This window comes from Salvelinus namaycush, chromosome 21 (assembly GCF_016432855.1).
Source record: "Salvelinus namaycush isolate Seneca chromosome 21, SaNama_1.0, whole genome shotgun sequence".
NCBI classification, from domain to species: Eukaryota; Metazoa; Chordata; class Actinopteri; order Salmoniformes; family Salmonidae; genus Salvelinus; species Salvelinus namaycush.
The window spans coordinates 52,928,673-53,033,672 of record NC_052327.1 but is presented as its reverse complement, the minus strand read 5'-3'; the positions used below and the strand labels follow the sequence as shown (position 1 = coordinate 53,033,672).

General features: G+C 43.9%; 2 protein-coding genes across 2 annotated transcripts in view; both read right to left on the bottom strand.

Annotated features, from left to right (window-relative positions):
* Positions 1–30,242: 30,242 nt before the first annotated feature.
* On the bottom strand, positions 30,243–71,037 carry LOC120066495 (filamin-C-like). Its single transcript, XM_039017908.1, has 43 exons — positions 70,652–71,037; positions 65,685–65,933; positions 61,876–61,973; positions 59,992–60,148; positions 59,493–59,689; positions 59,099–59,261; positions 58,493–58,693; positions 57,024–57,161; positions 56,365–56,491; positions 56,034–56,170; positions 55,637–55,830; positions 54,716–54,973; positions 54,353–54,476; positions 53,897–54,057; positions 53,331–53,712; positions 52,753–53,015; positions 52,235–52,513; positions 51,652–51,970; positions 47,912–48,085; positions 46,637–46,799; positions 45,942–46,102; positions 45,544–45,711; positions 45,228–45,351; positions 44,633–44,789; positions 43,980–44,169; positions 43,623–43,891; positions 42,652–42,748; positions 42,332–42,472; positions 41,964–42,092; positions 41,628–41,801; positions 41,004–41,165; positions 40,593–40,796; positions 40,025–40,177; positions 39,245–39,367; positions 38,103–38,366; positions 37,549–37,821; positions 37,094–37,231; positions 35,126–35,241; positions 33,627–33,759; positions 33,211–33,387; positions 32,728–32,946; positions 31,077–31,292; positions 30,243–30,974 (listed from the first exon to the last, which is right to left on the bottom strand). Exons 1-43 carry the CDS (start codon positions 71,034–71,036, stop codon positions 30,787–30,789), a joined length of 8,145 nt encoding a protein of 2,714 aa, XP_038873836.1. The 5' UTR covers position 71,037; the 3' UTR covers positions 30,243–30,786.
* A 16,586-nt stretch (positions 71,038–87,623) lies between these two features.
* The window catches only part of LOC120066494, a 25,403-nt gene continuing 8,026 nt past the window's right edge, over positions 87,624–105,000 (bottom strand). Inside the window, exons 3-9 of the mRNA XM_039017907.1 lie at positions 104,010–104,110; positions 102,872–103,073; positions 95,420–95,528; positions 94,399–94,681; positions 92,386–92,517; positions 91,066–91,178; positions 87,624–89,409 (exon numbers count right to left, since the gene is read on the bottom strand). Coding sequence (XP_038873835.1) covers positions 89,397–89,409; positions 91,066–91,178; positions 92,386–92,517; positions 94,399–94,681; positions 95,420–95,528; positions 102,872–102,908 — 687 coding nt within the window. The 5' untranslated portion in view covers positions 102,909–103,073; positions 104,010–104,110 and the 3' untranslated portion in view covers positions 87,624–89,396. The remainder of the gene's footprint in view (positions 89,410–91,065; positions 91,179–92,385; positions 92,518–94,398; positions 94,682–95,419; positions 95,529–102,871; positions 103,074–104,009; positions 104,111–105,000) is intronic.

Genomic DNA, 105,000 nt, shown 5'->3' with positions numbered 1-105,000 from the left:
TGAGGTGTGGAGTGAAGAGGACTTACCAGCTGTCAGTGTGGAGAGAGAGAGAAAAAGAAAGAGCGAGAACGAGAGAGAGAGAGAGGGAGGGAGAGAGAGGGGGAGAGGGGGGAGAAGGAGAGAGAGAGAGAGAGAGAGAGAGAGAGAGAGAAAGGGAGGAGGAGACAGAGAGGGAGATGAGAGAGAGAGGGAGAGGGAGGGAGAGAGAGACATATTAGAGACACATATTTCCCTCAGATTACACAGACCCAAAAAGATTGCGCAAACAAATCCAATTTTGTTAAACTCATATCTATTTGGTGAAATACCACAGTGTGCAATCACAGCAGTAAGATGTGTGACCAGTTGCCACAAGAAAAGGGCAACCAGTGAAGAACAAACACCATTGTAAATACAACCCATATTTGTGTTTATTTATTTTCTCTTTTGTACTTTACCTATGTGCACGTTGTTATAACACTGTAGGTAGACATAGTATAACATTAGAAATGTCTCTATTCCTTTGGAGAGAGACAGAGAGAGAGAGAGCTAGAGAGAGAGACAGAGAGAGAGAGAGAGAGACACGGAGAGAGACAGAGAGAGAGAGCTAGAGAGAGAGACAGAGAGAGAGAGAGACAGAGAGAGACAGAGAGAGAGAGAGACACGGAGAGAAACAGAGAGAGAGACACAGAGAGAGAGACAGAGAGAGAGAGCTAGAGAGAGAGAGAGACACAGAGAGAGACACGGAGAGAGACAGAGAGAGAGAGACAGAAGAGGGAGACTGGGTAGCTTTCACCGGAGAGGGAGGAGAGGCTAGGACCTCACACACACATAGATTCAATAGCGAGCACACACACACCGACACACACTTAGGGCCTGAGAGTGGCACCAGAGAGACAGGACGTGGTCACACATACACACATGTATATATCTGAGCTTCAGGATGAGGGATTCTAAGGTCAAACCGTAGTCATGTGCTGTAGAATATCTTCAGACAGACACAGAGACAGTGCAGAGATGGGCTACTGACACTAAATTCTGTCTTTAAAAACAAAAATTTATGAAGTTCTGTCCTTGAGCTGTTCGTGTCTATTAATGTTCTGTACTGTCATGTTTTGTGTGGACCCCAGGAAGAGTAGCTGCTGCTTTCGTAACAGATCATTGGGATCCTAATAAAATACCAACAAAAAAAGAGCACAGTTTGGTCCAACAGCCCAATTCAGATTAAAGACAATATTTATACAGAGAGATCAGGAACCAGGAAGTCAATAAAAGACACAAAAAAAGGTTGACTCCCTCCCAATTCTTCTGCATGATTCAAAACATCACTACTAGTCTTACAAGCACATTCTGTCCAATCTCCATTTAGAATAGGCTGGATTGTGGATTGGGATTGTGGATTGGGATTGTGGATTGGGATTGGGATTGTGGATTGGGATTGTGGATTGGGATTGGGATTGTGGATTGGGGTTGTGGATTGTCTGGTAAACATTTGCCCTCTTGCTCTTGTTTTTGTTGATGAAGAAAATGATGGGATTTGACTAAGAGGATTATGATGACAGCCTGATGAGACACAGCTGGGGCAGACAAAACAACTATCGTCCTCCTCCTGTCACACAGACAGGCACGCAGACGGTCAGGAAAGCAGGCACGTATACACGTGCACACTCACACACGTAGCCGGCATGCACGCATGCATGTCATAGGCAGGCAGACACACACACGGTCACACACACTAACTGTAATATTAGAACCAGAGACAAACTGCATCACGCAGCGCTTCCCCAAATAATGCATATTACTTCAGGTTCATCATCCTACTCAAACGAACCATAAGTTATAATTCATGTTTGTTTTTGTGGGTTGTGGCTATTTAACATGGCACAACGGTAATATAGTATAATTATTTACCCAGTGAGCCTCCCTCTTCCTTTCCCTTCCTTCTGCTTCCTCCCCCTTCCTTCCCCTTCTTCCCCCTTCTTCCCCCTTCCTTCCGCTTCCTTCCCCTTCCCCCCCTTCCTTCTGCTTCCTCCCCCTTCCTCCCCCTCCCTTCCCCCATGTCAAGTATAAACTGTATTCACGTCTCATACAGTAAGTTGGTTCATGTAATATGCACCATATTCACACTAAACTACATGTAACATGTGATGTGGTAAATGGAATGAAATACCCCGGTAATACTACAGAGAAAATCGACTAATTCAGAGCCACATAGCCGTGTCATTACAGAAGAGCATCATAGCATTGTGTGGCCAAGTGGGACCACGACATCTTTATTATAATATTGTAGCGACCTTATCACAACAACAAACGACCTCGTCAAGAGGTTCAGACCTCTTGGTGTAACGCTTAAGGTGTTAGCTTGACAGTCGCTAGACACGGGTTTGAGTGCCGGTGTGACAGAAAAATTGCAAGATTATGTCATGATACTGTTGTTGCATCAAATGGTTGTTTTATGCAACAGAATAGGGGGGTTCTTAGAACACTGTCATCTGTGTACTGAGAATACTGAGAATACTGAATACTGAGAATGGGCCTCTGGGGGCTTAATGCTGACACAAGATTTACCATGTCTTTGGGTGATAAACCTAACAAGAGCGCATTCCACAGCATGAGTTGGTGTTTCTGTACTGAGGAACCAGGGTGGAGATGGATCCAGTATCGATTTTTGGGGGGCCAGACCCAGGGGCCTCATTTATAAAACGGACTTACGATCAATTTTGTTCTTAAGTATGACATACGCAGAAAACCACGTCTAAGTAGTTATTTCTAAAACCTTACTTTGACTTGGATATGATCTTATCTCTACGCAAAGTCTAGACTTGACGTAAGTGATTTTCCTGCTGGTGGTGTAAGGGTATTGCAGTTTGGGACGCATATGCATCCAAGCCCGTGGTGAACTTTGCATTAAACTTTATGAACAATATGTTAGGAATGATCAATTAAAGGTGTGAGGAATTAATTTCCAGATGCAAGGTGTTTTGAATTGTAAACAGGATGCGATGTTCTATAAATAGTGTGTCAAAAAAAACGTAACCATGGCTGTTCTTCTGTTATTGGAAGACATTGAAAAGAGTTTTCCGGAATTACTTTTTTTGCTGATGATGATCCATGGCTTATAAGTCGCTATCGTCTCTCGAGAAATGTTCTGTTAGATTTCTACGTGGATTTAGCCCCTAATCTGGAAAGGAAGACACGCTGTAATCATGTCATACCCGTATCTGTCCAAGTACTGTCCACTCTGGGATTCCTCGCTACTGGGACATTCCAGAGGGAAATGAGTGACAGGTCGGTTATATCACAGTCATCATTCAGCCGCATCCTGCCACAAATGATCGAGGCGATTCTACACGTATTGTCCACGAGATACACGGAAGTTGGGGTGGCAGGTAGCCTAGTGGTTAGAGAGTTGGGCCAGTAACCGAAAGGTTGATAGATCAAATTCCCGAGCTGACAAGGTAAAAATCTGTCCTTCTGCCCCTGAACAAGGCAGTTAACCCACTGTTCCTAGGCTGTCATTGTAAATAATAATTTGTTCTTAACTGACTTGCCTAGTTAAATAAAGGTTAAAAAATATATATATATATTTTAAAATCTGCCCAACCAATGTGTTCAACACGTTCTGGGTTTGCAGGACTGAAGCAGTCAACACGTGAACTGTAGACGTGGATGGACCCTTGACACTTGTGTCCAAACCTTCCCCCTCAGTCCTGGCACCTGCTGATTTGGGAGCCTCACGCACTTCATCCCTGGTTGGAGGGCGCACAGGCTGCAACGCAGCTTCCCTTGGTGGAGGGGGAAACCTCACCCGGCGCCCGGTCTGCAACGCAGTTTCCCTTGGTGGAGGGGGAAACCTCACCCGGCGCACGGGCTGCAATGCAGCTTCCCTTGGTGGAGGGGGAACCCTCACCCGGCGCACGGGCTGCAATGCAGCTTCCCTTGGTGGAGGGGGCACCCTCAACCATCTCAACCAGCTTCATGAGATAGTCACCTGGAATGCATTTCAATTAACAGGTGTGCCTTGTTAAAAGTACAGTTCATGTGTTTGAGTCAATCAGTTGTGTTGTGACAAGGTAGAGGTGGTATACAGAATATAGCCCTATTTGGTAAAAGACCAAGTTGATATTATGGCAAGAACAGCTCAAATAAGCAAAGAGAAATGACAGTCATTACTTTAAGACATAAAGGTCAGTCAATTCTGAAAAATGTCAAGAACTTTCAAAGTTTCTTCAAGTGCAGTCGCAAAAACCATCAAGCGCTAAGATGAAACTGGCTCTCATGAGGACCACCATAGGAAAGGAAGACCAAGAGTTATCTCTGCTGCAGAGGATAAGTTCATTAGAGTTACCAGCCTCAGAGTTCGGCCCAAATAAATGCTTCACAGAGTTCAAGTAACAGACACATCTCAACATCAACTGATCAGAGGAGACTGCGTGAATCAGGCCTTCATGGTCGAATTGCTGCAAAGAAACCTCTACTAAAGGACACCAATAAGAAGAAGAGACTTGATTGGACCAAGAAACACTTGCAATGGACATTAGACCGGTGGAAAACTGTCCTTGTGTCTTTGTGAGACACAGAGTAGGTGAACAGATGATCTCTGCATGTGTGGTTCCCACCATGAAGCATGGAGGAGGAGCTGTGATGGTGTGGGGGTGCTTTGCTGGTAACAATGTCTGTGATTTATTTAGAATTCAAGGCACGGCCTCCTGGGTGGTGCAGTGGTCTAAGGCACTGCATCTCAGTGTGCCACTAGAGATTCTGGGTTTGAGTCCAGGCTCAGTCGCAGCCGGCCGTGACCGGGCGGCGCACAATTGGCCCAGCGTCGTCCGGGTTTGGCCTTGTCTCATTGCGCACTAGCGACTCCTGTGGCGGGCAGTGCACGCTGACATGGTATACGGTGTTTCCTCCGACACATTGGTGCGGCTGGCTTCTGGGTTGGATGGGCATTGTGTCAAGAAGCAGTGCGGTTTGGTTTGGTTGGGTTGTGTTTTAGAGAACGCATGGCTCTCGACCTTCGCCTCTCCCGAGTCCGTACGGGAGTTGCAGCGATGAGACAAGACTGTAACTACTACCAATTGGATAACACGAAATTGGGGAGAAAAAAGGGGTGAAAAAATAAATAAAATAATTCAAGGCACACTTAGCCAGCATTCAGCAGCGATACGCCATCCCATCTGGTTTGCGCTTAGTGGGACTATCATTTGTTTTTCAACAGGATAATGACTCAAAACACACCTCCAGGCTGTGTAAAGGCTATTTTACCAAGGAGAGTGAAGGAGTGCTGCATCAGATGACCTGCCCTCCACAATCACTTGACCTCAACCCAATTATGATCGTTTGGGATGAGTTGGACCGCAGACTGAAGGAAAAGCAGCCAACAAGTGCTCAGCATATGTGGGAACTCCTTCAAGACTGTTGGAAAAGCATTCCTCATGAAGTTGGTTGAGAGAATGCCAAGAGCGTGCAAAGCTGTCATCAAGGCAAAGGGTGGTAACTTTTAAGAATCTAAAATATAGTTTGATTTGTTTAACACTTTTTTGGTTACTACATGATTCCATATGTGTTGTTTCATAGTTTTGATGTCTTCACTATTATTCTACAACGTAGAAAAAAGTTAAAATAAAGAAAAACCCTTGAATGAGTAGGTGTATCCAAACTATTGACTGGCCCTGTGCATTGCTACCATCTCTGTGTGTATTACTAACCTATGCTTTACTTTGGAGTTGATTATCAGGTGGATGGAAATTGTTATTGTGTAGGTCTAGGTGATTGGTGCTTCTTGATTGTTGTTCCTCTCATCTCTGGTCCCAAGAGTTCTACATCTCTCCCACCTCATTTCTCTCTCCCTCCATCTCCTCTTCTATCTCTCCCTGATGGTGATGATGTCCACTATGGGAGGGTTATGATGATGATGTGATGTCTGCTGTGGAGGGTTATGATGATGATGTGATGTCCACTATGGGAGGGTTATGATGATGATGTGATGTCTGCTGTGGAGGGTTATGATGATGATGTGATGTCCACTATGGGAGGGTTATGATGATGATGTGATGTCTGCTGTGGAGGGTTATGATGATGATGTGATGTCCACTATGGGAGGGTTATGATGATGATGTGATGTCTGCTGTGGAGGGTTATGATGATGATGTGATGTCTGCTGTGGAGGGTTATGATGATGATGTGATGTCTGCTGTGGAGGGCTATGATGATGATGTGATGTCCACTATGGGAGGGTTATGATGATGATGTGATGTCTGCTGTGGAGGGTTATGATGATGATGATGATGTCCACTATGGGAGGGTTATGATGATGATGTGATGTCTGCTGTGGAGGGTTATGATGATGATGTGATGTCTGCTGTGGAGGGTTATGATGATGATGTGATGTCCACTATGGGAGGGTTATGATGATGATGATGATGTCCACTATGGGAGGGTTATGATGATGATGTGATGTCTGCTGTGGAGGGTTATGATGATGATGTGATGTCTGCTGTGGAGGGCTATGATGATGATGTGATGTCCACTATGGGAGGGTTATGATGATGATGTGATGTCCACTATGGGAGGGTTATGATGATGATGTGATGTCCACTATGGGAGGGTTATGATGATGATGTGATGTCCACTATGGGAGGGTTATGATGATGATGTGATGTCCACTATGGGAGGGTTATGATGATGATGTGATGTCTGCTGTGGAGGGTTATGATGATGATGTGATGTCTGCTGTGGAGGGTTATGATGATGATGTGATGTCCACTATGGGAGGGTTATGATGATGATGTGATGTCTGCTGTGGAGGGTTATGATGATGATGTGATGTCCACTATGGGAGGGTTATGATGATGATGTGATGTCTGCTGTGGAGGGTTATGATGATGATGTGATGTCTGCTGTGGAGGGTTATGATGATGATGTGATGTCTGCTGTGGAGGGTTATGATGATGATGTGATGTCTGCTGTGGAGGGTTATGATGATGATGTGATGTCTGCTGTGGAGGGTTATGATGATGATGTGATGTCTGCTGTGGAGGGTTATGATGATGATGTGATGTCTGCTGTGGAGGGTTATGATGATGATGTGATGTCCACTATGGGAGGGTTATGATGATGATGTGATGTCCACTATGGGAGGGTTATGATGATGATGTGATGTCCACTATGGGAGGGTTATGATGATGATGTGATGTCTGCTGTGGAGGGTTATGATGATGATGTGATGTCCACTATGGGAGGGTTATGATGATGATGTGATGTCCACTATGGGAGGGTTATGATGATGATGTGATGTCTGCTGTGGAGGGTTATGATGATGATGTGATGTCCACTATGGGAGGGTTATGATGATGATGTGATGTCTGCTGTGGAGGGTTATGATGATGATGTGATGTCCACTATGGGAGGGTTATGATGATGATGTGATGTCTGCTGTGGAGGGTTATGATGATGATGATGATGTCCACTATGGGAGGGTTATGATGATGATGTGATGTCTGCTGTGGAGGGTTATGATGATGATGTGATGTCTGCTGTGGAGGGCTATGATGTTGATGATGATGATGATGATGATGTGATGTTTGCTGTGTCCACTATGCATGAAATGGTAATGACATCTCTGGACTTAATTTGCACAAAGGACCTCGTGAGCACATAGCGTAACAGAGTGAAGTCAGACCAGACAACATAACATGGTTCTGTAACCTTAAATCTGCATGAAGATGTAATATCCACTAATGAAACTGAAATGTTCTACATAATAGGCAACTACATTATTAAGAATTCATCAGAACACGTTTTGGAGTGTACATGTTTATGTTATATATTCAGAAATCTCTTGTAAGGAGTGTGTATGTGTGTGTGTGTTTGTTTGTGTGTCTATGAGGACCAGGGGTTTGAGGATGTTAGAGATGATTGAAATTCACCACAAATGTACAAACTACTGAGTTGCCAAAACATGTTGTGATTCTTTCTTATCTCCCTCCATCTCTCTTCTGTGAAGACAGCTCGGTGTTCAATCGGCAGACTCAAAGGATCGTTCTGCAATCAAGCCATATCATCAGCGGCCAATGAAAGACACACACGATTGTGAAGCCCCTTAGCCCACAGCCACCTATTTGATCCAAAAACACAATACAAAAGAGATCATTCTAATGACAGATCACACCCAAACCACCACCATAGAATAAAGCTTCTAGTAGGTGCTGGTTTTAGGCTAGATTCTGGGATCAGGATCAGAGTGAGAGCACCACTCTGAAGCTTCTCTCAACCAGGACTGCATGATGGCAAGACAGACAGACTGGGCACCTAGCCCTGTGATAGTCTGGCCAAGTTTTTTGATATTCATAGACAAAGTCAAGCTGTTGCTACACTCTTAGAAAAAAAAGGTGATATCTAGAGCCTAAAAGGGTTATTTGGCTGTCCCCATAGAATAACCCTTTGAAGAACCTTTTTTTGGTTCCAGGTAGAACCTTTTTCGGTTCTAGGTAGAAGCCTTTTGGTCCCAGATACAACATGTTTGGGTTCCATGTAGAACCCTTTTCACAAATGGTTCTCGATGTAACCCAAAAGGGTTCTACCTGGACAGCCAAAGAACCCTTTAGGAAGCCTTTTTTTCTCACAAGTGTATGGTTGTAAACAGTGGACTTGTCCCCTTTTCACACTACTGAGCTGAACTAAACCGAGCTGAGGCAAACCAAGCCAGGCTGTACTGTGCTTGCTTGGTTAAGCATCCACCATAGCTACTGGAACCGTGCTGAAGAGAACTATGTGAATGGAGAATCAGGACAAGTACAGTACGGTTCAGCCAGGTACGATAGTGTGAAAAGGGTATTGGTCTCAAATGATCACCCCAAGGACCACTGTATTATTTAGATAGGCCCAGTGCTGTAATGAATTTGTGAATATCTGGGAGTATCTGTGCAATTAATTCAATGATGGTACTGGCAGTATCTCAGACGAGTATCAGACCAGACATACAGTAGAAAAGACTTGGGTTCAAATAGTATGTGAACTCTTTCAAATACTATTAGCGTTTGCTTTAACTAGCCTACTTAGAGTGCCAGATGGGTGGTGCTTGTAGTTTTGGGACTATTATTTTAGTCCGTTATGCCAGGAAAGCTTAATTAACCACAGATAAAGTATTTGAAATTATATCAAATAGTATTTGAACCCAAGAACTGCACTACGGTAGAGCAATTTTCATTTAATTAGAGGCAAAACTGACCAGATGTCACGTTTCTGACCTTATTTTCCTTTGTTTAGTCTTTATTTAGTTGGTCAGGACGTGAGTTGGGTGGGTATAGTCTATGTTGTCTGTTTCTATGTGGGGTTTCTTGTTTGGTCTGATATGGTTTTCAATCAGAGGCAGGTGTTAGTCATTGTCTCTGATTGGGAACCATATTTAGGTAGCCTGTTTTGTAGTGTGTTTTGTGGGTGATTGTTCCTGTTCGTGTGTTCATCTGTTCTGTGTTCACTAGTTCGGGACTGTAGCGTCTTCGGTTCTTTCTGTCAATTTGTTGTTTTTTGTTCGTTGTTTAAGTAGCCTATTAAAATATGGATTATCATCACGCTGCATTTTGGTCCTCCTCTCTTTCACCCGAAGACAGCCGTTACACCAGAGGACAAAGATGCTCCTGATTTCCAACAGGAAGAAGCTGTTTTAATAAGAATGGAGCATCCTGCGTAGCATATCGAACAAGCTTCCATTTTGTCCAATGATCCACAGTCTCCAATCACCTCTGAGCTGGCTGCTGATTGAGAAACCCTGCCTTTGACTGCGTCCCAAATAGCACCCTATTCCCTATATAGTGTACCAGAGTCCTGGTGAAAAGTATTGTACTAAATAAGGAACAGGGTGCCATTTGAAATGCAACACTTTACTTTAAATGGTAATCACGAGGTGATCTAGAAGCTTTTATTTAAAATTGTCCTCCGTTTCAGCCGCCGAGCGGTCGGACTAACAGTCAAGACACGTTCCAGTGACCAAGGAAATTACTGCCTACAGCTTCTTCCAATTTGGCTGGGTGAAACCGTGTATGTTTCCCCATCACTGGTTAAGCTGTTCTCTTTAAAAACAATTAGCCAAGGGGACTGCTGTAACCTTGTCTACAGGCAGTTGAATGACGCTAAATGCTAAACTACCTCAGGTAATTGATTATTGTGCCAGCCCTAATTACTATGTCGTCAGGAATCTTGTCCTGCATCCTGGCAACAATAATTAGGCTTACTATCTTTGGAAACAGAGACTAATTATGATTCTTGGTCACACAGCGTCAGAGAATCTGTGGAGAAAAGACCCCTTAACTGCAGGCTGGGATAATAACCAAAAATGCTCAACCTGTATGATGCCGGCTTGGTTACACAGCCAAGCCAAAATAATCAGATGTTACTATGTTCAGTATGTTTGCTGGCTTGGTTACACAGCCAAGCCAAAATAATCAGATGTTACGATGTTCAGTAAGTTTGTATTTGACGGATCATTCAGTCCACCTTTTGTGTCATCATTGGATCATTGGTCAGGTCACACACAACACAGGGAAAAGACACACAATGAATCAGTATTCTGACATGTTTCTTGGCAGAGGTCCTGTCTATTCTACAGGTAGTGGTGACCTGGTACAGTCTGTTCCCAGAACATAGCCCTCACACTAATTCACATCTGTCGCCAAGGTCCAACCATCTCCATTATGGCACAGCGCTGGCCCTCTCTCCCTCTCCTTGAACATCCTGACAGTCACCACACACACTGTGACCTGAGAGGAGAGGACGAACAACTTTGTGTAATTTGCCTCTAATCTGTAGTCGGTCTGCCTCAACACAACAGTTAGTGGCAGCCCCACCTGTTACTGCAAATCAAGGACAAACGCTCCACGGGAACCATCCATTAACGGGATGAGATTCTATAGTGCTGTGTTAATTCATGGTCGACCACAGCAACCACAGCCCATCCATGGTGAGATGGGAACAGGAGAGCCCATCCATGGTGAGATGGGAACAGGAGAGCCCATCCATGGTGAGATTCGGAACAGGGTAGCCCATCCATGGTGAGATGGGAACAGGAGAGCCCATCCATGGTGAGATTCGGAACAGGGTAGCCCATCCATGGTGAGATGGGAACAGGAGAGCCCATCCATGGTGAGATGGGAACAGGAGAGCCCATCCATGGTGAGATGGGAACAGGAGAGCCCATCCATGGTGAGATGGGAACAGGAGAGCCCATCCATGGTGAGATGGGAACAGGAGTGCCCATCCATGGTGAGATGGGAACAGGAGAGCCCATCCATGGTGAGATGGGAACAGGAGAGCCCATCCATGGTGAGATGGGAACAGGAGAGCCCATCCATGGTGAGATGGGAACAGGAGAGTCCATCCATGGTGAGATGGGAACAGGGTAGCCCATCCATGGTGAGATGGGAACAGGAGAGCCCATCCATGGTGAGATGGGAACAGGAGAGCCCATCCATGGTGAGATGGGAACAGGAGAGCCCATCCATGGTGAGATGGGAACAGGAGAGCCCATCCATGGTGAGATGGGAACAGGGCAGAAGGAACAGCGCAATTAGGGGCACAGATATTGGGCCAATATCAGTGACGACGTGCCCCTGCTGCTGCAGCTAACGGACTGTAAAGGGCTGTAATTCAAGCAGGGGTCTGCACAGGAGCGACACACAGCCCATTCACAAGGATTCAGAACCAGGGAACAGAAAACACATTCCAGGTAGAGACAGACACCAATGTTTCCTACTGTAATTTTCCAGAGTACAGTAAGATGCGTTAAAGAAGCTTTAGGAAACATGCAAACACAGAAAACAAATCTCCATCCACAAAGATCCTATAATTCACCATCTATAGAGATCCTATAATTCACCATCCATAGAGATCCTATAATTCACCATCCATAGAGATCCTATAATTCACCATCCATAAAGATCCTATAATTCACCATCTATAGAGATCCTATAATTCACCATCCATAGAGATCCTATAATTCACCATCCATAGAGATCCTATAATTCACCATCCATAGAGATCCTATAATTCACCATCCATAGAGATCCTATAATTCACCATCCATAGAGATCCTATAATTCACCATCCATAGAGATCCTATAATTCACCATCCATAGAGATCCTATAATTCACCATCCATAGAGATCCTATAATTCACCATCTATAGAGATCCTATAATTCACCATCTATAGAGATCCTATAATTCACCATCCATAGAGATCCTATAATTCACCATCCATAGAGATTCTATAATTCACCATCCATAGAGATCCTATAATTCACCATCTATAGAGATCCTATAATTCACCATCCATAGAGATCCTATAATTCACCATCCATAGAGATCCTATAATTCACCATCCATAGAGATCCTATAATTCACCATCCATAGAGATCCTATAATTCACCATCCATAGAGATCCTATAATTCACCATCCATAGAGATCCTATAATTCACCATCCATAGAGATCCTATAATTCACCATCTATAGAGATCCTATAATTCACCATCTATAGAGATCCTATAATTCACCATCCATAGAGATCCTATAATTCACCATCCATAGAGATTCTATAATTCACCATCCATAGAGATCCTATAATTCACCATCTATAGAGATCCTATAATTCACCATCCATAGAGATCCTATAATTCACCATCCATAGAGATCCTATAATTCACCATCCATAGAGATCCTATAATTCACCATCCATAGAGATCCTATAATTCACCATCCATAGAGATCCTATAATTCACCATCCATAGAGATCCTATAATTCACCATCCATAGAGATTCTATAATTCACCATCTATAGAGATCCTATAATTCACCATCCATAGAGATCCTATAATTCACCATCTATAGAGATCCTATAATTCACCATCCATAGAGATCCTATAATTCACCATCCATAGAGATCCTATAATTCACCATCTATAGAGATCCTATAATTCACCATCCATAGAGATCCTATAATTCACCATCCATAGAGATCCTATAATTCACCATCCATAGAGATCCTATAATTCACCATCCATAGAGATTATATAATTCACCATCTATAGAGATCCTATAATTCACCATCCATAGAGATCCTATAATTCACCATCTATAGAGATTCTATAATTCACCATCCATAGAGATCCTATAATTCTCAATCTAGAGATCATATAATTCACCATCTATAGAAATCCTATAATTCACCATCCATAGAGATCCTATAATTCACCATCTATAGAGACCCTATAATTCACCATCTATAGAGATCCTATAATTCACCATCTATAGAGATCCTATAATTCACCATCCATAGAGATCCTATAATTCACCATCCAAAGAGATCCTATAATTCACCATCTATAGAGATCCTATAATTCACCATCTATAGAGATCCTATAATTCACCATCTATAGAGATCCTATAATTCACCATCTATAGAGGTCCTATAATTCACCATCTAGAGATCCTATAATTCACCATACGGTTGTACATGTGATTCTATACGTCCCTCCATGTCTGGTCCCCTCTCTTCCTTTCTTCTCTTCTCAGAATGGATAGTCACATGGGACCACTGAACTGCTGTTTACAGTCAGGAACCCGTTTTGTTTTATTCATACAGAAGACAGATTACATCTTCATGTCTGTAAGTGTATATGTGTGCTCTGTAACCCTCCATGTCTGTCTCATACCGCCTCTGTAACACTCCACGTCCGTCTCATACCGCCTCTGTAACCCTCCATGTCCGTCTCATACCGCCTCTGTAACCCTCCATGTCCGTCTCATACCGCCTCTGTAACCCTCCATGTCCGTCTCATACCGCCTCTGTAACCCTCCATGTCCGTCTCATGCCACCTCTGTAACCCTCCGTGTGGGTCTCATACCTTCTCTGTAACCCTCCATGTCCGTCTCATGCCGCCTCTGTAACCCTCCGTGTGGGTCTCATACCACCTCTGTAACCCTCCGTGTGGGTCTCATACCACCTCTGTAACCCTCCATGTTGGTCTCATACCTCCTCTGTAACCCTCCATGTTCGTCTCATACTTCCTCTGTAACCCTCCGTGTGGGTCTCATACCACCTCTGTAACCCTCCGTGTGGGTCTCATACCACCTCTGTAACCCTCCATGTTGGTCTCATACCACCTCTGTAACCCTCCGTGTGGGTCTCATACCACCTCTGTAACCCTCCATGTTGGTCTCATACCTCCTCTGTAACCCTCCATGTGGGTCTTATACCACCTCTGTAACCCTCGATGTGGGTCTCATACCACCTCTGTAACCCTCTGTGTGGGTCTCATACCACCTCTGTAACCCTCCGTGTGGGTCTCATACCACCTCTGTAACCCTCCATGTTGGTCTCATACTTCTTCTGTAACCCTCCATGTGGGTCTTATACCACCTCTGTAACCCTCCATGTGGGTCTTATACCACCTCTGTAACCCTCCATGTTGGTCTCATACCTCCTCTGTAACCCTCCATGTTGGTCTCATACTTCTTCTGTAACCCTCCATGTGGGTCTTATACCACCTCTGTAACCCTCCATGTGGGTCTTATACCACCTCTGTAACCCTCAATGTGGGTCTCATACCACCTCTGTAACCCTCTGTGTGGGTCTCATACCACCTCTGTAACCCTCCGTGTGGGTCTCATACCACCTCTGTAACCCTCCATGTGGGTCTTATACCACCTCTATAACCCTTCATGTGGGTCTTACACCACCTCTGTAACCCTCCGTGTGGGTCTCATACCACCTCTGTAACCCTCCGTGTGGGTCTCATACCACCTCTGTAACCCTCCATGTTGGTCTCATACTTCTTCTGTAACCCTCCATGTGGGTCTTATACCACCTCTGTAACCCTCCATGTGGGTCTTATACCACCTCTGTAACCCTCCATGTTGGTCTCATACCTCCTCTGTAACCCTCCATGTTGGTCTCATACCACCTCTGTAACCCTCCGTGTGGGTCTCATACCTCCTCTGTAACCCTCCATGTCTGTCTCATACCTCCTCTGTAACCCTCCATGTTGGTCTCATGCTGCATCTGTAACCCTCCGTGTGGGTCTCATACCTCCTCTGTAACCCTCCGTGTGGGTCACATACCTCCTCTGTAACCCTCCATGTTTGTCTCATACCTCCTCTGTAACCCTCCATGTGGGTCTCATTCTGCCTCTGTAACCCTCCATGTTGGTCTCATGCTGCATCTGTAACCCTCCGTGTGGGTCTCATACCACCTCTGTAACCCTCCGTGTGGGTCTCATACCTCCTCTGTAACCCTCCATGTTGGTCTCATACCTCCTCTGTAACCCTCCATGTGGGTCTCATTCTGCCTCTGTAACCCTCCATGTTGGTCTCATGCTGCATCTGTAACCCTCCGTGTGGGTCTCATACCACCTCTGTAACCCTCCATGTGGGTCTCATTCTGCCTCTGTAACCCTCCATGTTGGTCTCATGCTGCATCTGTAACCCTCCGTGTGGGTCTCATACCACCTCTGTAACCCTCCGTGTGGGTCTCATACCTCCTATGTAACCCTCCATGTTGGTCTCATGCTGCATCTGTAACCCTCCGTGTGGGTCTCATACCACCTCTGTAACCCTCCGTGTGGGTCTCATACCTCCTCTGTAACCCTCCATGTTTGTCTCATACCTCCTCTGTAACCCTCCATGTGGGTCTCATTCTGCCTCTGTAACCCTCCATGTTGGTCTCATGCTGCATCTGTAACCCTCCGTGTGGGTCTCATACCACCTCTGCAACCCTCCGTGTGGGTCTCATACCTCCTATGTAACCCTCCATGTTGGTCTCATACCTCCTCTGTAACCCTCCATGTGGGTCTCATTCTGCCTCTGTAACCCTCCATGTTGGTCTCATGCTGCATCTGTAACCCTCCGTGTGGGTCTCATACCTCCTCTGTAACCCTCCATGTGGGTCTCATACCTCCTCTGTAACCCTCCATGTGGGTCTCATTCTGCCTCTGTAACCCTCCATGTGGGTCTCATTCTGCCTCTGTAACCCTCCATGTTGGTCTCATGCTGCATCTGTAACCCTCCGTGTGGGCCTCATACCTCCTCTGTAACCCTCCATGTGGGTCTCATTCTGCCTCTGTAACCCTCCATGTGGGTCTCATTCTGCCTCTGTAACCCTCCATGTTGGTCTCATGCTGCATCTGTAACCCTCCGTGTGGGTCTCATATCACCTCTGTAACCCTCCGTGTGGGTCTCATACCTCCTCTGTAACCCTCCATGTGGGTCTCATTCTGCCTCTGTAACCCTCCATGTTGGTCTCATGCTGCATCTGTAACCCTCCGTGTGGGTCTCATACCACCTCTGTAACCCTCCATGTGGGTCTCATTCTGCCTCTGTAACCCTCCATGTTGGTCTCATGCTGCATCTGTAACCCTCCGTGTGGGTCTCATACCACCTCTGTAACCCTCCGTGTGGGTCTCATACCACCTCTGTAACCCTCCATGTTGGTCTCATGCTGCATCTGTAACCCTCCGTGTGGGTCTCATACCTCCTCTGTAACCCTCCATGTTGGTCTCATACCTCCTCTGTAACCCTCCATGTTGGTCTCATACCTCCTCTGTAACCCTCCATGTGGGTCTCATTCTGCCTCTGTAACCCTCCGTGTGGGTCTCATACCACCTCTGTAACCCTCCTGATTGACAATCAGTTGGACTTTCAGCCACACATTGGCTTCCTTTCAGGAGAAGCGTTAAATCAATGCAAATTGACTGAGGGAGGGAGGCTCAGAGCCCAGTGGGTCTCGACCAGATTGTGCACAAATACACACACACACACACACACATACATACTCACACACATACACACACACTCACAAATTGGGTTCATGCAGCATACCAATGTGTGGAGCATTAAGTCAGTGTTGTAACTTGTCCTCCACCACTACACCAGGATAGACAAGCAGGCTGAACATACAGTTATAGAGAGGGAGAAGGATGGAAGGTCCGATGCTGGATGCATGCCAAACAAGTAGATGAGACTGTGTGTGTGTGTGGTCGTGCATGCTAGTTGCTCAGCACACAAACCGTTGACAGTTAGCAGTCCAGCCCAGCAGCAGACAAGAGAACAGCATGATAAGAAATGTTTTTTTCTACTTCAGGTGAATGAAGCTAATAACAGCAGTCTTGGAGAACAACAATATGCATCCTACATGGCACCCTATTCCCTATTATAGTGCACTACTTTAGACCAGGGCTCTGGTCCCTATTCCCTATATAGTGCACTACTTTAGACCAGGGCTCTGGTCCCTATTCCCTATATAGTGCACTACATTAGACCAGGGCTCTGGTCCCTATTCCCTATATAGTGCACTACTTTAGACCAGGGCTCTGGTCCCTATTCCCTATATAGTGCACTACTTTAGACCAGGGCTCTGGTCCCTATTCCCTATATAGTGCACTACTTTGATCTGGTCAAAATATGTGCACTATTTTTTATTTATTTAACCTTTATTTTAACTAGGCAAGTCAATTAAGAACAGATTCTTATTTTACAGCAATATGTTTGGAACATCAAATTGCAATAAAATCGCAGTATCGAACCGCAATATGTATAGAATCGTCAGAATCGCAATACATATCATATCACCATCTAAGTATTGGTGTGGCAGGTAGCCTAGTGGTTAAAGGTTGGTGGATCGAATCCCCAATCTGACAAGGTAAAAATATGTCGTTCTGCCCCCTGAACGAGGCAGTTAACCCACTTTTCCCTAGTAGGCCGTCATTGTAAATAATAATTTGTTCTTAACTGACTTGCCTAGTTAAATAAAGGTTACTTTTTAAAAAATTATGATAATATCATATTGTGGGGTCCTCATCCATCCATCCCTTCATTCATGTTTGTTTTATTTATTTGTTTTTATCCATCCATAACATGGTTTCCTCTGAGCTTTCCCTCCATCCCTCATCCTCCAGGTCTGTCTGGGGATCACAACGGTCAGAGGAGATGAGAGGGGAGAAGAGGAGAGGAGGAAAGGAGAGGGGTAGGGGAGGCGATGAGAGGAAAGGAGAAGAGAGGAGAGGGGAAAGCAGAAGAGAGGAGAGAAAAGGAGAGGGTACAGAGAAGAGTGGATGAGAGGAGAGGATTTGCACATCAGAACAACACGGTATATAGCCATAACATTTGAAATGTCTCTATTCCTTTGGAACTTTTGTTAGTGTTATGTTTACTGTTCATTTAATATTATATATTATCTATTTCACTTGCTTTGGCAATGTAAACATATGTTTTCCATGTCAATAAAGCCATTTGGAGCGAGCGAGAGAGAGAGATGAATGAGATTTGCACTAAAACGAGGACGTCAGAGGGTTGGGGGGCATGTCATTATTACACAATTATAACACAATTCCACAGAGCACATAATCCAGATTTTGTGTGTGTGTTCTGAAGTGTGTCTGTCTTTCATAGGGCTATGGCTGTGAGTGAAGTGTGTCTGTCTTTCATAGGGCTATGGCTGTGAGTGAAGTGTGTCTCTCTTTCATAGGGCTATGGCTGTGAGTGAAGTGTGTCTCTCTTTCATAGGGCTATGGCTGTGAGTGAAGTGTGTCTCTCTTTCATAGGGCTATGGCTGTGAGTGAAGTGTGTCTGTCTTTCATAGGGCTATGGCTGTGAGTGAAGTGTGTCTCTCTTTCATAGGGCTATGGCTGTGAGTGAAGTGTGTCTCTCTTTCATAGGGCTATGGCTGTGAGTGAAGTGTGTCTCTCTTTCATAGGGCTATGGCTGTGAGTGAAGTGTGTCTCTCTTTCATAGGGCTATGGCTGTGAGTGAAGTGTGTCTGTCTTTCATAGGGCTATGGCTGTGAGTGAAGTGTGTCTGTCTTTCATAGGGCTATGGCTGTGAGTGAAGTGTGTCTGACTTTCATAGGGCTATGGCTGTGAGTGAAGTGTGCCTCTCTTTCATAGGGCTATGGCTGTGAGTGATTCTCTTGGCAGGAGTGGTGAATCAACATCCTGTGGTGGACAGACGCCCCAGTCCTCGTTCCTGGGCTTCACCTCAATTCAAATTCCCACAATTCCTTGAATGCTCTTTTCTTTCTCTTTTCTTCTTTAGGACCTTCTTCTCCAATAGCTTTTGTGAAGGAGGTAAGCAGAGAGGATGCAAGGACTGAGGATGCAAGGAGTGAGGATGCAAGGAATCAAGGAAAGATTCATTGAGAAAGAGCCCTGGTTCAATTGAAATGGACAGGCTGACGTGGGTGGGCCCGGTCTGGTTAACGCCAGCCAGATGGTCTGAAGGTGTAAATCACTACCGTTCATCATCACGCCAACCAGCAGTCACACAAACACACACACACACACACACACTCCGCCTCCTCGCGCCCAACCAACCAGCCAACCAGCAGTCACACAAACACACAAACACACAAACACACACTCACTCCGCCTCCTCGCGCCCAACCAACCAGCCAACCAGGCTGTCACAGAGAACCAGAGAAAATGATCCCCTAATTATAGGCTCCTCTCTGTGAAGAATGGGAGAGGAGAAAGGAGGCTGGCTGAGTCACAGTGGGAATCTGGAACTGTTATCACTGATCAGTGGGCACAGGGTGAGGGCACACACACACACACACACACACACAAAGCACAGCATCATGTTAAAGCTTAATTGCATCCTGTCTGTATGGTTGAATTGTGCCTTTGCTCAAAAACAAATAGGACCTGAAACAACACCCACTCTGAGAGACATATCATCCTCCACCACACATTCAGCAGGATTAATTATAGATACAAAGGAAATGGATCTGTATGGTTGGACAGTTTTCTACCTCCTGTGCTTTATAGACTAGTTAACTGCGATTAAAAGAAGTTAGGTTATGTCCTGTTATTCAGGCCCATTGGGCAGCTGGAGGAGGCAGAGGTACGTTACTGCCACCCTGTGGTTAGACGAGCATGGGAAATGTGTGTTTGCGCAACCGAATTGATTCAAGAGTGGGCCTATTTGTTTCATTTAGCTAATCTCTCTGTCTTGATACATTTAACAAAGTACAACGAGTTATTATTAAAACATTATGAATATATGAAACAAGTGTTTGTATATTGTTGAATATTTTGATTGATTACATGTAAATAAAACGTAGACTATGAGAGTTGTGGTCGCTCTATGCCAACTGGCCAGCAGATGGCGTTATTATTCCTTTTACGTGGTTCGTCATTGTGTCCTACTGGCGTCTATGCAGCCGGCTATACATTCGTGTCCCCCGGCGACCGACTTGTAGGCATACATAAAACATCCTAAATTCAGGCTGCAATGGCGTCGATTTCCTCCTTAAATAGCTTTAATGGCGAGCCGGTGGAGTAAAAAATGAAAAATATACCTACTGTCTTAATAAAACTAACATTTCCACCACCATGCTAGAATGGCTAATGTTACTTCCTGATGTTCAGCCAATCAGGTTGCAGCAGTCTGTTGTTTACCCCTACTTGAAAAATAAGTGACCCTCCCCTATACCCAGATTTAAATATTTATCAACTGGGTCAGTTTCGTTTCAAACAAGACACACTGAAATGGCATTGGAGAAATATGATAAAATTAACACAAAGGCCTATCTATCTTTCCATTCTTAGACTATCATTTCGGTAATTTAGTGTGGTATTAAAAAAATATGATGCTAATATGTAACATTCTCGTACCTGCAAATACGATGATAGATTCATTCAATGCTTTTACTACGAAGGACATCTTTCTACATCTATTCTTGTCCACGGTGGTCTACGAACCCACAACCTTCTGGCCCGCAGCCCTGCACAGTCAATATTCCTGCAGTGCCATGTATTTTATTTATTTAACCTTTATTTAACTAGGAAAGTCAGTTAAGAACAAATTCTTATTTACAATGACGGCCTACCCCAACCAAACCCGGAAGACGCTGGGCCAACTGTGCGCCTCCCTATAGGACTCCCAATCACGGCCGGATGTGATACCGCCTGGCTGCCAATGGGACGAAGAGCAGTTTCTAAAACTGCATATCTAAAGCAAGGCCTACCTTTCCACCCCAGACAAAGTAGACCTACCGACGCAACAAAAAAATGTTAGCTTTAACTGCTGGCTACTCTTCTTTCGTGGCCCAACGAGAAAAGATCACATGTGTTTACCTAAAAGCTGTCTGGGTTTAATCATCTTCTATTTTACAGAAAGTGAATAGCTTAATAAATGTATAGTGTCATAATTAGATTAGGCTACTTCCCAAGCAAAGTCTATTTTTGGTCTCCTCGGTTTCAGAAAGTTGTAGCTCAGCCTCAATGTCAAAGAAACGAAACAATGATATTCCCATAATGCATCGAAATCATGTCTTTCCCGGTTATTTTACAGCTTGTTTCTAGCATAAAGCATCGAGGAACAAATCGCTGTTATAGATCACTTTATGTAATCGGATCCTTTTTTTATTTTCTTTAAAATCTTAAGCTTTTTGCCATTTTCTTTAATAAAAGGTAAGACTATGGCATACCCTCTCATCCCACCTCAAGTCTTGGTTTTAACCTAACCACCCTTCACTGAAACAGAGGTAGACTATTTAAAAGTGGATGGAGGATTTGACCGGCAAACATATGGATATAGCAGCCTATAGCCTAATTTCGTCTGTCAAACAGGTAGGCCTACCTCTTATTTCTTAAATAGGAAGAAATAAACACAAAGCCCTCTGGTTGTTAGTCTAATTAAAATGTAGACGGTTTAAATGAATTTGCCCACTATCCGATTGACTTTCCGATTGATTGTCCTGCTGCCTCTGCTTCAAGTTTCAGCGCCACAATGTAAATTACTCGATGCTGGCTTATTGTGATGTCAATAACTCTGATAAATACATCACGGCAAGAAACATATTGTTTTTAATAAAAATCTATTATAATAGTAGTTATCTATCAAAGTTGACATCCGGTCCTCCTCGTCGTCATGCTCTCCTTCTCAAACTGAACAGAACAATCTTTTTTTTTTTATCGGAAGAAGCCTTTGACTCTCCTCCTGAACTGCCACTGTAAGCCTACACAGCACAGCCATTGATTAGGCAGCACACAAAACAGTGTTTGATCAGCAAGAGCAGAGCAGGCCGGGGCTCAGGGTTGGAATATCCATTGCAGTATGTAAATGCAGCCCAGTTTAATTTACACCATCCCAGCAGCTATTTTAGAAATCTAACTTTATTCTGTGTTTCTCCGAGCCTGCACTTCGTTTGATTGAAACCACACTAAATAGCCTACAGGCACAATAGCCTATATTGCGCCAAGCATATAATCAGAGGTGAGGGGCAGCAGGGCCAGTCCTTGCAATTTTGCCGCCCTATGCGAGACCAAAAACGGCCGAATTATGTGAGGTTTTATGTGTTGTAGTTGGAGGTTCATCTTGGTCAGTTTAGCTCAGAAAATGCCACCCTGGTCTAAATGCCGCCCTGGTCTAAATGCCACCCTGGTCTAAATGCCGCCCTCACCTAAATGCCACCCTGGTCTAAATACCGCCCTCGCCTAAATGCAACCCTAGTCTAAATGCCGCCCTGGTCTAAATGCCACCCTGGTCTAAATGCCGCCCTGGTCTAAATGCCGCCCTTGTCTAAATGCCACCCTGGTCTAAATGCCGCCCTTGCCTAAATCCTGCCTAATGAGCAGGCCTGGCTGTGAGGAGCAGCATCGGGCACACAATAATTTATAGCCTAAAAGCAACAGCAACAAACATTACCTAATAAGCAAATAATTCCAAAACAGTAAGAAATATAGAAACTTCATCAATTACAAATTACATCACCCTCCCCTGGACTAGATACAATATACTAAACCCTCCCCTAGACTAGATACAATATACTAAACCCTCCCCTAGACTAGATGCAATATACTAAACCCTCCCCCTGGACTAGATACAATATACTAAACCCTCCCCTGGACTAGATACAATATACTAAACCCTCCCCCTGGACTAGATACAATATACTAAACCCTCCCCTGGACTACATACAATATACTAAACCCTCCCCTGGACTAGATACAATATACTAAACCCTCCCCTGGACTACATACAATATACTAAACCCTCCCCCTGGACTAGATACAATATACTAAACCCTCCCCTGGACTACATACAATATACTAAACCCTCCCCCTGGACTAGATACAATATACTAAACCCTCCCCTGGACTACATACAATATACTAAACCCTCCCTAGACTACATACAATATACTAAACCCTCCCCTGGACTAGATACAATATACTAAACCCTCCCCTAGACTAGATACAATATACTAAACCCTCCCCTGGACTAGATACAATATACTAAACCCTCCCCTAGACTAGATACAATATACTAAACCCTCCCCTGGACTAGATACAATATACTAAACCCTCCCCTAGACTAGATACAATATACTAAACCCTCCCCTGGACTAGATACAATATACTAAACCCTCCCTAGACTAGATACAATATACTAAACCCTCCCCTGGACTAGATACAATATACTAAACCCTCCCTAGACTAGATACAATATACTAAACCCTCCCCTGGACTAGATACAATATACTAAACCTTCCCCCTGGACTAGATACAATATACTAAACCCTCCCCTGGACTAGATACAATATACTAAACCCTCCCCTGGACTAGATACAATATACTAAACCCTCCCCCTGGACTAGATACAATATACTAAACCCTCCCCTGGACTAAATACAATATACTAAACCCTCCCCCTGGACTAGATACAATATACTAAACCCTCCCCTGGACTAGATACAATATACTAAACCCTCCCCTGGACTAGATACAATATACTAAACCCTCCCCCTGGACTAGATACAATATACTAAACCCTCCCCCTGGACTAGATACAATATACTAAACCCTCCCCTGGACTAGATACAATATACTAAACCCTCCCCTGGACTAGATACAATATACTAAACCCTCCCCTGGACTAGATACAATATACTAACCCCTCCCTAGACTAGATACAATATACTAAACCTTCCCCCTGGACTATATACAATATACTAAACCCTCCCTAGACTAGATACAATATACTAAACCCTCCCTAGACTAGATACAATATACTAACCCCCCCCCCCCTAGACTAGATACAATATACTAAACCTTCCCCTGGACTGAAATTGAAAAAGGATGACCCTCCTCCATGTATCTCAAGGTAACCATTCCGAACATTTGGATCCATTCCTAAGAAAATATGCATATTATTCCATGGTTCTTTTCCTATGGCTCGCCATTAAACCTAGTTGAAGGGGAGGATCTCGATGGCCTTTCATGCCTGAATGGAGGATGTTTTAATGTATGAGTCGGTCGCCGGGGACAGGAGCGTATAGCCGGCTGCATATATGCCAGTTGGATGCAGATAATAGACGACGCAAAATGAATAATAATAGTGCCATCTGCCGGCCGGTTGGGCTTGGTCGCACACGATAAGTTAAGCAAGCTATTCTGTTTTTCATTCATGCATTTGATGATTGAAAGTATAGCTACAAATATAACATGTTTAAGAATTCAAGCAAAATTTAAGCTGAAGACTATGATCAGCTTAGGTCTACTGTGTTTGTCCTCCTAATTCAGTGCTGCCAACTTTTGAGGAAAGTTGAGTGAGATGTTTCCCAGATGGGGGTCCCAGGAAAATTGTACTGTTTTAAAGCTAATTTGCTGGCCTATGACCAGGGTGGTAAAAACACACAGTTCAGGTTTATTCAGAATGCTTTGAAAAATAAATGAACACTCAAAATTCAACGACATTGTTCATTTGAGATTTATTTGGGGATTACATTTTAAGTATGCTGATATTTTTTAAACATTTATTAGGTGGTTTGACACTTTTTTCAGATAGTAATGAAATTAGATGTGGAGACAGGCTGATGGGAGAAACAGTGGGAAGGTCAGTGTGAATGCACTGCACAGGAAATACTAATATGAATGGTTGATGGCAGTGGGTAACCAAACCATAGATTGCAGTCTCCTTGTCCATAGACTGCTTTCAAGGTAAGGACACAAACATTTTGTATTTTGGTAATAAGGCTGAAATAAAATCCTTCTTGCTCTCCAGGTGTCACGCGGAGTGGAACAGGTGAACCCCAGAGCAGACTCAGACGAGGAGACTGGGATGAGGTAACCAAGGTATTTATTGAAACACGAGGGGAAGATTGAGTGCAGGCCAGGGGAAACTCAGGCGGGTTGTCGGAAACCAAGTGCAGAGGCTGAGGCTGGAGCGAGAGGTGTTGGGACAGGGTAAGTGGGTCCGGAGGGTAATCCAAGCGAGTGTAGAGTGGGGAATCCAGGACAGAGTAGCAGGACAGATGAGAAGTCGGACTGGAGACAGGGACCAGAGTCAGAGAGGGCAGAACTGTAGCCGAGAGGAAAACAGCGTCAGGCAAGGGAAACCAGGCACAATAGAAACAAACGTCTAGAAACATGGACTGACTGGGCAGAGATTACGATCTGGCAGTGTGGAAGTGGCAGGACTGAGTATTTGTAGAGGTCTTGATTATGGAACAGGTTGCAGCTGGTGGGGGATATTCTCTGACTCCAGCACACCTGTCTCCACCCACACAATCACACACACACAGAGAGGGAGAGAGCACTGGGGGAGTGGCGGCAGGTCAAGGAGAAACCGGATGAGCACTAGAGGGCGTGGCAGGAGCAGATGTGACACCAGGAAGGTTGGCCACCCATGATCTATGTTTCCCACCCATGATCTATGTTTCCCACCCATGATCTATGTTTCCCACCCATGATCTATGTTTCCCAAGTTCTGGGTGTTTGAAAATGTTCTTGTTATAACAATTAATTTCTCAAAATCACCCAACCTTTATGAAGAATATGGATATTTATTAGATTTATTTGGTTTATGCCTACTAGTTGAAGATCCTTGACATCATCTTACTCCACATAGAGAAAATATTATGCATTTATAAGTTTATGAGTCCCCCTACCATCTCTGCCTAGTAAGTTTATGAGTCCCCCTACCATCTCTGCCTAGTAAGTTTATGAGTCCCCCTACCATCTCTGCCTAGTAAGTTTATGAGTCCCCCTACCATCTCTGCCTAGTAAGTTTATGAGTCCCCCTACCATCTCTGCCTAGTAAGTTTATGAGTCCCCCTACCATCTTTGCCTAGTAAGTTTATGAGTCCCCCTACCATCTCTGCCTAGTAAGTTTATGAGTCCCCCTACCATCTCTGCCTAGCAAGTTTATGAGTCCCCCTACCATCTCTGCCTAGCAAGTTTATGAGTCCCCCTACCATCTCTGCCTAGCAAGTTTATGAGTCCCCCTACCATCTCTGCCTAGTAAGTTTATGAGTCCCCCTACCATCTCTGCCTAGCATGTGCACAGTGCTAATATGTCAACAATTATATTCTAGACCTGGAGCATTTCATATCCAATGCTTATTTGTAGGACATATTCAAAACTGTCCATGAATGACTGCAAAAATACATAGCCTCTTAGAACTCATTTTCAAAGACACCAGTAAGCATATCTGTCACGACTTCCTCTGAAGTCGGTCCCTCTCCTTGTTAGGGCGACGTTCGGCGGTCGACGTCACCGGTCTTCTAGCCATCGCCGATCCACCTTTCATTTTCCATTTGTTTTGTCTTGTCTTCCCACACACCTGGTTCCAATTCCATTCATTACATGTTGTGTATTTAACTCTCTGTCCCCCCCATGTCCTTGTCCGGAATTGGTCATTGTAGGTGTTTGTGCACATTATGTCTGGCGTGCGAAGGGTTTTTGTCTCATTTGTATATATATATATTGTTTTGTTCACGGTGATTTTTATTATTAAACTGCGCCGTTGTACGCAGTCTTTGCTCTCCTGCGCCTGACTTCTCTGCCGCCAGTACGCACTCCTTACAATATCAGACTGTGATTAAACTAGCAACACTGGGAAAAAGTGGAATAATAAAACACTGTACGTGTGGGGAATAACAGTAGGGTTCTAGCTGACAAGGACATGAATTACCCTTTACTTTAGCTCCTTGTTAAGAATGACAATTGATCAGACTAAATAAAGTCAATTGCTAATAAAATCTCCCGAAGACAAGATGACATAAATCTTCCACCTACATCTAACCAAATAATTTTTATATTCATTGTCACCTCTCTACTCTAGAATCAAACTTGCACTTTTGAGTTCATAATCTGTTTGACAAAATCATTTCCATAGTTACAAATAACCCTGATAAAACATACTGTCATACTGTCTGCTGCCTTTTTGTTGTCACAGCCTAAATTCCGATCACCAAATGAAGGAAATAATGCAAGTGTATATTAAATCCACTCTAGTACATGCTGTCAAAAGGCTGTATTCTGCAATCAGGACTGGAGTAACAGCCACCTAATTCTGTTGACAACATTGTACATAAAATACACCTACCACGCTGCTCTGTTTACAGTTTTATAAACTCAGCGGAGAACGTTCTCTCTCTCCATTCAAACCAAATCAAGCTTTATTTATACAGCACATTTCAGACATGGAATGTAACGCAATGTGCTTTACAGGAAAAAAACAAATAAAAAAACAATGAAAATAAAAGCTAAAATATTTACTACACAACAAACATAAGATAAAAACAAAGGAATGACACAAACTGAACGACTGACAAGTACCCTAAGGAAAAGCAAAGCTAAAAATATGTTTTTAGATCTCTTTTAAATATGTCCACAGTTTCGGCCCTCCTCAAGTTCTCTGGCGGCTATTCCAGAGGCTGGGGGCATAGTAACTAAAGGTTGCCTCTCCATGCCTCTTGGTCCTAGGCTTTGGGATAGTTAAAAGGCCAGTGCCAGAGGACCTGAGGGACCTACTGGGTACATAACTTAAAAGCATGTCAGACATGTATTGGGGTGCACAATCATGGATTGATTTAAAAACCAATAGAAGAATCTTAAAATTAATTCTAAAACTTTCTCCACTTCCGCTCTGCCTTTCTGCAATTTCTCTTTAATTGATTAGTTTCCTCACTCATCCAAGGGGCTCTCTGTTTGGATGTGGACTTTTCAACTTTACTGGAGCTATGGCATCAATGGTTGCCCTTAATTTGCTGTTAAAGTTATCAACTAAATCATCACAAGAGGACGGCAGAATAGGTAGTGGAGTATTGTTCATGCACTCAATAAAATCTGTAGCAATTTCAAAGGTAAGATAGTGTTTCTCAATAATGTATTCATTATTACCGTGTGCTATGGGCAACAAGGTAGTATAAATCCACAGTGGTGATCAGATAAAGCAACATTAACAATAGAGGATATGCCAGTAGAAAGCCCCTTGGTAATAACCAGGTCCAGAGTATGGCTGTGGTTATGGGTGGGCCCAGTAGAAAGCCCCTTGGTAATAACCAGGTCCAGAGTATGGCCGTGGTTATGGGTGGGCCCAGTAGAAAGCCCCTTGGTAATAACCAGGTCCAGAGTATGGCCGTGGTTATGGGTGGGCCCAGTAGAAAGCCCCTTGGTAATAACCAGGTCCAGAGTATGGCCGTGGTTATGGTGGGCCCAGTAGAAAGCCCCTTGGTAATAACCAGGTCCAGAGTATGGCCGTGGTTATGGGTGGGCCCAGTAGAAAGCCTCTCGGTAATAACCAGGCCCAGAGTATGGCCGTGGTTATGGGTGGGCCCAGTAAAAAGCCCCTTGGTAATAACCAGGTCCAGAGTATGGCTGTGGTTATGGGTGGGCCCAGTAGAAAGCCCCTTGGTAATAACCAGGTCCAGAGTATGGCCGTGGTTATGGGTGGGCCCAGTAGAAAGCCCCTTGGTAAAAACCAGGTCCAGAGTATGGCCGCGGTTATGGGTGGACCCAGTAGAAAGCCCCTTGGTAATAACCAGGTCCAGAGTATGGCTGTGGTTATGGGTGGGCCTAGTAGAAAGCCCCTTGGTAATAAAGAGGCCCAGAGTATGGCCGCGGTTATGGGTGGGCCCAGTAGAAAGCCCCTTGGTAATAACCAGGCCCAGAGTATGGCCGCGGTTATGGGTGGGCCCAGTAGAAAGCCCCTTGGTAATAACCAGGCACAGAGTATGGCCGCGGTTATGGGTGGGCACAGTAACATGTTGGATAAAATCCCTAGAGCTCAAAAGATTCATAAATTCAATGGTCTTGGAGTCAGTCTCTTTGTCAGCATGAATATTAAAATCGCCCAACACAATGATTTTATCATAGTTCTCAAGGACAATAGACAATAGTTCAGAGAAATCAGTAAAGAAAGTGGGGCAGTGCTTTGGTGGCCTATACAGGGTTATAGCCAGTACTGGTGGCTGACATTTAAACAGTATAGCATGATGCTTAAAAGACCTAAAGTCACCAAACGAAATGTCCTTACAGCTGAGAGCATGAGTAGAAATGTAGGCTGTCCACCCACTCTTTTTCGCGTTTCTGATAGAGTATGAAAAGCTGTAGTTCGGGGAGGGGGCGCTTCACTAAGAGCAGCACTACAGTCTGATGACAGCCATGTTTCAGTGAGAAACATCCAATCAAATGTGCGCTCTGTAATGAGGTCATTCACGAGAAAGGTTTTACTTGTGATTGCGCTAACATTTAAAAGCTCCATATTCAACGTGTGGGCCACTCTATCCCTGGGGCATCTGCCTCGAGGTAACCAATGGAATAACAACCAAATTATTAACGTTTAAAACCATGTTTTCTGACAGTCTCCAATCTATCAGAATAGTAGGAGATGACAGTTTGTATGAACTCACTAGAAGGCGACGTTAAAGGAACATAAATTAGGTTACTCACAATACCCATAGTGCCATTTCTGCAGGAGTTGATATGGTTTCCAAGTCCTCTGTTGCTTATTCTGACAGGAAGAACTGGAGCCCTACCAGACCTTGTCTGTCAGTCTCTAAAACAGTTTGATTTTGCTGGAAATAATCCTGGAACCCCTGCGGTTAGTGGGAATCCAGTCTCTTTTAAAAAGTGCTGGTTGCTCCCAAAGCTCCACTCTAATCTTGAGGGCTGTTTCTTTAAAAAAAAAGTGCATCCAATCCCCTTGGTCCCTTACATAACTAGACCAATCATAGGCTTCAATGTGCCACAGTTCACAGATGTATTGTTTTCAGTCCAGTTTAATATTTTGTAAATATTATTAAGTACTTTAAACACCTATTTATAACACTCACAAAGCATTGGACATGTGTTTATAATACATTGTGTAGAGTGTATATCATAGAGAGTCTTACCCTTGTATGTAGCCTACTGTAAACATTATCTTCATGTGAAATATGTTTTTCACCATATTCCAATCAAAAACAGTAAATAAATCCACTCGTATTCTGCCAAGGTAGCAGTTAAATCTTTATTATTAGGTCTGCAAAGACTTACCAAGGAATTGGTTAATATAATAAAAATACCTTTTCAAATGTCTTTAAGCATACAAAATCATATAATATCACACTTTAATACTGTTTATAAGCAAATTATCTGATGTCCTAAACACTCACACATTAAGCCATTTCATTGCTACACAATAATCCCTTTCTATTGGCGGGACAGGATCTTGTACCAGTCAAAATACTTAGACCAACATCACATGACTTGGAGCATGTCTCCAGTACACATAGGGTTGGATAGAGGGCAGTCGCCTCTTCCCATCTCTATGACGCCACACTAGTCACCTAGAACTTCACTCTAAAAACAGTAACAGAGTTAAATACAACAAGCTTTTGGCACATTCTTTAAATTAAGGCTGAAATCTGATTCTTGGATTCTTTAGTGCATGTTGAGAGAGGCGGTTCTACAGTAGTCCACTGAGGAGTGTAGCGGTGCAACGCAGCAAGGTGTGGTGGGGGTCAGGGGTCGGGTGTTCCTTCAAGTTCCTTCAAGGCACAGCTACATTGAAGGGGCTGCCGGGGACACTATCGTCGCCCCACTTGACGATAACGATGTAGTTTCCCTTGTCTTTGACAGTGTAGGTGACGTTGTAGAGGCGGTTGCCCATGTGTTTGACGTACACCTCTTCACATGGGGTCGTGGGGCCGTGCACTCCCACCAGCAACATGTTAGAGCCTGGAGGAGGGGAGATACAAGGTTACACGTGGCATAGAAGGATTGTGTGTGTGTGTGTGTGTGTGTGTGTGTGTGTGTGTGTGTGTAACCTATCCATCTCACCTGCTTTGCTGCAGTCTACATTGAAGATGTTCTTCTGTCCCACCAGAGCCTTGGAGAGCCCTGCGCCTCGACAGACCACCTTGCTGGCATCTGAGGTCAGTTTAGATGAGGACGATAAGGAGCTGTACGCTCCGGCCACCTTGGAAGTCTTAGTGACCGTCTCTACCAGCACCGAGGACGTCTCGTGAAGGCTGTGACCACCGGACAGACGGGTACCTGAGAGAGAGAGAGAGAGAGAGAGAGAGAGAGAGAGAGAGAGAGAGAGAGAGAGAGAGAGAGAGAGAGAGAGAGAGAGAGAGAGAGAGAGAGAGAGAGAGAGAGAGAGAGAGAGAGAGAGAGAGAGAGAGAGAGAGAGAGAGAGAGAGAGAGAGAGAGAGAGAGAGAGAGAGAGAGAGAGAGAGAGAGAGAGAGAGAGAGAGAGAGAGAGAGAGAGAGAGAGAGAGAGAGAGAGAGGCAGACATGTTACAAAAGAACTGCAGTCACGACTCCAACCAGACATTACATAACCTAACACCTCCCCTCCTCGATACAGACACAAACACTGGACTAAAACACCATGGATGGGGGTTTCTTATGAGAGGGTGGGACCCTGCTTAGAAGAACTCTGCTGTATCATCCATCTTCATACAGCTAGCTAAGAGTGCTAGTACTCAGAGGGATTCTATGTCACTTCACATCGAGCTGTATTCTGCCAGTGTTTCTGAGAATGCCCCCAGCCTTCAGCATTGTGTTCCATGACTACTAATTCTACAATCCCGATGAGAGTAAACAGATTTATATAACATTTACGTAACATTTCAGTATTAAGTATTTATTTTACTAAGTATTTATAACATCATTTCGAGGAACTTCTAACTTTTCAGAGAGTGTCTTGTTTAGGGTTGCAAAGCTACCGGTAGTTTACCAAAGTCAGAAATATTCAGTCATTTTGGTAATTAATGTAAAATCGATGGCAATCTATAGGAATTTTGGTAATTTATACTTGAATAATAAATAAATACAATTATTCATATATTATTCCTTTTTTATCTCTGTGTCCATATTGTCCATGAGTTTCTAGTAGATAGACCATATGGTTCAAGAGAAAATAGGCTAATTAATGAAAAAAGCGTTTAATCAACAATGGCATTATTTTCAATTAACTCTGCAACTCATCCAACTATTGACTTTTTTCACGACTGCCACCAGTTTGACACCAAAACATTGACAACAAAAACACAATGACATAGTCAAATAAATAAAAGTGTAAACAAGTATACAGAGGATATTTCATGCTGAAACCCTTAGTTTAAACAACAACGGTTTTCACTACGTTGATGGTTTATATTTAGGTTAATGTTTCACAGCTTTGTCATTACATTTTTAATTAGATAAATCATCTTATTTAACTACTTAAATATATTTTATATGCGATAAAGCCAGAGATAATTACAGACAGTACCCAAAAGGGCCACTAGATGTCTAATGATAGACTACAGGAAATCCTTTAAAGATACCAACATTCTGATAGTTTACTAGTAAACGTAGAGAGCTTCCAGTAATATACCCTCCGTTTGCAACCCTAGTCTCGTTTCATAACGAAAACATCAAACATCCTTTTCATCAAGATCTGACACACGTGTCACACACACACACACACACACACACACACCTGTGACTCTGGCTTTGAAGGGGCTGCCCACTATGTGGTTGGGTCCTCCGTATTTGATGTTGATGAGATAGCTGCCGGGGGCCATAGGAGTGTAGATAACCTTGTAGCCATCGGGGCACTCGGAACAGTCCATCTTGACCTTAGACGGGCCGTCAATGGTCACAGACAGGGCACCTGACCCCGCGTTACACGTGTTCACTACGAACTCAGAGGCCACGCCTAGAGGGAGAGGGAGAGAGACAGACGGTCAGGGGTATATGTACAGTTATCCTAGATGCCATCTCCTGCTGTTGTGCCTTTGACCAAGGCATTGACCAAGGCCACCCGACAGGATCCATCCCTCCTTCAAAAGGGGAGATCTCTGCCTAAACTGCACCATGGTTGACCCTGGCTTCCAACCCCCCTTTGACAGTACAACATTTGTTGAAAGTAGGGGTTTCCTCTGTAAAGTTGGAGTCAGAAGAGATAAGGTGTAGTGTGTACCTGTAGATCCTCCCTCCAGTCCAGGCCCGTATGCTGTCACCATGCCTGGGTCTCCAGCCTGTCCTGCCTCCCCCACCCGCACGTTGAACGGGCTACCGGGGATGTGACTGCCGTTGAACTTGACGTCAATGGAGTGCACGCCGTTCTCACGTGGAATGAAGCGGATCGCGTTCTTGTCTGGAGATAATAGAAGAGAGTTATAAGAATAAGGGAGGAGAGGAGAGGAGAGGAGAGGAGAGGAGAGGAGAGGAGAGGAGAGGAGAGGAGAGGAGAGGAGAGGAGAGGAGAGGAGAGGAGAGGAGAGGAGAGGAGAGGAGAGGAGAGGAGAGGAGAGGAGAGGAGAGGAGAGGAGAGCTACCATAACTCTATTTTTCTATGGACTGGTATGATGTGTATTAAAGTCAGGGTTATCTTACCACTGTCCAGCTCGGTGACGTAACACTCCTCAGCTGAGCCAGATGGGGTGTGGACCTTAGCATCGACCACGCCCCTCGCCCCATTACGCTGCACAGCGAACGACGCTTCCTGATTCACCTTCAGATCCTTCTCCTGGGGGGAAGGAGAAGAGGGGAGAGAGAGAGAGAGAGAGAGAGAGAGAGGAAAAACAGGGTCAGGACCTGTGTGTGTGAGTGTATGTGTGTCTTCTGCATGAGACAACGTGTGTGAGACAGTGACTCATCTTGTATATATATATATATATATCTGAAACAAGAGTAAGGAGAGCGATATCTGAGGATGAGAGTATTTAAGAGGGAAGAGGTGTTTATGTGTGTCCCTGTGGCCCGTTGTCAAACAGCTAGACCCCACGATGACCCCATAATTGGAGAAGGGACAGCTGATCCCTCTCACTCACCACTAAACAACACAACAATATTGTCTTGGTTACTGCTACAGACCACTCGCCTCTGGCTTCACTTCTAAGGACAAATAAATCTATGGGACAAACCTGACCAACAAACAACTATTGTTATTGTAAATTGTGTCTCGATTTCTCTATTGAGGCTTATATCAAATGTATGTATAAATGTATTTGCATTTTATGACATGGGAAAGTTATGCTGCTTTAAAAGTTGATAAACGTGTTATCCCACTTAAGAGACAATTATAACAAAATGCCTTTTGAAAGATTTTGATGAGATTTTCACACTTCCTAGAGAGCTCTTCCTTGTTCACGCCCATTCAGCATAGTTCACACCCTCTTGAGCCTTAGCCCCACCCATCTCTTAAGCCTTAGCCCCTCCCACCCACACCTGTAAACACGTGAGTTAGCATTGTCCTCCAGACAGTAGTCTCTCTACTTAAACCCAGCCTTATTCAGGGCAGCTATGTTCTTGAGAGCTGTAGCAACACTTTTTTAGTTGTCCAAAGCTACAGTATATTGTATCTTTCCAAAAAACTGTGGTAGCAAGGATGATCTAAAAACTGACCAGGGAAGCCTCCATTCTGTTACAGACAGAAGCATGTGACATGACAGACCAATCAGGACTCATCTCATGTCCATCTCAGCCAATCATGACTAGTCAGGAAGGATCTTGTCTTTATATAGCCCAATGCTTTTTCTCCTTGGCTAAACTAGTCTGATCATTTATATTTTGAATACACATTAACAGATCCCACACCACTTTGTAATTAAGGCACATGAAAGTTCACATGTTCAAAAAAGCATTAACATAAAACATTTTTTAAAGTCATTTAAACGGCGCTACTGTGAAGTAGGAACTGGCGTCAAATGCCTCAGATCCTGTAGCCGGTCACAAATGATGGCCTTGTGAGGAGTGTTCTAACAAAGACGTCATTCAGTGTATTCCTGTGTGTGTGTGTGTGTGTGTGTGTGTGTGTGTGTGTGTGTGTGTGTGTGTGTGTGTGTGTGTGTGTGTGTGTGTGTGTGTGTGTGTGTGTGTGTGTGTGTTCCTACCTGCAGGCTGGTGACAGTGAGTCTGCGTGCCTCGTCAGACAGCGTTGCTATGGGAACGATGAAGGGGCTGTCGGGGATGTGCTCGTTGTTGAACTTGATAGACACTTCATAGTCACCTGAGGACACAAACACAGAGAGGAACCAGCGGTTAGATACCAGAATAACGATCAGATGATTCTCATGTAGGAGTAGGGAAGGAGATAGACATGGTGTACAGTGCCTTGCAAAAGTATTCATCCCCCTTTGCCGTTTTTCCTATTTTGTTGCATTACAACCTGTAATTTGAATTAATTTTTATTTGGATTTCATGTAATGGACATTCACAAAATAGTCCAAATTGGTGAAATGAAATGAAGAAAAAATAACTTTCCCCCAAAAATATTTTAAAAAATGAAAAGGAATAGTGGTGTGTGCATATGATGTATTCACCCCCTTTACTATGAAGCCCCTAAATAAGATCTGGTGCAACCAATTACCTTCAGAAGTCACATAATTAGTTAAATAAAGTCCACCTGTGTGCAATCTAAGTGTCACATGATCTGTCACATGATCTGTCAGCTCAGTATATATACACCTGTTCTGAAAGGCCCCAGAGTCTGCAACACCACTAAGCAAGGGGCACCATGAAGACCAAGGAGCTCTCCAAACAGGTCAGGGACAAAGTTGTGGAGAAGTACAGATCAGGGTTGGGTTATAAAAAAATATCCGTAACTTTGAACATCCCACGGAGCACCAATAAATCCATTATTAAAAAATTTAAAGAATATGGCACCACAACAAACCTGCCAAGAGAGGGCCGCCCACCAAAACTCACAGACCAGGCAAGGAGGGCCTTAATCAGAGAGACAACAAAGAGACCAAAGATAACCCTGAAGGAGCTGCAAAGCTCCACAGCGGAGATTGGAGTATCTGTCCATAGGACCACTTTAAGCCGTACACTCTACAGAGCTGGGCTTTACGGAAGAGTGGCCAGAAAAAAGCCATTGCTTAAAGAAAAAAATAAGCAAACACGTTTGGTGTTCGACAAAAGGCACGTGGGAAACTCCCCAAACATATGGAAGAAGGTACTCTGGTCTGATGAGACTAAAATTGAGCGTTTTGGCCATCAAGGAAAACGCTATGTCTGGCGCAAACCCAACACCTCTCACCTCTCAAACCCAACACCTCCCCGAGAATACCCATCCCCACAGTGAAGCATGGGGGTGGCAGCATCATGCTGTGGGGATGTTTTTCATCAGCAGGGACTGGGAAACTGGTCAGAATTGAAGGAATGATGGATGGAGCTAAATACTGGGAAATTCTTGAGGGAAACCTGTTTCAGTCTTCCAGAGATTTGAGACTGGGACGGAGGTTCACCTTCCAGCAGGACAATGACCCTAAGCATACTGCTAAAGCAACACTAGTGGTTTAAGTTGAACATTTAAATGTCTTGGAATGGCCTAGTCAAAGGCCTCAATCCAATTGAGAATTTGTGGTATGACTTAAAGATTGCTGTACACCAGCGGAACCCGTCCAACTTGAAGGAGCTGGAGCAGTTTTGCCTTGAAGAATGAGCAAAAATCCCAGTGGCTAGATGTGCCAAGCTTATAGAGATACCCCAAGAGACATGCAGCTGTCATTTCTGAAAAATGTGGATCTACAAAGTATTGACTTTGGGGGGGGGGAATAGTTATGCACGCTCAAGTTCTGTTTTTTTTACAAGAAAACATATTTTGCATCTTCAAAGTGGTAGGCTTGTTGTGTTTTCAGGCTGTAAGGCAACAAAATAGGAAAAATGGCAAGGGGGGTGAATACTTTCGAAAGCCACTGTAAATAACAATTGGTCCTTGGAGTTAGATGGGGTTAGATGGGGCTAGATGACAGAGCGAGATGACAGAGAGAGAGAGATGAGAGAGCAAGGGAGGGAGAGACAGATGGGGCTAGATATGGTTAGATGGGGCTACGGGGCTACGGGGGGTACTATCTCACCTGGCTCCTGAACGATGTAGGCCACCCCACAGGATCCATCCTTCCTGTCTTCAAATGAGATCTCAGCCTTACTGGGCCCCTCTACTGCGATGGACAGACCTCCTGCACCAGCCTCACGCGTCCAGATACTGAACTCAGCTACGGAGAGTAACAGAGGGGGAGGGAGAGAGAGAGAGAGGGGGGGGGGGGGAAAGGGGAGGGAGAGAGAGAGAGAGGGAAAGGGAAAAGGGAGAGAGAGGAGACACACAGACGTGTTAAAACCTGGTTCAACTAAAGTAGATAACACATTCAACTAAAGCAAGGGGGGAAAAAATCACTTATTGAAAGTTAAACATTCTTCAAAATAGCTGCTATCTGCAAAATGACTGTTGGTAAAACTAAAGGAAAAGACAAGTACATCAATTAACTGGTGGGTGTTTCCAGCGAGACACAGGCGGTCAGGTCAAACTACTTACTTGGTGCTCCTGCCACTCCTCTCTCCAACCCAGTGCCTCCGGCCCGGACCTTGTGGGACCCTCCTTCTCCCATGGGCCCAACAGTGAACTGGAAGGGACTTCCGGGGACATGCTGCCCGCTGTACTTCACGTTGACCGTGTGGGCTCCCATCTCCTGGGGTACGAAGCGGACGCTGTAGGTGCTATCCCCGCCATCTACGATCTCTGCCTGTTCTGTTTTACCCCCGGGGCTGGTCACCTGGGCTGTCATACTACCCTGGGTAACTGTCTCACCTAGGGGAGGGAGGAGGGGAGGGGGAAGAGAGGTGTCAGACTGGCTGGAAGGCGTGTTGTTTTTCATCTACAATCCTACATTTTTACTCTTATCCAGAGCGACTTACAATCCATACATTCAACTAAAGTAAGTAAAACAACCCTATATCGATCATGACCATTGTAAAGTAAAACCTTCTAGAAACGAGCTGCTACTGTACCAAGATCAGTGATATTGAGAGTAAAGAAGAACAAGTGCAACAGAGAAGTGTTAGTCGTATTATTTCTTCATTCATTCTCACCAGGTGTTGGTGTGGCTGTAGCGGGTATACCAGCGAAGCTAGCCAGACTCTCTCTGCCCAGGAAGTCCCCAAACACATCTCTGAAGGGACTGCCTCCTCCTGCTCCTCCCATCTGGGTGCTCTCCTCTACCCTCACCTCCCTCTTCGTCTCTCCGCCCCTCATCTTGCTGATCTCCGTGCGCTCTGTGCGCGTGTACGTGTGGCTGCTGCGTGTGAACGTGCGAGTCATCCTCTCCTGGGCTGACACCATCTGGAACCAGTTTCCTATTGGTGGAGAGAGAGCAGGGAGGGTAAGTGTTTGGTTTAGTCTTTGACACAAGCAATACTTGAAGACTCATGCTAGCTAACTTAGCTTTTAAGCTAGCTAGCTTGTAGCTGTATGAAAGAAGCTAGCTAACTCGTAGCTGTATGGAAGAAGCTAGCTAACTCGTAGCTGTATAGAAGAAGCTAGCTAACTCATAGCTGTATGGAAGAAGCTAGCTAATTCATAGCTGTATGAAAGAAGCTAGCTAACTCGTAGCTGTATGGAAGAAGCTAGCTAACTCGTAGCTGTATGAAAGAAGCTAGCTAACTCGCAGCTGTATGGAAGAAGCTAGCTAACTCGTAGCTGTATGGAAGAAGCTAGCTAACTCGTAGCTGTATGGAAGAAGCTAGCTAACTCATAGCTGTATAGAAGAAGCTAGCTAACTCATAGCTGTATGGAAGAAGCTAGCTAACTCATAGCTGTATGGAAGAAGCTAGCTAACTCGTAGCTGTATGGAAGAAGCTAGCTAACTCGTAGCTGTATGGAAGAAGCTAGCTAACTCGTAGCTGTATGGAAGAAGCTAGCTGACTCGTAGCTGTATGGAAGAAGCTAGCTAACTCTTAGCTGTATCGAAGTTGATCGAAAGTTGATAGGATTAACAACCACCATTGCTGTCATTCTATAGATGATATCAACACAGCAATGTGGGTTACTTCAGCTCCATGACAGTACCATGACAGTACCATGACAGCACCATGACAGTACCATGACAGTATCATGACAGTACCATGACAGTACCATGACAGTACCATGACAGTACCATGACAGTACCATGACAGTACCATGACAGCACCATGACTGTAATATCACAGTGTGATCATGTTTAGGCTGTGCTCACCAGGGATTTTCAGGTTGAGGCCACAGGCGCTGCCGACAGAGGCGATGGAGGGGGCTGTTCTCTTCCTGGTGATGCTCTCCTTCATCCTTCCTTCTCCTGTTACCTTCACTGTGAAAGGACTTCCTGTAGGAGCAGAGGAGCAGCCAATCAGAGGTCAGAGAGTAGACTTGGGCGTTTATACCGTAATACGGGGGTATTTCGAAATACCGACGGTATGATTTTCAATAATGATAAATACGGTGTCTGTGGGGGTGCGTTAAGTTAATTTAAGGAAAACTATAAGAAATATAAGATGTGTCAAATGATATCAGCTCAGGGCTCCAGCTATGCAAGTGGTTGGCTAACTTGCTAGCTAAGTGTCTAGATGTCAAGACCAAGCTTCTTGGTTACAGCAGAGACATTCAATCCCTTCCTGGATCAAGATCCCTGTTGCCTAAATCGTTTTTCGCGTCAAAAACAAATAGCACCCCTTGTGTGCACTTCCGGTATAAAACTGTATACCCCGGTATGGTACAGAAACAATATGACGGTATGAACATTTGGATACGGCCCAACCCTATCAGAGAGTACCAGCAACAGCCAATCAGAGAGGTCAGGGAGTAGTGTATCAGCCAATGAGAGAGGTCTTAAACCGGAATAGCCCTCTCAATCGTGCAGAAAATAAATTCACAGGTAACAGTGAGTGACAATGTTGTTCTATAATGTAATACAACCTCACGTAAACCAAGTTAATTTACTGATACGGTCATATTTCCATATAGAGACAGTAAAGCTACTAACCAGGGATGTGCTTATCAGAAAACTTGATGTTGATAATGTAGTTGCCTGGCTCTGTGGGGCAGTAACTGACTCTGCAAGTCCCATCCTCCACATCCTCACAGTTTATATCCACTTTACTCGGACCCTCGATAGACAATCCCAGACCACCATAACCTGAGAGAAAGAAGGGAGGGAAGGGGTGAGGGATGGAGAGAGAGAGGAAGAGAGAGATGGAGAAGAAAGAGAGAGATTGAAGAGAGAGAGGGAGATGAGAGAGAAAGAGAGAGAGAGGGAGATGAGAGAGAAAGAGAGAGATTGGAGAGGGCGAGAGAGATGAGAGAGAAAGAGAGAGAGATTGAAGAGAGAGAGAGATGAGAGAGAAAGAGAGAGAGATTGAAGAGAGAGAGGGAGTTGAGAGACATTGGAGAGTGCGAGAGAGCAAGAGATAGTAAGAGAGACAGAGAGAGAGAGACAGAGGTAAGGTATGGTAAGACAGGAGAAAGAGCATTTTATCTTGACCTAGTATCAGTGGAATAAGGCCTCATGGTGGGCTAAAAGACATCCAAATAAACCATGTTCCTAGTCTTACCTGCATTCCTAGTGTCCACAAAGAACTCCGCCATTTCAAAGGTGTGTGCCTCCACCAGTCCTTTACCGAAGGCCTTGACCCGGCTGGCCTCGCCAATCTCCGACTGGCCAACCTGGATCTTGAAGGGGCTGTTGGTCACGTGCTTACCGGCCTTCTTCACGCTCACCTCGTGCTCTCCCACCTCCTTAGGGGTAAAGGAGATACCTGCGGACAGAGGAATGGAAGACAGGTGTGAATCATCTGGGGAGAAATTAAAACAACTCGAGATGGCCAGACTGAAATAGTGAAATGGAATAATTCAGTTTGCATCCAAGCTACTTCAGAGTAGGCTAAGGCAACCAAACCATGTATTCTACAATTCTCCAATGGCCCAAACATCTTTGTACTTCTCAGGCCAGGCTAGTGTCTCACCAATGTGTCTGTTGGGCAATCTCTTGAGCAGACAGGGCTCCTCGTTTCCTGATGGAGCTCTGATGCTAGCTGTCAGCAGGCTCAGGTCAGACTCTGTGATCTTCAGGGATAGATCTGCTGCTGTTCCCACGTTGAGCAGGGACGTCCTGATAGAGTCATCACCTGGACACAGAGAGGGGAAATAAAACATTTAGTAAACCATTATGAGAGAGAGAGAGAGAGAGGTTCGGCAGGTATCCTAGTTGTTAGAGAATTGGGCCAGGAACTGAAAGGTTGCTGGATCGAATCCCCGAGCTGACAAGGTAAAAATCTGTTGTTCTGCCCCTGAACAAGGCAGCTAACCCACTGTTCCCTGGTAGGCCGTCATTGGAATTTGTTCTGAACTGACTTGCCTGGTTAAATGAAATAAAAATGTAATAACTGTTTACTGACCATTACAAACCTTATAATACACAATTGATCAACCATTTCAATGGCGTTCACCCACTGTGCTCTGAATGGTAGCTGTTGTATTTGGATGAATTTACATGATCCTATGATCTGTCAAATTCCAAGAGGTCATACGAGGCTCTTCTCCAACCTAACACTGTGTCCCGTTATTTCAGTCCACTGTATTACACTCACCAGTGATCTTAGCAGTGAAGGGACTGCCAGGGATGTGCTTGTTGTCAAACTTGACGATGATGTTGTAGTCTCCTGGTGAGGTGGGCAGGTAGGACACAGTACAGGTACCGTCCTTATTGTCTTTACAGCTGATCTCTGCCTTAGAGGGACCTTCCACAGCCAGTGACAGACCACCTGGGGGAGAGGGAGAGAGAGGGGTTAGTTTCTGTTCAGCCTGAATTCTACATTTTCCTCTAACAATTCAAACCTATTCCTCAGCCATAACAATTATTTTTATTTAGCTATTATTGTGAATATAGAGCATCATCCTTGTAGAACAATAAGAAAAAGTAGTACCTTCTCCAGCGTTCTTGGTGACGACAGTAAAGGTGGCGGGTTTGTTGACGGTGCCATGACACAACCCAGGCCCATACGCTGTCACCAGACCACTGTTTATAGCATCGACATAGAACTGGAGGGGACTTCCTGTAGGGGAGAGAGATCATGGAGGGATGGGCCATCAGAAAATACTTCATCAATGTTTATTTCAAATGTAATATACTATGTAAATATGCCTGTTGATACACCTGAGGTAAAAAAAATATATACATATACAAATATAAAAATAAGAAAGTCTCTTAATTGCGCATAACTGCATGCATTGAGCCCTGGTTTAGTTTGAAGAAAGGCTACGACGAGGTGTTTCCTCTGGTTATGAGTACTACCTGGGATGTGGTTTCCTTCATACTTGATGTCCATCTCATGCAGACCCTTCTCAGTAGGATTGAACTTGACTGTGATGGTCCCATCCTTGTTGTCTGTGATGTGGGGACGAGCCGTCTTACCGGAGGGCATACGCACCTCACCTGGGAAAGATACAAATTATATTTCATGAGAGTGTGTGTGTGTGTGTGTGTGTGTGTGTGTGTGTGTGTGTGTGTGTGTGTGTGTGTGTGTGTGTGTGTGTGTGTGTGTGTGTGTGTGTGTGTGTGTGTGTGTGTGTGTGTGTGCTATTGATTGTCAGTACAGAATAAAGTCCATGTACCCGTGATCGGTCCCTGCTGAACGGTGAACGGGATGACCAGGTTAAGAGGTCTGAACTGATCCATGCCATCGCTAGGGACAACAGGCTCCTTGGTGGCCTATTGGGGGGAAAAGAGAGAAATACAGTCAGAATACTGAATCTACTGTAAGTACTTACTGTATTTCTAGCTGTAGCTGCAAACATTCAACTATTTTACAGTAACTACTTGTAATGGGAAATGATTTGATTCATTATTGTCCGGTATTTAATTCTGTTATCTACTGTTGTATTGATTATTAATGATGTGTAATACATCTATTTGGTATGAGCAGGGAGACGCTGACAGGGGTAATTCCCTGGGAGGGGAAACCTGAGATAACATGGTACTAAAATACATGGTTAACTCCATGTTAACATCACATTTAATGCCATGTTTGGGTAAGTCGCTTTCACCTGTTAGTCTATAATTAGTCTGTCGTAACTGACGAATGATGATCCTTTTACTTCTTAAACAGACCTTTGACCTGTTGAAGTGCTGATGTCATACGTGGCTAAGGTCTACTTGGCCTTATTTGGAGTTTCCAACTAGATTTAGTGACGTTGACAGAACAGTTGTCTGTCGATAAGGGCCTTCTCTGAGGAGGCCAGTTACAACATTTTCTCTGCTTCTCTGCTGGATTTGTCTCCTTGTTGCAACTTGTATTAAACTCATTTGATTTATAATTGACTCTATAAGCAACTGCTCTTCTGTTTTGTTTACGTGAAAACCCCCTTTACACTTTGATGCAATGTGCAGACTTCAGGCTGGAGTCAATTCAGCTTCATTCAACCACTTTATACAGAGTTGGAATTCAAATAGAACCAACCCTAACCCTGGTAGATAGTTACATACCAGCATTCATGTATTAGTGATTATATCAAGCTATATCCATTCAACATACAAATGTAACTTCAACGCCATGTTGACAGTACTATCCCCCAGCAGTACTCACCGTTACATGGAAGGGGCTCTTGGGGATGTGTTGTCCCCCGAACCGGATGGTGATTACGTATTTCCCAGGTTCCGGAGCCGTGTAGTAGATGTCGTAGGTTCCGTCACGATTCTCCTGAACGTCCATGTCTAGCTCCACCCCCGCTGGGGTCGTCACCGAACAGGTCACCTTGCCCTTCCCTGCAGCCTTTGCGTCAACGGAGACGATGGTCTCTTCGTGCGCCTGCATCTTGGTCAGACCCGACGCCAGGGCACGGCCTCCGATAGACACTGGAAATTAAGTGAGAGAAAGAATCAAACTACTGAAAAACATCTCAAATTTGGCTTTGTCGCCTAGTGAACGGAGGACAAGACGTACCAGTAAGCAGACACTTGCTGGCGTCTCCAGTGGGCAGAGCTGAGATGCGGTAGGGGGAGTAGGGGATCTCATCTCCTCCATACTTGATGGTGATGGTGTAGGGGCCGGTGGAGTCTGGTACGTAGGACACTGTGTACGTCCCATCTCTGTTGTCATGGATAGTGGCCTTCTTTGGCTTGCCCTCAGGATCCTATGCAGGTCAGAAGATGTCATATTAGTATTTCTATTCAGCAGAACCTTTTATATAACAAAAAAGGGAATTACAGAACCGTCAACACTGACATTGACACATATATTCAGTATTATGTAGCCCGTGAGGAAATTAAACCCATAACCCTGGTGTTGCCATTGTCTGACCTCCTGAGACATTAAATACTACTCTACACTCTTTGAAAAAAAGGGTTCCAAACGGGTTCTTTGGCTGTCCCCATAGGAGAACCCTTTTTGGTTCCAGGTAAAACCTTTTTTTGTTCCAGGTAGAACTCTTTTGGAGTTTTCCTCTGTGGAAAGGGTTCTACATGAAACTCAAAAGGGTTCTACCTGGAACCAAATAGGGTTCTTCAAAGGCTTCTCCTATGGGGAAAGCTGAAGAACCCTTTCAGGTTCTAGAAGATAGTGTATTTCCTGTGTGTGGAGGAAGTTGATGTACTCACCAGTATCTGTACAGTGAGCAGTCCCTCTCCTGCGTCGCGCGCATCGATGGTGAACTCCACTGGTAGACTGGCGGCCACACCTGATTTATCCAGACCTGGCCCGCTGGCACGCACCTTACTGGCATCATGACCAGGCTGGGACCTCACCTTGAATGGACTGTGGATGGAGAGAGAAAGAGAGAGAGAGAGATAGATATAGTGAGAGAGCACAAGAGAGATAGAGTGAGAGAGAGATAGAGATAGTGAGAGAGAATGACAGAGAGAGAGAGAGAGAGAGATAGTGAGAGAGAATGAGAGAGAGAGAAATGTCTTTATTATTTTGGAACTTCTGTGAGTGTATTGTTTACTGTTCAGTTGTATTGTTTATTTCACTTCTGTTGATTATCTACTTCACTTGCTTTGGCAATGTTAACATATGTTTCCCAATGCCAGTAAATCCCTTAAATTGAATTGAAATGATTTGAGAGAAATAAGAGAGAAGAAAGCATGTGATGATCCTATTGAAAATGTATGACATTTCTATACAGAAAAGTCAATATGTGTATTACAGTGTTTTAAAGGGTTTCTGTTGAATCTCGTGGCCAGCCTGTCTCACCTGCGAGGGACCTCCTGATCTCCGTATTTGACAGACACAGTGTAAGGGCCGTCCTGAGCTGGGGTGTAGTTGACCGTGTGTGTGCCATCACCGTTGTTCTTCACAGCAACAGGCTCAGCAGAACCTATGGACAACAAATGACATTCAAATAAGTGTGTGTATGCAAATATGTAAGTGTGTTTGTGTGAGCTTGTGTGTGTGTGTGTGTGTGTGTGTGTGTGTGTGTGTGTGTGTGTGTGTGTGTGTGTGTGTGTGTGTGTGTGTGTGTGTGTGTGTGTGTGTGTGCGTGCGTGCGTGTGTGTTTCTTTCCTCTCACCTGATGGTCCTGTTAGCTGTACTTCCACTTTTGCCTTTCCAGCCTGGGTAGCGTCCACAGTAAAGGCCTGAGGTACGTGGGCTCTGACTCCATCCCCCAGCCCTGGACCTGAACACTTCACCTTACTAGGGTCCACCACGTCCTTCACTGGCACCCGGAACGGACTGCCTGCAAGGACACAGACAGAGACACAGACAGAGACACCGTCAGCGTTTACAGTGGGAGGACAGATGTACCATTATGATTCTGCTTCTAGCAAACCCTCCGGTTGCCAACTCAATCCCCAAACAGAATGTTTCCCAATCAGACCTGGGATTCAAACCGGTGATCCTTCGATTGCTGGCCCACTTCTGTAACATCTAGGCTACCCACCACCCAGTGTGTGTATGACACATTACCTGGAATGGGGTGTCCTCCGAAGTTGATGTTGACGTCGTACTCTCCAGGTGTGAAGGGAACGTATTCTACGCTGCAGCTGCCATCTTTGTTGTCTTTACAGGTCATCTTAGCCTCAGAGGCTCCCTCGATGGTCAGGCCCAGGCCTCCGGTACCAGCACCCCTAGAGAACACACCCATCACCCACTTTAACAGACATTTGACATCTGTTACACTGCTTTCCAAGGAGAGACGCTGTTATGAAGGATTTCTTACTAATAGAGGAGTTCTTTAACCAATAAGGCCCGAGGAGGTGTGGTATATGGCCAATATACCATGGCTAAGGTGGTATATTGTCTATATACCACAAACCCCCGAGGTGCCTTATTGCGAATATAAACTGGTTACCGATGTAATTAGAGTAGTAAAAATAAATGTTTTGTCATATCCGTGGTATACAGTCTGATATACCACGGCTGTCAGCCAATCAGGATTCAGGGCTCGAACCACCCAGTTTATAATATTTTTTTCATTTTAGTAATTTAGCAGACGAATAACAATCAGTGCACTGATTTAAACGGACTTAAACTGAAGTAAAACAACAACAAATGAAGACGACGATCATGATCACAAACAACAAGTACAACATTTAAATGTTATTCTATTGGATTTGTGAATGATACGGGCTGCGGTCCCATTGGGTTTTATTATATTATACCTGGTCTCGACGGTGAAGCAGTTGGGTTTGTTGATAAGTCCTCCCTCCAGGCCTGGCCCGTAGGCCCTGACCCGGGTGGGGTCACAGCCCTCCACCACAGACACCCTGAACGGACTCTTAGGGACCGCCACGTCATCGTACAACACCTCAATCAGGTGCATACCTGGAACAGACCACAGAGAGGATTTCAGTATCTCTCATTGTCTGCTCTTTAGTACAGACAGATACACAGGATTTTCACAGGATTTTGTATAATGGCCCCGCTTGCTTTACTATGCAAGGCAATGAAGTTATATCTATCTAAGATGCTTTTCAGAACCTTTCTGAAATGAGTGAACCTTCCTAACATTCGTTCAGATGATGAATGAGACTTGGGGGTACGGTAACACGATAATCATCTTGACTACACAACAAGAACACTTCTGTTGATCATGTGTTATACCGTAACACCATTTACTTTACAGGACTCTCAGTGTATCTCTGATTCCCTGGGGCCAGTGCTGTAATTGACAGGGTCAGAGTCAGAGAGCTTTGTATGCTATCTCTCTCTTTCTGCTCTCTCTCTCTCTGCTATCTTGCTCTCTCTCTCTGGTCTCTCTCGCTCTCTGCTCTCTCTCTCTCTCTCTCTGCTATCTTGCTCTCTCTCTGGTCTCTCTCGCTCTCTGATCTTTTTCGCTCTCTCTCTCTGCTCTCTCTCTCTCTGCTCTCTCTCACTCTCTCTGCTCTCTCTCTTTCTGCTCTCTCTCTCTTCTCTCTCTTTCTCTGCTCTCTTTCTCTGCTCTCTCTCTCTTTCTCTGCTCTCTTTCTGCTGTCTCTCTTTCTCTACTCTCTCTCTCTTTCTGCTCTCTCTCTCTTTCTGCTCTCTCTTTCTCTGCTCTCTTTCTGCTCTCTCTCTCTTCTCTCTCTTTCTGCTCTATCTCTCTCTCTCTTTCTCTGCTCTCTCTCCCTGTGACTCTCTCTTTCTCCCCTTCACTCAGACCACTTCTCCTCTGCCTCATTCAGTATTTATACCCTGTTCTCTCTCTATCTAGTCTCAAATGGATCCTCCAACACCTGTTGGGTTTGTCAACTAAAACCCTCTATTCCATCTTCAGCTACTTCCTCTAAGGTTTGTATAGCTACATTTCCCCTACTGGAGTGAAATTAGTTGGAATCCTTTCTCTCTCTGTTCTAGAATCTATTCACTAACATTATCAACAATGTTGAAATTACTGTAATAGAATAACAACAAGGAGGCTAACAGTTCATGTCTTCCACTTGGTGGTTATTTCTTACCGTCCTCAAAGGCGGTATACTCCACTCTGTAGGTTCCGTCTCCCTTGTCTGTGATGTAGGCGTCTGTGTTGGCGCCTGAAGGGTTGATGATGCGTGCTTTCACGTGGTCACCGCCAATCTTGGTCGTTTTACGGGCGTCCACGATGAAGTGGGTGGTGACCTCCTTGAGGACTCCTATAAACACGGATGACCGTAGGGAGAATGGTTAGCTACTGTAATTGTTAGCATGTAGTAGTCTTTGCAAGTGAATTATAGTAACCTTAGCCTTTAGCTATAGTAACCTTGGCCTTTAGCTATAGTAACCTTGGCCTTTAGCTATAGTAACCTTGGCCTTTAGCTATAGTAACCTTAGCCTTTAGCTATAGTAACCTTAGCCTTAAGCTATAGTAACCTTAGCCTTAAGCTATAGTAACCTTGGCCTTAAGCTATAGTAACCTTAGCCTTTAGCTATAGTAACCTTAGCCTTTAGCTATAGTAACCTTAGCCTTAAGCTATAGTAACCTTAGCCTTAAGCTATAGTAACCTTAGCCTTAAGCTATAGTAACCTTAGCCTTTAGCTATAGTAACCTTAGCCTTTAGCTATAGTAACCTTGGCCTTTAGCTATAGTAACCTTGGCCTTTAGCTATAGTAACCTTAGCCTTTAGCTATAGTAACCTTGGCCTTTAGCTATAGTAACCTTGGCCTTTAGCTATAGTAACCTTAGCCTTTAGCTATAGTAACCTTAGCCTTTAGCTATAGTAACCTTAGCCTTTAGCTATAGTAACCTTAGCCTTTAGCTATAGTATACTACAGGGGTCTTCTCTTGCCCAGGGACCCCCATATAGGTTAGCAAACAAAATATATTTAACGTCTTGTCTCATCATTAGGTGATAATGTCAAGGAGAAGTAATCAACATTTTAAAATGAATAGATTTGGTAGATATTTCGTAACTTTTTTTTAACCTCCACACATTATAATTGGAAGAGGATGTGTAAACTCTAACATCCAAACACATTTTCACTAAGAGCAGCTGTTTAGCTGGTTAAACGAAGGTTAGCCATGTGTTGGCAAAAATGTATGTCCAAGTTGAGAAACCTTACCAGCAACACTGCCACACTGGTAGCCCATTGACTGGTAGCCCATTGACTGGTAGTCTATTGACTGGTAGACTATTGACTGGTAGTCCATTGACTGGTAGTCTATTGACTGGTAGCCTATTGACTGGTAAGTCTATTGACTGGTAGCCTTTTGACTGGTAGCCTACTGACTGGTAGCCTGTTGACTGGTAGCCCATTGACTGGTAGCCTATTGAATGGTAGTCTATTGACTTGTAGTCTATTGACTGGTAGCCTATTGACTGGTAGCCTATTGACTGGTAGCCCATTGACTGGTAGTCTATTGACTGGTAGCCCATTGACTGGTAGCCTATTGACTGGTAGCCTACTGACTGGTAGTCTATTGACTGGTAGTCTATTGACTGGTAGCCTATTGACTGGTAGCCTATTGACTGGTAGTCTATTGACTGGTAGCCCATTGACTGGTAGCCTATTGACTGGTAGCCTATTGACTGGTAGTCTATTGACTGGTAGCCTATTGACTGGTAGCCTATTGACTGGTAGCCTATTGACTGGTAACCCATTGACTGGTAGCCTATTGACTGGTAGCCCATTGACTGGTAGCCTATTGACTGGTAGCCCATTGACTGGTAGCCCGTTGACTGGTAGCCCGTTGACTGGTAGCCTATTGACTGGTAGCCTATTGAATGGTAGACTATTGACTGGTAGCCTATTGACTGGTAGCCTGTTGACTGGTAGCCTGTTGACTGGTAGCCTATTGACTGGTAGCCCATTGACTGGTAGCCCATTCAAAGCCCATGTCAGATACTCCAGTGAGTGTAATTGAGTTGAGAAATAAAGTTGACATCATTAGAAGATGTGTTTATTCTGTTGTTGCTAGCGATATTCATGAAATAAAATAAATGCTTTATATATTTCCGGGGACCCCCGGTTAAATACCCCTGGTATAGTAGTCTTTATCTGTAGTAGCATTTTGCTTTAGCTATAGCTATAGTAGTCTTTATCTGTAGTAGCATTTTGCTTTAGCTATAGCTATAGTAGTCTTTATCTGTAGTAGCATTTTGCTTTAGCTATAGCTATAGTAGTTTTTATCTGTAGTAGCATTTTGCTTTAGCTATAGCTATAGTAGTTTTTATCTGTAGTAGCATTTTGCTTTAGCTATAGCTATAGTAGTCTTTATCTGTAGTAGCATTTTGCTTTAGCTATAGCTATAGTAGTCTTTATCTGTAGTAGCATTTTGCTTTAGCTATAGCTATAGTAGTTTTTATCTGTAGTAGCATTTTGCTTTAGCTATAGCTATAGTAGTCTTTATCTGTAGTAGCATTTTGCTTTAGCTATAGCTATAGTAGTCTTTATCTGTACTAGCATTTTGCTTTAGCTATAGCTATAGTAGTTTTTATCTGTAGTAGCATTTTGCTTTAGCTATAGCTATAGTAGTCTTTATCTGTAGTAGCATTTTGCTTTAGCTATAGCTATAGTAGTCTTTATCTGTAGTAGCATTTTGCTTTAGCTATAGCTATAGTAGTCTTTATCTGTAGTAGCATTTTGCTTTAGCTATAGCTATAGTAGTCTTTATCTGTAGTAGCATTTTGCTTTAGCTATAGCTATAGTAGTCTTTATCTGTAGTAGCATTTTGCTTTAGCTATAGCTATAGTAGTCTTTATCTGTAGTAGCATTTTGCTTTAGCTATAGCTATAGTAGTCTTTATCTGTAGTAGCATTTTGCTTTAGCTATAGCTATAGTAGTCTTTATCTGTAGTAGCATTTTGCTTTAGCTATAGCTATAGTAGTTTTTATCTGTAGTAGCATTTTGCTTTAGCTATAGCTATAGTAGTCTTTATCTGTAGTAGCATTTTGCTTTAGCTATAGCTATAGTAGTCTTTATCTGTAGTAGCATTTTGCTTTAGCTATAGCTATAGTAGTCTGTATCTGTAGTAGCGTTTTGCTTTAGCTATAGCTATAGTAGTCTTTATCTGTAGTAGCATTTTGCTTTAGCTATAGCTATAGTAGTTTTTATCTGTAGTAGCATTTTGCTTTAGCTATAGCTATAGTAGTCTTTATCTGTAGTAGCATTTTGCTTTAGCTATAGCTATAGTAGTCTTTATCTGTAGTAGCATTTTGCTTTAGCTATAGCTGTAGTAGTCTTTATCTGTAGTAGCATTTCGCTTTAGCTATAGCTATAGTAGTCTTTATCTGTAGTAGCATTTTGCTTTAGCTATAGCTATAGTAGTCTTTATCTGTAGTAGCATTTTGCTTTAGCTATAGCTATAGTAGTCTGTATCTGTAGTAGCGTTTTGCTTTAGCTATAGCTATAGTAGTCTTTATCTGTAGTAGCATTTTGCTTTAGCTATAGCTATAGTAGTTTTTATCTGTAGTAGCATTTTGCTTTAGCTATAGCTATAGTAGTCTTTATCTGTAGTAGCATTTTGCTTTAGCTATAGCTATAGTAGTCTGTATCTGTAGTAGCATTTTGCTTTAGCTATAGCTATAGTAGTTTTTATCTGTAGTAGCATTTTGCTTTAGCTATAGCTATAGTAGTCTTTATCTGTAGTAGCATTTTGCTTTAGCTATAGCTATAGTAGTCTTTATCTGTAGTAGCATTTTGCTTTAGCTATAGCTATAGTAGTCTTTGCTATAGACTACTGTAATATGCATCAACAGAAGAACCACTCCCTCCTCCTTACCTCTGGGCTCCACCCCTGGTCCATAGACCTGCACACCGCTGGTGTCCACAGCCGGCTCCACCTGGATGACCGCGGGGAACTTGGGTACAACATGACCCCCGTACTTGATGGTAATGGTGTGTGTGCCGTGGAAGGGTGGGATGTAGGTGACAGAGAAGGTCCCATCTGCAGTCTTTTGGATGTGGACCTCGGCCTGAGCCCCGGACTCAGAGACGATCTCAATGGTGAGTTCAGCCTCTCCAGCACTGGTGCAGTCCACTGTGAAGTAGGCTGGTTCACCTGTCTTGGCCTTCTCTAGGCCTGGCCCACTGGCTGTTACCTGTAGGGTTAGGTTTGGTTTAGCTTAAGGTTCAGGCTTAGGTTTATGTCCGGGTTTAGGTTCAGGTTTAGGTTTAAGTTAAGGTTTATTTGAACTTCTTTGTACTTACGCAGAAACACACATACTATCTCAGATTTGATGTCCTACAACACTTTAAGATATAAAGCATATAATGATCCTAAATACACGGACAGTGTATCTGTAAATCATACACAACAAACAGGCCTATCAATAAATCAACAACTAGGCATATAGGAGGTGTACCTTGCTGGGGTCGAGACATGGCTTCACAGCTGCCTTGAAGGGAGACCCAGGGATGTGCTGCTCTCCAAACAGGATGTTGATGGCGTACTCTCCAGCCTCAGTGGGCAAGTAGGAAACTGAGCAGGTTCCGTCTCCGTTGTCCTGGCACTCAATCTTAGCCTCGCAAGGCCCCTCCACCGTCAGGCCCAGCCCACCGGCGCCCGCTCCTTTGGTGTCGATGGCGAATGGAGCTGGTTTACCCACAATGCCTCCCTTCAGGCCTGGGCCATAAGCGCGTACCTGAGGGAGAGAGGAATTGGAAATTAGTGCGCCTCATAACGTCAGAACCGTTGGACTGCGAAGCTTCAGTACAGCCGTCTGGTTGCTGACATAAGCATGTATGCTCACGTACTGCTTATGACTGTGTTATGCATGGGTTATGAATGTTTTATGAAGTTCTTATGTAGGTATCCTTCAAATGAAGTGTTACCCACTCAGCGAAAGTAATAGTGCTGATTTTATAGACTTTTATATTTTACCTTTGAGGGGTCAGCAGGCATCACTCCCTCCACTGCGAAGGGGGATCCAGGGACGGGGTTCCCATCGTAGCTGACGTCCACCTTGTAAGGCCCCTCCTCTGGGGGGATATACTTCACAGAGTGGGCGCCATTGGCCGCGTCTGACTCCAGCTTGCAGGGGATTGGTCGGCCGGAGGGTGAGGTCATCTTGACGGCTACCTCGCCCTGCCCACCAGCTCCCTTGGTGTTGATGGAAAACTCCTGGTCCTTGCCCACTTCTACTTCTATAAGACAACCACCACACGGACACATTTAAATCAACCACCAACCACCACATGGTCACATGTAAATCAACCACCAACCACCACACGGTCACATGTAAATCAACCGCCAACAACAAAACATGTTTACAGCTGTCCAGTCTCAGACAAGGCAATCAAAAATGTACTTCTGTACATGTCACAGCACAATTTTGATTCAATATTTACAATTGACTTCTCCAGGCAGTCATTGATGAGAAGAGAACCAAAGCAGAGCTGAATTCAAGAAGTGGGTCCCTTCAACATTACTTTATATTGTGTACAAAGTTGAGAACTTACTGGTGTCGAGTCCTGTAACCTTGACCTTTCCCAGATCTATAGGAGGAGCCACAGTAATATTGAAGGGGCTCTTGGGAATGGGGTCCCCTCCATGGGTGACGGAGATGATCATCTGACCCTGTTGAACGGCGGTGTACTTGACGGTGTAAGAGTAGTCATGGTTGTCGATGATCTCAAAGTCCCTCACAGCTTCCCCCTTCAGGCCTGCTGCTGTGAACTGGACCTCAGGCTTGGCCTTGCCTGCTCCCTTGGTAAAGATGGTGAAGTGGGTCGGAGTGCCCACCTCCACGCCTGTCTTGTTGAGTCCTGGGCCCTCAGCCCTCACTTTGCCAGCATCATGGGAAGGATCAACCTTAATTCTGAATGGACTGATGGGGATTTCCTGGAAAACAAATATGGGAATAGTTTTGTTGCTGTCAACTTTTTAATAAAAAACTTGAACACAGATCTAACTTCTGTGCTATTAGGGTCATCCTTAGAAGTTATAAGTATTATTATAGCTGTAATGCTAAGCCACATAGTAACAGTAACCCTCAACTGAAGGATTCTGGGTAATGTAGTTTTACCTGCTCAGCGAACAGCACCATGATGGTGTATTTCCCTGCGCCAGGGGGAGTGTACTTGACAGTGAAGGTGTCATTGTCGTTCTTGATGATGTCAAAGTCGATGTCAGCCTCAGCTGGACCCACCACTCCTGGAGCACACTTGATCCCGATGCTAATGTCTCCTGTGGGAGGTCAGTGGATAAACATTCATTTTATATCTGTATATGAAGAAATCTCATAATACTGTAGCCATAGTAGCCATACATTTCTGATCTTCTACAGCTGCAGGCACTAAAGTTAGGTCGGTATTAGCAAGAACAAGTGCAAGACAATGGTCAACTGCGTTCTCTATGGAAGAAATGCTTTGAATTGGGTTCTAACAGGGTGAAAAGCTTCTACCTGGAACCCTGCAGGGTTCTTCTACAGGAACAAGCTGAAGAACCTTTTGAGTAGTATTTCCTATTCAGACACACGTACCTTGTCCAGCCTCGGCACAGTCCACAGTGAAGTAGGTGGGCTCGTTGGCCTTGAGTCCTGTCTTTTCCACTCCTGGACCATACACCTTGACCTTGGCTGGGTGGCAGCCCTCTCCGACAATCACCTATACACACAGACACAGTACTTGACACACAGCACTATGGTTGCTACCTAAAGTGGTCTTATCCATTTCTAGTGGAGTGTAAGAAAGAGTAGAGTGGCTGAGCTTACGTAACTGCCTCGTCTGTCTGAGACCTGAAGACTCCCCGTCCCTGACCTAATGCCTTTAACTCAGCAGGCTAATGAAGTCTGGTAATGCCCAGGAGATCTGGGTTCGAACCCCAGTGAGTTGGTCCTACTCACCCTGAAGGGGCTGTTGGGCACGTTGACGTCTCCCCAGGTGATGATGATGGTGTGTTTGATGGGCTTGGTGGGGACGTACACACACAGAAAGGTGCCGTCTCCCTTGTCAGTGATCTTAATGTCGATGGTGACGCCCTCTGTATCCTGGGCGTAGATCTTGAGGTGGCCGTTGCCAGCCTCGCGGGCATCGATGGTGAACTCTGCCGGTTTGTTTACAATGACCCCAGTGGGCGCCAGACCTGGACCGAAAGCTTTCACCTGCAGATGAGACATATTCTGATTTTTTATTATGTATTTATATGTATGTGTTAGTTTATTTGTTTGTTTATGTGTTAGTTTGTTTGTTTGTTTATGTGTTAGTTTATTTGTTTGTTTATTTGTTTGTTTGTGTTAGTTTGTTTGTTTGTTTATGTGTTAGTTTATTTGTTTGTTTATGTGTTAGTTTGTTTGTTTAAGTGTTAGTTTATTTGTTTGTTTATTTGTTTGTTTATGTGTTAGTTTGTTTGTTTGTTTGTTTATGTGTTAGTTTGTTTGTTTGTTTGTTTATGTGTTAGTTTGTTTGTTTATGTGTTAGTTTGTTTGTTTAAGTGTTAGTTTATTTGTTTGTTTATTTGTTTGTTTATGTGTTAGTTTGTTTGTTTGTTTTAGTGTTAGTTTAATTGTTTGTTTATGTGTTAGTTTGTTTGTTTATGTGTTAGTTTGTTTGTTTATGTGTTAGTTTATTTGTTTGTTTGTGTTAGTTTGTTTGTTTGTTTATGTGTTAGTTTATTTGTTTGTTTGTGTTAGTTTGTTTGTTTGTTTATGTGTTAGTTTGTGTTTTTGTGTGTGTTTATGTGTGTGCACATCAGTGTGTTTTCGTGTTTTATGAAGACTACCACTCCTGTAAAAGCGGAGCTAGCTGGAGTGGTGGGTGGAGCTAACCTTCTCAGGGAAGCAGTCATTGGCTGCAGGCAGGATGTGGGCCATGAAGGGGCTGTCCTTGATGTCTTCGTCATCACAGACAACATGGACGGCGTAGTCACCTGGCTCAGTGGGCCAATAGCGGACATCGCAGGAGCCGTCACCCTTATCGTCACATTCTATCTTAGCCTGGGACGGACCCTCGATGGAGAAACCTAGAGAGAGGAGGGCGTATGAAGAACTTTAGACTTTAGTCTCCTAATCAGTCAAGAGGCATCCAGTTAATGTCCCCTTGTACACCTGTAAGAATACCAACTGAACTGGTGTCTTCAGAGAAGAAGCAGTGTACCTAATCCATTACTCTACTGGTTCAACTACATTACCCACAATGCCCCAGGGCCATCTTGTCCTGACTTACCCAGAGTTCCTACTTCGGTGCCGATGGCCTCGACCACGAAGTCAGCTGACTTGCCCACCTGGCCGGTCAACAGGCCGGGGCCCCAAGCTCTCACCTTCTGAGGGCCAACCTCCTCACTCACCTCCACTTCGAAGGGACTGAGGGAGACACAGACACAACTTTTAATCAAGATAAAACCGTAGTATACACTTACATTTAGCAAATAGTCTTACCCTGATTCCAGATCAGTGCTAAGGTAGATAAAAACTACCAGAAATCCTAAGTAGTATTGTATGAAGTTGTCTGTGTTAAACTGAGTCAGGGGCTGGTTGGTGGATAATATAATGCTCACCTGCGTGGGATGAGTTGTCCTCCCCAGCTGATGTTAACTGTGTATTTACCAGTCTGGACAGGGAGATATTCACACTCATAGACACCATCACCAATATCCTTAACTTTCACTGGTGCCTCTGCTCCACCTGAGAGGAGAAGCACAGTACGATTATTAACAGGACCTTGTTGTAGCCTCTGATACAGCCTCTGATACAGCCTCTGATACAGCCTCTGATTCAGCCTCTGATACAGCCTCTGATTCAGCCTCTGATACAGCCTCTGATACAGCCTCTGATACAGCCTCTGATTCAGCCTCTGATTCAGCCTCTGATACAGCCTCTGATTCAGCCTCTGATACAGCCTCTGATACAGCCTCTGATACAGCCTCTGATACACATCACAAATCCATGACCCAATAAACTATTGAGGGAACAAACAAAGAGGAAGTCAAAGTATTACATTGAAAGATTAAAGAGAAGATCAGCAAGTTGTATGAAGAGAGAGTTACCAGAGAGAGATGATTGAGGATTATAAAATAGTAAAGGAGAAAGGAGAGAGAGAAAGGAGGAGAGATAGGAGAAGAGAGAAAGGAGGAGAGAGAGAAGAGAGAAAGGAGGAGAGAGAGAAAAGAGAAGAGAGAGAAGAGAGAAAGGAGGAGAGAGAAAAGTTCTGACTCACTTGGTCCAGTCACTAAGACCTTGAGCTCTCCGCTGCCGGCTCCCTTGGTGAAGACCTTGAAGTCTGCCACCTCCTTCACCCTCACCCCCTTAGGCTGGAGGCCTCGGCCCGTGGCACGACACGCGTTGGCATTGATGGCTGGAGAGGGAGAGAGAGGGGTGGTTAAGGACAGTGGAACATAGACTGGCCTAACAGTATAGGACCTATTGGAGCTGACAGGAGCTGGGTCATATTAGTGGCAGCAAGATAGATAGATGGATAGATGGATGGATGGATGGATGGATGGATGGATGGATGGATGGATGGATGGATGGATGGATGGATGGATAGCTGGATAGCTAGATAGCTAGATAGATAGATAGATAGATAGATAGATAGATAGATAGATAGATAGATAGATAGATAGATAGATAGATAGATAGATAGACATTCACATACGGGTATAACGCCATATGCAAACAAGAAGCTGCAAAGAATGACTTCTTGAAGGATACAGAACATCACCAGTCAATCAATTCCCATAGGATGTCAGCTATGAACACAATGCAGCATAGGAGGAATAGCACAGTGCTGAATGTAGGACAGTCACATTGTATAATACACAATCATGTAATGGTTGCAGCATCAAAACATGAATGGCGATTCCAGGCATCAACTGACAAAATGACATTTCATGTAAGCGCTGATTGCAGGCTTGGCTATACTCATTAGTTTGAAGCAATCAAACCTATGAATGCTAACCCAAGATCAAGGGGTCAAGCAATAGATCAAGCAATAAACATTTGACACTGCATTTCGTAATGCAATCTGTGAAGCACTGGCTCACAAAGACTAACTTTCCTGGATAGTTTCTTACAAGAACATTCACTATGCTACAAAATAGGGCTAGAAATATCTGTCTCCAACAACAAGCTGCCACAGGCGAGGCGGCAGGCGCCCAAGCAAGGCACTCAGATGGTATAGCGTTGCCCCCGTCACAGGAAGCATACAGGGCATCTGCAAGGCATAGGGCAAATGGCATAGAGTATAGTGCACAGGGACGGTGGGGCACGGCTAGCATATCAGCGGGCAAAACGGGCGCAGGCGTCCACCTGGAGGGCCCATACTAACTTGGTCGACCCTTTTTGCCTGTGGGGGTAGGGACACCCCCTTTCTTGCCCGCTGGCCCCTTCTCCCCCCCGGGAGAGGTGAAGGAAGACTGGGGGATAATCTGAACTGGAGGAGGACCCACCATAGAGGGAGGAGCTACAAATCACAGACAGGATGTTAATTTAACTTTAACATAGTACACTAGCTGGTCTTAGTCGTCGTGACAACCTGTTAGTACCGCCGAGGGATCGAGATAGCTGTAGACTGTGGAACTAGAGAGTGACAGATCAACAACGGAACGACACAATTTTACAACAGTGATTTTTGTAGTGACAGTTGGTGATAGTTAGTGACAGTTGGTTAGCTCAGTGCTAACTCACCCTCTGCGATTTGAACTTTGAAGGGGCTCTTGGGGATCTCCTGACCCGCGAACAGGATGTGGATGGTGTGGGGGCCCTCCAACATGGGCCGGTAGGTGCAACGGAAAACACTGTCCCCCTTGTTTTCCAAGATCAGTTCCACTGTGTCTTTCTTCCCCTCAGGGTCCACGATGACAACGCTCACATCACCATTACCAGCACCTGTACAAGACAACAGGAAGACACCAATCAAAATGCTGTTAATCAACCATGTGATCAAAACAAGGAAATATGGACAAACCATGCGATCAAAACAAGGAAACATGCATGGACATTGTTGTGGGCCCTCAGAGTAAATGCATAGCCGCAGGAAGTTGTTTGGGGGTAAAAAGAAATGTTGCCGGCGCTACAGATGGCTATATCGGTCTGCTAATACAGGACTAGTAAAGGCCCTGTACACTACAACAAAAATATGTCAATAATTCAGGGGCTGCTGTAGCATCCTCACTAAATGTTTGGGTTCCTTCTAGTTTCTCCAGTTTAGCCAGCAACTTGTCTGATCAGTGTTAGTGTGTTTCTTGTCCAACCTTGTTGAAGTTCCAACATTGTTGACTTCCCGCTCCTTACCTGCAGTGTAGATGTCGAAATAGGTGGGTTTGTTGGCCACGTTGCCGGTAGGTTCCAGCCCTGGTCCTCTGGCCTGGACCTTGTTGGGATCACCCATGGCCTTGGCAACGTTCACTGTGTAGGGACTCTTGTCAATGTCTTGCCCTGCAAACAGCACTTTTACCTGGGGGGGGGGGGGGGGGGGGGGGGAACGTTCAAATGTTCCTGTAAGTTTCCAATGCTCTCGTGGTACATTGTGACGATGAGACGTGTAGATTGTAAAATAAAGACAAGTTAAGTCAAATCAAATCAAGTCAAGAAAGAATATGTAAAGTAATGTACAGTTTTAGTAAAGTAACGTAAACAATACATAACATAAATCTACACGGGATATTGATGGCGGCAGTTTGTTTACCTTGTGGACACCCTCAACCTTGGGTACGTAAGTGACAGTGTAGGTCCTGTTTTTGTCATTGTTAAAGACCACCGTAGCCTCCTCAGTGTGTCCCTCAGGATCGGTCACATAGACCAGCACCTCAGCCTGACCTGCCTGCAGAGTCTCCACTGTGAACACGGCTGGCTTCAGAACCATGTTTCCATGGGAATCAATACCTACGGGAGGGAGAGTGGGAGATAGCGAGTTAGATATGTTTGAGTCTATGTATATAAAACAATAAATGATGCTTATCAGTTACGTTCTCAAAGTTCCTGGCCGTTAATAACCCAGACTATTGCCATGTTTCTGAAATCCTGGTTGGAGGATTCCTTCGCTGCTTATTGCCTCCCGATTCCCGAGAATCCTGCAACCGAGATTCCTGAGAAACATGGGGATTTTGGGAATGTTTCCGGAATTTTGCAACCCAAGTCCTGATTGAACTACACTGTTCATGGTTTCTATCTCAGTGAGCACCCACCAGGTCCGTATGCCTTGGCCTTGTTGGGGTACAGCTGAACGCCTTTAGGTTTGAGGGGGGCGCCAGGCTTCAGCTTAGCCTTGGGGAACTGGGACAGGTAGGTCATCACTGAGTGTTCATCCACATCCGGATCTACAATCTCTTCAGGGGCGATCACCTAGGCAACAAGCAGAGGGTGTAAGGTTAACACTGTACAACCACAATTGTCTAACTTGACTTAAACCCATTTGCTCCTTGGGGAGCAGAGTTCATAGCACAACTGTTTTCAGACAGACAGGGAGACAGACAGAGCGACAGGGAGACAGACAGGGAGACAGACAGACAGACAAACAGACAGGGAGACAGGGAGACAGACAAACAGACAGACCGACAGACCGACAGGGAGACAGACCGACAGACAGACAGGGAGAAAGACATGTACCTATTGTTTGTTCTGTATACCAATGTGAAGGGACATTGCATAGATACTATTTATAATGTATTTATAATCTATTCTATTCCATTGTCTCTCTCCTCTTCCTTCTCCCTCCCTCTGCCATGTTGGTAGTATCAGTCTGGTGTAAAGCTGTCTGTCTATATTTAACCCTGGTACAGCAGGACTGCGGCCTCAGTAAGCCATGCAGTCAGGGGATTTAGCCCTGAGCCAAGCCCTCTCCCACACCTCATCTACAGCCCATGGTACAGCCCTCAGCCTGGGGATAATTCAGCCCCCTAGGCCTGGGAATCCATGCTCAATATTCACCCTAAGGCTATGCCATGTCACTAATGGTCCTTCTTAACCCAGACTATGCACGCTGTGTCAGATAAACAAGTAGAGAAACCCCCACACAAATAGTACAGCTCACAGATTCCGTTTCAGAAGAGAATCTAGCAAATCTATACCTTAGAGAATCTAATAAATCTACACCTTGTAAAACTAACAAATCTACACCTTAGAGAAACTAACAAATCTACATCTTAGCGAATCTAACAAATCTACACCTTGTAAAACTAACAAATCTACACCTTAGAGAAACTAACAAATCTACATCTTAGAGAATCTAATAAATCTACACCTTGTAAAACTAACAAATCTACACCTTAGAGAATCTAATAAATCTACACCTTGTAAAACTAACAAATCTACACCTTAGAGAAACTAACAAATCTACATCTTAGCGAATCTAACAAATCTACACCTTAGAGAAACTAACAAATCTACACCTTAGAGAAACTAATAAATCTACACCTTAGAGAATCTAACAAATCTACACCTTAGAAAAACGAATAAATCTACACCTTAGAGAATCTAACAAATCTACACCTTAGAGAATCTAACAAATCTACACCTTAGAGAATCTAACAAATCTACACCTTAGAAAAACTAATAAATCTACACCTTAGAGAAACTAACAAATCTACACCTTAGAGAATCTAACAAATCTACACCTTAGAAAAACGAACAAATCTACACCTTAGAGAATCTAACAAATCTACACCTTAGAGAAACTAACAAATCTACACCTTAGCATCTTAGTATTGAATGTGCATCTAAACACTCCTACAAACACATCATTTACAAACACATTATTTACAAACACATTATTTACAAATACATCATTTACAAATACATTATTTACAAACACATTATTTACAAACACATTATTTACAAACACATCATTTACAAACACATCATTTACAAACACATCATTAACAAACACATCTTGTTAAAGTGTTCACTGAATAACAAACCAAAAGTAATACATTGTAGTATAAAGACCGATTACTTCTCAGTGCATATTAACCACCAACCAAAACTTAAAGTAAACCTCAGTCACTGGCTCCACTACGTGTGGCTTCATGGGGCTTTCCCTGGAACTGTCACCCCAGAGTAGTGTGTCTTACCTGGGGCACGCCCAGCCAGTCGTCAGCCTGCTGCATGGCCTCTCTGGCATTCTCCACAGGGTGATTAGGGTCCCAGGCCTTCCAGTCAGGGCACAGACCTACAGGGAGAGAGAGAGGGAAGAGACAGGAGAGAGGGAGAGGGGGAGGAAGGAGGGAGAGAGGGAAGAGACAGGAGAGAGGGAGAGGGGGAGGAAGGAGGGAGAGAGACAGGAGAGAGGGAGAGGGGGAGGAAGGAGGGAGAGAGGGAAGAGACAGGAGAGAGGGAGAGGGGGAGGAAGGAGGGAGAGAGACAGGAGAGAGGGAGAGGGGGAGGAAGGAGGGAGAGAGAGAGAGAGACAGGAGAGAGGGAGAGGGGGAGGAAGAGAGGGAAGAGACAGGAGAGAGGGAGAGAGGGAAGAGACAGGAGAGAGGGAGAGGGGGCGGAAGGAGGGAGAGAGACAGGAGAGAGGGGGAGGAAGGAGGGAGAGAGGGAAGAGACAGGAGAGAGGGAGAGGGGGCGGAAGGAGGGAGAGAGACAGGAGAGAGGGGGAGGAAGGAGGGAGAGATAGGGGTTTTAGAATGGGATTGGGGTTACGACTGTGCAGAAATATAACAGTGTCCCATCTGGTCACAGAAACAACTTCATCACTACTACCCTAGTATTAACTACTACTACTACTACTACTACTACTAATACTATTAACTACTACTACTACTACTACTACTACTACTATTAACTACTACTACTACTACTACTACTACTACTACTACTACTACTATTAACTACTACTACTACTACTACTACTACTATTAACTACTACTACTACTACTACTACTACTACTACTACTACTAACTGCTACTAACACCCTACCACCCCATGTGACCCTGTATTTACCCACGCTGCTCTGCTCCAGTTTGTATAGATAGGTGCCTAGCTAGCCTTCGATGGAAGGCCTACGAATTTCAAAACAACGAAAGCAACAGACGTATTTGTACTTTCCCTGCCGGACACGGAAGGCTAAAGCAGACAGGCTAACGCCCAACGAAATAGACGTACTAGAATGAGCATTCTCATTCAAGTCAATGGGTCTGTGACAGGTTGACCGGAGTGTGGTTGTATTTCTACGTGCTAAAACTGCCGTGTGCTGCTAATGCTTAAAGTGGATTAGCTGTTAGCTGTGCAGTGAGTTCCCTGAAACAAAGAGCCAGTCGCTCAACAGGAGTCTTTTATCTTGTTATTACCGGACACGCCGCGGAGCTGCCGTGTAATATCACTGTAACGTTACTATGGCAACTCGAAACAATGGGCGTGTATGCATCATATCGTGGTTAATTCACTGTCACCGACAATATCATTATGATTTAAAAATCCCCAACGTTTGGGTGGAGTAAGGTTGGATCTTCTGAAAGGAATTGCATTAGGACAGTAGAACTACCGTAGAAGGAGAACATTCTGTGTTTCAAGTTCCAGGTGATTTCAGCTTTGGACCTTAAGCCTGGTCTCCTCCAACCCAAAATATAATATTTCAGAGCTTTATTACATTTCAATTGGACACGGAAGATTATCGTCAGGGATACAGGAGAAATAGTCCCAAACAAAGGAGGGGATGACTCTTCTTGTTGTACACCTGTTATCTCCAAATAAAACCTACCAGCGGTCAGTCTAGAGAAATGCCTAACTAACGACATAAGCCTAACTAAGGATTGGACTGGAGACGGATTTGTCAACTTTCTAAATGATGTTAGGGGTTCAAGAAAGAACCATGTCCTTGTATGGTCACACCATCTGTAGCTAGCTGGGTGTTGGAGGGCTGCTGTAACATATTCCAGGATTTCTAGCCATGTAAACAGTCAACCACAGTGTTCTAGACTCCTCTCTCTATTCTAGAACACAAAAAAGGAGTCTTTCTAAGGCTTCGTGTCAGAGGGTCAGAGTGTGCTGTAACCTCTGGTCAAATTGGAGTGCTTTCAAGTCGACGAGTCATCCTTGTGAATCTTGGCACTCCTGCTCCAAAGCTCATCCTCATGCATTTCCAGCACAGAACAGGCTGTTTTTAAACCTCAAGCATCTAAGCACATGTCCCTTGGCAGATGAAGAGGAATCGTGCCCAAATTTGGCGTTGCTATGTGTGGAGGCTATAAACACTAAAGCCAGGCTTACGACCTCTGGGCCTGAGAGAGCTCCTTCACTCAGTCACAGACAGCTGGCAGGGACGTCCTCTGTCTGTCTGTCTGTCTGTCTGTCTGTCTGTCTGTCTGTCTGTCTGTCTGTCTGTCTGTCTGTCTGTCTGTCTGTCTGTCTGTCTGTCTGTCTGTCTGTCTGTCTGTCTGTCTGTCTGTCTCTTTCTCTATCTCTCTGTCAATCTCTCTCTATCGCTCTCTCTCTCTCTCTCTCTCTCTCTCTCTCTCTCTGTCTGTCTGTCAATCTCTTTCTCTCTCTGTCTGTCGATCTCTCTCTCTCTCGATCTCTCTCAATCTCTCTCTCTCTCTCACTGTCTGTCAATCTCTCTCTCTCTCTCTCTGTCGATCTCAATCTCTCTCTCTCGATCTCTCTCTGTCTGTCGATCTCTCTCTCTCTCTCTCTCTCTCACTGTCTGTCGATCTCTCTCTCTCTCGGTCTGTCTGTCTGTCTCTCACTGTCTCTCTCTGTCTCTCTCCGTCTCTCTCTCTAGCTCAACAGGACCACTGAGGCCTACTGACCCCGCCAGGCTGTGTAAATGATACCATGATACCATATCAAATACAATAACTGACTCATAGCTGACCCTGACATCTCACCACAGTAACTCATATCTGACCCTGACCTCCCACCACAGTAACTCATATCTGACCCTGACATCTCACCACAGTAACTCATATCTGACCCTGACCTCTCACCACAGTAACTCATATCTGACCCCTGACCTCTCACCACAGTAACTCATATCTGACCCCTGACCTCTCACCACAGTAACTCATATCTGACCCCTGACCTCTCACCACAGTAACTCATATCTGACCCTGACCTCTCTGCACAGTAACTCATATCTGACCCCTGACCTCTCACCAGTAACTCATAGCTGACCCCTGACCTCTCACCACAGTAACTCATAGCTGACCCCTGACCACTCAGCACAGTAACTCATAGCTGACCCCTGACCTCTCACCACAGTAACTCATAACTGACCCCTGAACTTACCATGGCTCCCAGGGCCTCACACTAAACTGTTCCTGAGTCAGTTCTTACCAGGGGCACAGTTGTCTACCAGGGCTCCCAGGGCCTCACACTAAACTGTTCCTGAGTCAGTTCTTACCAGGAGCACAGTTGTCTACCAGGGCTCCCAGGGCCTCACACTAAACTGTTCCTGAGTCAGTTCTTACCAGGGGCACAGTTGTCTACCAGGGCTCCCAGGGCCTCACACTAAACTGTTCCTGAGTCAGTTCTTACCAGGGGCACAGTTGCCTACCAGGGCTCCCAGGGCCTCACACTAAACTGTTCCTGAGTCAGTTCTTACTAGGGGCACAGTTGTCTACCAGGGCTCCCAGGGCCTCACACTAAACTGTTCCTGAGTCAGTTCTTACCAGGGGCACAGTTGCCTACCAGGGCTCCCAGGGCCTCACACTAAACTGTTCCTGAGTCAGTTCTTACCAGGGGCACAGTTGTCTACCAGGGCTCCCAGGGCCTCACACTAAACTGTTCCTGAGTCAGTTCTTACCAGGAGCACAGTTGTCTACCAGGGCTCCCAGGGCCTCACACTAAACTGTTCCTGAGTCAGTTCTTACCAGGGGCACAGTTGTCTACCAGGGCTCCCAGGGCCTCACACTAAACTGTTCCTGAGTCAGTTCTTACCAGGGGCACAGTTGTCTACCAGGGCTCCCAGGGCCTTGCCATCCCTCCAGTCGCGGTGGAAGTTGTTGATGGGTAGCTCAGGCACCTTGTTCTGGATCCATCCCAGCAGCCTCTGCTTGGGGGTCAGTTTCTTAGCCTCCTCATCATCCTCATCCTCCCACATGGGCATGGAGATGGAGTAGTGCAGGATCAGAGTCCAGATCAGACCTAGGATCAGTTTCAGATTACCGTCCACGATGGCCTTGGAGTCTGGAGGGGAGAGGAATACAGATCCAGGGTCAGATTTAGCTTCCTATCCATGATTGACTTAATGTCTACGAGTGGAGGAGGGAGAGAGAGAGACATTTTAAATGTCTTTATTATTTTGGAACTTCTGTACGTGTAATGCTTACTGTAAATGTTTTATTGTTTATTTCACTTTCGTTTATGATCTATTTCACTGGCTTTGGCAATGTAAACATATATTTCCCATGCCAATAAAGCCCTTAAATTGAAATTGAATTGAAATGAGAGAGAGAGAGAGAGAGAGAGAGAGAGAGAGGGAGAGAGAGAGAGAGACAGAGACAGAGAGAGGGAGGGAGAGAGAGAGAGGGAGAGAGAGAGAGAGAGAGAGAGAGAGAGAGAGAGGGGGAGAGAGACAGAGAGAGGGAGGGAGAGAGAGAGAGAGAGAGAGAGAGACAGAGAGAGGGAGAGAGGGGGAGAGAGAGAGAGAGAGAGAGAGAGAGAGAGAGAGAGAGGAGGATACGGGACACAAGAGGGAAATCTAATGTGTTTTGTGTCTGTTAATGTCTTCAATAGAGAGTTAAATTCCACTACAGGTACTAGGCTACACAATAACTAACTGGTCAGGAAAGTGACCGAGTATCCGTGGTATTCCACAGACGGGCGGGCGGACAGACGGGCAGACAGACAGACAGACAGACAGACAGACAGACAGACAGACAGACAGACAGACAGGCAGGCAGGCAGGCAGGCAGGCAGGCAGGCAGGCAGGCAGGCAGGCAGACAGACAGACAGACAGACAGACAGACAGACAGACAGACAGACAGACAGACAGACAGACAGACAGACAGACAGACAGACAGACAGACAGACAGACAGACAGACAGACAGACAGACAGACCAGCATGGACAAGAACAGATCAACAGCTGACAACATATGTTGAAATGGAACCCATAGTAAGTCAACAGCACTTGGATTTAAATTGCTTCTAAAGCACTTTAGTAACAGTGACCTTCAGTATGAGATAAATCAATGAAGAAGCACTAAGTAGCAGACAATAAAGTATACCTAAAAACTTAACCAGTGTATTCTTAAGAGTAGTCATCTCAACTTAAACCAAACCGTTACATAATAACGTCCTTCATTGGTTTAGAGTAGAGAGTAAACCGGACAGGGTAAAGTGTACCACAACACGTAAAAAGCTATACTAAACTTTCTGGACAGAAATATTTCCCAAGATATAACCTCATTGGACAGAAAGGTAGAAGCAGTTTAGAAACAGTTGTAGTAAGTGGAGAGGGGGGTGGTCATGTGACTTGTCTATCTCTGACTCTGATATCTATTTATTGTACTGTGGGTCAGTGACCTCTGCTACTGGACACTACAGTGCTGTTTGATGAGGACCATTAGACTGATTGGCATGGCCAGGTGCTGTTCATAATAATGGCATCTCAGGCTTTGTGGACAGCTGTATGCCATGTGGTCATGCGGTCAAAGGAACAAACAGTGTGTGCCAGTGAGACGGGTGTTTTTTTTTTACTATCCTCATTCCTCAGTGTCAATTCCTTGAGTATTTGTAGGTTGCTGTGCCAACACAGAGAAGTCATGTAAAGGTTTGTGTTCACCCTGTGTCGTGTTGTTCACCGTTCACCCAGAGCTTGGTGTTGCTGTGTCTAAGCCTGAACAGACAGCAGGCTTCAGGAGAGGCGCCACCGTTATCATGTCCTGTTTCTGTCAAAGCTGACAAGGTCGCAGGGATACCGCCTGCCGCTCCCCAACCCACACACAGACCTGGTCGCAGGGATACCGCCTGCCGCTCCCCAACCCACACACAGACCTGGGCATTAGGGGGGGGATGACCCCTAACCTCTTTACTGACACTATACTGCAGAACCTTGGGACATTCCTTAGGCGTGAGGTCGATAGCCCGAAGAGAGTTCCCTCGGGCATCATGACACATCATGCCGTGCCCTTCACAACCCCCCGCTCAAAGCGGCGGTCACACCGGGAATTTCACCGGGCCGTGTGGAGGGAGAGTAATCAATCAGCACGGCAGAGAGACAGACAGTCAGGTGTTTAATAACTCTTATTGTTAGTGAAATATGAGGTTGGGTTTCTCTTCTCTAGTCCAAAACCTTAATGATGACATGGTTTAAGTAAACACACTCAAATCAAATCAAATCAAATGTTATTTGTCACATACACATGGTTAGCAGATGTTAATGGTCACATACACATGGTTAGCAGATGTTAATGGTCACATACACATGGTTAGCATATGTTAATGGTCACATACACATGGTTAGCAGATGTTAATGGTCATATACACATGGTTAGCAGATGTTAATGGTCACATACACATGGTTAGCAGATGTTAATGGTCACATACACATGGTTAGCAGATGTTAATGGTCACATACACATGGTTAGCAGATGTTAATGGTCACATACACATGGTTAGCAGATGTTAATGGTCACATACACATGGTTAGCAGATGTTAATGGTCACATACACATGGTTAGCAGATGTTAATGGTCACATACACATGGTTAGCAGATGTTAATGGTCACATACACATGGTTAGCAGTTGTTAATGGTCACATACACATGGTTAGCAGATGTTAATGGTCACATACACATGGTTAGCAGATGTTAATGGTCACATACACATGGTTAGCATATGTTAATGGTCACATACACATGGTTAGCAGATGTTAATGCGAGTGTAGCGAAATGCTTGTGCTTCTAGTTCCGACCGTGCAGTAAAATCTAACAAACATACTAAACATAAACTAGACAAATGAGAAACATTGAGAGAAATTAAATAAACAGGACTTCTGGAGCTTCTCCTGTTCAGAGACACTGTAGCAGCAATCACCAGGGTCTATCACCAAGGTCATGGGTCTATCACCAAGGTCATGGGTCTATCCAGATGTACTTCTATGACTGTGACAACATGTCCAGAGTCCCTTCTTACCTCACAAACATAGACCTACACACACTCTGCTATGGTATATCTATCTCTCTCCATCTAAATCCCTGAAGGAAGGGAGTGCAATGTCCAGGGGTCAGGGTCCAGCTATCTATAACTCAATTACTCCTCCCAGGGCTTAGCTACCTCTGTGGACACAATACCTCCATGCTTATCACTCTTATCCCAAACCAGGACACATGCCCTCAGCCAGCCGAACCCTCCCCTCCACACACAGAGGGATCCCAGAGGATAACCATGCACCTACTGTTAAGCTGGTCTGTATGGGCTATGTAGCCAACTAAACCACCATAGGAAATCTGGGACCAGCCTAGCCTGATAGTCACAATGAAATCAATGACATGACAATGATCATAGGAATTGTCCTACAGTCCTAACATGTCTGGGACCAGGGACTATGGGGTGGGGAGTTAAAAGGAGCTCTCTCCCTTTCCTCTCCCCCTAACAAACTTCTGGCATGACTCTTCTGACCTTTAACTGGTGTGATTATGAGGTGTGGAGTGTTTGTAGAGTGAGAGGGGTGTGATGTGTGTGTGTGTGTGTGTGTGTGTGTGTGTGTGTGTGTGTGTGTGTGTGTGTGTGTGTGTGTGTGTGTGTGTGTGTGTGTGTGTGTGTGTGTGTGTGTGTATGTGTGTGTCTTTCTCATTAACACAGTCCTAGTGAATTTCCACCCAGCAGAGCCCAGAGCCCAGCCTGACAGTACCACTGTAATAGTCTGTGTAAAACATAATACTGTTAGTGTAGATGGATGTTTAGACTCAAGCTGAGTCACTCAGCAGAACGATTCAAACGGGTCTCTCTCAATAATATGTGGTCGACAATCTAAGATCTGCTATTGTGAAAAACACATTATTCCCCTGTTCTAGTAAGTATTATGTGACTGATGCACGGAGGGTTATGTGTATTCATCACAGAGAGTTATGTGTATTCATCACAGAGAGTTATGTGTATTCATCACAGAGAGTTATGTGTATTCATCACAGAGAGTTATGTGTATTCATCACAGAGAGTTATGTGTATTCATCACAGAGAGTTATGTGTATTCATCACAGAGGGCTATGTGTATTCATCACAGAGAGTTATGTGTATTCATCACAGAGAGTTATGTGTATTCATCACAGAGGGCTATGTGTATTCATCACAGAGAGTTATGTGTATTCATCACAGAGAGTTATGTGTATTCATCACAGAGAGTTATGTGTATTCATCACAGAGAGTTATGTGTATTCATCACAGAGGGCTATGTGTATTCATCACAGAGAGTTATGTGTATTCATCACAGAGAGTTATGTGTATTCATCACAGAGGGTTATGTGTATTCATCACAGAGAGTTATGTGTATTCATCACAGAGAGTTATGTGCATGCCATCATAAGGCAAGCCCAAAGATTTTGTGAAATGACACTGACAGTCAATAACTAATTTACAATGTACTAATTAATAATGCATGGTTTCATGTATCAGTAAAAAACAAATCTATAATTTTGTAACATGTTGTCAAAATAATGTGCTGCTCCATCCTGTCTGGCCTCCAGATTATACACTGGACTCTCATCCTCCCCTTATTCCTATTCCATTGTCTTTATTTCTCTTTCTTTCTCTCTCCTTTCTCTCTCTCTGTCTCTCTCTCAAAGATTAATTAAAAACATTCCAGCCCCCTATTCGTCTTTCTTTCTTTCTCTTTCTCTCTCTATCTCTCTCTCAAAAATTCATTAAAAACATTCCAGCCCAAAAGCTCACTTGTCACTTACCAATAGACACCAACTTGATGTGTTCCCTGTCCAAAAACTCCAGAGCGACGGACACATTTTCCAGTTTCATCTGTCGGAAATTGGGTCTGATGTGGTGTTTTTTGTACATCTTTTTCTGGCTCAGAACTTCCAGGAGCCCAATGAGCTTTAACCCGTCGCCAAAATCCTTCTGGAGGTCTGTCACGGTCTTATTGACGCACTTGAGGTGCTCGTTGCACCACCTTGTAAAGGTGTTCTGCTGGATTTTCTTCCATGGTGCATCCTCGGCCAGATCTTTCTCCGTAGCCGGCATCTCGTCTTCCTCGTCCCCCTCGAAGTTGTCAGTGCCCTGGTAGTGCTGTGGTGGCTGGCTGTCGTCGTAGTAATGTGTGTTATTGCTCGTCATGTTGGCGGTTTTCCGTGTGTCCCTTTTTATACAGCAAGTCAGACCGATGTGTGAAGTTATCTGCAAAAAAAGTTTAGCGTGTCGATGTCAAGCTCGAGCGCACTTGCTGTGGTAAAAGTTCAAAACTTGGAGAAGAGAGTTTTAAAAAAGTGTCCCGGAGGCTTTTCGGATGTCCTTGTGAAGAAGCCTCTTCTTGTCAGGACAATGATGAATTGATCCGATTTACAGTCCTTGTTACTGCAACGCAACCTGTCGCTGGTTTTTAATTGGCAGTGGCTTGACAAATGTAGTCGCTGCCTCTTAATAGATATGCTCAGAGAAGAATGTCGCTTTTTGAAAAATGGTTCTTCAGTCCAGTTCGCTCTATTGCACTTGAGGAGTAGAGTAGCACTGTAGTTCACTGGAGTCTGTTGGTTAAACTTGAATGGTGTGAGGTGGGCAAGAGTGGGGTATATAAAGAGACCCTGGGGTCACGTCACACCCGTCGTAGACCCCATAGTCATAACTACAATCATAGGCTATTTTCTAATCCATATGGATAACGGGGTGAGTCAGGATTGGCCGTAAAGGATAATCGGGCAGTGATTGGTGGACCCCCACCCAGAGCAACAGTTGTGACAGCGCACTGTATTTTTAGCCACTCTGCTTTGGGTGGTGGGAGGCCGGGACGTCTTGGTTGTTGTAAAGTAACCTAGTGTGTTATGATCAGGGCTCGGACTCCTGAATTATTAAACAATTTAGACAAGAAAAGATAATGACGCATCCTAAAATCAAGTGGGTTTTAATATGTGGCTCATGTCGTTGTGGATTAGGCTATACTATATTTATGTTGTTATATCGCCTATTGGCCTTTTACCACTTTGTTAATAAATCCTTAAAACATTATTTATTATTGATGAGATGTCCTACACAGAAGCCTCGTTTAGAAGCCTTGAGCTGACATCAATAAATCAGTAGCCTATTCGATCAAGGTTTGTGGTGTCATGTCCGTACATAATATTTAAAATGGTATCCATTCAATGTTTCCGCATTGTGACTAAATTAGCTGGTGCCTCCCTGTATGCAAATTATTTCACAGATATTCTTTAAAAATAATATGAATGTTCACTACCGGTCCAAAGTTTTAGAACATCTACTTATTCAAGGGTTTTTCTTTACTTTTACTATTTTCTATATTGAAGAATAACAGTGAAGACATCAACACTATGAAATAACACATATGGAATCATGTAGTAACCAAAAAAGTGTTAAACAAATCTAAATATATTTTACATTTGAGATTCTTCAAATAGCCACCCTTTGCCTTGATGACAGCTTTGCACACTCTTGGCATTATCTCAACCAGCTTCATGAGGTAGTCACCTGGAATGTCTTTTAATTAACACGTGTGCCTTCTTAAAAGTTAATTTGTGGAATTTCTTTCCTTTATAATGCGTTTGAGCCAATCAGTTGTGTTGTGACAATGTAGGGGTGGTATACAGAAGATCTGGTAAAAGACAAAGTCCAGAGATTTCCAAGATGGCATAGCAGTCAGACGTCCTTTGTCCTCGTCTTGTCGTGTCCCGTGTATATATATATTTACATATTTTCTTCGCATATCTTTTTCTTATAAAAACTCAACTTCAAAACACTCTCCTGCAACCCGCCTCACCAATAAAAAAAAGAAGTATTATTCACCTCAAATCTGAAATCCACAACAGAAGCTAGCCAGAAGCTAGCCAGTTCACTGGCTAACGTTAGTATTCAGCCACGGTTGGCAGTCATCAGCTATCCTTTAGCTCGAAAAGCTATCGCCAGTTTTGTACAAAGCGACTCAGACCAGAGCATACCAGACCTATTTTCTCTCCATATTCTCGGATTTCTACCGCAAGCTCTGGACATTTACACCTGGATCTTGCAACTAGCTAGCTGCTATCCGAGTGACTATTGGCTTACGTCTTTCCTGGAGCAAACATCAATTATTCTGGAGCTAGCCAGCTGAAGAGTTCCATCAGCCACTCCTGGGCTACAATCACCTATCCGGACACCGTTTTACTGCCGATACGGAGCCCCACCGGGCCTTCACGACTGGACTACCGACGTTATCTGCCCGAGGGAGTTATCCAACTGGCCCCTCCGTCGCGACGTAACCTGAACGCCCATCTGCGGCCCGCTAATCGTTAGCTGTCTTATCCGCTGCTATCTGAATAGGTCTATCGGACAATTTTCTTGGGTCACTATAACTATATCTATTTTGCCAATTGGTTTGGTCCCCTCTACCACACGGAACCCCACTAATCTACCGACGGAAACGCACGAGGTGGCTAAAAACAGACCTCCATCCTCTGCCAGCTTGCTACCCATGGCTCGGCTAGCTGTCTGAATCGCCGTGACCCCAACCAACCTCACTACTCACTGGACCCTTATGATCACTCGGCTAAGCATGTCTCTCCTTAATGTCAATATGCCTTGTCCATTGCTGTTCTGGTTAGTGTTTATTGGCATATTTCACTGTAGAGCCTCTAGCCCTGCTCATTATACCTTATCCAACCTTTCAGTTCCACCACCCACACATGCGATGATACAATATCTCTCAATATCTCCACACAATATCTCTCTCATCATCACTCAATACCTAGGTTTACCTCCACTGTATTCACATCCTACCATATCTTTGTCTGTACATTATACCTTGAAGCTATTTTATCGCCCCCAGAAACCTGCTCCTTTTACTTTCTGTTCCAGATGTCCTAGATGACCAATTCTCATAGCTTTTAGCTGTACCCTTATCCTACTCCTCCTCTGTTCCTCTGGTGATGTAAAGGTGAATCCAGGCCCTGCAGCGCCTAGCTCCACTCCTATTCCCCAGGCACTCTCTTTTGATGACTTCTGTAACCGTAAAAGCCTTGGTTTCATGCATGTTAACATTAGAAGCCTCCTCCCTAAGTTTGTTTTATTCACTGCTTTAGCACACTCTGCCAACCCGGATGTCCTAGCCGTGTCTGAATCCTGGCTTAGGAAGACCACCAAAAACTCTGAAATCTCCATCCCTAACTACAATATTTTCAGACAAGATAGAACGGCCAAAGGGGACGGTGTTGCAATCTACTGCAGAGATATCCTGCAGAGTTCTGTCCTACTATCCAGGTCTGTACCCAAACAATTTGAACTTCTACTTTTAAAAATCCACCTCTCTAAAAACAAGTCTCTCACCGTTGCCGCCTGCTATAGACCACCCTCTGCCCCCAGCTGTGCTCTGGACACCATATGTGAACTGATTGCCCCCCATCTATCTTCAGAGCTCGTGCTGCTAGGTGACCTAAACTGGGACATGCTTAACACCCCAGCCATCCTACAATCTAAGCTTGATGCCCTCAATCTCACACAAATGATCAATGAACCTACCAGGTACCACCCCAAAGCCGTAAACACGGGCACCCTCATAGATATCATCCTAACCAACTTGTCCTCTAAATATACCTCTGCTGTTTTCAACCAAGATCTCAGCGATCACTGCCTCATTGTCTGCATCCGTAATGGGTCAGCGGTCAAACAACCTCCACTCATCACTGTCAAACGCTCCCTGAAACACTTCAGCGAGCAGGCCTTTCTAATCGACCTGGCCCGGGTATCCTGGAAGGATATTGACCTCATCCCGTCAGTAGAGGATGCCTGGTTATTTAAAAAAAATGCCTTCCTCACCATCTTAAATAAGCATGCCCCATTCAAGAAATTTAGAACCAGGAACATATATAGCCCTTGGTTCTCTCCAGACCTGACTGCCCTTAACCAACACAAAAACATCCTGTGGCGTTCTGCATTAGCATCAAACAGCCCCCGTGATATGCAACTTTTCAGGGAAGTTAGAAACCAATATACACAGGCAGTTAGAAAAGCCAAGGCTAGCTTTTTCAAGCAGAAATTTGCTTCCTGCAACACAAACTCAAAAAAGTTCTGGGACACTGTAAAGTCCATGGAGAATAAGAACACCTCCTCCCAGCTGCCCACTGCACTGAGGATAGGAAACTCTGTCACCACCGATGAATCCACTATAATTGAGAATTTCAATAAGCATTTTTCTACGGCTGGCCATGCTTTCCACCTGGCTATCCCTATCCCGGTCAACAGCACTGCACCCCCCACAGCAACTCGCCCAAGCCTTCCCCATTTCTCCTTCTCCCAAATTCAGTCAACTGATGTTCTGAAAGAGCTGCAAAATCTGGACCCCTACAAATCAGCCGGGCTAGACAATCTGGACCCTTTCTTTCTAAAACTATCTGCTGAAATTGTTGCAACCCCTATTACTAGCCTGTTCAACCTCTCTTTCGTGTTGTCTGAGATTCCCAAAGATTGGAAAGCAGCTGCGGTCATCCCCCTCTTCAAAGGGGGGGACACTCTTGACCCAAACTGCTACAGACCTATATCTATCCTACCCTGCCTTTCTAAGGTCTTCGAAAGCCAAGTCAACAAACAGATTACCGACCATTTCGAATCCCACCGCACCTTCTCCGCTATGCAATCTGGTTTCGGAGCTGGTCATGGGTGCACCTCAGCCACGCTCAAGGTCCTAAACGATATCTTAACCGCCATCGATAAGAAACAACACTGTGCAGTCTTATTCATTGACCTGGCCAAGGCTTTCGACTCAATGTGGTCAATCACCACATCCTCATCGGCAGACTCGATAGCCTTGGTTTCTCAAATGATTGCCTCGCCTGGTTCACCAACTACTTCTCTGATAGAGTTCAGTGTGTCAAATCGGAGGGCCTGTTGTCCGGGCCTCTGGCAGTCTCTATGGGGGTGCCACAAGGTTCAATTCTTGGGCCGACTTTCTTCTCTGTATACATCAATGATCTCGCTCTTGCTGCTGGTGAGTCTCTGATCCACCTCTACGCAGACGACACCATTCTGTATACTTCTGGCCTTCTTTGGACACTGTGTTAACAACCCTCCAGACGAGCTTCAATGCCATACATCTCTCCTTCCGTGGCCTCCAACTGCTCTTAAATACAAGTAAAACTAAATGCATGCTCTTCAACCGATTGCTGCCTGCACCTGCCCGCCCGTCCAGCATCACTACTCTGGACGGTTCTGACTTAGAATATGTGGACAACTACAAATACCAAGGTGTCTGGTTAGACTGTAAACTCTCCTTCCAGACTCACATCAAACATCTCCAATCCAAAGTTAAATCCATATACTACCCACCACTGCGACCTGTACGCTCTCGTTGGCTGGCCCTCGCTTCATACTCGTCGCCAAACCCACTGGCTCCAGGTCATCTACAAGACCCTGCTAGGTAAAGTCCCCCCTTATCTCAGCTCGCTGGTCACCATAGCAGCACCCACCTGTAGCACGCGCTCCAGCAGGTATATCTCTCTGGTCACCCCCAAAACCAATTCCTCCTTTGGCCGCCTCTCCTTCCAGTTCTCTGCTGCCAATGACTGGAACGAACTACAAAAATCTCTGAAACTGGAAACCCTTATCTCCCTCACTAGCTTTAAGCACCAGCTGTCAGAGCAGCTCACAGATCACTGCACCTGTACATAGCCCATCTATAATTTAGCCCAAACAACTACCTCTTCCCCTACTGTATTTATTTATTTATTTATTTTGCTCCTTTGCACCCCATTATTTCTATTTCTACTTTGCACATTCTTCCACTGCAAATCAACCATTCCAGTGTTTTACTTGCTATATTGTATTTACTTCGCCACCATGGCCTTTTTTGCCTTTACCTCCCTTATCTCACCTCATTTGCTCACATTGGATATAGACTTATTTTTCTACTGTATTATTGACTGTATGTTTGTTTTACTCCATGTGTAACTCTGTGTTGTTGTATGTGTCGAACTGCTTTGCTTTATCTTGGCCAGGTCGCAATTGTAAATGAGAACTTGTTCTCAACTTGCCTACCTGGTTAAATAAAGGTGAAATACGTAAATAAAAATAAATATTATGGCAAGAACAGCTCAAATAAGCAAAGAGAAACGACAGTCCATCATTACTTTAAGACATGAAGGTCAGTCAATACGGAAAATGTCAAGAACTTTGAACATTTCTTCAAGTGCAGTCGCAAAAACCATCAAGTGCTATGATGAAACTGGCTCTCATGAGGACCGCAACAGGAATGGAAGACCCAGAGTTACCTCTGCTGCAGAGGATAATATGTTCATTAGAGTTACCAGCCTCAGAAATTGCAAATAAATGCTTCACAGAGTTCAAGTAACAGACACATTTCAACATCAACTACTCAGATGAGACTGTGTGAATAAGGCCTTCATGGTCGAATTGCTGCAAAGAAACCACTATTAAAGGACACAAATAAGAAGAAGAGTCTTGCTAGGGCCAAGAAACACGACCAATGGACAGTAGACCAGTGGAAATTTGGCTCCTTTTGGTTCCAACCGCTGTGTCTTTTTGAGACGCGGTGTGGGTGAACGGATGATCTCTGTATGTGTATTTCCCACCGTAAAGCATGGAGGAAGAGGTGTTATGGTGTTGGGGTGCTTTGCTGGTGACACTGTCTGTGATTTAGGCTCATTTAACCAGCATGGCTACCACAGCATTCTGCAGCGATACGCCGTCCCATCTGGTTTGGGCTTAGTGGGACTATAATGTGTTTTTCAACAGGACAATGACCCAACACACCTCCAGGCTGTGTAAGGGAAATTTGACCCAGAGGGAGAGTGATGGAGTGCTGCATCAGATGACCTGGCCTCCACAATCCCCCGACCTCAACCAAATTGAGATGGTTTGGGACCGGACCGCAGAGTGAAGGAAAAGCAAACAACAAGTGCTCAGCATAGACTGTTGGAATAGCATTCCAGGGGAAGCTGGTTGACAGAATACCAAGAGTGTGCAAAGCTGTCATCAAGGCAAAGACTGCCTGTTTGAAGAATCTGAAATATAAAATATATTTTGATTTGTTTAACACTTTTTTGGTTACTAAATTATTCCATATGTGTTATTTCATAGTTTTGATGTCTTCACTATTATTCTACAATGTAGAAAATAGTAAAAATAAAGAAAAACCTTTGAATGAGTAGCTGTTCTAAAACTTTTGACCGGTAGTGTATTTATTTAAGACAATTGCTGATGCCATAAGTTACTACCTGTCAATGATTTTAGAGACTGGTATAATGATGATTTAAATAGTTTGATCATCCAGATCTGTTTACACTTGTATTGATATCCAGACACAAATCACACATTGCGTGCCTGACTAACTCTGGAGGTGGTCAGAAAGATCTGATCACAATCAGATCACAGTGTGTCGTTTAATAATCTACACCTGTCTAAAGATGTGGGCAAATTCAGAATTTGAACAAGATCAGGACAAAGGGCAGATGTTAGTGTAACCGATGTGAAATGGCTAGCTAGTTAGCGGTGGTGCGCGCTAATAGCGTTTCACGTCACTCGCTTTGAGACCTTGAAGTAGTGGTTCCCCTTGCTCTGCAAGGGCCGCGGCTTTTGTGGAGCGATGGGTAACGATGCTTCGTGGGTGACTGTTGTTGATGTGTGTAGAGGGTCCCTGGTTCGCGCCCGGGTCGGGGTGAGGGGACGGACTAAAGTTAAACTGTTACATTAGCACCAGGTATAAACGGGGCTTCTGTGTTTAGCATCTGATGGTTATGCTGTCCTTTTGCCCCTTTTACCAAATTGCTAAATAATTTTTATAATATTTATACTGATAGGGATTATCTTTATCTCCGAGAGAGAGAGAGGGAGGGAGAGAGAGAGAGAGAGAGAGAGAGAGAGAGAGAGAGAGAGAGAGAAAGAAAGAAAGAAAGAGAGAGAGATTTGGGCAGCTTGATTATGAGCAATGAGGTCGTATTGCTAGTTGTTCATCGAGCTACGAAAGTCATTGTCATTACGTATGGTTCACAATTATGTGCCACCTCTCTGTGAAATATGTATTGTCAATAAACAATCTCACAGAGGTCAACAATGCGTTCCTCCATGAAGACTAGTGTCCCTTTCAATGCAGCTCTGCAATTGTTGACCAGAGATCAAATGACCCCTGACCTCCTCACGGGCAGAGGGAGCTGAGGGAAACTTTGATGTCATATTATGTCATGCCAGGCAAATACCATAAACGCTAACATCAACTAATGATATTTAGACCAGACATTAGTCTGCAAAGTCAGCTGTTATCTAAGTGACCTACAGCTCTGAGAATGTTCAACAGAGTGATTGGCTGTATGTTGTTATGTTATTAGCCTAAAATAACTTATCAATAACATCATTATAAAAAGTTTATGTGCCCACATTTGTAGACAGGTGTAGACAATTAACAGGCATTGTGTCTGGATATCAATCTGGCGTAAACAGATCTGGATGGTCAAACCATTTAAATCGTCATTAAACCGACCCTCTAAAATCATTGACAGGTGGCACCATTGACTTATGCCATCAGTGATTGTCTTTAAAGTTACTTTGCATACAGGGAGGCACCAGCTAATCTGGTCACAATGGGGACACGGTGGGATGGATATGCAACAAACTTTGAATAGTGATTGGATCATGTTGATCAGATCACGAAACTCACATGTTAGCGCTTGGTGTAAACTGTCTGATGCTGGGACAGCACTTTTGTGACTATTTTATTGTGCCAGACAAACCCAGTTGAAGTATTTTAAGTGATTTAAAATACTGTTTGAAACCAGGTCTGACACACACGCACAGAGTGTTAGCTATCCTTGACGGGGTAAGCATAGCTAGTAGTGGGCTAAGAATAACTGTGACACATACACAGAGAATGTCTGTGACACATACACAGAGAATGTCCAGGATAACTGTGACACATACACAGAGAATGTCCAGGATAACTGTGACACATACACAGAGAATGTCCAGGATAACTGTGACACATACACAGAGAATGTCCAGGACAACTGTGACACATACACAGAGAATGTCCAGGACAACTGTGAGACATACACAGAGAATGTCCAGGATAACTGTGACACATACACAGAGAATGTCCAGGATAACTGTGACACATACACAGAGAATGTCCAGGATAACTGTGACACATACACAGAGAATGTCCAGGATAACTGTGACACATACACAGAGAATGTCCAGGATAACTGTGACACATACACAGAGAATGTCCAGGATAACTGTGACACATACACAGAGAATGTCCAGGATAACTGTGACACATACACAGAGAATAGTCATACCCCAGACAGGACACGGGTAGGATTCCTTCTTGTTGTTTTAACACACTTCAGAAAAAATTATACTTTATGTTATATGCTTAATAACTTGTTATAAGCATGTATGAGCCTTAATAACTTCTTATTAGTCTTAATGCTTTATGTCCCTCCTTGTATACATTTTTCTAACTTCTTTCCCCAACTAGCTCAAAATGGCCTAAATGAAATCAGGATCATTACGACGTATTTTTTAATGCTTTTTCTCTCCAATTTTGTGATATCCAATTGCGATGCAATTACGATCTTGTCTGATTGCTGCAAGTCCCCAACGGGCTCGGGAGAGGCGAAACATGACCCGCCAAACCGTGCTCCTTAACACCCGCCAGCCGCACCAATGTGTCGGAGGAAACATCGTTCAACTGACGACTGAAGTCAGCCTGCAGGTGCCCGGCCCGCCACAAGGAGTCACTAGAGCGCGATGAGCCAGGTAAAGCACCACCGGCCAAACCCGCCCCTAACCCGGACGACGCTGGTCCAATTGTGCGCCGCCCAATGGGACCCCCGGTCACGGCCGGCAGTGACACAGCCTAGGATCGTACCCGGGTCTTAGACCGCAGCGCCACTCGGGGAGGCCAACGACATGTTTATTATAAGTAAATGTATCACACAGTGAATATATTCCAGAACATTCTTCAGACACTTGCCCTTGAGTCAGGAGATCAAGATCATTTCTATATTCACCGTCGGTCCAGTATAACTGCCAGTCAGGCTAATTCTGGCCCTTGAGGTTACATACAAACTCAGTAAATCGTGAGTGTTAGTAAAGTCTCTGTGTAATGAGTGTAATATAGAAGACCTCGTCAACATCCTTGGCACATCCGGAGCCTCCCCTCGTATGTCTGAAATGACTGCCTGGCTGTCAGAGACTTAATGACACTGAAATAGGAGTCTGTGTCCCACATAGCACACTATTCCCTATTCCCTATTCCCTGGTCATGAGTAGTGGACCATGTAAGGAAGTGTCATTTGGAACGCAGACATAGAGTTCAGTGTATTGGTTGTTATACGGCCTGTGTAATGTGATGCCGGGAAAAGAGTCGCGAGTCGCTCTGTGTGACACCGACACGGTCGCGCTGGTGATTTCATGAATGGGATTCCTTCTGAAAACCTTAAACGCTCTACCGCTACCCATTGGGAAACATTTGGCACATGACGTCTTGGTGACGTTGTCTTCGGGTTGTAATGAGAAGACGTCATATAACCAGAATGCAACCAACTGGTCTCTGTTATAAACAAGATTTTTCTTGATCACATTAACCCTTTAACCGGTACACCAAGAAAATAATATGTGTATTTAGCCTCCATAAAGGCCATAAATGAATATTTTTTGTTTTTATGACTAAAACTGTGATAGATTATGCATTGCAAACATCTCCACCAGCCAATTAAGTTGCCCAATTAGAGTAAACAAATTTTGTATTGGAATTTGCATAGACTTTTAACATCTTCCAAAAGATAGTATACATTCATTTACATTATGTCTGCTTCGTTTACTTAAAATGGAAGATAGGCCTAGTTAAATTAGGACTGACATCAAATGTTGATCAAATATGATACAATTGTGTGTAAAAATAGGAATATTCAAATGCATGTAAATGTATGTTTACGGTTTATATGCTTAGAATACCAGTTAAATGACGTGTACTGAATGATATTGTGAAACATATAGAACATAACAGTAAATATTGATATCAATTTGAAAGGCTTTTTGTATTTGCACAGACAAAAATATCCCGGAACAATATTTCTCTATTGTCCATTATCACCACCTTTGACTTATTATCAATGAAATGTATTTATAAAGCCCTTTTTAATTTTCCTTTCTAGGGAGTTTTTCCTAGCCACTGTGCTTCTACACCTGCATTGCTTGCTGTTTGGGGTTTTAGGCTGGGTTTCTGTACAGCACTTTGAGATATCAGCTGATGTACGAAGGGCTATATAAATAAATTTGATTTGATTTGATTTGTACATCAACAGACGTCACAAAGTGCTGTACAGAAACCCAGACTAAAGCCCCAAACAGTAAACAATGCAGATGTAGAAGCACGGTGACTAGGAAAAACTCCCTAGAAAGGCAGGAACCTAGGAGGAAACCTAGAGAGGAACCAGGCTCTGAGGGGTAGCCAGTCCTCTTCTGGCTGTGCCAGGTGGAGATTATAAGATTACATGGTTTATAAGTATTCCTTTAATGGGCAGCTCAAACGCCTGGTAGAGGATATTTTTCAGCAGTTCTTAAAATTGTAAAACAACAACATATTAGTAATTGAATCATTCTTAAATTATGTTTTAGAGGTCAACAAAATGTTACAACCTTTTCCCATATTATACACAATTAGTACAAAAAATTATGGTAAATGAGATTCGGTTTTGCTCACATTCACTTCCTGGTTTTCAACCATCTTTGAAAGGCTGTTTAAAAAATATGGGAGTCCGAAAATGAAAACCATATGATTATTTTACTAAATGGTATTGGTTGAGATGATAAAATATGCCAAACAAAATTCATATGTTTAAATTAATTTAATATTGTTTGTCAAAATTAGCTCAACTGTCCTGTTGAGCTACTTGTTTCAGTAACGCAGACTGACAAATTTTCTAGTTTTTATTTATTTACTGATAGCCAGGGGCACACTCCAACTCTGACATCATTTACAAAGGAAGCATGTGTTTAGTGAGTCCGCCAGATCAGAGGTAGTAGGGACGACCAGGGATGTTCTCTTTGATAATTGTGTGAATTAGACCATTTTACTGTCCTGCTAAGCATTCAAAATGTATTGAGTACTTTTGGGTGTCAGGGAAAATGTATGGAGTAAAAAGTACATCATTTTGTTTAGGAATGTAGTGAAGTAAAAGTAACATTTGTCAAATATAGAAATAGTAAAGTACAGATACCCCAAAAACCTACTTAAGTAGTACTTTAAAGTAGTTTTACTTAAGTACTTTACACCACTACACTGCGGCCTCGTCAATGTCTCCTGTAGTCCACGATCAGCTCCTTTGTTTTGTTGACGATGAGAGAGGTTATTTTCCAGGCACCACTCCAGCAGGACTCTCACCTTCTCCCTGCAGGCTGTCTCATTGTTGTTGGTAATCAGGTGTACCACTGTTGAGTCGTCAGCGAACTTGATGATTAAGCTGTAGATGTGCGTGTCTACGCAGTCATGGGTGAACAGGGAATACAGAAGGTGGCTGAGCACACACCCCTGTGGGGGCCCCGTGTTGAAGATCAGCGTGCCACAGGTGTTGTTGCATACCTTCACCACTTGGGGAACAAGATAAAACTAGCTGAAACGACCCACCTACGATAACCCACATGGCTACTTCTTGTCATTGTTGTTAGCTATCTGGCCTTTCAGAATCATAACAAAGCATGGCTTCTAGCCCCATTGATATGTTTTTGTCATTTAGCAGACGCGTTTATCCAATCAACGACTTACAGGAGCAATTAGGGTTAAGTGCCTTGCTCAAGAGCACATTGACAGATGTTTCACGTAGTCAGGTTAGGGATTCGAAGCACTGACCTTTCGGCTAATGTTCTTAACCGCTAGACTACCTGCCACCACTTCCGTGACATTGTCAGCCATCCCATCAATATTTGCATGTTTATATAGTGTACATACAGTATCACTGACACGTACAGTGCTAACCCATCAATATTTGCATGTTTACATACTGTACATATCACTGACACGTACAGTGCTAAGAGTGATTATATTTTATTTTTCAAATAATTTACTGTTCAAAATATACCTCCAGGTAACAACATAGCCACGACTACTATATAATATACCTCCAGGTAACAACATAGCCACGACTACTATATAATATACCTCCAGGTAACAACATAGCCACGACTACTATATAATATACCTCCAGGTAACAACATAACCACGACTACTATATAATATACCTCCAGGTAACAACATAGCCACGACTACTATATAATATACCTCCAGGTAACAACATAGCCATGACTACTATATAATATACCTCCAGGTAACAACATAGCCACGACTACTATATAATATACCTCCAGGTAACAACATAGCTATGACTACTATATAATATACCTCCAGGTAACAACATAGCCACGACTACTATATAATATACCTCCAGGTAACAACATAGCCATGACTACTGTATAATATACCTCCAGGTAACAACATAGCCACGACTACTATATAATATACCTCCAGGTAACAACATAGCCATGACTACTGTATAATATACCTCCAGGTAACAACGTAGCCACGACTACTATATAATATACCTCCAGGTAACAACATAGCCACGACTACTATGTAATATACCTCCAGGTAACAACGTAGCCACGACTACTATATAATATACCTCCAGGTAACAACATAGCCACGACTACTATATAATATACCTCGAGGTAACAACATAGCCATGACTACTATATAATATACCTCCAGGTAACAACATAGCCACGACTACTATATAATATACCTCCAGGTAACAACATAGCCACGACTACTATATAATATACTTCCAGGTAACAACATAGCCATGACTACTATATAATATACCTCCAGGTAACAACATAGCCACGACTACTATATAATATACCTCCAGGTAACAACATAGCCACAACTACTATATAATATACCTCCAGGTAACATAGCCATGACTACTATATAATATACCTCCAGGTAACAACATAGCCATGACTACTGTATAATATACCTCCAGGTAACAACATAGCCATGACTACTATATAATATACCTCCAGGTAACAACATAGCCACGACTACTATATAATATACCTCCAGGTAACAACATAACCACGACTACTATATAATATACCTCCAGGTAACAACATAGCCATGACTACTGTATAATATACCTCCAGGTAACAACATAGCCATGACTACTATATAATATACCTCCAGGTAACAACATAGCCACGACTACTATATAATATACTTCCAGGTAACAACATAGCCATGACTACTATATAATATACCTCCAGGTAACAACATAGCCACGACTACTATATAATATACCTCCAGGTAACAACATAGCCACGACTACTATATAATATACCTCCAGGTAACAACATAGCCACAACTACTATATAATATACCTCCAGGTAACATAGCCATGACTACTATATAATATACCTCCAGGTAACAACATAGCCATGACTACTGTATAATATACCTCCAGGTAACAACATAGCCATGACTACTATATAATATACCTCCAGGTAACAACATAGCCACGACTACTATATAATATACCTCCAGGTAACAACATAACCACGACTACTATATAATATACCTCCAGGTAACAACATAGCCATGACTACTGTATAATATACCTCCAGGTAACAACATAGCCATGACTACTATATAATATACCTCCAGGTAACAACATAGCCATGACTACTATATAATATACCTCCAGGTAACAACATAGCCACGACTACTATATAATATACCTCCAGGTAACAACATAGCCACGACTACTATATAATATACCTCCAGGTAACAACATAGCCACGACTACTATATAATATACCTCCAGGTAACAACATAGCCACGACTACTATATAATATACCTCCAGGTAACAACATAGCCACGACTACTATATAATATACCTCCAGGTAACAACATAGCCATGACTACTGTATATTCAAAACAACAAAGTCAAAGGGAACAAAACGCAAGTAGCAAACTGAGAACCATAATATAAAGGCTCATAACTCACGTAAACACAGTAGTGTTTGTTTTGAAGAATAGGTTTAATAATCTTAAACAATCATGTTCAGGTTAAAGCAACGTTTATATGAACTAAAGTTCAGGAAGTTTAGCAGCAGAAAGATATTTGGTAGAGGAGGTGGTGTTACTGCTTCTCTCTAGGTTTGATTCCATCCTTGTCTGTGAAGATGTAGGAACTTGAATGAAAACAAACGGTTGTCCGTTGTTAGATGTCCCACAACTAAATTCAAGATTCATTTGTGAACAGAGGATCAGTATTGATTTTGGTGGGCTGTTTATTTTAGCATACTTATACTGGGAACTAACACCGAAAACAACCTCTACCTGCATGCACTGACTACTCATCCAAACACAGAGGTATTGAAAACACTTATCAACATTGGTTCTCTTAATAAACTCACCATAAATACACTTTTACATAATTTGGCTATGAATATATACACTGCTCTCTCAAAATAGACTGTCTACAAAGCTATTACAAATGGAGATTTTGGTAATATATTTCTCTCCCACATTAGTCTATACCACTTCTGAATCTCCAACAAATATAAAGTAAAAACAGAAACCTCATATTAAACATAAATAAACGTTTAAACTTTTCTCTTAGACTATATATAGCATGCCTTGTCAACTCTAAAGTAGCTAGACTTTTACTCACAAAATTTCACAGTTTGTTAAACAGATCATTTAAAACGTTTAAAATGCTGTCTCGTTTTTGTGACAAATTGAACTGTTCAATCCAGACACATTTAGAATTTGCCAAAAAAACGATTGACATAATTGACATAACAATCCAATTTCAAGAATGCATTCTGCAATCAAACTTGTTTAGCTGCCTCATGGTCTACCAATCTTCTGTCCCCCACACACAGGCATATCATCACGTACGACCAGACACAGCACAAATATAAATATCCTATCTATGGTATGTTCACAAGCATCATTCAACTATGGAATGCTGACTGTCAACATTCTCTAGCTGTGTACCTGGAGAAGAAGAAAAAAAACAATTTTAATGACATTTCAGAACATGTGGAAAGACCAACCCAAGCCAAGAAAATCCATCCCCCTTAAAAAAAAAACACATTCCTTTCTCTCCACATTTAAGAAAGTGTTAGTAGGTAAAAAGTACAGAAACAACTCAGTTATGAACAGTGTGTACATTAGGTATTTTGAGACATTCACAAGCTCAAGGTTAAATACTCGCTGTCCTTTGTCTGTTGTATGAATAGCTGCTGCAGTATATTCAAAAACATAGATCACGCTATCGAAACATGACACAGAGGTCATATACAGTTAATGTGTTGCTGTACGAAACATATCCATAATATACAGTTAATGTGTTGCTGTACGAAACATATCCATAATATACAGTTAATGTGTTGCTGTACGAAACATATCCATAATATACAGTTAATGTGTTGCTGTACGAAACATATCCATAATATACAGTTAATGTGTTGCTGTACGAAACATATCCATAATATACAGTTAATGTGTTGCTGTACAAAACATATCCATAATATACAGTTAATGTATCCATAAATCCACATATCCATAAAGCATATTGGGTTAGGAGTGCTGATCTAGGGTCAGTCCTCCCCGCCCCCGTCCCCGCCCATGTGATCTTGTTCATTATGATCCCAAAGTCCAAACTGATCCAAGATCAGAACTCCTACTATGAGACTCTTTAAAAAAAAAAATATGGGCCCAGACTTCACGGGTGAACTGGTGAACTCATCAAAGGCATATCAGGGACAGTGTGGCCGTGCTTGGCATGAGAGCTGACTCATGTAGTCTGGGATGTGGAAGAAGAAGAAAATACAGGCAGGGCGTGCTAACTGTGGTTGACATATTTGGGTGGTTAATTATACAGTCACTGTATGACAACGCAGGCAGAAGCCATGCATGCTTTACCCACGGCACACCTGGCTTCAAATACTATGTCCTACTCTTTCAAATGCTTTGAGTGTTTTCTTTAGACTGCCTGGAGTGACAAATGGGTGGGGTTTCCAGTTTGGGGACTATTATTTTGGTCCATTAAATCAGGAAGCTCAATCAAACACAGATAAGGTATTTGAAATGATTTCAGACTGGTATTTCAACCCAAGTCTGTCTGACGGTGCACTAAGTTAAGTTCAGTAAATAAAAGAAGTGACTGTGACTGGACAAAAATAGCTAGGACACTCGTATGTGGGTGAGATGGTTGGTTAAACATAGACTTGAAACACCGGGCTAGGATTGACAGCTGCATTAGGACAGCTGCTAGACTAGCACACATATCTCCCATACACTTCCCCCTTTAATGAGGACACCATAACAAATAGGCATTTACACAACTCTGAAAACCCAGATTAAACATCCTCACTAATAACAGATTCACTGTAGGTAGGACATCTGGAATGATCATTGGATTTTTCAGTAAATGTAAATTGATGAGTAAATATTTTAGAGCGTATGCTTTATAAATTAACTATTGCCTTTAAAAAAAAATTGGGGGAAAGCATCTGTCGCTCTAGACTAGAACTCTATACTAGGTCTTCATTATTAATTTAATTCTAATTGAGAAAAATCCCCATGGTTTGAGCTATTCACAAAACACGGGCACAGACATTAAATTATTTCATGTATTCGACATATTCCTTTAAATAATGAATTACACGTGTAGATATAATTATATTTTCAGAAGGATTCTACTAGGACTTATTTACAACATCATATGGATTTTATTTATTTATTTAACCTCATTTATTTATTTAAGGGTTTTAATTCAGCAAATGTGCAAGGTGCAGAGGTGATTCTTGTTAAAAGATGACCAATCAATTAACATATTAATAAATACATTTAGTAAAATACAAGATGAGAGTTGTATAAGAGTAGTATAAGACATTTAAACTCATGACCAATTGAGTCCCATAGTCAAGACCCGTGAGACAGACAGAGAGAGAGGGACAGAATGAGATGCCACAGGGACAGAACCAGCTAGATTTATGCGGGAAGGTACTATCCAATTAAATGTAAGTATCCACACTATGTTCTCAGCTTCACGAAGACCTGTGTCCCCCAGAACAGGAGAGAAAAGGAGTCCATCTTTTCCATCAGAACTATGAGCACTCTTATCTCCTGTTTTCTGAAGTTTTCCTTTTCAAGATCCTCCTGTTTTTTGAACAGTTGTCATCTAAATATCCTCTTCCTAGCGATGAATTAGAGGAATGGCGTGTGATCTGTTGTTCGTCGCAGATCGATGTGATAAGGGGGTGGGGATGGAGGGTAGTTGTCTATAAGCAGACATTACCGTCTTTGTCGGTATAACTTGTTACTGATCTGCTCAACATCGGGCCTCTCAACAAGCTAGCCACGATCAGAAGCACAGCTGTTGCCGCGGTGACAGTCAGAATAGGGTTCCATTCTATATCCCACCCCTGAGGACGCAGAGAGAGAAGTCAGAGGTAGCATTTAGAGAGGTAAGCACACTTACTGTGAGACACACACACACACACACACACACACACACACAAGCACTTAGTCCACTCATTAAATACACTCAGACACATTTTGGACATAGAAAAGAGTCAAATAATCCAAAACTAATCTAGCAGTGATGTCATACTAGAGAGTACTGTATGAAACGGCCCACCTGTCCCATGTCTGTCACCCAAAAATAATTGGTATGTTTTATGCGTGTGCTGTATGTCTCATGATAAATGTGACTTTGTAATTGGAAGTCTCTACCTAGCAATTATCCAATTATACAAAAGTGTATTGCCACTCCTAGGTCAATTCTCAGGACCTGATCAAACCAAAACTCTGTTGACCTTTCCTGCAGTCGAATGATCAAAGTGACCTCTAGTGGCCTCATGGGTGGAATGTCATTCATATTTTTCATAATTTTATAATTAATAAACTATATATTTTTTTTTTCTGAAATCTGGTGTATCTATATCAAACAGTTTTGTTGTATTTCAGTCATCTGTGATGTATACTGAACAAAAATATAAATGCAACATGCAACAATTTCAAAGATTTTACTGAGTTACAGTTCATATAAGGAAATCAGTCAATTGCAATAAATTCATTACACCCTAATCGATGGATTTCACATGACTGGGCAGGGCGCAGCCATAGGTGGGCCTGGGAGGGCATTGGCCCACCCACTTGGCCCACCCACCGCCAGCCAATCAGAATACGTTTTTCCTCACAAAAGGGCTTTATTACAGACAGAAATACTTCTAAGCACCCGCGACCCCCTCCTCAGACGATCTTGCAGGTGAAGAAGCCAGATGTGGAGGTCCTGGGCTGGCGTTGTTACATGTACTGCAACGTTGGAGGCGGTTTATGGTAGAGAAATTAACATTAAATTCTCTGGCAACAGCTCTGGCGGACATTCCTGCAGTCAGCATGCCAATCGCACCCTCAAAACTTGAGACATCTGTGGCATAGTGTTGTTTTACAAAACTGCACATTGTAGAGTGACCTTTAATTGTCCCCAGCACAAGGTGTACCTGTGTAATGATCATGCTGTTTAATCAGCTTATTAATATGCCACACCTGTCAGGTGGATGGATTATCTTTGCAAAGGAGAAATGCTCACTAACAGGGATGTAAACAAATTTGTGCACAATATTTGAGAGAAATACGTTTTTTGTTCATGTGGAACATTTATGCAAACTTTTATTTTAGCTCATGGAAAATGGGACCAACACTTTACATGTTGCGTTTATATTTTTGTTCAGTATATATATATATATATATATATATATATATATATATTGGGATGCAAACTCAAAATGGAATACATCTCAACTCTATATCTGACATGGTACAACCCATAACCATGTGTGTGAGGTGTTCACTTTTGTTTCAGAGTAGATTTCTTAAAGACTACCAGGAAACACTCTGGGTGACCCTGATTTAGCCCACTGCAGTAAAAGGTTAATCTGTAAGAAAGGCCCTGAGGCTTTAAGAATACTTTACTTGACTACCTAATTTTACTTTACTGAACTACGTACAGTAATATCTATATATTAGATGCGTAGCCAAAGTGCAGACGACCGACAGAGAAGTATCCTTCCTCCTACCTTGCTTTCTGTGACGCCAGCTCGGACAACCAGCACCAAACCACTCCCAATATTACAATTATTCCTATGAAGGGGATGGAGAGAACAGGAGACTCAGACGAATGGATATAGCTCTGGATGAAGGGAAGAAAACGAGGGACAGGTGGATGGAGATGGAGGGAGGAATGGAGAGAACGAAATAATAAATGAGTGGAGGGCAGAAACGTTGACATATGGACACCACAAAATCACACAAATAACTCAGAAACGAAACGTGATATGGCATAAAGGGGGAGGGAAGTCATGGCATGGACTTAGACGGACGGACTGAGAGAGAGAGATAGATAGATAGGATGTATCCACATACTTTAAGTCATGTAGTGTAAATTCAAAGATTTGAAGAATGTAAGTACAGTGTGTGTAAGTATGTATGTGCTTATATGTGGCTGAAATTGTCTGTGGTGGCAAAATAAACAACAATGAAAAATGGAACATAGTGACACAGAACAAGATGTTGAAAACCTCCTAACTCTATCTTCATTCATTTCCCATGTCCACGTTAAACACATACAAAGCATGTGGACGTATAGCACCAAGCACAGGGACATTATTTGTAGACTGAGACAGAGTAGGGACAGGCAGACAGTTTGACACCAAGCACAGGGACATTATTTGTAGACTGAGACAGAGTAGGGACAGGCAGACAGTTTGACACCAAGCACAGGGACATTATTTGTAGACTGAGACAGAGTAGGGACAGGCAGACAGTTTGACACCAAGCACAGGGACATTATTTGTAGACTGAGACAGAGTAGGGACAGGCAGACAGTTTGACACCAAGCACAGGGACAGTTGGTGTTGCCACAGGGAGGGCATTACACAGACAAAGTGGAAGACAGTTTGCAGTGCCAGACAGAGATCACAGCTCTCAAGCATGATCTGACAGTTAATGTCAGCTTATATCAAACATATTATAATATGCAGTCAATTAGATATATAAATACATACATTATATGAATATAAATGTGAATATATATATATATATATATTTTACAGTATCTACACACATAACACATGGACTCAACAGACACAGAATAGGTGTGATGTGTTTTCTACAAACATTTTCAAGTTTCCGCAAATGAAAACAAGAAATACAGCAAACACAAGAGCAAAAAAACTCAAGCAGAGAAATGTGGAAGTCAGAAAACAGTCAGAAACCGTCAGAACGGACACCATACGCCCAAAAGCCTTGCAATAGATTTGCAATATACCAATAATATTAATTCCTATCACTATGGTGACCCCTGTGACCCCTGACCTCTAACCCCAGTGTGATCTCACCTGCCCCCCTCCAGCCAGCCGCTCCAACTCAGCCTTGCAGCGCAGTAGCTCCTCCTCCATCCCCGCCCTCTCCCTCTGGCTGCAGTCATATAGCACCTGTAGCTCCCTCAGCTCGGTCTTCAAACCGTCACACTGAGGGAGACAGAGTAGAGCAAACTATCTAATAATCTTCGAATAATCACCTAAATGAAAGCTAGACAGTCAGGGAGCATCGAAAATTCAAAAAACACTGGATAGAGGACATATTTTTCCAAATTTTTAGGGTGAGGAAATATATAACCAATTTTCAGTACGACTCTCCGGACCTGGTTGATGACTGAATACGGCCCCTGAGGCAAAATTAGTTTGACACCCCTGGATCAATCCATCACATTTATAACATTTTAAAAAATGAAAATAGTAGAGGCGGGGCTGAAGTGGCGTGGGTCGAGATCTTTGGTCTGATTCTAAATTTGAGAATTTTTGGTTCCAACCGCCGTGTCTTTGTTTTGATATTTTAACCTGCGTGTCGTGATCGCGTTTGGTGTAGGGGGACAAAATACATTTATGCACGATTGCGCACGATGGCGCCCGCACACAGCCGGTTTGGGTTCCGTGTTAGACGCAGGTGAACGGATGATCTCCACATGTGTAGTCCCGAGATGACCTGGACGCCACAATTCCCCCGACCTCAACCCAAATGAGATGGATTGGGATGAATTGGACCGCAGAGTGAAGGAAAGCAGCCAACAAGTGCTCAGCATATGTGGGAACTCCTTAAAGATTGTTGGAAAAGCATTCCTCATGAAGCTGGTTGAGAGAATGCCAAGAATGTGCAAAGCTGTCATCAAGGCTAAGGGTGGCTACTTTGAAGAATCTCAAATATAAAATATATTCTGATTTGTTTAACACTTTTTTGGTTTCTACATGATTCCATATATGTTATTTCATAGTTGTAATGTCTTCACTATGTAGAAAATAGTAAAAATAAAGAAAAACCCTTGAATGAGTAGGTGTGTCCAAACTACTGACTGGTACTGTATATACTAGGCGGTGTCAGAGGAAGGCCCAAAAAATTGTCAAAGTTCCAGTCACCCAAGTCATAGACTGTTCTCTCTGCTACCACACGGCAAGCAGTACCGAAGCGCCAAGTCTAGGACCAAAAGGCTCCTTAAGCAGCCTCTACCTCCAAGCCATAACACTGCTGAACAATTAATCAAATGGCCGCCCGGTCTATTTACATTGACCCCACCTCCCCTATGTTTTTACACTGCTGCTACTCGCTGTTTATTATCTATACATAGTCACTTTACAAATGACCTCGACTAACTTGTACCCTCGCACATTGACTCGGTACCCCCAGTATACAGCCTCATTATTGTTATGTAATTTTTTTACTTTAGTTTATTTAGTAAATATTTTCTTAACTCTATTTCTTGAAATGCGTTGTTGGTGAAGGGCTTGCAAGGAAGCATTTCACAGTAAGGTCTACTACACTTGTTGTATTCGGGCGAAAATGTGACAAATACAATTTGATTTGATTTATTCACAAAGCCCTTTTTATATCCACAGATGTCACGAAGAGCTTTAACAGTCACCTGGGTTATACCTCAAAGAGCAAGCAGAAGGACAGTGGCAAATGAACACTCCCTGGAAAGAACACCTGTGGAACACCTCAGAACGTTGTGAACGTTATGTAAACAGCAGGCCAGGTTAGTGCATTGTGTTGTGTTGTCCATTACTGCAGTACCTAAAAATAAGTATTAGCCACTTGTGTGACAGGGTAGTCTGTGATTGGCCAGCTGCTTCTCTGATGTTTTATTTTGCTACTGTGCTATGTGTGGTGTGTGAGTCACTCAATATAGTTCTAAATGTGGGAGTGGGAGTCACACTTTTCTGTGCCACAATGACCCACCTAAAACCTCCTTGAACCACCTAATGGTTTCTTGCCCAGCACAGCAGAAATTCAGTTGGCATCAATGACTACTGTACCACCACTGTATCTTCTAATCATCTTCATCTTATGTAGCGTACCTGTCTCTGTACCAGTGAGGCCTTCTCCTCAGCTTGTTTTAGCTGGTCCTTCAGTGAGACGATCTCCCCAAATCCTCCATTCCAGCCGGTGGGGGTCATGGGCTTCCCGTCGAACGAGATGTTCTTCTGAATGGACACGTCCTTCAGGCGGCAGTTGGTGCCTGTGCCCGTTGACTGGCAGTCTGCCATGGTCATGTAGCTCTCAGCCATGCCCCCCATCTCTGTGCCCACTCCGATCCCGGTGTCCTCCCCATCCTCCTTCAGGGACAGGTGGCTGTTGGAACTGGGATGGAGAGAGAGGAGACAAGAAAATGACAAATTTATAAAGTGAATGAAAATGAACAAGAAGAACAATAACAAGAAGAACAAAAACAAGAAGAACAAAAACAAGAAGTTCAAGAAAATCAAGAAGAACCAACATTTTTTTATTTTAAAAAGAAGAACAAGATCAACAAGAAAAAATAGAATAAGAAGATCAAGAACAAGAAGATAAAGATCAAGAAGATCAAGAAGAATAACAAGAACAGTAACAAGAAGATAAAAAGAATAAGAAAATAAGAAAAAAATATTAAGAAGAAAAACAAGAAGATCAACAGGATCAACAAGAAGAACAACAACAAGAACAAGAAGAACAATAAGAACAATAACAAGAAGAACAATAACAAGAAGAACAATAACAAGAAGAACAATAACAAGAAGAACAATAACAAGAAGAACAATAACAAGAAGAACAACAACAAGAACAAGAACAATAACAAGAAGAACAATAAGAACAATAACAAGAAGAACAATAACAAGAAGAACAAGAAGAACAACAACAAGAAGAATGACAACAACAAGAAGAATGACAAACACAACAAGAATGACAAGAAACACAAGAACAATTTAAAGAAAAACAAGAAGAACAAGAAGAAAAATGAGAAGAACAAGAAGAAGAAAAACAAGAAGAAGAAAAACAAGAAGAACAACAGGAACAAGAACAACAAGAACAAAAAGAACAACAAGAAGAAGATTTTCTCACCCTGTCCTCTGTAGCTGTAGTCTCTCAGTCAGACGTCGGTTGTCATTCTTCAATGTCTCACACTCCTCCCTCAACGTGACACACTCCTGCTTCAGTGTTTCTATGTCTCCTGAATACACAGGACAGGTACAGGAGTCAGCACAGGACCATCATACCCCAGGGTCGTGTTCATTAGGTACGACCCAGGAGAAAATGGTCTGACACAGAGTGAAATGGGGAGGTACTAGCAACACATCCTCCACAGGTTCAGCCACAGGTAAACACTTTGCCGGTTTACATAAAGTATCAACTCTGAGTCTATACTCATGTGGCCTACCCCTCAAAACTATTCATCCTGTTGTACATGCCCATGCACCTTATAAATAGTCAAGAGACACAATGAGAGACCCATAAAGACAAAGACCTGGTGTGTGTCTACCTAATGTCAGACTGGAATGTGACAGCTATAAACCTGTGACCCAAACCTAGGGGTGTAAAGTACTTAAGTAAAAATAATTTAAAGTACTACTGAAGTAGTTTTTTGGGTATCTGTACTTTACTTTACTATTTATATTTTTGACAACTTTTACTTATACTTCACTATATTCCTTAAGAAGTGTATTTACTTTTTACTTCATATATTTTTCTTAATACTCAAATGTGCTCATTACGTTCTGAATGCTTAACAGGACAGGAAAAGGTGTCATGTTTTGTCTTTCATCATGTCTTGTCCCTGTGCTTCCCTCTGCTGGTCTTATTAGGTTCTTTCCCTCTTTCTCTCTCTCTATCGTTCCGTTCCTGCTCCCAGCTGTTTCTCATTCTCCTAACGACCTCATTTACTCTTTCACACCTGTCCCCTATTTTGCCCTCTGATTAGAGTCCCTATTTCTCCCTCTGTTTTCCGCTTCTGTCCTTGTCGGATTCTTGTTTGATGTTTGCTGTTCCTGTGTCCTTGTTCCGCCCTGTCGTGTTCTTTGCCTTCTTCAGATGCTGCGTGTGAGCAGGTGTCTATGTCAGCTACGGCCAGTGCCTTCCTGAAGCGACCTGCAGTCTGTGGTCGCGTCTCCAGTCGTTCCTCTCTATTGACGAGAGGATTTCAGTTCCTGTTTTGGATTGACCATTGATAATATCCAGGAGAATCATTATTTGTTTATTACTGGAATAAAGACTCTGTTACTATTACGTCGCTTTTGGGTCCTCATTCACCAGCATAACAGAAGAATCCGACCAGGATGGACCCAGCGACTATGGATTCTCTCAACACTGCCGTCGAGTTCCAGGGAGCAATGCTCGGCAGACACGAGCAGGAATTGTTTGCTGCTCGTCATGCCGTTGAGACCCTGGCCGCTCAGGTTTCCGATCTCTCTGGACAGTTTCAGAGTCTTCATCTCGTGCCACCAGCTACTTCCTGGTCTTCCGAGTCTCCGGAACCTAGGGTTAATAACCCACCATGTTACTCTGGGCAGCCCACTGAGTGTCGCTCCTTTCTCACCCAGTGTGATATTGTGTTCTCTCTCCAGCCCAACACGTACTCAAGAGAGAGAGCTCGGATCGCTTACGTCATATCACTCCTTACTGGTCGGGCTCGGGAGTGGGGCACAGCTATCTGGGAGGCAAGGGCTGAGTGTTCTAACGATTATCAGAACTTTAAAGAGGAGATGATACGGGTTTTTGATCGTTCAGTTTTTGGGAAGGAGGCTTCCAGGGCCCTGGCTTCCCTATGTCAAGGTGATCGATCCATAACGGATTACTCTATAGAGTTTCGCACTCTTGCTGCCTCCAGTGACTGGAACGAGCCGGCGTTGCTCGCTCGTTTTCTGGAGGGACTTCACGCTGAGGTTAAGGATGAGATTCTCTCCCGGGAGGTTCCTTCCAGCGTGGACTCTTTGATTGCACTCGCCATCCGCATAGAACGACGGGTAGATCTTCGTCACCGAGCTCGTGGAAGAGAGCTCGCGTTAACGGTGTTTCCCCTCTCCGCATCTCAACCATCTCCTCCCACCGGCTCAGAGACTGAGCCCATGCAGCTGGGAGGTATTCGCATCTCGACTAAGGAGAGGGAACGGAGAATCACCAACCGCCTTTGCCTCTATTGCGGTTCTGCGGGACATTTTGTCATGTCATGTCCAGTAAAAGCCAGAGCTCATCAGTAAGCGGAGGGCTACTGGTGAGCGCTACTACTCCTGTCTCTCCATCAAGATCCTGTACTACCTTGTCGGTCCATCTACGCTGGACCGGTTCAGCTGCTTCCTGCAGTGCCTTGATAGACTCTGGGGCTGAGGGTTGTTTTATGGACGAAGCATGGGCTCGGAAACATGACATTCCTCTCAGACAGTTAGGGAAGCCCACGCCCATGTTCGCCTTAGATGGTAGTCTTCTCCCCAGTATCAGATGTGAGACACTACCTTTAACCCTCACAGTATCTGGTAACCACAGTGAGACCATTTCCTTTTTGATTTTTCGTTCACCTTTTACACCTGTTGTTTTGGGTCATCCCTGGCTAGTATGTCATAATCCTTCTATTGATTGGTCTAGTAATTCTATCCTATCCTGGAACGTTTCTTGTCATGTGAAGTGTTTAATGTCTGCTATCCCTCCTGTGTCTTCTGTCCCCTCTACTCAGGAGGAACCTGGTGATTTGACAGGAGTGCCGGAGGAATATCATGATCTGCGCACGGTCTTCAGTCGGTCCAGAGCCAGCTCCCTTCCTCCTCACCGGTCGTATGATTGTTGTATTGATCTCCTTCCGGGGACCACTCCCCCTCGGGGTAGACTATACTCTCTGTCGGCTCCCGAACGTAAGGCTCTCGAGGATTATCTGTCTGTTTCTCTCAACGCCGGTACCGTGGTGCCTTCTTCCTCTCCCGCCGGAGCGGGATTTTTCTTTGTTAAGAAGAAGGACGGTACTCTGCGCCCCTGCGTGGATTATCGAGGGCTGAATGACATAACGGTTAAGAATCGTTATCCGCTTCCCCTTATGTCGTCGGCCTTCGAGATTTTGCAGGGAGCCAGGTTCTTTACTAAGTTGGACCTTCGTAACGCTTACCATCTCGTACGCATCAGAGAGGGGGACGAGTGGAAAACGGCGTTTAATACTCCGTTAGGGCATTTTGAATACCGGGTTCTGCCGTTCGGTCTCGCTAATGCTCCAGCTGTCTTTCAGGCATTAGTTAATGATGTACTGAGAGACATGCTGAACATTTTTGTTTTCGTTTACCTTGACGATATCCTGATTTTTTCACCGTCACTCGAGATTCATGTTCAGCACGTTCGACGTGTACTCCAGCGCCTTTTAGAGAATTGTCTCTACGTGAAGGCTGAGAAGTGCGCCTTTCATGTCTCCTCTGTCACATTTCTCGGTTCTGTTATTTCCGCTGAAGGCATTCAGATGGATCCCGCTAAGGTCCAGGCTGTCAGCGATTGGCCCGTTCCTAAGTCACGTGTCGAGTTGCAGCGCTTTCTCGGTTTCGCTAATTTCTATCGGCGTTTCATTCGTAATTTCGGTCAAGTGGCTGCCCCTCTCACAGCTCTGACTTCTGTCAAGACTTGCTTTAAGTGGTCCGGTTCCGCCCAGGGAGCTTTTGATCTCCTCAAGAAGCGTTTTACATCCGCCCCTATCCTTGTTACTCCTGACGTCACTAAACAATTCATTGTCGAGGTTGACGCTTCAGAGGTGGGCGTGGGAGCCATTCTGTCTCAGCGCTTCCAGTCTGACGATAAGGTCCATCCTTGCGCTTACTTTTCTCATCGCCTGTCGCCATCGGAACGCAACTATGATGTGGGTAACCGCGAACTGCTCGCCATCCGCTTAGCCATAGGCGAATGGCGACAGTGGTTGGAGGGGGCGACCGTTCCTTTTGTCGTTTGGACTGACCATAAGAACCTTGAGTACATCCGTTCTGCCAAACGACTTAATGCACGTCAGGCTCGTTGGGCGTTGTTTTTCGCTCGTTTCGAGTTCGTGATTTCCTATCGTCCGGGAAATAAGAACACCAAGCCTGATGCCTTATCCCGTCTCTTTAGTTCTTCTGTGGCTTCTACCGACCCCGAGGGGATTCTCCCTGAAGGGCGTGTTGTCGGGTTGACTGTCTGGGGAATTGAGAGACAGGTAAAGCAAGCACTCACTCACACTGCGTCGCCGCGCGCTTGTCCTAGTAACCTTCTGTTCGTTCCTGTCTCTACTCGTCTGGCTGTTCTTCAGTGGGCTCACTCTGCCAAGTTAGCTGGCCATCCCGGCGTTCGGGGTACGCTTGCTTCTATTCGCCAGCGGTTTTGGTGGCCTACTCAGGAGCGGGACACGCGCCGTTTCGTGGCTGCTTGTTCGGACTGCGCGCAGACTAAGTCAGGTAACTCTCCTCCTGCCGGTCGTCTCAGACCGCTTCCCATTCCTTCTCGACCATGGTCTCACATCGCCTTAGACTTTATTACCGGTCTGCCTTCGTCTGCGGGGAAGACTGTGATTCTTACGGTTATCGATAGGTTCTCTAAGGCGGCACATTTCATTCCCCTCGCTAAGCTTCCTTCCGCTAAGGAGACGGCACAAATCATCATTGAGAATGTGTTCAGAATTCATGGCCTCCCGTTAGACGCCGTTTCAGACAGAGGTCCGCAATTCACGTCACAGTTTTGGAGGGAGTTCTGTCGTTTGATTGGTGCTTCTGTCAGTCTCTCTTCCGGGTTTCATCCCCAGTCTAACGGTCAAGCAGAAAGGGCCAATCAGTCGATTGGTCGCATATTACGCAGCCTTTCGTTTCGAAACCCTGCGTCTTGGGCAGAACAGCTCCCCTGGGCTGAGTACGCTCACAACTCGCTTCCTTCGTCTGCTACCGGGCTATCTCCGTTTCAGAGTAGTCTTGGGTACCAGCCTCCTCTGTTCTCGTCCCAGCTCGCCGAGTCCAGCGTTCCCTCCGCTCAGGCTTTTGTCCAACGTTGTGAGCGCACCTGGAGGAGGGTCAGGTCTGCACTTTGCCGTTACAGGGCGCAGACTGTGAGAGCCGCCAATAGACGTAGGATTAGGAGTCCTAGGTATTGTCGCGGTCAGAGAGTGTGGCTTTCCACTCGTAACCTTCCCCTTACGACAGCTTCTCGCAAGTTGACTCCGCGGTTCATTGGTCCGTTCCGTGTCTCTCAGGTCGTCAATCCTGTCGCTGTGCGACTGCTTCTTCCGCGACATCTTCGTCGCGTCCACCCTGTCTTCCATGTCTCTTGTGTCAAGCCTTTTCTTCGCGCCCCCGTTCGTCTTCCCCCCCCCCCCCCCGTCCTTGTCGAGGGCGCTCCTATTTACAAGGTACGAAAGATCATGGACATGCGTTCTCGGGGACGTGGTCACCAGTACTTAGTGGATTGGGAGGGTTACGGTCCTGAGGAGAGGAGTTGGGTTCCATCTCGGGACGTGCTGGACCGTTCGTTGATTGATGATTTCCTTCGTTGCCGCCAGGGTTCCTCCTCGAGTGCGCCAGGAGGCGCTCGGTGAGTGGGGGGGTACTGTCATGTTTTGTCTTTCATCATGTCTTGTCCCTGTGCTTCCCTCTGCTGGTCTTATTAGGTTCTTTCCCTCTTTCTCTCTCTCTATCGTTCCGTTCCTGCTCCCAGCTGTTTCTCATTCTCCTAACGACCTCATTTACTCTTTCACACCTGTCCCCTATTTTGCCCTCTGATTAGAGTCCCTATTTCTCCCTCTGTTTTCCGCTTCTGTCCTTGTCGGATTCTTGTTTGATGTTTGCTGTTCCTGTGTCCTTGTTCCGCCCTGTCGTGTTCTTTGCCTTCTTCAGATGCTGCGTGTGAGCAGGTGTCTATGTCAGCTACGGCCAGTGCCTTCCTGAAGCGACCTGCAGTCTGTGGTCGCGTCTCCAGTCGTTCCTCTCTATTGACGAGAGGATTTCAGTTCCTGTTTTGGATTGACCATTGATAATATCCAGGAGAATCATTATTTGTTTATTACTGGAATAAAGACTCTGTTACTATTACGTCGCTTTTGGGTCCTCATTCACCAGCATAACAAAAGGGCCCAATTCACACACTTCTCAAGTTAACCTCCCTGGTCATCCCTACTGCCTCTGATCTGGAGGATTCACTAAACACAAATGCTTTGTTTGTAAATGATGTCTGAGTGTTGGAGTGTTCCTCAGGCAATCAAAAATAAATACATAATAATAATGGTACCGTCTAGTTTGCTTAATATAAGGAATTTGAAATGATTTATACTTTTACTTTTGATACTTAAGTATATTTAAAACCAAATTATTTTAGACTTTTACTCAAGTAGTATTTTACTGGGTGACTTTCACTTTTACTTGAGTCATTTTCTATTAAGGCATCTTTACTTTTACTCAAGTTTGACAATAGGGGACTTTTTCCATCACTGCCCAAACCCTACCGACTCTGCCACACCTAGGCTGTGCTGTCTAGGCATCTATACTGATAACATTATGAAACCTATGCATCAGATGCTGGTTGTGATATTGCTGGTTGCATCATAGTTAGCAGAGGCAAACTGGCCATCTGGCATTTCAGGAAAATGCCAGACGGCTGGTCCATTTTTGCCCAGTGGGCCTGTATAACTTAGTTTTGTACGCAAACTGATGATTATCTAGCTAATAATGGGGGACTCAAGTAAAAGAAAAATGGGCCGGTGTGTTAGAAATGCCAGTTCCAATTTCTTGTCCCAGTCTGCCCCTGATGGTTAGCATCTCACTGTCGAACACATAAATCAAGGCTGGGGTTTAATAAAATGGGTTGAGGAAAAGGCTGCAGCATTACAAAAGTGTTTTACACCCCACCGCTTGCTCTCTCATAGTGAGCTGCAGGGGTGGTGGTGGTGGTGGGGGAGAGGGTGTGTGTTCGGGATACCAGAAAGGTGATGTCACACTGAGTTAGTCAGGGAATGAGGCATTGGGGGAGGCACGGTGACATCAGGGACTCTCTCCCAGTACATGACATCACTGCTGTGCTCTTGTAGAGAGGGTTAGGGTGTGACTCAGGGAAGGATGGCTTTACACAAGCTGTTTGCTGATGTTGCTTTGACCTGGCTGCTGGACATGAGATCAGTGAAATGTACTGTGATGACCTTCCCAGATTTCGTCTTGCCACGTGGTGATCTCCAGCTCCTACTTCTGTCTATCTCCTCTCCTCCCTCCTCTCTCTCTCCTGTCCTCCCTCTCCTCTCCCCACCTCCTCCCCTCTCTCCCACCTCTCCTCATTCCTCTCTCTCTCCTGTCCTCCCCCTCCTCTCCCCACCTCCTCCCCTCTCCCTCTCCCTCTCCTGTCCCTCCTCTCCTCTCCCCACCTCCTCCCCACCTCCTCCCCTCTCTCCCACCTCTCCTCCTCCACTCTCTCTCAGCTCCTCTCCTGTCCTCCTCCCCTCTCACCTCCTCTCCTTCTTCCCTTTCTCTCACTTCCTCTCCTCCTCTCCTCTCTCTCTCCTGTCCTTTCCTCCCCCTCCTCTCCCCACCACTTCCCCTAAAGCTCTCTCACCTTCTCTCCTCTCCTCCTCTCTCCTCTGACTCTTCATGCTGATCTCGGCACGGAGCGTGGTGATCTCCAGCTCGTACTCCTGTGTCTCCTCGTTGAGCCTCCCCAGCTCGGCCTGATGGCGACAAAGCTCCTCCTGTAGGGAGGCAATGTCGTTCTCCCTCTCAGCCGCCGACTCCTCCGCCGCCTGCTGCAGCAGTAGCACCTGTAATGAATTAATGAAAACATCAATCTCAGCAGCAGCACCTTCAACACAAGCAAGGAACAGTCACGAACTCACCATCCCTAGAACTCGCAGAGAACACATACATACTTCTGAAACTAGTAACGTAAAGCATCCTAAAGTAAAGTGGAATAGCTTAAAGTAAAGTGGAATAGCTCTTAAAGTAAAGTGGAATAGCTTAAAGTAAAGTGGAATAGCTCTTAAAGTAAAGTGGAATAGCTTAAAGTAAAGTGGAATAGCTCTTAAAGTAAAGTGGATAGCTCTTAAAGTAAAGTGGAATAGCTCTTAAAGTAAAGTGGAATAGCTCTTAAAGTAAAGTGGAATAGCTCTTAAAGTAAAGTGGAATAGCTCTTAAAGTAAAGTGGAATAGCTCTTAAAGTAAAGTGGAATAGCTTAAAGTAAAGTGGAATAGCTTAAAGTAAAGTGGAATAGCTCTTAAAGTAAAGTGGAATAGCTCTTAAAGTAAAGTGGAATAGCTTAAAGGAAAGTGGAATAGTTCTTAAAGTAAAGTGGAATAGCTCTTAAAGTAAAGTGGAATAGCTTAAAGTAAAGTGGAATAGCTCTTAAAGTAAAGTGGAATAGCTCTTAAAGTAAAGTGGAATAGCTCTTAAAGTAAAGTGGAATAGCTTAAAGTAAAGTGGAATAGCTCTTAAAGTAAAGTGGAATAGCTCTTAAAGTAAAGTGGAATAGCTCTTAAAGTAAAGTGGAATAGCTTAAAGTAAAGTGGAATAGCTCTTAAAGTAAAGTGGAATAGCTTAAAGGAAAGTGGAATAGTTCTTAAAGTAAAGTGGAATAGCTCTTAAAGTAAAGTGGAATAGCTTAAAGTAAAGTGGAATAGCTTAAAGTAAAGTGGAATAGCTCTTAAAGTAAAGTCACCTTAATGTGAAATATTACAAGGAAAGTAAAGTAAAGCAGCACCTCCTCCTGGGCCAGGCGTAGCTCCTCCTGGGCCTCAGTCAGTTCGCTCTTTTTCTCCTCCTCCAGAGAGTCAATCTCCTCCTGTACCGAACGCAACTGGGCTACAGGGGAGGACACACACAAACAAACAGGAACAGGGGTTTAGGTGGCTGTCGTTACGACAGTGTTTCTCAAAACTCTCCTTCGGGTACCTCGGCTGTTCCACTTGATCTATTTCCGATCTAGCACACCTGATTCAACTTATCAACAAATCATCAAACCCACACCTGATTCAACTATTCAACTAATCATCAAACAGACACCTGATTCAACTATTCATCAAACCCACATCTGATTCAACTAATCATCAAACCCACATCTGATTCAACTAATCATCAAACCTGATTCAACTGTTCATCAAACCTGATTCAACTAATCATCAAACCCATATCGTTACGACAGTGTTTCTCAAAACTCTCCTTCGGGTACCTCGGCTATTCCGCTTGATCTATTTCCGATCTAGCACACCTGATTCAACTTATCAACAAATCATCAAACCCACACCTGATTCAACTATTCAACTAATCATCAAACAGACACCTGATTCAACTATTCATCAAACCCACATCTGATTCAACTAATCATCAAACCCACATCTGATTCAACTAATCATCAAACCTGATTCAACTGTTCATCAAACCTGATTCAACTAATCATCAAACCCATATCGTTACGACAGTGTTTCTCAAAACTCTCCTTCGGGTACCTCGGCTGTTCCGCTTGATCTATTTCCGATCTAGCACACCTGATTCAACTTATCAACAAATCATCAAACCCACACCTGATTCAACTTATCAACAAATCATCAAACCCACACCTGATTCAACTATTCAACTAATCCTCAAATCCAAAACCTGATTCAACTATTCATCAAACACACACCTGATTCAACTAATCATCAAACCCACACCTGATTCAACTATTCATCAAACCTGATTCAACTAATCATCAA

Bases quoted from the DNA above. Each gene is read 5' to 3' on its own strand.
- LOC120066495 (XM_039017908.1), bottom strand. From the start codon at position 71,036: ATGACGAGCAATAACACACATTACTACGACGACAGCCAGCCACCACAG. The intron at 42,749-43,622 runs GTGAGTACTGCT...TCCCCCCAATAG, and splicing joins AGAGCCCCTTCCATGTAACG to GCCACCAAGGAGCCTGTTGT. The intron at 40,797-41,003 runs GTGAGACACTAG...CTCTGTCCGCAG, and splicing joins ATTGCCCAACAGACACATTG to GTATCTCCTTTACCCCTAAG.